The sequence below is a fragment of the Gordionus sp. m RMFG-2023 genome, chromosome 2 (genome assembly GCF_954871325.1).
Source record: "Gordionus sp. m RMFG-2023 chromosome 2, tfGorSpeb1-WG-v2, whole genome shotgun sequence".
Taxonomy (NCBI): Eukaryota; Metazoa; Nematomorpha; class Gordioida; order Chordodea; family Parachordodidae; genus Gordionus; species Gordionus sp. m RMFG-2023.
In genome coordinates, this window is record NC_088776.1 from 8,804,169 (window position 1) to 8,930,059 (window position 125,891).

A 125,891-nucleotide genomic window follows, 5' to 3' on the forward strand; every position below is an offset into this window, starting at 1 on the left:
TTATATTTAATATTATAAAATAAATCCAAATTTATACATATTATATATTTTAATATAACGATTTATTTACCCCCACCCCCAAGCCCACCCTCATATAAAATTAGATCCTTCTTATTTTTGTATTCGAAACGCCTTAAAACCAGGGAGCACCAAACAAAATCCTATTATGACTTCCCCTCCGCTCCATCTAGAAGCCGAGATTAATGAACATGAAGATTTCTCGGCTTGTTATTACAAACCTAATCTCGACCGGACGATCGGTAAGCCTGCTCAACGAAAGAAAGAAGGTACCAGTACATCTAAGAAGAAGCAGGGGAGTGCGGGTAAAAAGATAAAATCTAAAAAGGATTCAGATCCTAACGAAGAAAATGATAGCGGGTTACTAAAAAAAAAATTTTTTTATTCTTTTACAATATTATTAGAGAAAAAAGAATGAAAATTTAAAAAAATATTTTTTTAATATTTATTATTTAACAAATATCCCATCATAGAATGACGGAATTATAACTTTCCCTTTTTTTATTTGATGATGGGGTAAATCTGAAATTTGACTTTTATTTAGATGAGGTATATGAAATTTTATCTAAGTAAGCGTTATTTCAAAAAAGTAACTCCTCGTTACTTTAACGACTTTACTTTACAGCTACTAATTTTATCACATTCATTTTTTTATATCATTCCAATTATTTTCCCCGAATGATCATAGGAAAGAAATTTCGAATGAAAATGAAGCGACAAATGGCACCTGTGAGAAAGTGAGTTTATTTTTGTTCCAAAAAAAAGATGTTTTTATATTTTTGTATTCTAATTACCTAAAATTTATTTGTAAAATTATTTTGTTAAATTTTCATATTCCTATTCAGGATCTAGTTGTATGCTCCTCGACCAATAGCAAACAATCTCAAGGCAAACCGAAGAGTGATAACTCTTCCCAAAATCGTATCCTGATTTTAAATATAAGAAAGTGCTTGAGACCTCTAGATCTGTCTGTGTATTACTTGATCAGATGTCACCATTTCGAAGTAAAAAAATATAAAATCATTTCAGCTTATTCTCAAACCTTACTACGCCATTTTTTTAGGAGAATCACACCCAGAAATTTTATTTTTCGGTGGGTATTTCCCATTACCCTTATTGTGACATTTTAAAAAATTATTTTTAAAAAAACACTAATTCATCATTCTTCAATTACAATTATAAAAACCAATTTTATATTACATTTAGATGATGTATTTACAAATTTTTTTTAGAAAGCTATTAACTATTTAATAATATTAAAATAAATATGTTGTTTAAATAAAATAACATATCCATATGTAGCCTACTTCGCACCCTATTCAACCTGATCAATTGCTATTCTTATTACAAGGCCTATGGGAAAATATAGAGAATTCCTACCCGATAATTTCACCTTTCTCTAATTGCAACACTTTGAATCAAAGCCTCAATATCAGAAAAACCTTATCCCATAACAAAGAAAGTCGAGACCGTTATCATTTATACACAGTGGTTATCGACCTTTTGCCGCATCTTAATTTGTGTTTGTGTCATTTATTAAATCCACATCAATCTAATACAACGATTATCGATTCTAAACAGGTATTATTACCCATCTTTATTTTTGTTAAAAAGGTCACCATCTATGAAATGGCCATCTTTTTTTCCTTGGATATAGGCCGATGGGGTTAGGGAAAAAAATCCCACCCCCTCCTTCCAACATATAATTTTTATAAAAAGCTTTTGCTATTAAACAGTCACTGATTTTATCGAATTATTTAGATGGAATAGTCTGAAAAGCAATCTAACTACATTCTTTATCTTTACTATCTTTAAGAAAAACTTTTTTTGCAAAATAAATTTACATATCTCACCCTATTCGATCGATGGTTTGGGTAATTTACTTGTAAATTTTTAAAAAAAGGAACAACGATTTACGACATTTGTTTCCATCATTGGCTTATATTTCTAACCATCATTAAGGAGGTTCTCTCGATATTTTCTTTCTTCAGGGTTTTAGCGATTTTGAACTTACCTCAATTTATTACAATGATAAAGTTTTAGCAGCCGGATGCCCTTCCCTTCCTAATTTCAATCTTTGTGTCAGCCACTCCCCAGCGCTTTCAAATGGAAATCATAAATTTTTGGAGGAATAAATTTATTTTAATCATTTATACAGTTATATAAAAAGTTTTTTTTTATAAAAATTTATATTTAAAATAATAAACAAAAATTATTTGAAACGGCGATTGCATAATCCTTTCTTTCCCATTATTTATTATTATATAGGTTCTCATTACTTAATTTTTTTTATTATTATAAAATTGTTATATAAAATATACATACGAAAAGATGGTGGAAAGACTCAAATATGAAGTGGCTCTTTTGATAATCAAAATATTGGACCATTTCGTAAAGAATGTTTGGGTAACCGAACAATTCAAGGGTTTCGTAAATTGCGAATCCCCTTTCAAATCTGTCAGGTCTCTCCTTTTTGGTCGAATTCCGAGTCGCGATTACATGACCGATTACGATAAAGAGGATATAATCGATGAAAGTTTCAGTGACCAAGACTTGGGGTTTCTTATATTTTTTCTTATTTATTCTTATTTTCAATATGACTTTTGTACATTTTTTTTTCTTCTCCTTTCTTCTTGGGCTTACTTTTTTTTGTTAGTTCTAATCCTGTTTTGATACAACGGTTCCAATATTTATGACATTTCTTCTTTTTTTCCTTCCTTCCTTCCTTCCTTCCTTTTCTTTCTATCTATTAAAAATAGATTTAGAGCTAACAAAACTTAAAAAAAAACAGCGCTTTAGTCATAAGAGTTAAAATAAAATAGATGGTTGGGCTTGGGTGTGTTATAATAATTAATAATAATAAATTAGAATCAAAATTATCGTATAAAATCAAAATTAGATTTGTGGTCAGTTTTTACCAGAAGTTGATAGAGGTGTCTCGCTCATTCGTGTTATCCGAAAAAATGATTACGCTTTTAGTGAACGTTGAAAATGTTATCGGGCACGTGGAGGATAAGTATCAAGGTTTATACAAATCAGATTTTAAAATTACTAATAAATAATATTATTTGCCAGTTTTTTAATCATTAAATTAATTCGTTTATTCATTATTTTTTTTCGATTAATTTAATAACGTTTTTAAAATATCTTAACACTGGATTTACCAGCGAATCTATAAAACCATTCCTAACTCGGCTTATTTTTGATACTTATTTCTGTTTAGCCCCTAGGTTAATCAACTTTTGAACTAGGACACCCTATTTTGGTTTGTTTTAAATGTTTGTTGTGGCATTGTTTTTAGCCGGCTCTTTAGTAATAAGTCGAATCAGGAGACATCCTTAGTGCTTTGATGATTTACTAATTTTTATCAACTCCGTGATAAAAAGGTTACCGTATTTTCATGTCGCAAAAAATTTTTTACGCCTGCAAAACTTTACTGTCAAATTTCGGTTCAAAAGAGTCGAACGAATCAATGACGATCTTTTTCTTTCCTTATCCTCTTAAGGGACAATTCGAGATATCCTTATCAAAAATCTTAAAGTTATTTTTTAAAAAATTTTTACTATCTTGATTTTGATGTTAAGTTTAAAACCGTGCATAATTATTCATAGACTTATATTTACATCTCTATATTATAATAATGGGATCAGGAATAACAATAATGGATAAAAAGAAAAGTTACTAACATTATGTGTGTAAATTAAAAAATAATTTTAAAAAATGTATGTTAAAAAAGATAATATTAAGTAAAATTAAAGAATTATATTTTTACTCATGTTATTATTTATTTATATTAGTGTTGTTAAACGGCTCGTTTTATGCCGATTTTTAAAAACGGCTGTTTCAATATTTTGGCCAGAAAAATATTGCCTAATCCTCGAGATTTCGATAATTTATATATAGACCTTTGCTCCTTTTATAAACAAAATCTTCAGGCTTGCATAATATTTTTCTGGGTGAAATATTGAGTTAGCCGTTTTTAAAAGTCGGCTCATAACGAGCCGTTTAATAACACTAATTTAAACCATTCAGAATTAGCTTACTTTTCATTATACAAAGATTACTAAAGGTTTAAAAAAAATTCAAAATGTAATTATTGATAAAATATATATAAATCATCCTTATTTTTGCTGATTAAAAAAAACTTTTACATGAATTTTAAATTTATGTCACTTTAAATTAATATATATTCATATTCTGTTGTAAAGTAGACTCTATTTTTCTCAAATAAAAAAATTTACAATAAATTGTTTAACTCTATCTTGCGGAAATTTCTTTGTTACTTTATTTTCTTATTATATATTATTATTATTATTATAAAAATTATTTAATATATATGGTGAATTTCCATATCAAATCAACAAAAAAAAGTCGATTTTTAACCCGACCCCCTTCAATTTTTCTTAAATTTTGTATACTGGTAGTATATACTATAACTAAGAAAAAAATGAAATTTTACCTTCCAACACTGTTTACCTGCTAAGATATGGCCGTTTAAAGCGCGGAAAAATGGTACATTTTTGACAAAATGCACCTCATTTAATTTCAAATATCTCGAGTAATAATTAAATTAGAAAAATAATTTAAATTTTATTTTGTAGCTTAATAAAAGTTCTTTAAAATGACATAAAAATAAATATGATGGACATTTTATTAATATCGAAAACCGGATGTAAATTTACGAATGAAGATATAAGTCTATAGTAAATTCTGGACCAGACGATAGATATTTGAAAAAAAATTTAATTGTGCTGCATCATTTTTTTCCTAAAGAAAATAAGAGGAATTTATTAAATCATTTTTTCTAGCCCTATAGTTTTATTATCCTTAGCTTTAAATTATTATATAATATACGTAATTTTATCCTTTTATCATTAATTTAATTTATGATTACCATATCAAACCCGATATTTAGGTTGTTTTTTTCGACATCCAGTAATGCCTTGGAGTTGCTTGAAGATTTATCGATGAATAAAATTAAGGAACTTCTAGAATGTTTAGCTGAATCTTCAGAAAATGACATCATTAGCAACCCGATATCATATCCTACGTTTAATAAGTTTAAAAAATTCTTAAATGTATATGCATACTAACATATTGGTGTTGTATAAGAGCCCGATTTTTTTGATGGCCAGATTAAGATTTTAAACCAAGATAATGTTATGTGAGGTGAGCCTGAATATTTTTGCTCATATATGGCAAAAAAGTTTGAAATTCTAATTGCCAAATCTCGAATACATAATATAAATTAAAATATAATAATTACGAAATCTCTCTCTTTTTTTATTAATTTAAAATAATTTCTGGATATTTTTACGATTGCTTAAATTAAATTAACATTTTAGGTTACAAAAATATGGGTATGATTAAATTAATTATAACCAATAATTTACCGAAAATAATTTGCCAACGCTTATTAAAACGATTAGTCAGTCCTAGTGTTGTTAAATGTCTCGATTTTTAAAAACGCCCTATACAATATATTATCCAAAAAAATTACTCAGACTTCGAAATTTCGTTAATAGATGTCCCAATCATTTCTGTTATCTATGAGCGAAATCTCTAGGTTTGCACATCGTTTTGGGCTAAAATATCGGGTTAGCCATTTTTAAAAATGGAGCCGTTTAACAAAACTAGTCAGTCCCCTCCTATAAACAAACTGCAATAGATTCCTCATTTTATTTTTAAAAATTATTGTAAAATAAAGTATAAATTACCAATTATATAAATAATTTAATTTGCACAAAAGAGCATTTTTTCCAATCTATTACGAAAACATGATGAAAGAATTGATAAACTTGATCAAAATCACGACCACTAATCATAACGTTAAAAACGCTGACGAACTCCTAACCGACGATGTCAACGGTTCCCAATTCGCGGTAGGCGAAATGTTGAGGCAGTCTAACCTGATAGTCAAAATTTTTCACGTCCTAGTCAACATGATAAAAATATTCGATTCTAGAAATCTCCTGGTCACCACGTTAAAACTGGGGAAGGTATTCGTAGAGACCTTTTACCTTAAAATCGTGCCAGAGTTTAACGGGATCTTGGCCCGCCACAGTAATGATATTCAAGGGCTGTTGAAAAATTTGCAAAGAAGCACCCGTTATTTGCATAGTATTTGCGGCCATTGCAAGGTTCGATTTTTATTTTTTTGAGTCGAATGTATACACCGATATTTGATATCGATCAATGAGGCCAAGCAAATTAAGTAAATAGGCCTATAAAAACGAATCAAATATTCTTTAATAATCGAATAATTCATTATTCGTATTCGTACGACTAATATAATCAAGTGATATGATTCGTATATTCGATTCGAAAATTAAATTTTTTAAAGTTTTAGATTACATGTGATATGTTTTTTTAAGATGGCAATTCTATTATACTAAAACTGAATAATCGAAATCAGGAAATATCAATCGAAATAAAACCCGATTATTTCGTAACGTTATCCAAATAAATCAGGGTCAAACACCGATTTTTAGAACATCTTTCTAATACTTTATTTTCTTCTAATTAATTATAATAATAAACCTAAAATCTTTTAATATAATAAAATTTTATTAAATTGCAAGAAATGTTTGAATTTCGTTAAAAATTTTATAAAAATGGGCAATATGCTCCCATTACATACTATTCCTATTCATAAATACGAATCGAATAACCAATCATTCATTTTTGGTCCTAAAGCCAGGCTGAAGTTTTTAAAATGTTTTTTAAAGCTATAATTAGTCAAATTTATGTCCCTTTTTCCATACATAAAAACAAATTCCGGCCAGGCCATACAACTTGTACAAGATATAATTTATGGGTTGAGTAAAATAATTACGTGCTAGGCTAGGCCGAATACCCCATTAAAAAATATTTATGCACTGGTATCAGCCGGCATCGATTCTCTGTTAGTTATTAAACGAAAAATAGGTAAACATTCAAATATGATTGTGTTTTTATATTATTATTTATTAGAAATTAATATTTAAAATAAATATTTCATGCTATTATAATTATGATTATTGTGAATCAAATTATAAATATAGTATTGACAAAATCTCAATAAGTTCAGAAAAAATAATATTGAAAAAAAAATAAATAAATAAACTTACAGAATAGCAAGGATATAGTATTGCTAAATCACGTGCCTCCCTTGAAAAAGGTCTTGGAAACCTTTGTATTTAAGGTGAAGGACATGCTAGCAAAAAATAATTGTTCCGACGCTTTCTGGTTAGGAAATTTGAAGCACAGAGATTTACAAGTTAATTTTTTTTTTCGTTTTAAAGATTTATTTTAAAAAATCATTGTATAAATATATGTATATATTTGACAGTCATTCACGACCCTCGATTTCGCCGATTTTTTAAAAATGGTTTTATCATAATTTCAAAATAATATTAATTTTGCTAAAAGTGAACTCTCCTTTGGCGGAATCTCGAGGTTTTAGGGAATATTTTTTGACTATAATCTTGATTGAGGCTTTTTATTGACAATACTATTTGCTCTCCATTTTATAAAAAATGTATTATTTTTTATAAAGTTTACCTAATATATTTTTTTAAATAAAAATATCAAAGGGTATCGAAATATCGTCCCAAATCAACGTTACCCAAAGAGACGACCTTTAAAAATATATTTATGAAAATTAAATTGATTAATTTATTTAAAAAAAATTATATATATATATATATATTGGTTTCCATTAATTATTATTTGTAAATAATATGAATAATGTGTGAGTTGATTTTGGTTTTATAAATAAATAAAATGAATAATTGCTATCTTTCTTGTTTTATTGTCATAAAATTAAAATTCAGTATCGTATTCGCATTCATTTAATGACGTTTACTTTGTCTTATTATTTTTAATCGGTATAATTCTTGGTTTGCTATTTCCGTTAGCGTTTGTTTGTAGTCGTGACATTCATTATTTATTCGATTTAACAAATTGGGATGGGGACAACCACCGAATGAAAAGTGATTGTAAAAATTTTTTATTTGTGACATGTGTTTTAAAGTGAATTGTATGCCCGATTAACTGTATACCTTTTTTAATTTATTTATTAATTAACAATATAGCACATAAAAATTACACCAAAAGAAACGAGTTTATTAATCTTTAAAATATATGATATGCAATTAACAAATTGAAATTATAAGTTTCACTCTTTTTATACAAAATTTCTCAATTAATTTTACAAATTCAATTATCCTTAATTTTTCTATTCAAATTAAATGTTTCTTTAACATTATAAATCATTTAATACACGTCTTTGGAAATTTTTATTTTTTTTTCGACTTGATTATTAAAATTTTATCACTACTGACAACAACGTGATTAGTTTTTATTAATTTACAATATCGGTGAACGATAAGAGGGACTAACCTTTCTAATAAAACATACAACCTTTTCTTGAGATTATTGGTAGAGGTGAGGTACTAATTTGTGTTATCATTTCACGTTTTTTATCTTCTTATTTTTTTCTTCTTACCTAATTTGGCAAAATATTAATATACCCCCTTCAAGATTTTTAAAGTATACTTCACCAAAAATACATCGGTCTAATTACTTAAAAGAAAATATTTATAAATTAGTCTATCGTTTTAAAAGGACACAACTTTAGTTTCCAAAAAAATTAGCCCAAAATTACCTAAGGTAAAAAAAAAAATTATGCTTGGGCGATAACGGACCCTTTAAAAAAATTGGGCGGATTTGGATTCTATTTAAAAAATGGAAGAAAATTAAGAAAGAAAACTCTTGTTACAAATTTATAAAATTCTCGCAAAAAAAAAATTCAACTCATAAACACAATATATTCAGTTTCAGTAAATTTATGGGTTTAAGTTATATCAGAGACCTACAGGTCAGGGCCGAACCCCGAGTACTCGGGGATGGACGTAAATTTTTTTATTAATACCTGAGACTTTTTCTATAAACCCGGACCAGGCCGAAAATTTTAAACCGCGACTATTATATATTATTATGTCTATATCAATGACTTACAATAATACCTAGACTGACGATACATTCATTAAAAGTGTACATCAATGAAAACAGCTGGGGACGCCATTTTGATTATACCCATATCAATATTAAAAATTTTAAACGAGAGGTCAATTTATTCCAATGTATGACGCTAATAAGGAAGCAAGTTATCAATTTAATAGTAGTTCTTAACATGAAAATAATTACTATATGGGTTAGCAAAATGGCGGGTCCAGCTGATTTGCATTCAGCGATGCTTTCAAATGCATTATTATGAATGTATCGTCAGTCTAGGTATCATTATATGTCATTGGTGTATATACATAATAGATTATAAAATAAAATTTCTCATTTTCCTTATCCCAAATTCATACAATTACTTATGTTGTCAGGAACAGATCGCAAAGTGGCCGAAACTTATATAAAATAAATTACAAGAGGAACAGGAAATATGAAAATTATTGCGAATGTTACTTACTCCTTTTACGACAAATGGGATGATGGTAATTTCGATAATACAGTACTATCAGATGGAGATAATGAATATAACACATATTTAACTATAAAATGAGAAGAAACATTTAAGGGGGATGATCTATTAGAATATGGTCGGCACTGGCACAAAGGATTTAAACAATTCAGACTTCTGGCGGATGCTGTGAGCGAAAATTTCCACAACTTGGATTTATGAAGAAAGAATAATCTTAAACCTGAAAAAGTTCTTTTTCTTCATGATAATATGAAAAAGAAATTTTTTTGAATATAAGTTTTCGTCATTCTTGCCATCAAATGAAATACTGATTGAATTTATCATAATTTACCTTAAGTCCTAAAAAAATTTTTTACCCAACTTGATTTTTTTTTAAATTTTCCAGGCTTTGAAAAATTTTTAAATAAAACCGGGCCGAACCTAAAATTTTTTTTAAAGCCTGGCCTGAAAATAGAAAGGCCACCGAAAATTTTTTTTTAGGAATAATCCGGGCCGGGTTGATATTTTTTTATAAACCCGCCAGCCTTGCAACTGATGCCTCTGCAGATCTCTGAAATATATATAAAGATGCAACTAAAACAACATCGAGTATCGCGCGGTGAATTTTTACTAATTAGATGCTTTTAAGATGCTGCCAGCTGTTCGCCCTAGAAATATTGAAGTTTACAATCGACTTAATATGACAAAACCCGCAGAAACATTAATTCCTTGTAGTAGGACATTCTGAAGATTAGCATAGATAAATAGTTAAAATTATTGTATATTAATTTTATTTTTATAAAAATATGTTTATATCTAAATCAAATAATTATTTATTCTTAATCAAACAAACCTAAATTTCCTTATTTTTATTCTATTCATTTTATAATATTTCTAGTTTACACAAATTTATTATGTTTGAAAGCTGATGTGCTTTGATAAGCATAAAATTTAAGCTATTGTTTTTTAAAGTTTAAAAATTTACCTTTATTTCGATAAATATTTTTAAAATTTAAATATTAAGATAGCAATGTTGTAAATAAAAACACAAATTTCGTACTAAATCAACAATTAATATACGCTGCGCTTTAAATTAATTTGTACAAATTTGAACGTTCCAGTTTATGATAATCTATACATAAGTCTATATTTTTTTAAAAGAGTGTTTAATTAATATCGCAATTTATTCGCTCAAAAATTATCAATTTTAAGAAAAATATATTTAAATAATCAAATCTTTTCTTTGATCAACTAGTAAGATTTTAAGAAAAAGATATCCTATCTACAAATGGGAATTTTTCTCAATATTTTAAAACTTCTATTCTAAGCAATAAAATCGAGAAATGAACCGAAATAATTTATCTATTTTTGACAAAAAAAATGCAGATAAGAAACCTTCAAATATATTTATTAGTTTATAACTCTTTTTTTATCAATCGTATAATGTACAATAAAATTTAGTAAATTTGTTCGCATTAAAAGGAAACTCATGTTGTATTAAGTCCATATAGCTTATATCTTATTTAATATAAATGATTTTAGTATTTCCCATATTTCGTAATGGCACTTTTATATTTGAAGATATTATATTTTTTTTAGTATTTATTTTTAAGTCAATTGAGATGATGAAAATAGCAAAATAAAAGTTACCAAGATATCAATTAAATAAAAACAGATAATTCAAGGAAAATTCCCTTTTATCATGTAAAATGCAACAGTTACAAATATAGGATTTAAATAATTGAGCAATTACACGAATATGTATAAAACATTTTTTGTTATTATTTTTTACAAACCTACCCCAATTTTTTGAAAAAATTATATTCATTCCAACCCCCACTTGTTTCTGGTCAGTTCAAATATTCTTATAATACAAGTATCGAAAAATTGATATTTAAATTAAGTTAATCTTTAGAAAGAGTATTTAACATTAATTATATTCATTATATACTCTTATTTTAAATAATGGCCCCCTATGCCATATCTCCGTAAGTAAGCTACGACTATGATTGTTTTGTAAAATAAACTGAATATTTAAAATTGTAAAATGGAGTAAACATACCTATTTCAAAGGTATAGGGAAGGTCTTGATTATAATAATCAATCTTTCAAAATACTACAAGCTTTTATTTTTTTTTAAAAAAAATATTTTTTTAACCATTTTATATATTATATTTTTTTATTTACATTTTATATTATTTTTACATTTTATATTACATTTATTCTTTCATTTTATATTTTTTTTCAAACATTTTGTAAATTAACATTTAAAAATACTTATATATGATACTCTACTCTCTATTCATTTTTCTGACTATTCTTGGATTTTCACGTAATATTCGACTTCTATTATACATCTTATTATTAATTATAATTTGTAAACTCTTAAATAATATTTATTTTATTTTTTTTTTAACCCACGTTCATGTAGATCAGAAATATGGGATGAGATTGAGAACTACAAATGCTGAACGTATATATATCTTTAATATTTTATCATATTTCTAATAAAGATATACGATTATTGACAAAGAAAAAATACACATTTGGGGCTGCCATCTTTTATTTATCAGCCCTTACTTTGCAAAAAATTAAATTCACAAACTTTCGAAACTTTTTTTTGAAACGAATATATAGAGCATTTTTTTTAATATAAAAATAAATTACATGTCCAAAATTCTAGACATGATTTTTTATAATTTCTGAAAGTTTCCAAACTTTTGCGATTTTTTTTTTAAAAAAAAGGATTTTGGTTGCAACCTAAGGAGAAAAACAAATTCTTTAGAATTTTATAGAGCTCTAACGCGTTATTTTTTTTTAAAGAAGTAATCAGTAGCGACTGCTAATTTTTGGAAAGTAGTTTATAAAGCCCGCTACTTTAACAGCATTTAGAATTACTCAAAAATATAAAGAAAATTCAATTTCTATAAGTATATAAGCTGAAAAAAAAACTGTAGAAGGGATATTATTTGTTTTAAAAATGGATGCGAAAAAATAAAAAATGATAGTAAAGATATATGTATATATTTTTATATATAAAGACTTTTCCTGAATCCTATAGATGTATAATATATATTATTGAACTTTTTATTTATTTAAACCTTAGAAATACTCGGACAACTAAAATAAGAACTAAGAAGTTAGTGTTAAGAATAAAAATTAAATGTCTTTCAAAATATTGGTATTTCACATTTACTGGAAATTCGTGTTAAGTCACTTTTTTAAGTTAATTTTAACTCTTTTAGAAAAAAAACGTTTTATTTCTTTCATTTTTTATTTTGTCTGAGTTTGGATTTGACTATATTATTTAGATTTATAGGAACTCTGGTTGCGTCCTAGTTTATCATTTTATAATTCTAAATAATAGCTGTGTGTAGAGATATTAGATATGCCTGAAGATTTTGACCATAGGCAGCAGAAAGGTTTGAAACCTCTAAATGCCTAATCTCGAGGGCTTACATTATATTATTTTGGCTAAAATCTTAATCCGGTCGTTTAACAACAACTAGCTCTGTAAATAGAATACGATTTTTAGACTAAAATGAATGCGAACAAGTTTAGGTCAAAATCAGCTAAAATATACCTTTAAAAAGTTGCAATCATAAAATATTTTTACGGAAAACTAATTAGAACATAAAGTTAGCATATATTTTATTGTAATTCTTATTTATTTTTGAGATGTTAAAAAGGAATAGGCAAAATTCAATTCAATCAAAGTTGAATTTGAAAGCAAGCTCTTTATGGCATTAGATTTTATTTTTACCAAGCTACTATTTTTTCTACATGGATCATTTATTTATTAACTCATTTATAGTGGCTAAATCAAATTGTTTAATTCTACATGGATCATTTATTTATTAACTCATTTATAGTGGCTAAATCAAATTGTTTAATTACCATTTATTTTTATTTCCTTAAATTGTGAGTTTTCACATTTTAAAATTTAAACCTATAGTAAACGCGATTTGTTCAAGAGGTGCGGTATATAACGCTATCCCACCGATTCTTCACAGCGAGAATAATTTTTAAAATATACGTCGAAAAATATGTTTTTCAAATGTAATCATAGCGTTTTCATAGTTCCGCTCCATATTTATAAATTAAACCTATTTATTAGCTTGATTTTATAACCGGGTTAAATACCACACTGCTTGAACTAAACGCGTTTAAATGCAGCAATAGAAGGAGCATGATTGTGGGTGGTTTAAGTATGGCAATATTTGGGAAAATTATAAGCCTCTTTAGATTACCAAATTTTATTGGTTGTGCCTGATTCATCTTTTATACTATGGTCAGTGTCAACTGTGTCTTTACTTGTTTTCCATAAGAATTCTGCAGCCAGGGCAGATGTGAGGAAGGTTATCGTAGAGTTAAGACGCATTAGCGTAGGTAAGTTTATAGTTGATAAGTTGGAACTTAAGATTGGTGGAATAGATAACTTAAAAATTTGTACCGGTCAATTAATTAAGAAAGAGAAGAAGAATTGATTTTGGTAGCATGCTATATAATAGAGATTAAACTCAGCATGCTTCAACTGGGCTATATTACCGATCTTTAAGCTTGAGATTTAAGCGATGGGACATCAGCGACAAGCATCAGGAGATAAATAAATGGAAAGTTATTCCTTGAGATACGAGAATCAATAAAGCTCAAAATGGATAATAAAAAGTAAATTGGAGGGAGATGTCTCAAATCACTATTTTAGGGGTTTAACGTATCCTGACCATTTTATGATATTTTTGGTTAAATCTAGTGTTTAACGGCTCAATTTTAGCCCATTTTTTAATATGTTTAGATCAATATATTATCCCGAAAAACATTACACAAGCCTGAAGATTTTCCTCATACATGGACATCTATCAGAGAAATCTCGAAGCTTAGTCAATATTTTTCTAGCTCTAAAATATTGAGTAAACCCTTTTTAAAAATAGACTTACGAACTGTTTAACAACACTAGTAAAATCTTTTATTCCTTTCTTTATAAATGGTAAGAGGGATGGAAAATTTAAAAATGGGAATTAAGCCCAAAGCAGGAAGAATGCATGATATGTCAAGAAATATTTTTAGGAGTATTAATAATTTAAGCGAGGATAACATGTCAAGCAGGTCAACAATATTAACGAGATTATAAAATAAATAGTGGAATATTGCTGTGAATACGTCTACGTAGGAATCTGATAGTTTCTCTTGGGTATTTTAAAATTGTGAAGATTCAGAACGGGCGAATTTAGTTGAAGATCCCGATTTATAGGGGTTGTGAGTAGGGTTACCCAGGTCAAAATTTTCAAATTGTGGGAGAAATTCGGTATTTTGTGGGAGTAATATAAAAATTGTGGGAGAAATATGAAAATTGCTAAAAAAAAAATTATTGTGGGATCCGCTTATTATTTTTTATAAATATAAAATCTAATCTATTTTCCAAAATAAAATAGGCAATTATTTTTCAAAATAAAATAGCCAACTATTTTTCAAAATAAAATAGCCAACTATTTAAAATAAAATAGCCAAATATTTTTCAAAATAAAATAGCCAACTATTTTTCAAAATAAAATAGCCAACTATTTTTCAAAATAAAATAGCCAACTATTTTTCAAAATACAATATCCAACTCTTTTTCAAAATAAAATAGGTAACTATTTTCCAAAATAAAATACGAAACTCTTTTTCAAAATAGGTAATTATAGTACGACACAAAATTTCTTAAATACTATCTTTATTATTAAAATAACATATTGATTTATTATAATATATTAATTTTGTTTAAAAATAATAACCAACGATCTTTTTTAAATACAAAAGAATGTAAACAAGATAAAATTTTATAAAAAAATTGTAATTTTACAATGTAAAAAAATATATTTTATGCTAATGTAAAAATAAAATTTTATAAAAAAAAACAAACAATTTTAAATTTACAATGTAAAAAATCATTCTAATCAGTGCGGGGAAGTTGTTCTACACTATTTAGTTAATACAATGGGGGAAGGGAATATGATATTTTGAGGCATCAAAAATCTTCAAAGCATAAATCAGTACAGGGCAGTCTATCAACATCTATTGCAAAACAAAAATATTTTTCAAAAATAAGAAATAATACAGATGCAACTACAGTTGTGGAAATGGTAAATACCTATCATGCAGTACAACATTCAGAGAGCTACTTAACATCACAATGTTGGTAGAATCTTTCCCCATAATATTTAACGACTAATATAAATGAAAAGTATACTTTGTAGAACACAAATGAGCAAGGCTATCATCATTGTTTTAGGATATAAATCCAGAAGGTCAATTCTTGACGATTTGAAAGATGTGCAATTCTAACAGATGCATCTAATAAGGAGATATCAAAACATTTCCCTTGATCCTCCCCTATTTCAACAAAATTAATGTCATTTCAATAAAACTATTTAAAAAATTTTCTCCAGATATGAAATATCCAAAGACATAGCTAACCATATATAATGGTAAATATGGCAGATTTGGCATTACCAATGAATTGCATGGCAGCTTTCTGATATTATAATTCCTCAGTGAATTTGGCAAAAACCAGAGTGTATTTACAGAATTGAGTCAGCATAATGTTGATTGACAGGTTCCTCCTAATACGCGCCATCGTAGAATTTTAAAATTTTACAAACCTTTAAAAAATAAATAGATTATAAAAGCTGTCATAATATTTTGAAAAAATTTTCAAAAATAAATGGCAGAAGTATATTTAGAAATTTTACATATAGGAAATCTACTATATGCTGTTAATATGCAGTTGCAATCAGAAGAATATAATTTAATAAAGGTTCACTAAATAATGCTGCATAAATACCAAAGTAAGAATATTATTACTATTATCGGATAATTATTAAAAAGATTTAATATGATGTCATGTTTGAGGAGATTGTAATGCTTCTTTATTTTTATGATTTGCCAAAATATTCAAAATATAAATTTTACAATGTAAAAAATAAATTTATTTGATTTTATACAAATGTATAAATAAGATTTTATAAAATATAGAAAGTCAAGTAGTTATAGTTAATTATATTTTATTTGAGATTTAAATAATGGAACTAAACGTTTACCGTCGTTATTAAGATATTTATAAAATTCCTGGCATGACATTTTATAATTTTGTTTAACCATTCTCGGCCTCTAATGTTGTTAAAGCAATTCGATTTCTCTCCTTTCTCCAGGCAGTCCTCATCAGGCTAAAAATGCGCTCCGATGAGGTATTAGAATGAGGTAAGGAGAAAACATACTCGCAAATTTTTTCCAAGCATGGGGATTTATAGTTATTACGAAAAAATTCCACCCATTTCTCCTCTGCTTTTAGACCATCTAACTTTCAGTATTCTGGCAAATCATAAAAAATGGAAAAAATTACAATCTCTTCAAACAATGCTTCAATGTCTATCGGTAATTTTAATATATTTATTATATCACAAAAACCATCAAATGATGGTTTCTGTTCCAAGGTCATAATATTTATACACTTGTAAATAGAGTTATTAAAATCAAATCTTGATTGTAAATATTCCAAAATTGTCTTAATAAAAATATTTGCTTCATTTAAAAATACGTTAATTATAGTAATATTTGAACATTTTAATATGATATTTTTAGCAATAGCGCCATAAAATTTATTATCTATTTTTAACTGTAGAGATGAACAGAGCTGTAGCATGATTTTTGAATCTTTATCAATAAAGAATCTTCTGATTGCAAGTGAATATTAACTACAGGAAGTAGATTTCCTACATGTGAAACTAATCCCAAATATGCTTCTGACATTTCATCCTCGAAAAAATTTTTCAAAATTTTAGGACAGCTTTTAAAATCTTTATTTAAGAAGTATTTCTTTAAGGGTTAATTTTAAAATTCTCTCGATGGCAGGTATTAATGATAACCACCTGATAGGTACATATCGCAACAACTCACACCATTCCAAATCAGACCACTCCACCAATTCTTTTAATTCAGTGACTCTTTTAGTTGATGAACTAAATTCGTTAAAACATTTCATCACAATTACTTCGACATCTACAGATAGTACATTCATTGCCTTCTTGCAAGAATTATGCAGTATATGGAATATACAGCCAATTGGTATTAATTCATTATTGTGCTGCCTCAATTCGGTAAATACACTTTGATTTTTAGCTATTGTTGAATAATATATCAATTATATTTATAATCTTTTGCTTGAAATATACTTTATGGAATAGTATAAAAGTAAGTAGTGAAAATATTATTTAATCAATATTAATCATTTAAAAGAATTAGAGATTAGAATAATATCCACTTCTAAAAGTTTAATCTTCTAACACAAAAATTTTGAAAATGTCGAGTGGAGCACTGCAATTCTAGATAACGATATAAAATATATTAAGTAATTTAAAATATATTTATAAAAATTATACATACTGTTCTAACTTCTATTCTATCTAACACAAAAATTTTGAAAATGTCGAGTGGAGAATTGGAGAATTTTATAAAAAATATATTTTAGAGCGGAAAAATAAAATAAAAGAACTAGACATATTTTTCGAATAAATATTTAAAATTTATTTTAAAAATATAAAAATAATCAAATACTGTCTCTCAAAATTATTATTTATATATTAAAAACATTAAAATGCTAAAAAAAAAATTGTGGGAGAAATTAAAAAATTGTGGGAGCTTGTGGGAGATTTCTAATTGTGGGAGTTTTGTGGGAGTGAGATGTATGTGGGTAAACTAAAAAATTGTGGGAGACTCCCACTGATGGGGGGAGACATGGCAACCCTGGTTGTGAGAAGGAAAATTCAAATTGAGGGAAAAATTTGTTAAAGTTTATTTTGTGGGAGAAATATAAAAAATAAAATTATTTTGATAGATATTAACAGTGTCAATAATGTTTTGTAATAATTTTCAAAATAGGTAATAACAAATACATGCTCGCATATTATTCTTTAAAGTGGGGATTTATCGTTATTATGAAAAAATTATAACCATTTCTCCAATGCTTTTAGATTATTTAATTTGGAGTATTCTGGAGAATCGTAAAAAATGGTGAGCATAAAAATCTCCCCAAACAAGATATCAATATCTAGCGGTATTTTAAATATATTTTATGAAATATCAAAAACCATAGATTGATGGTTTTTGCTCCAAGGTCATAACATTTATACATTTGTAAATAGAATTATTAAAGATGAAAAACTTATCGGGTTATAAATTTAATTCGTATTTGGGTTGCGTTGAACTAGCTTATAATGATATCATATTGGATATTCAAGAAAAATTAAAGCAAGGGTGAATATCATTAGAGGTAAAAAGTAAAATGAGTGTTTTTAAATATTTAAATAATAAAAACCTAATTTAACATTTTTTTTAATAGCTGCAAAAGCTTTATCATGGCAAGGTTAGAAACCAAATATTATAAATATAAATATATTTTTTATAAAATATGAAGTTTTGGTTTGAGCCAAATTATAAGATTAAATTCTTCTCATTTCATTAAAAATTATATTTAAAAAAAATTTCTGGTAAATCCATTCAAAATACCAATTTTTTTAAATTAAATCAATAATACTAAATTTTTTGCATCGATATTCTATCCTTTAAAAATCTACGTATTTTTGCAAATATCATTTTTAGCTAATCAAAAAACCCCATATAAACAATAAATTAAAAAGTGAAATAAGTGAAAGTTAATCATTTTTATAAAATAAATGACATCAAGAAATAAATATTTTAGCCAAAGAAATATTCCATATTCTTGGAGATTCATTCAAAGAAAAGTTTGCATCTATTCTGGTGAAATTTTAAAGCTTAGATATAATTTTTACGGCTAAATCCTGATTTGGCCCTTTTTCAAGATATGCATATTAGAGATTTTTAAGAACGCATAGCTCTTTGCTAAATCTAGTAAATAATTTTTATAGAATTATGGACAAGTAGAATTTGAAAAGTGAGATTAGATAATTAAATATTGTCCCAAATTCTGATCATATGTTTAGCTTTCACAAATTTAAAGATCACTATAACTCCCTCCCCCATGTCACGTAAAGGGATTCATCCTATCTTCAAAGAATGAGACCATAAACAATATAAATAAATACATATACACATACACAATTTGTTTAAACATATATATTAGACACAGACGAAGGTTACTAAATTTTATTTTATGAATTATCCCTTTTCTCTCTTATTCTCTCGTCTCCTCTTTCGTAGATTTTATCCTGAAATTTTCTAAATTTATAATAAAGACTTAAATTTTCAGGAAGTCAAGCCAAAGGTTTTTATAAATTATATTTTATGAATTATCCTTTTTCTCTCCCATTCTCTCTCCTCTTCTTCTTTCGTAGATTCAATCCTTAAATTTTATAAATCAATAATAAAAACTTAAATTTTCAGGAACATGAAGAATTTCAAGTGGTTACAAGTATGACATTGTTAAAAAATATTTTTAAAAAAATTATTTTTATAATTTATGGTACGTCATCAGAGACAAAATTCTAAATTAGACGAAAAAAATTAGAAATTATATTTTGCCTTTAATATCTACTTCAATTAAACATATTTAAGCAAAATTATTTTAGATTTTAATAGAAAAAAAATACAAATTCAGTTTATTATTCTTAGCTTTAGCATTTTTAAATTTTGAAACAATTAATGAAAAAAAAAATCTAAGAGTATCGGTTCTAATTCTGAGAGAAATAAATATGTCATACCTAGTGTTGTTAAACGACCCAATTTTTAAAAACGGGTAACCCAATACTTTGCCCAATAGAAAGGTTTGGGTATCTATTAACGAAGTCTCGAGACTTGCATAACATTTTTTGGATAAAATATTAAGTTAGCCGTTTTTAAAAATCGGGCAGTTTAAGAATACGAGTCATACAAATAAAAATATCAAAGACCTGCAGAGGTACCATTTGTGAAGCCCGGCCTGGCCCGGATTTTTTTTAAATATAATTTATTTATTTTTGATTTTTACAGTTAAAAATGGCCATTATATAAGGCCCGGCCCGGAAAATTTTTTTAAAAAAGTTTTCAGGCCCGGCCCAGGTAAATTTAAAGCATAGGGCTTGGCCTGCAGATCTCTGATTAATATATTAATATAAAATAAAACATTTATGTTGATAATCGCACTGTATAATTTTGAATGTATGTATATTAAAAATTCCCATGCTCAACAGTAGGCGCCTAGCCAGTGAGAAGAAGGAATCCCCCGCCCCAATAGCAAGAATTTTTGAATTAATATAAAAGGGCTTAATAAATTGTGAATTGCAAAGTATTCTATTTTCAAATAGGTTATATATTCTATTCTAAATATTAGCAAAAAAGTTGAAATTAATTTAAATATTTATTTCTTATCAATTAATATTTCAATATCACTAACCAATTTTATGCCACTTTTGGATCAAATTTTGACTCAAATTAATAAACCATTTTTATTTAGGCCCTAACCAATAAGGCCATTTAATTTCTGTAATTAAATCATATTAAAAAATTTAATTTTGTAGATAATTCTCCAAGAAATACAGTGGAAACATTCGCATACTTTAAAATATATTTTATAAGTTTTCCAAATATATTAAAATTTTTATATATTTTGGCAATGATACCAAATTACTACATGCACAATTGAGATGACCTTTTCTTTATTGCAGAGAATAAAAACCTATAACAAAAGTTATGACATCTTAAAATTGATTGAAAATAGAACAGCTTTACTCATTTTTAAAAAAATGTTGCAATCACAAAGAAGATTAAATTTTCATTTGTGAATGATATTTTGACTAACATTTTTATTCGCGCTCGCTTAATATTTTGTATTTTCTAAAATTTTATTGTGTGTGTTGGAAATTATCATATTTTTAAATAAGATTGGCTCTAATAAATTTTATATGATCATTAATTTTAAGAAATTTTTATCCTCCAAAAATATTACTTTTAATATAAAAAAAAATTTACTTCCCCCCCCCCTCTCTCTCTTGAAAATTCCTGGCCGCCTGCATACAGAGGTGCATAAATTTAATTTACTCATAAAAACAATTTTATTTGTATTATTATAACCAAAATATATTTAAATTATAAATCGGTTATCTTAAAAATAGGAATTTGCGTTATTAATATACAAAATACAAATCAGGGTTTAAAACAAAATTAAAGCTCAGAATCATCAAGGTCGGATTTTTGGATTGCAGTTGACCGGATTTAGACCGATTTAGATAGTGACATTTTTTTTAAATTTCTTATATGGTTTGAGGTCGGTGTAAAATTTATATGGCGTTTCACAAAAAATTAGTATTCTAATTTTAATGGCGGATAATAAATAAATCAAAATTTAAATAATAACAAAACTTTAACAGTACCCAAAACCCTAACCATGAAGATGAGGGGATTTAGAAAATTTGATTAAACATTACAGGCATCATTTTATTTACAACTCAAACAACTCTAACACCTCTAGGCCTAAAAATAATTCAGTTTGGGGTGGGCTGGGCCTAATATTTTTTAAAATTATTTTCTTGAACATCTTGAGAAAAACGTACCGAACAGCAACCGATTTAGAGATAATTCATCAGACCCGGGGTATTTGCATTGGATGCACTAGAAACCCTATTAGAAAATAGCCTTGATTAAATTTATTTTATCAAAATTTCTACTAAATAGATTTAAAATTCCTGAACCTTCTGTTCAGTGAAGATATTAATCTTTTAATGATCGTTATTTTTTCGTGGCAATAAAAGTGCATGATGCAAAGGTTAACGGGTTATAAATTTAATTCGTATTCTGTTTGCGTTGACGCTGATATTGATATCTTATTTTAAATGAAAGCAAGGAAGAATATGATATACTTTAGTCCCTTAAAACATTTAAACCCTAAATTGTCTTGAAGAAAGGAAAGGTGTGAAAAGTAAAATAAGTGTTCAAATTTTTAACATATTCCAAAGTTAGAAACTAAATATTATAAATACAAATATATTTTTTTTAAAATATGAGGTTTTGGTTTGGGCCAAATGATAGGTTAAAATCTTTTTATTCTGGTAAATCCATTCAAAATGAAAAATTTTATTTTAAAATTAAATCTTACAATAATACTAATTTTATTGCAGAGATTCTATAATAAATCAATCAATTAATTTTTATATATTCTATGAAAATCAGAAGAAGTGTATGATGACAATTATTTTAAGTCATTCTTAATATTGAGTCTATTGGAAATATTTATTATATTTTAAAATAAGTATAAATAGTTATTTAATTCTAAGTTTTTCGATTTATTTGGTTTTTTTTTCCATATGGCCAAGGGGATCCCTAACATATGGCCATGGGGTTTCTAATAAAGAAATTTTATATTTCGATTTATTTGTCTTTCCATAATTATCTTAATTACATTTTACTATTTGATATTTATTAAAAGATGGTCAAGCTTCTTCTATAAATTACTATAATTTAATTTAATAAATTGTGATTTTAGTTTTTAATTTTATTTAATTCTTAATTGTATCCTAATTGTATCTTAATTATACTTTACTGTTTGATATTTGATTCTTATTTAAAGATGATCAAGTTTCTTCTTTAATTTATTATAATTTAAATTTAATTAATTGTGATTTTAGTTTTTATTATCAAATTCTAATTGTTTTAAGTGTAGTCGTGATATGCTCTTAAAGATCAGAAGGCTCTTTTTTGGTTATCGGTAAAATGATAATGGCTTTCCTTTCCTTATCTCCTTTATTGTAATAAATTATATATTATAGTAATAATTAGACGGTTATATTTGGAAGACTTTGGACAGTTTCCTATATCTATTCTGTTCTCCTTATAATATAATTTCTATCTCCTGCTATATCTAATTATCCACTTCATTGGAAGAGGTTAGTTCCACTCATAAATCAGTTTCCTAGGTACAAGGTTTGTCGGTATCCTGAGAAAAAACCGGTTCATATAATTCATGTTCGCTCATCTAGGGCAGGTCTATGACCAACGTTCAAGATAAGATAAGAAGATTGTAGTTTATCCGGCCTTCAGCAAGCTGAGGAAGTGGGAAATTCCCTTCAAAAATCTATGTATTTTTGCAAATATCATTTTAAACTAATTAAAAAATCTCATGCACTCCAAACACCCCCCCCCCCTAATATAATATGTCACTATAAACAATAAATTAAAAATAAGTGAAAGTTACCATTTTTATAAAATAATGTCTAAAGAAAGAAAAAAAGGGAAATAAAGAAACGAAAAGAATAGAATAGAATAGAATAGAATAGAATAGAATAGAATAGAATAGAATAGAATAGAATAGAATAGAATAGAATAGAATAGAATAGAATAGAATAGAATAGAATAGAATAGAATAGAATAGAATAGAATAGAATAGAATAGAATAGAATAGAATAGAATAGAATAGAATAGAATAGAATAGAATAGAATAGAATAGAATAGAATAGAATAGAATAGAATAGAATAGAATAGAATAGAATAGAATAGAATAGAATAGAATAGAATAGAATAGAATAGAATAGAATAGAATAGAATAGAATAGAATAGAATAGAATAGAATAGAATAGAATAGAATAGAATAGAATAGAATAGAATAGAATAGAATAGAATAGAATAGAATAGAATAGAATAGAATAGAATAGAATAGAATAGAATAGAATAGAATAGAATAGAATAGAATAGAATAGAATAGAATAGAATAGAATAGAATAGAATAGAATAGAATAGAATAGAATAGAAAGGAAAAAGGTATAATAAGAATAAAATAAGATAATTAAAAAGAAAAGAAAAGAAAAGAAAAGAAAAGAAAAGAAAAGAAAAGAAAAGAAAAGAAAAGAAAAGAAAAGAAAAGAAAAGAAAAGAAAAGAAAAGAAAAGAAAAGAAAAGAAAAGAAAAGAAAAGAAAAGAAAAGAAAAGAAAAGAAAAGAAAAGAAAAGAAAAGAAAAGAAAAGAAAAGAAAAGAAAAGAAAAGAAAAGAAAAGAAAAGGAGAAAAAAAATATGGAGATGATAGGGAAGAAGAAAAGAAAGGAGAAGCTTATTCGTAAATATTTTAGCCAAAATAATATTTCATATGCTTGGAGATTCATTCAAATAAAAGTTTGGTTATATTCCGGTTCAATCTTAAAGCTTAGATATAATTTTTATGTCTAAATCTTAATTTGGCCCCTTATCAAAATAGCCATAGTCGAGATTTTTAAGATTTTTTGTGAATTATTTTGAAATGGACATATATAAACTTGAAAATGGCCAAGTAAAATTTGAAAAATGGGATTAGATAGATAAATATTGTCCCAAACTGATCAAATGTTTAGCTTTCAAAATTTTAAAGCCATTATAACCCCCCCTCCCAATGTCACATTACAGGATTCACCCTAACATCTTCAAAGAATGAGGCTATAATTAAAATAAATACACATACAAAATTTGTTTAACTTATATATATATATATATATATTAGACATAGACGAAGGTAGCTAAATTTTATTTTATGACTTATCCTTTCTCTCTCTCATTCTCTCTTCTCCTCTTCTTTCGTAGATTAAATCCCGAAATTATCTAAATTTATAATAAAGACTTAAATTTTCAGGAAGCCCAAACAAAGGTTGTTATAAATTTTATTTCATGAATTATACTTTTTTCTCTCCCATTCTCTCTTCTCTTCTTCTTTCGTAGATTTAATTCTGAAATTTTCTAAATATAACAATAAAAACTTAAATTTTCTTTTCAGGAACATGAAGAACTTCAAGTGGTTACAAGTATGACATTGTTAGAAAATATAAAAAAAAAATTTTTTATAATTTTTAATACGTCATCAAGAGACAAAATTCAGAATTAGAGTAAAAAAATAAGAATTTTTTTTTGCTTTAACATCTATTTCAATTCAACATTTCTCAGAAATTTCGAACCTAGTCCCATAATCATTTCATTATAAAAAAATTTAAACCCTTCCCCCTCAAAAATTCCTGGCTAAGCGCCCTCTTGATGGTGTAATTGAATTTTTTTTTTTTAAAAAACAATTTTATTTGTGTTATTATAACCAAAATATATTTAAATTATAAATCTGTTACCTTTAAAATAGGAATTTGCGTTATTAATATACAAAATACACAACAGGGTTTGGAACCAAAAGTAAAAACTCAGATTCATCAAGGCCGGTTTTTTAGATTGCAGTTGGCCGGGTTAAGACCGATTCGGATCGTAACATTTTTTTAAATTCTTGTATGTTTTGAGGTTGGTGTAAAATTTATATGGCGTTTTATAAAAAAATTAATATTCGAATTTCAAATACGGATAGTAAATATATCAAAATTTAATTAATAGTAATAAAACTTTAACTCTAACCATAAAGATATGATTTAAACCATTTTTTGGTTAAACATTACATCATTTTATACGCAACTCTAACAACTAATCAGGGTCGAGCTTAAATTTTTTAAATATATCATTACATTTTTGTCAAATAAATTGAAATATTTTGAAATTAACAAGGCGTTATTATCTTTTATTTGTTAGAATTTTATTTTTTACATTAAAATCTAAAAAAAAAATTAAATTATTTTTTATTTAAATAAATTCGGGCTGGGCCGGGCGGACAATTAATTTTTATTTCGGGCCGAGCCGGGCTTAAAAAATTAGGCCATATGCAGATCACTACTCCACTGCAAAATAAAATTAACCTTTAGTTTAGCAGTTAATATGTATTTGGAAGAAAATTTTTAGTATGCCATTTATTTTTGCTGTAAGATCAATTAATCCATTTTGTCTAAATAATACGTAACTAGAGCGTATTTTAAATAAATTTTTTTGTATTGGATAATAAATCTAGAGGTAAATAAAAATATGATGCACATCTTATTAAAGTGTTAAACTACAATAAGATCATTATTTTTAACGAATACTTAGCAGCTCTAATTTCTATTCTATTCCACATAACCATTATTAAATAAATAAATCGGAAAAAAAGAAATATTTTATCAATTGTAACTAGTGTTGTAAACGAACGCGTTCAAAATGAACGCGTTCGTGAACGAAGTTCGTTTTTTTGAAAAAAGGTGATGAACGGCGTTCCTTTTTTTTTGACGAACTTTGAACGTGAACGCGTTCCTTTTCTTTGATGAACGCGTTCAATAATTTTAAAAACACTTTTTATTTTTATTTATTTGAAAAATTAATATTAATCCGCATTTTTTAACAAAAAAGTCTTATATTTTTATTTATTTGAAAAATTAATATTTAATCCAATTTTTTAACAAATAAGTCTTATATTTTTTAATCAGCTGTTTTTACTTTTTCCTCTTTCATATTGCAATTAACGTACCATAACGTGCTACTGCTAGAGAAGATAAGATTAAAGTTTATTAATTTGAATATTTTATATTTTAATTTAATAGATTAGCATTTGCATGAAAATAAATATTTCATCATCAGATTCTGAAAATCAAAATTCAATATTAGATGAATTCTAATTACCATGGCCCAAATATCAAAAATATTTCACTGTTTTAAAATCAATTCCGAGATATCCTTTTTTTTTGACGAGGAAGAAGAGGGCAGATTGGAGGATGATAACTTAGCTCAATTTTTTGAAACAATGGATAAAACATTAAATGTTTTTAATAAATTCCCCCTTTTAAAAGAATTGTTTATCAAGTATAACACCGCAATCCTTCATCTGCCCCTGTTGAGCGAGTTTTTAGTATAGCTAACGCTGTATTAACTGCCAAGCGTTCATGCCTATCAGATGAAAATTTTGAAAAGCAATTATTATTAAAAATTGATAAGAAAATTTTTTTATAAATTTATTTTTTTATCGCTCTATTATATTGTATTTATAAAATATTATCAAAATAAAACTATTATTTTTTATCATGGCTAATATATTGTGTTGAAAAATATAAGGCATTTATTTATATTAAATTTTAAAAAAAATTTATCATAAAATTTTGAACGCATAGAACGCGATTGAACGCATGAACGCGTTCATGAACTTGAACGCATGAACGCGTTCATGAACTTGAACGCGTTCCTTTTTTTGAATTTGAACGTGAACGTGAACGCGTTCGATTTTTGTCAATTAACGTTGAACGCGAACGCGTTCGATTTTTTAAAAAATGTTTATAGCACTAATTGTAACTTATTTTTTCTTATGTATAAAGGGTATGTCACCAAAAGATTTTGGTTACAAGGTATAAAATATTTTATTTATGGAAAATACGCGAATTAACTAAAATGAGATTGGCTTTTTCATCCTATAATAATTAGTGGATAGAAATAGTTATTATTATGTTATAACGCTTTAAAATTAATATATAGATTTCTTTTATTGTTTGGCAGAAATCAACCAAAGCGAGAGAGAAATATAATAGAAGGAATGACTAAATAATAGATGAAAAATCGTCATTTTTATAACTTTTATAGAATTTGGAAATATATTATATTTATGTATCCTAAAAAAACTAATTTAACAAAATTTTTAAATTTGAAGATTATTCATGATTGTTTGCTGTCAAATTATAATTATATCTTTTGATTTATAGAACCCCCCACCCCCCTCCGGTGGCTGATTATTATTTTATATATATTTTACTTATATCATAATATTTAGATTTTGGAAATATATTATATTTATGTATCCTAAAAAAAATTATTTATCAAATATGTTTTTAAATTTAAAGATTATCCATGATTATTTGCTTCAAATTATAACATTATCGGTTCTAGTTTATGGTTTATTATATATATATATAATGCGAATTTTATAATATATTAGTAATATATTATGCATCTTTAAAAAAATTAATTTAACAAATATGTTTTAAATTTAAAGACTAATGATTACTTGCTTCAAATTATAACATTATATGTTAGGGTTTATGGTTTATTTTTATATGGTGAATTCCATGACAAATCAACAAAAAAATAGTATTTTTAACCCCCCCCCCCTCAGATTTTTAAAAAATTCTACAAGAGTTTGTATATATTATATTATAACTATGGAAAAAAATATATAATTTTAGCCCCTAACTGCAATCAACGGCTGAGATGTGGGTCTCTAAATGTCGAAAAAATATGATATTTTGGGCAAAATGCACTCCATTTAACTTTGAATATAATTAAGCTAGAAACAGCATTTAAATTTCTTCATATAGCATATTGTCTTTAAAGTTATATAATGTTAAATATTGTTAAAAAAATTTAAATGTCAAAAACCAAAAATAGAAAACTGGAATGGTCATAAAATCAAATCGGCATTTTTTTTTCTCTCAAATTTTTTTATATGGATATTTTTTTTTTTTTCCTCTTTAGCTTTCACCTTTTCTGGTGGTAAGCTCCTTCAACATCTCTCTCCACTTTATGTTATTCGTACAATCTCTTTTATCTATTTTATACTTCTTTATATTGGCTCTAACTTTATGGCCCCATTGAAGTTTTGGCCTTCCTCTTTTACGTTTGCCCATCACTTCCAATCTTTCAACTTTATTTCCTATGTAGTTCATAAGCCTTCTCATTGTGTGCCCATACCACCTAAGTCTGTTTACCATTAACTTAGTCTTAATGGGCACTACCTTTAAACTATTTAGTATTCTTGTACTGCGCACCTTATCCTTTCTTGTTACCCCAGCAATCATCCTCAGCATTCTCATCTCCATAGTTTGTAGACTTCTCTCGTCTGATTCTTTGGTTGGCCATGTTTCCGAACTATATAGAATAGTTGGTTGTACTATGGAACTGTAAATTTTTCCCTTTAATTTGTGTGGGATTCTTTTGTCAAATAGCACTCCAGATAAAGATCTCCACTTTAACCACCCTTGATTAATCTTATTCTTTATCTCTTTTTCTATTGTGCCGTTTGTTTGTATAGTGGAGCCCAAATATTTGCAGCTTTCAATTGCGGATATCTGCCAATCATTTATATCAATACTCTCCGTTTCATCTCCTCCTATCACCATATACTCCGTCTTTTCTCTATTTACTTTTAATCCGTGCGTTTCTAGGATATTTATCCAATTCACTAACCTTTCTTTCATTTCATCCTTGGATTCGGCAAGTATCACAATATCATCTGCAAATATCATATTCCACGGGACTGTTTGAGGTATAGACTGTGCTAATACATCTATTACTGTAATGAAGAGAAGTGGGCTGAGAGCGGACCCTTGATGAACTCCTTCGGCTATTGTGAAGCCTGCTGAAGTACCTGTTGTGCTACGGACCATTGTTGTATGTCCCATATACATATCCTCTATTATTCTTATATATTTTTCGGGAACTTTTTTGTGGCGTAGCGCCCACCAGATAAGTTTTCTTGGGATTCTATCGAAGGCCTTTTCTAGATCGAGAAAGACCATGTGTAGCTTTTTGTTCTTTTCCCTGTATTTTTCACTCATTTGCCTAATTGCATGGATAGCATCGATTGTTGATCTTCCAGGCATAAAGCCAAACTGTGTCTCTCCTATTTCGATTATATCTCTTAATCTTTTTTCTATTATTTTTTCGTATAGTTTTAGACAGTGTGACATTAGTTTTATGCCCCTGTAATTTTGACAATTGTGTGGATCCCCTTTATTTTTGAAGATAGGAACTAGATAGCTCTGCCTCCATTTTTGGGGGACCTCTTCATTTCCAAGTATTTTATTGTACAGATTTGTGAGGAGATGTATTCCATCATCTCCTAGTGCTTTAAGGCTTTCTATTGGAATATCGTCTGGACCCCTAGCTTTGTTGTTTTTCATATGCTTGAGGCATGTGATTATTTCTTGTTCTGTTATAGGTTGCACAAGGTTTTGACAAGGGGAGTGTTCGTCGAGATGCAATATGTGGGAATTAAAGTTGAGAAGCTCCTGAAAATATTCTTTCCATCTATTCATTATTTCTTTTTCCTTTATTATCAATTTCCCATCTTTATTTTTGATTACTTTCGGAGCTCCGTTTATATCCCTAGAGTTCTTTTCTCGCTGTTTGGCTAATCTGTATATTTTATTTTGCCCTTCTTTGGTATGTAGATCTTCGTACATGTCATCGTATGCCATAGATTTGGCCCTAGCCACCGCCTTTGTAGCTAATCTCTTGGATTTTTTGTATCTTGACTTGTCATCTGCATTTTTGGATTTGTACCATATTTTATAAAGGGCTTTTTTCTCCTGTATAGTGGTTTGTACCTCTTGATTCCACCACCATAGTTCTTTGTGTGATTTGTTGCCTCCTCTTGTCAAGCCTAGCGTCGATTTTGCAGTGTCTATTAATCTGGATGAAAGGTCTGTCCATATTTTTTCACTGACTTGTGAGCAATTTATTGTTTCAATGTTTGCATTGATTGCAAAGGCATCTGTCATTGTTTTTAAAGAACTAAATAATAAATCTGAAAACTTTTAAATTAGGCCGAACTCAGGTTTATGAGATATGGCATTTTAATCATTACTCTATAATATAAATTAGTAATAAATATTTGATATTAATAAATAATTATAATATAAGTCATAAGATATTTAATGTTTAATAATTAAGAATAGTTTTTTATGATCTGAAAAAAATAATGACACATCTACTCTACCTAATAAATCTAGAAACTTAAATTCTAATTTTATCACAAAACATATCACAAAAGTTAATAACAACATAAATTGTTTAAAATCATGTAAAGACTTACTAATCTTCTCTCATAAATGTCTTGTACACGACCAGTTAACAAAGAGACTTCTTACATATACAAAAAAAATCACACATAGATAATTATGACATTATTCAAATGATTAACTACACTTATAATAATAAAAAGAAGGTAGATGATATAATAACACAATATCATATAAAATTAGGCGGAGCAATTAAACATATATCTTCAGACAACAGGCTATCTCCTATTAACGAAGTAACATACTATTTAAACAACTGCATTTCGAGACTTCCATAGTGAATTTACCCATCCCTCCAATCAACCAGTTTGTGATTTTTACCAGTGATGAAATTGTCAATGTTATCAATTTTTTTAACAAAAAGTTAGTGGGTGGATGGTTTCAGATACTCTTATTTTCAATTTTAATAAATTCAGAAATTCCTTCGCAAAGTTCTATCAACAAGGTTTTGACATTTTGTAATAACATATTTAATAAGGCCATCCTTATACAAACTCACCAAATCCTTTTTGGAACACGTCTAATCGCTTTAATCAAGCTAGATAATACCCATCCCATTGCAGTAGAATTTTTTTTGAGAAGATTAATTGCCAAAATCAAGATCCATATGAAACTTGATGCCATCAACATTTTAAACTTATTATTTAGATTTCGAAGTCATGGGGGGTACGAAATTGCAGCTCATGTTTCAAGAATTTATATAGATACCCCACCCCCACCCCTTATTTACCTGACTCAGTAATCGTAAACTTGATTTTAAAAACGCTGTTAATAGCCTTTATCATGCCCCTTTGAAAATATTTTTCTATGAAACTTTTCACTGCGAATTTAAATTTATTAAATTCAGATTATGTCTCAGGAAAGCATATAACAAGGAGATCTATTAGGATCTCTTTTATTTTGATTTGGAATCCATTATCTCATTTCCGAAATCCACAATAATTTCAACCTAGATCTTAATATATGGTATTTAGAAGATGAAACAGTCTGTAGCCCTATAACCAGTGGCGTAGCTACGGGGGGGGGGTTTCGGGTTTGGACCCCCCCCAGAGCAATTAATTTTTTTTTAGAATATTCGTTTAAAAGACTCAAAAGTGACTTTATATCAAATAAATACCATGAATATTTATATTTTTCTGGTTTTGATGTTTGTGGAAGGATATTATTACTTTTAATTTTAAATATATATATATAAATTATTCTGTATATTATTTTAAAGTCATTGATAATAATCTAATAATTTTAATAATATATTATTGATGCATTTTTAAAAAAATATTTATTATAAATTATCCAAGATATGGTTCGAAAATAATAATATGAAATAAAAAAGTGCATAATCTACCCACCCCCCCCCCCTCAGAGCAATTTTTTTAGATTATTCGTTCAAAAGATTCAAAAGTGACTTTATATCAAATAAATACCATGAATATTTATATTTTTCTGGTTTTGATGTTTGTGGAAGGATATTATTACTTATATATATATATAAATTATTCTGTATATTATTTTAAAGTTATTGATAATAATCTAATAAATTATAATAATATATTATTTATGCATATTTAAAAAAATATTTATTATAAATTATCCAAGATATGGTTCGAAAATAATAATATGAAATAAAAAAGTGCATAATCTACCCCCCCCCCCCCCCCTCAGAGCAATTTTTTTAGATTATTCGTTCAAAAGACTCAAAAGTGACTTTATATCAAATAAATACCATGAATATTTATATTTTTCTGGTTTTGATGTTTGTGGAAGGATATTATTACTTTTATATATATAAAAATTATTCTGTATATTATTTTAAAGTCATTGATAATAATCTAATAAATTATAATAATATATTATTTATGCATATTTAAAAAAATATTTATTATAATTTATCGAAGATATGGTTCGAAAATAATAATATGAAATAAAATAGTGCATAATCTACTTTCTCATGCTTTTGAGGTTAAAAAATATTTAATCCAGTGTACTAATTAATATCTTATGCATTATAGGCTCTATTGAAAATAATAAGGATGATGTAAATACAACAGGTCAAAATAACATTTAATAAAAAAAATATTAAAAATTAATAGCTAACTATTTTTATTTTAGAATTTAAAATTAAACACCTAGTCATAGTTTTAACTAAATTAAAATTGCCAGTACAAACCACTTTGGGTAATTTATTATTTTAAATAATTTTGGCTAACCAAAATATTTTGACATTTATAAGATATACCCAAACGTAGGAGGGAATAAAATGATCTTGATACACTCATTTATATACCCAAAGACCATATAAAATCACTACCTAGTACAAGTAATATAATCTATTAAGATTTAAATATTTTTTATTATAGATTTAGATATATCAAGTATTACATTTAATAAAAATGATGATAGTCAACAAAATGAACACACCAAATCACTAATTAATATAGAAAATCAAAATTTTAATGATGAACTTGATATCATAAGCAACAATTTACCACCCACATCAGGTATTTTATAATGACCTTATTTAAATGAATCACTAATTAATATAGAAAATCAAAATTATAATGATGAACTTGATACCATAAGCAACAATTTACCACCCACATCAGGTATTTTATAATGACCTTATTTAAATGAATCACCAATTAATATAGAAAATCAGAATTTTAATGATGAACTTGATACCATAAGCAACAATTTACCACTCACCTCAGGTATTTTATGAACTTATATGACCTTATTTAAATGTATTCATTTAAATTTTAGAAATACCTAGATACTCTATAAAAAATTATGATAAAAATAAGCTAAATACACTTGATCACTTCAAATCTCTACCTAGTAAAAGTAATGTTAACTATTACCTTTAAATATTTATATCATAATTTTAGGTATATCAAGTATCACATTGAAGAAGAATGATAGTAGTCAACAAAATATTATAGGCTGTATCAATTTAGAATTTAAAGGTTATCTAATATGTTGTTTTATTTTAATTTATTTTTATAGGAATATCTCAATTAATATTCACACCAAGGGGTAAAAAAAATAGTGATAACAAACAAAAAAATACACTAAGTCACAACAAATCACTATCTAATAAATGTAATGTAATCAATTACTTATTAATATTTACATTAAAATTTTAGATATATAAAAAATCTAGGGAGAATTTAAATGGAAATGAAGTTCCACTCATGTCTGGTATTAGTCTTATTTAAATTATATTTATTTAAAATCTTAGCAATTCCCTCATACTCTAGAAAACTAAAGGATAATAGACAACCAATTATACTAGATCATTTAGAACCATCACCTACTACAAGTGATATAGTCTATTACTTTATACTTATAATAATCAAAAGTTGGTTCCAAAGCTAACATGTCATCTATGATTATTAGCCTAGGTTTCTCAATATTAATTTTAAACATCTATCATATATTGGTAAAAAAATATTGCCAACACAATTTTGATTTTTTCACATGAAGGATATCGACTTAAATTTACAGTTTAAAAAAAACATTTATTTTTTAATCTATAGTTTTAATGTGTTTACTAATTATAAAATATATCATTTATAATTAAGGCAATATAATATTTATAATTAAAGCAATATAATATTTATAATTAAAGCTATATAATATTTATAATTAAAGCAATATAATATTTATAATTAAATCAATATAATATTTATATTTTAAATAATCGCTTTTTATTTGTAAATAACTTCTAAAAGTATAATAAAATGAAACGTGTATCAATAAAATTGTGTCAATGTGTTATTTTAATTAAAATTAGTGGCTCAATTTTAGCCGATATGGCTAACTCAATATATTAGGCAGAAAATTTTGCTCATGGAGATACAAGTTTTATATTATTCGAGAAATCTCTAGGCTTGAACAATATTTTTTGGCAAAAATATTGAGTTAGCTGTTTATAAAAATCAGCTCAAGTCGAGCCGTTTAACAACACTAATTAAAATAATTAATAATTCTAGGACTCTTTTATATTATAAGAAAAACCAATATGATTTTTAAGATAAACCCGGCCGAAGGCCGGGCAAAAGGGCCGAAGGCCCGTAAAAGGGGGTCTGGGGGGCGAAGCCCCCAGGCTTTTATATATGGACCCCCTCTAAGGAAAATTCCTAGCTACGCCACTGCCTATAACGTACTTAGCCCTTTTAAAATATGGGGAAACCAATTCCCAAGCTACCGGTATCACACTAAACATAAATATAAAACTGATTTTTACTTTTAAACAACAAGCCAATAAATTTAAAATCATTACTTTTGACAATTTAATCATATTAGGGTTCTCGTTAACTAATTCCATCATGCCTCCGTCATAACATTTTCTAAAGTTTTTACAACATAGAGCACATTCTATGCCATTTACAGCACATCAAAGCTTATTTTTAGTACGTAAATGCCTATACATACTGTAATGATTAGCTACCGAACACATGGATTACAGACAAGAATCATTAATTCACATCATATGGGTTTGTTTTGGAGATAGAGGAAAGTTCGAGAATGATTGCTGGGGATTATGGGATGGGATGAGGATGGTTATAATGGATTTTTATTTGTATTATTACAATGTTATTAATGGATTAGTTATGATAAATAGTATAAATGGTTCCTTTAATTGCAATAAAGAATTGCATGAAGCCCAAGTTATATATATATATAATATAAGTGAGAATAGACTGGGATATAAATATATTTTATTAGATAGATCATTTAATTCAAATATAATAACAATATCGAGCGTCACATTTTTGCTCCCAAGTTTCTTTTTCAATCCTTTATATATCATATCTCTTTAATATGTTAATATAAAATAATAAAACAATCATTTTACAATGTTAAGAATTTTAAGTTAGTCGCTCGAAGTGTTGACAAGGAAACTATTAAGTTAAGGGATAATATAATACAAATTAGTCCATAATTTATTTTATAGAACCTAACATATCAACAATATATATGCTACACACATACTAAAATTTTTGCATATTATCCGTTCGTCATCCTATTTTAAAAACAACGAATTTATATTAAAAATTAAGAATTCAACATTAAATTAAACATACTTCATTGGTCACTTGTCCAGTTACCTTCTAAATTGAGTTTTATACATTTACTCAATCTATTATCTTTATCGTCATATTTATCATCCAGTTTAAGAAACAATTCAGATCTCAGGCTTCTTATTCTCCACCGATCGTTTATTATTTGACGCAACTAACAAATGGGAGGCTAATATACTTTTTGACACTCATTTACCCTCAATCATCACTCGAAATACCACGATATATTAGTCACTTCACCTTTAGATTGCATTCAACTCCTTCAATCTGCTATTATATTTGGTGGTCATGCATGGTTAGAATCACTCCCCCTTCATAACCTTGGTTGTCTATCAGACGATCAATTGAGAGTAGCGATTGATTTAAGTTTTGGTTGTGACATCGTACATCCAATGTTGTCACAAATGCAAATCATTAGTATATTCATAGACATAGACATGTATATAGGGCTACACCAGTGCCACACAACAATAAATCGAGGTATAGCAGCGATCCACATTCCGAACCATCTTGAGTCCACAAATTTATCTCATGTAGATGGTTTAATGTGTGATGGTATGACAACTATACCTTGAGCCCTCGGAAAATTATTAATTGTGACTACACATGTGTTTCCACTTAAACATGAATATCAATCCGTTAATACATTCAGAAACAAAAAGGATCAATAAATACAAAGATCTTTCTTATTTATTCCAATAGTGACTTCCACAAACGGCCATTTTTCCCCATTAGCCTACAAGTTTTTAAAAAATCTTGGCACCAAATTCGGCATTTACAAACGAAGCCAACAAATTTATATATATTTATTACGTCAAAAAATTTAAATAGAATTTTTAGTGCCTTTTTGGGAACTCAATTCTGAAATTGAATTTTTATTTTAATGGTGTTTTATTTTTATAATGTTTTAATATCATAGTTTTTTAATATTACGATAGAAATTTTTAATAAATAATTATTATATAAGAAAAAAAAAAAATGATTTAGGATATAATTAATTATATTTTAAAATAACATTTAATAAAAATTAAAATAACACTAACAGAACAATTAAGTAAACAATTTAAAAAAAACTAAAAATAGTTTTAAAAAAAACATTGAGAGGGGCAAAAACAGGATTATTATTGAGATCCTAGGAAAGATAGTTGTCTCGAAATATAGATATTTGAGTTGATTGTAACATTTTAATAGAGGATCCATAATCAGTTATCGCATAATATACAATAAGTTTAAAAAAAGTTTCGATATTGAATATGGAATTTAATTTGTTAAATTTTTTTTTTCCGGTCATGGGTTACTTTATTTGAATATTTACTGATATGAGTAAAAAAAAATTAATGGCCAAATTTACAAAAAATAAATAAGATGGTCTATAATAAATATAACAGTCTGATTAATAAACCACTGAATAGGTTTTTATAGTAGAATTTTGGATTGTAAAATTATATCCTAATTATTAATTAACTAAAGTTGAAGAAAATATTGGCTAAGGCTATATACCTTGTGCAATCATTGTTAAATTAAATCATGCGTATTGAAAATGAGGACCAATTTAAGTTTAAATTTTTTTATATATTTGTATATATCCTATTCCTATATATTCAATATTAGTATCGTTTATATATAATTTGTTTTTCAACCTACTTTTATATTATAAATGAAGATTTAATCAATATAAATTTTTATTGCACAATATTATATAACTTTAACTTATACTATCTTGAATTCTGATCGTTTTAATAATTTTTTTATTGGCTACTAACCGATATTATTTTCTCTGTAAAATATCTGATTAGATTATAATTCCCCATTATTAATTATGACTTTTAAATAACCATAAAATTTCATGCATGGTATTAAATTTTTATAAAATATTTTTTTAAATGTTTACGCAGTTAGAATGGGAAATTCTTAAATAAACAGGCTTTAACCCATAAAATGGTTTGTCCATTTTTCCAGTGATGTAAACAAGGTTTTGGGAAGAAAAATAACTCCAGAAGTTTAAATGTTTAAAAATAATTTTTATTGGTTGGTTTTGTTCTTAATCTTAAATAACATTTTTTTACTCATACACTTAAACTATGCATTAACATTTGCTTTTGAAAATATTTTTTCATTGCCCATCAGATTGTCCTAAACCAGTTTATGATAAAAAACCATTTTCCTGGAAAAATATTTACATAGATTGCCCAGCCTTGTCCAGGGGAGGGGGGAATTTATATTTATTATGTGTTATGATTAACTACATTATAATTATGGTAAAAAAATCCAAAGCAATTATTATTTTAAAATTACCTCTTTTTAATATTAAGTATTGGTTTATTAGACTCAGACTGCAAGCCAATTTGGTCTTTAATCCAACTGGTCTGGACCAATAAAAAAATATTTATTTTATATCATTCCTTATTATAGTAGTATATACCTAATTTTAATAATTAATATCTATCCATGCATTTTATTTTTTTTGCCATTGATCTTTTAAATTTTAAGATACTTAGCTCCCTCAAGAATATCACATTTAAATAATTCTGATCTTAAACAAAAGAAGGTAAATTCTGATCAAAATGGATAAAATTTGTTAAATTATGTAGCATATATATATTAATGTTAAGGAACCTTATTAGATTTTAGGTTAAAAAATATTAGAAATTGATTAAACTTGAATATAGTCAAAAGCTTAACTAATAGTTGTAGTATAATGTAGTGTTGTTAAATGGCTCATTTTGAGCCAATTTTTTAAAATGGCAAACTCAATATTTTAGCCAGAAAGATATTGCCTAGGCCTTGAGATTTTGATAATATATCTCTACACCTTTGTTCTTTCTATGAGCAAAATCTTCAGGCTTGCATAATATTTTTCTAGGTGAAGTATTGAGTTAGCTGTTTAATAACAATAGTATGATGTATATTCATTTAGTTCAGTTGGGTAGTGAAAATCAAATATAGTATATTAGAATTATAAAAAATAATTTGTTTATTATTAATTGATTAGAGCTATAGCAGCAGTTTTTTTTATAGGAGATCATTTCTCAGAATAGTCAAGGAGTTATGGCAGTAAGAGATATCTTAGAAGAGCCAATGGTTTGTAACAGTAGGAGATAATTTCTCAGAAGGAGCCAAGAAGTTAGGGCAGATGTTATTTATAACCATTGCACACTTACCTTAAGCAGACAAGAATGTTTTTGTTATTTAATCATTCACCTATTCCATGGGAAGAGTTACTTTTAAAGATTGGCTAGATTGTTACTAAAAATAAACAGATTATCGTTCAATATGATTTAAGCTATTATATATATAGGAAACTGGATCTTGGAATATAAACGAGAGAAAGAAAGGTTGATTAAGGAGTAACTAAAAACTTCTTAAGTTCGAATCTAGGTGGGATCGGTTTTTCAGCTAATCTAGGCTAGGCATTTTTGGGCTACTGGGTAATAAAGCCAGGGCATGAAAGAAAGTCATGCACTAATAGGCTGTGACGTTATTAAGTGTTATATTTTTATTTAAAGTGCTTCGAGCTGATATTTAAAAAAAAACAATACAATCCAATACCATCATTGTTTTGAGTTATTTTATGATTGTATTATATAATTGATAATAATACCTTACATCCTGTGCACAATTTCATAATAAATGGATAAAAGGAACCGAAATTTAATTTATTTGTAATGCCAGAAAAACTATGCATATTTTAAGTGAGATGATTAACTTTTGGGACAAAATACACTTAATCATTCTTGATAATGCATTAAATGAAAAATTGTCTCAAATTCATAGGGTAAGTATTTTAAACAAGATGGAATACATTACCGGTAAAATCAGATTTTTAAATATAAAAAAACGCTTGCAAAAAATAATTTAAAGTTGAAAAAATAACTCAATGCCGGAAAAACGGATTGACGCTAACATATATAAGAATGCTGCCTTTCTCACCCGAACAATTTTATTTTATAAGATTTACCCAATGACATATAATAATACCTAGACTGACGATGCATTCATTAAAAGTGTACATCAATGAAAAACAGCTGGGGACACCATTTTGGTTACCCATATCATTATTATAAATTTTAAACGAGAGTCCAATTTATTCTTATGCTTGACGAAAACTTTATTAAAGAATTGCCTGATCATCGAGATAATAAGGAAGCAAGTTATCAATTTAATAGTAGTTTTTAACATGAGAATAAATACTATATGGGTTACCAAAATGGCGGGACCAGCTGATTTACATTCAACGACGCTTTCAAATGCATTATTATATGAATCGTCTGTCTAGGTATTATTATATATCATTGTTCACCTCTTAATTTCTTTATAGAATATCTTCCCATTCTTTTTTTTTCTATTCATTAGAGAGATCATTTATTTTTTTAAAAAATTTACCGTTACTATATATCAAAATGGCGATTTAAAAAAAATTGAATACTTCATGGTTTTAGTTACAATTATGATATATTTTAATTAAAATAAATAATATTAAGTTAACATAGTATTGTTATTTGTCACAAATTTATTTTTTATTGTTAAACCTGGTATAATAAATTTTTTATGCAATTGGAACAAAGCCCATTTTTCTTTGATTATTTATTTTTTCGACGATTTTTTCCTTTATTTTTATCTGTTTATATTTTTAAAAATAATTAAAAATTTAATTTAAATATTAAATATATTTTTTTTTGTAAACTCTTCCATAACCGGTTATTTTAACTTAAACAAATAATTAGAAATATTTGACATTTTTGTTAGCCCAGTCCAGTTTATCTCTGTATCGCTATACTTTCTCTAGGTGGAAAGTCCCAAATAACTTAAAGTTTAAACATTACTAATATACCATATGTCTAGATATTTTCCATGAGGTTTAAAATTATAATTTTGTTTACATTCTTAATCGTGGTTGGTGTATTTAATATATCGCCATATAACCATCTTAAAATCTAAAAGAGCTAAATTAGTTGATAGAAGAATATTTTGAATAACAAATTTGACTATGAAAAACCGCCTATTTTTTTTTAACAATTAACTTATATATATAAAACAATTTTTTTCAAGATTTTTAATATTTTTTTTATTTGTATTAATACGATTAAAAACTCTAATTTCATAATATTTGTAAAGTCTTAAGTGACCCTAAAAACAATAATCTTATATGGTTAATACATAAAGAATACCCCAAAAATGGAGCCGTGCTATAATAGGCTAAAAAAAAAATTGTATAACAAAATACTGTGTCGAGTGCTTTTAACCTTGACCCGTTGTCAGTATTCATGTAAGGGATTATGAATGACAATGACATATATAATACCTAGACTGACGATTCATTCATTAAAAGTGTACATCAATGCAAATCAGCTGGAGACGCCATCTTGGTTACACTTATCATTATTAAAATTTTAAACGAGAGCTTAATTTATAAGAATATTTACTGTATGTGTTACCAAAATTGCGGGTCCAGCTGATTTGCTAACGACGCTTAAAAATGCATTTTAATGAATGAATCGTCAGTCAATGTATTATATATGTCATTGGATTACGAGGCGTTTTTTTTATTAAAATAATGTTGGCTGATATGCGGATATGGCCATCTAATAATATACCCTAGATATTTATATATGGAATAATATTTGGTTGCATTTTTTTTTATATTACATACTTTAGTTATTGCTTTTATATATCAGGTATTATCTTTTATAATTACAAAAATTTTGAAAAAAAAATTGAAATTTCATAAAATATCACCAATGATTTTTCTCACATTTTACCCCCCTCCCTCCCTTCCTCTAAGGCTTAATTATAATTATATAAAGATAAAATTTTATATAACAAAAAATATATTAAAATTGTTTTATTAGGCGAGATAAATTTACTTATCCAGGGCTGTTATGTTTAATCTTATTTTTTTTAAAATTTGTTATAAATTTACGCTCACTAAGCCTAACAACATTTACCTTATTTTTTTTTTATAAAAAGTGATTTTGAATAATTTAATTTTGCTTCGGAAAGTTATTTATTTGTGTGGTTTTGAAATAATCAATAAATCACATGATCATGGCAACACCAATAGATGAATCTATTAATTCAAAATTTAATGGTTATTTTATTTTATAATAACATTGTTATACTAAAAAAAATGAACGATAAAATGTTATCACATATAAATCGTTGAACTTTGGCTGTTATCTAATTTTATATATTTTGATATGCTTCTTGGAACATTTAATTAATATATATATATATATATATATATGGAAAATGAGATGTTTTACTAAATTTTCTCCTGGGATTTTCTGGAATACAAATTTTCTGACCCGTTAAATAAGTGAAAAGTTAGGCTATATACATATTTCAAATTTTTTTTCATTGCTAATTATTATAGGTTGGGTAGTAGTAGTAGATAGGACATAACATATAAAGTTAAATTATATCATTCTCTAAAATTAAAATGCGTTAAAATATATAAGATATCAATTTTATAGTTTTCGTTTACCACTACCTACTGAAATTTGTTTATTCAGGCTTACTTATTTTTTCTTAAGAATTGCCAAATATAATTTTAAAAAATTTATTTATTTTTTAAAAAAAATTATATACAATTAAGGTTGTCATTTTAGCCAATAGAATCGATCTTAATAAAGATATCGTTTTCTTTTAAAATTTTGCGCGAATATTATTCTTCAAAACGAGTCAGAAATTATTTGTTCCATGAATGAAAATCCTCGGAGATTTCGTTTCCTCGTTCCTCCTAAATTTTTGTTTGGCACGCGAATCAGATTACCATGATTCGGCAGCCTTCCAGAGGTATGGATATACCCTACGTTGATAAAGATGTATCGCCCATCGCTACCCCCGACAGAAGGTTCCAAGAAAATGTCCACTTCGAAAACGGAAACGGTGGCAATACATTCATAGTCCGAGATCGCATTCTGTTTTCTCCTTCGGATTCTAATAATTCTGTTTCTGGTTCCAAGAGGAGTTATCAAAACTATTTATCCGAAATCAATAACAATGATAAAGTTAGTCAAAAATTGAATTTTCATCGCAAGGAGGATGACGACCTCCAGTTGGCCATCAACGCACTCGAAAATGAAATTAGTAAAATTTCCGTAAACAGATCGCCGCCACTCTCTCTCCATCCGACAGGGTCACCTCAAAGTCCTTCAAATAACTTCAAGGGCCAATTCACTGGCGAGGAAGCATATTGTCGTCACACCGCATCCATATTAAAATCTCGCTCCCCTATCCTTTCATCTTCTAGTTGTGAATCGCCGATTCGTTCCGAAGTTACGAAACAACGAGACAATTACGAAGTGATAACCTATTTCAACGATATTTATGCCCCATCACAAAGCGGCGAGAGCGCTAATTCTTCCCCCGAAAAGTTGAATACTAATACCTATTTATCCCCGGCTTCAGTCGGACACGCCACCAAAAACAAACTTCACACCGTTTTTTCTTTCAGTGAAAATTCGGATTTTTCACCTTCGCAATGTTCCAGATTGCGTTCGGTCGAGTATGAGGACCAATATCCGAACGAACAGCATTACCGCCTACAAAACGGAACATTTTTGAACCTCCCCGTCGATCCGTTCATCAAATCATCCGAGGACTCCAAGAGCAATATATCCGAAATGTCTTCGGTGTGCGAATTTGATAGCGAGGGAGAAGAAATTGATTTTACCACCGAGGGTGGCGAAAGATTTAACGATCAGTGTCATCAATATCATAATAATTTTCTAGACCACGGAATTTCTGAAACAAACCAGATTGGGCAGAACGGCCTTTTGAACGAAGGTAATAAGAGCACTGGAAAACTAAATGAAAATATGCCTATGGGAGTTGCTAGAATTTTGCAACCTATTACGGATAAAACTCCTTTTAAAAAGCAACCCGGTGTAATCGAAGTTGCCAAAACTATAGAAACAAAAGAATCTACAGTGATATCCCCCCAAAAGATAGATAAATACGGTTTTTTCGGTGGTCAGCAATACATCCCTCCCCCCATTGATGACGACGACGACATCGAAGAAACCCTAAAGTCCGAAACTTTATCCCACGCTAATAAGACATCAGGATTATCGTCAAAACAAAAAATTAACAAACATATTCTCAACAAGGATACTTCCTCTATCGTTAAACTGCGGAATCGCGAAAAAAAGTGGAAAGGGATGCTTGACCACTGGGACAAGTACAGCCGGCAAAAGCCCGATAAGATCAAGGACCGTTGTCGGAAGGGCATACCCCCTGCCTTTCGTGGGCTGGCTTGGCAATACCTATGCGGCGTACCTGCCGCCAGGGGCAAGAACACAGCACTTTACGGTCTTTTGGCCTCAGAACAGCAGAAGGGAGACCCTCTGACAGTTGACGAAATCAAACGGGACCTGCACCGACAGTTTCCTTACCATGAGATGTTCTCGAGTCCCGATGGGGCCGGTCAAAGAGATTTATTCAACGTACTTAAGGTTTATAGCTTGATGAGACCAAAGGATGGGTACTGTCAGGCTCAGGCCCCCATCGCCGCTGTTCTCCTTATGCAGATGCCAGCCGAACCCGCTTTCTGGTGTCTCTTATCAATTTGTGACGAGTACCTACCTGGTTATTTCGGCCCCGGACTCGAGTCTCTCCAATTGGATGGCCAAGTATTTTATGCTCTTCTCAAACGATTCCATCCTTCTCTTTACCGACTCGTGAAAAAGCAGGGCATACAACCATCCCTGTGCGTTACCGAGTGGTTTATGTGTCTTTACAGCCGTACTCTGCCGTGGCCTTGCGTTTTGAGGGTCTGGGATATTTTTCTCTGCGAAGGGGTCGGGGTCCTCTTCAAAGTGGGACTCATCTTGTTCAAATTAGCTTTCTCGATTCCGCCTCAAGTAGCGATAGAAGTCGGCGGAGGTAATGAAGCCAAGAACAAATCCAAATATTTGTCTAAAAACGTTAAAGAAGGTAACTCAGAAGCTCCCCAAACTTCGCGAAGCCAACCCAAGAGCATGTTCGGCAGTTTGCCCTTGTTGCATTCTTTCGGTGCCTCTTCGCTTTCTTCTAGATTCCCCAGCATGTACGAAACCATGGGAGCTCTCCAGGCCCTCAAAAGCAAGAATATCGGGGACGATTTCCTTATAGACGAAATAGTTAAACTTAAAATCCCTAAGGAATTATTTGAGAAGGAAAGGCTCTACTTAAAGAAGCGGCGATGATTTATAAATAAGCCATATAACAAAATAAAATCAAAAAAGAATACCGCAATTATCATAATTTTTTATATTACATTAACTTAACATTTTCTTTTAATACGAATTTTATTCTATCTTCATGCATATTTTAATAGACTAACATATTCATATCATTAAAATACATTGAAAGGAATTTGAAATGTCTTTAAATGGCGCCTACTACAGCTGACTTCGATGTATTTACACGATATGAATTTTCAGTCTAGGTTAGTATTTAATGCCTTTAAGTCTTAAAAAATATAATTTTGCTCATATATTTATTTTCCTTCGTTATTGCCGACATCTAGATTTTATTTAAACTTGATAATATTTTCATGATTCATTGTAGATCATTAAAAAAATATATTGCCCAATGTTTTTTAGAAATTTAATTATTTTATATTTTAAAAAGAATAAATAATTTTTATTTATAATATCTGAACTTCCATAAATCATCGTCAATGTATATTTATCGATTTTTTTTAAAAAAATAAAATATATTACTCAAGAGATTCGATTATAATGTTAACTCGTATACTCATAATAGCAAAACAATTGGATTATAATCAAATAATGATTGAAAATAGTAGATAATCTTTCATTTTTCTGAATTTTTATTATCTTTAAAAAAAATCATATAGTACTAATTAAACATATAATTGTCTCTAAATAAGAATATAAGTGTGTATTTATTTTTATTAACTCTATTTCGCGACTTATAAAAAAATTAATGCTTGAATGTTGTGTTGTGTCTGATTTTTTTTTTTAGTTTGAAAGCCTATTTTGAGGGGTTGAATTAAAATATGGTATGAAATTAGCGCCTTATAAATAAAAATATTAGAGTTGTTAAAGTATCTGTATCTAGATACTATTTTTGAGCTATATATCGGTATCTATTTTTTTAACACATTTCGATATAATTTTATTTTACGTTTTTGTTTATTAAAAATAATTATATTTTGAATTAAATTTATTTAATAACAAGTCCGAGTTTATTTGTTTGATTACAAAAACAAACCAGACAAGTTTTATTTTATGCAATAGTTGACGAAAACAAAAAAAAATTTCTTTTCTTTTATTTATATTAATTTTAAAAAAATATATACGTCATAATTTTTAGATCAATATTTCCAGACGATTTCTGAAAAAACTAATAAATAATTTAATATTAGGATTTTTGGGGACACCCCACCCCCATAAGTTGACACTCATCAAATTTTTTTAAAAAATAAGTGCCGGGATTTTAATATGTTTAATTAAAGTGCCCCAGTAGAAAGAGTTTAGTGTGAATAAAAATGTATTTACAGATAAGGAGAATGTTTTATTATTAAAATTTAACGATTATTTATAATCATTTAATTATATATTTTGTATATAAATTATTAAAATCTAACAATCATTACTTTAGTTATTATAAGGAGAATGTTTTATTATTAAAATTTAACGATTATTTATAATCATCTAATTATATATTTTGTGTATTATTTATTAAAATCTGATAATTATTTATAGTCATTTAATTATATATTTTGTATATAAATTATTAAAATCTAACAATCAATACTTTAGTTATTATATTTGTATATAGATGTGCTATCGGCTCAATAAATTTTTGGCTCACTTTAAAATTTGAATTTTAACAATGAAATCCGAAATTGATCATTATGCTGATGACATAATAATAATACCATTCATTAAAAGTGTACATCAATGAAAACAGTTGGGGGCGCCATTTTTATTACCCATATCATTATTAAAAAATTTTAATGAGAGGCCAATTTATTCCTATGCCTGACGCAAACTTTATTAAAGAATTGCCTGATCATCGAGATAATAAGGAAGCAAGTTATAAATATGATAGTAGTTTTTAACATAAGAATAATTACTATATGTGTTACCAAAATGGGGGGTCCAGCTGATTAGCATTAAACGACGCTTTCAAATACATTATTATTAATGCATCGTCAGTCTAGGCATTATATGTTATTGCATTATGCACACCTTGCCTTGCATAAGTATAATAAAAGTTATCTCTATATAGATACATTTGTAAAACCTATTTGTATATAGATCCATTTTTAAACGATGTATCTATATATAGATCCATTAAAAAAAATTAAGATTACCCAAAAACCATAAATCTTAACGGACCAATTATATGCCTCGCCGCGTTCTATAATTTTACGTTTAATACTATTTTTGGGTGGTTTGCCCATTTTATATATGTCCATAATTGACCTCCTAGCTCAACCATCTTACAGAAGTGTCATCCCATCTTGAAGTCAATTTGTTTATTTTCCATTTATATTCGCAAATTCAATTTTTATTTGTCACAAATTATGATTTTTTTTTAAAAAAAAAGAAAATATCATCCATCATCATCATAAATCCATTTATATTTTATTACATTTTTTTATTTATATTAATATCGAATTATTATTATTTTTTAGTTTGTCCTTGAAATATAGCGGCTTTGGCTATAATTTTAGTTAAGAGAGAGAGAAAAGCATTGAAATTCCTGATTTCAATAGATGAATATATTCACTATCGGTGAGTGATTAATAAATTGTAATATAATAATCTTATATCATCCTTTAATTAATTTTAAGCATAAAAGTTGTCTATGTTACCCCCCCCCCCCCACCCCCCTAAAAAAGCAAAGTCGTTGCATTTCGCGCTACTATGTAAAAAAAATTAAGTTATTTTTAGTAACTTTAAAAATAACATTTGCTCAATAGGTGCTGAGGATGGCAGGTGCAGGAGTCTATTATAATTTAATAGCAAGCTTTTATTTTAAAGTTTGGAATTTATTTAAGGTTTTTTTCTTCTAAACATTAAACAATTATTTTTTAAAGTAGATTAAACAATAATTTTTTTTAAAAAAAGATTTAAATATAAAGTAACGTGAATAATAACGCGTTACTTTAATTTATGGCTTTTAAAAAAAAGTAACTACCTAGTTTTTTGAGAAAAAAAGTGTAAAGATTTTTCTTTTGTAACTTATCCAATAACATCACTTAGTGTTGTTAAAAGGCTCGTTTTGAGCCGATTTTTAAAAACGGCTAACTCAATATCTTAGCCTAAAAAAGTATTGCCTAAGGCTCTATATTTTGTTAATAGATGTCTAGATCTTTATATCATATATGATCAAAATCTTCAGGCTTAAGTAATATTTTCTAAATAAAATATTGAGTTAGCCGTTTATAAAAATTGGCTCAAATCGAGCCGTTATCATTCATTTCGATATACAAATTTACAGATTTTTTTTTAATAAAAATAGAATTATTATTCACGTTTTCTCTTGTCTTATCCTTAAAATCAGAAATATAATTTATGAAACTATAGGCCATGAGTTAATGTGAGTATCCAGTGGCGTAGCCATTATTTATCCCAGTGTTTTGGAGAGAATAAAGAAATATTGACCATTAATAAAATACATTTTTTTAATTCTATTTCATATATTTCTTAATAATTTACTAGTATAGAATTTAGATTTTAATTTTAAATGTTTCATTCAATAAATCAATCATGACGTTTCAAAATGTTCTCTTTAAGATTTTACGGGCAAATCTGACAATATCTATTTCACGGAACCTAAAAGCGCGTATTTTAAATCGAGTATCTAGAAAAATTGTATTTTATGTTTTTTAATACTTTTACCTTATAAAATTGGTATAAAATCAAAAAAAAAGCATATTATATTATTTTTTTTTGTAGCATATTAAATTGTCATTTATAAATAAAATTTTACCTACAAAATAGAGTCAAAAAAACTGAAATATTTTAAAAAATGCCAAGAAAATAATTTAAAAAAATGAATCCAGAAAATTAATTTTTTTTTTCAATATCTTGAACCTTCCACTTTTAAAAAGGGTTAGGGTTCAGCAAAAAACACGAGAGTTTATGTTCACTTCCCTATATTTTTTTAACCTATTGTATGCTTAGTATGGAAACTTATTCAAATGAAATTTCAGTGATTTTCAATTTTTTATTAAATCATCATTCTGCATAAGTGGACGATTTGATTTTTACAAAGCTTGATTGGTTAAAGTTTTTTTTTAATAGTTAGACCATTCCCCAATCAAAGTGACGATGATTTTAAATATTTGGGAGGGGCCTCCTTTGATGGTAAAATTTTGATCGTATTTCCGTCCATTTCGACATCATTATTAATACGAATTTTATGCTGGTAATTATTCTATTTATCCATTTATTTAATGTATAATTTTAATTTACAACTATTAAATATACCAATCAGAAAAGTGAACGAATTTACGATCAAATGACTTTTCGATCATGGCTAGGCAAATCAAATATTTAGAATCTTGCTGCATACAACTGATGCACCAAATAGTCCCATATACTGAAAAATTATATATATTTATCTTAGATAAAATAAATTTATATTTGGGCCAAGATTTTACTAATTTGATTCCCTCTTTATTTTTATTAATGTTTTATCAGAATTTATTTAATACTTTTCTTTGTTGGTTTTATGATATGATAATAATAAACAAATATATAGTTATTGTCCAACTCAAGCAAATTTCCGTTACAACGGTTGATTTATTTAAATTTCTATTCGTCTATTATTAAATGACCTGTCAGTGACGGGTAATTATTGAAAAGGATTTAATTCTATTAAAAACTAATCTAAACCATAACCCATACCTCTCAGATCTTTAAATGGCCCTATATATCCCTCCAACCTTTAATCCTACTTCTTATTTTAGATAGTTGTTTAATTTTAAATATATTTAATTCAATTAAAAAAAATCCCCTTAGTTGAACATTCCTTGAGTTGAACGAAATATCGAAATTATTTTTCTAAATGTCATAATTAATCATTATTTATGATAGGTTATAAAGAGAAACTATGTTCGATTCACTATCTGTTGTATTACACGCATGCTATCACTTCATGGGTAAATTTAATATCTTTTATACCTTATTTAAATTACTAATTAAAACTAATGTATGTCGTAAAGGGTTTGCCAATTCAGGGCTACGCTTCATTGACCCTAGTTTTTAGCAAATTTAAAAAAACTTAAATTATTTATAGAATGAGATCTTATTTTGCCGGAAGCATATTTCAGAATGAACAGGGTAACTACCCTGAAAATCTCGTTCATTTTCGCTCTAAATTTTTAAATTTATACGAAGAATCTGTATATATGTTTGTCGTATTGGGATATGGAATTCGAGATCTCTCAATTTTAAATCATTTACTGAGATCGTAAATGTATCCCAAGACATCTTTAGAGTATCCACACGAATTAGTGTTGTTAAACGGCTCTATTTAGCCGATTGTAAATTAAGATTTCAGCCAAAATATTTTTACGTAAACCTCTAGATTTCGCCAATAGCTGCTCATACCTTTCTGCCATCTATGAGCAAGATCTCCGTGCTTGCGTAATATTTTTTTGGATAAATTTTGAGTTAATCGTTTTACTATGTTATATATTTCGCCACAAATTGGCTCTAACTGTGAATGCCGGATGAATCTGTTGAAAAATACCTTAATTTTATATCCGTTTTTATATATAAATTAAGGAAAAAACAATATTTTATGACCAAAATCAATACATATAGCAATACTATTCCGGCAGAATAAAGTCTTTCAAAATTTTTCAAAAAAATGTGCGTTACATATTATTAAATTAAAAAAAAATATAAACACGGATCAGCTGAACCCTTACGTTATATTTATAACGAATAGTGTATTATTTTCTATAAGAAAAAAAGTAAAAGTAACGCGCTTTACAGAGTAACTGTATCGCATTACTTTTTTAAAAAGGTTTTTTTACACAATATAATGCCGATTTATTTTTAAAGGGAAATCGAATGTGGAGATTCTCCGTTGGTTTATTTCTGGTTCAAATGACTAAAAGTTTACGATTAACTGCGATATACGGATTTTCCTCCAGCGTCACTATACTCATATTCGGTGCAATCATTGGTAAATGGATTGATAGAAATCCAAGATTCAAAGGTGAAATCAATAAATAAGTTTTTTTTGAATAATATTGAGATTTTTGCCATTTTTATCCATATCGAAAATCAAAATTTGCTTTTGATATACAAGTAGTAATTATACCGGCCCAAACAATGATTATATTAAATATACACAGCTCAAATTAAATTTAAAATTTTAATATATATTTTAAACATAATTTCATGTCATTAAAGATATGAAGGTTGTTAAAATTCCCAATACTTCGAGTTTTTAATTAAAATAAAATCGGAATGCAGTTCTATATTTATAAATTTTTTTTATATATTATAATGTTATACAATGTTTAAGTTGCCAAGCTAGCCCTATTTTTTCAAAATGGGTTGCTTTCATTTTGCGCCACCATATTCGCCATCGCTTTCATGTTCTCCAGAAAGTACGAAAAATTTAACGGTCCAAATATTGATTACGTATTAATGTTCCTGATATTGGTCTCGGCGGTGTTAGCTGACGTGGCCGGAATGGTATCTCAAATCGTGATAGGCAAGGATTGGGTCGTTATAATAGCCCGTGAAAATAATTTGAACCTAGCCAGTTAAGTATTGTAAAACTATCATTCTTGAATATTGAAAAACTAAGATTAAAGTCACCGTTTATATAACCGGGGATAGTTTTAATCAGATGGTAGACAATTTGATTATACCTAACACTGTTACTTTATGGGAGTTGTATTTTTTTTATTATTTAAATATGCCTTTTGATTAATTTTTTTAATACCCTAACTCAACCGAATGATTTATACCTCTTGAAAATCTGAGTTTAAAATTTTTGGAGACAAGGAGATTAATTAAAAGTGGTGGATATTAAATTACATTTTTTTTTGTATAAAAAAATTATCAGATAAAACTTATCCGAATAACGAACAATATTAATAAATCAATAAAAGAAACGGAATTTATAATGCTTTTTATTTTTTTCATTTTTAAAAAAAAATTTAGTATATTAAAAAGGAAACAGATCTTTAAAAAACATATACTCTATAAATGACAATAACAAAAAGGATTCATTATTATTAATATAACGAAATAATTACTCTGAAAGCTTTTTTTTACACCTTGAGTTTATATTTTTTACATTATATTTATACCTCATTATAAAATAATTAATTTATCAAGGATTGAACGCCACGTTAAAACGCATCGATCTGTTGACCAACATTTTGACGCCCTTGTTTGTGGGTCAAATTCTAAATTTAGTCTCCTTCCTTACAGGGGCTAGCATCGTTGCAGGATGGAATATCGTTTCCATGGTATTCGAATACGTTTTACTCCACAAAATATATTACGCTGTTCCGCGTTTAGCATTCAAAACGAATATAGCCGTGGATGAATTACCGCCTCAGGATGTGGCTGTAAATGGTGTTCCGCTGGTTAAACGGGTCGGTGACGAAAAGAAAATAGAGGAAGGACACGATATGACCACGGAAATTTCAAAAAAACATGACGAAGTGAAGCCAAAGGGGCTGCGTAAAAAGGATGGCAGCGAGATTGTTGGTAAGAATGGAAAAAATTCGGAGGAAATAATTTCCACGGTTGAAAAAAATGATCCACAAGTGATTTCTAGTTCGAAACTATATAATGATCTCAGCTTGAAAAAAAATGGCGAAGATTTCGTAAAGGAGCCCTTGATAGATAAGTCCCAGACAAAATCTAGTATTTTTTTAAAAATTTACTTTTTACATTATGATATCAACTTTATGCTGACTCTTATCCACTTATTATAAACCAAGAAAAATTTTAAAATCAATATTTTAGTGTATTGCTTACATGTGTGTATTTTAAATTAACTATATATTAAAGGTCCGCACCGGCCATTGAAGATCTTTGAAAAATTAGCCTGGTTGAGCCCCGTTAAATATTTTTGTATAAATTCCTCCTTGGCCCGTTATAATTTTTTATTAGGGGAAAAAGACATAAATTTTTCTATATCCAGCCCGGTCAAAAAATACTTTCTCCAAGTTATTTGGTTGTAAAATCTTTTTTCCCCTTGAAACTGGGCCGACCTCTACTAATAACATATTTTCTACTTGTAATGTATTTTAAACTTTAAGATTTAAGTAATATAGTACTTTATCAAATAAACGAATATATTATTTATTTATACTCTCACAATAAGACGATGTTATAAAAGATTTCCAAAAACCTGAACAATTAAAAGATCCCAATCTCACATCTACTACCGATGTTGAACAAATAGAGATTCAACCCAAAAAAAATAACACAAAGAAAATAGAGTAACTAAAATAATTTATTTTAAATATTACAACGTATAATTTAAATTAGTTTTTTGAGACAATTCAAAGATTCTGTGGATGGATGGAAATTGTACATGGGCCAAAAGGTTAAATACGCGGGGTTTTCGTTGGCTCTGCTTTACTTAACTGTTATAGGATTTGATTCAATTACTGTCGGTAAATATTTTCGCCACCTTTTCTTTTCTATCTCTTTAATTTTACAATTTATTATATTGAAGGTATGTGCATGTGCACAAGTATTTACCTTGTAAATTATTACTAAACTTAAAGTGTATTAAAAATTTGAAGAATATCATTTTTAAACTTTACGTTATGCCCAAATTTTTAATAATATGATATCCGGATGTGAAATCCAATGGGGGAGGATATCTCGATTTTTAAATTATTTATTAAATTTTGAATTGGAAAAATGGCCAAAAATATATTCCACCATATATAGATTAGTGAATTCGAGTACCTTCCCCTATGAATTTCACACAATTTTTGCCATAAACATTTGTATATTTTTTTAAAAAATTTATAACGAGAAATCTATACAATTAAATATAAATTTAAGAGCACTTCAAATAAAAAATTATTGCATTGCAATTAATGTTAAACGGCACTATCTGAGCCAATTTAAAATAAACGATTAACTTAATATTTTATCCAGAAAAATATTGCCTAAGAAGTCTTGAGATTTCGTTAATAGATGTCCAAACCTTCGTGCCACCTATGGACAAAATCGTCAGGCTTGACCAATATTTTTTTATATAAAATATTTAGTAGCCGTTGTTAATAAGCTCAAATCGAGCCATTTAACAAGATTCAGATTTTTCAAATTTAAAGAATCCTCCCCCCCCCCACCCCATGGATTACATATACTGTTGCGATATATATAGTATATAAATATATAATAAGATTAAATGTTAGAAAGATAAGTTATGGTTAATTAAAGGTTTGCGAGATATGGGTTAGGTTTGTCAAATCTGATAGACCATGTGATTAAAAATAATTTTCTTGAGTTGGACCGTAATCTAAATATATATACTATACAATCGAGGTCTTAATTTTAATATTCCTTGCTATATTTTTTTTTAAACTATACATAAATTTCTCTCTGCCTTTTCAGGTTTGGGAAGCCGGAAATAAATATCATAGGCTTCAAATCATCATTTAAAATTAGATTCATTGACTCGTGAAGAAGATTTGGAAATTTAGTCAAAAATAATTTGGTTCGACTTATAGAATCGCCGAATGTATTTATTTAATAAAATTAAGATAGGGAAATTCATTTTAAATTTATAAACACAACCCAACTGAACAAAAAATGATGAATTAATTAAAGATTTTTGAATCTTGTATTTAGGTTACGCTTACTCACTGCATGTATCAGAAGCGGTTCTCGGTTGCATGATAGCATTAGGAGCCTTGACAGGTATTATTGGTACTTTTATCTACCCTGTGATGAAAAATAGATATGGGTCAATTACATCGGGCATTTTCGCTATAATGCTACAAGTTAATCAGTGCCTTACTTATTTTTTATGCATTAATTTGTTGTTCCTCGCTTTAAAAATTATATAAATTTAAAATGAATAATTAAGGTTCATTTATGCCCTTATCAAAATTATATTTAATATGATTTCCTTATTTAAATAAAGCTAAGTTGCCTAGTTTTCTGCCTGGTATCGATCTGGCTTCCTGGATCCCCTTGGAAACCAGGATTCATATTTCAAGACCTAAAAGAATCATTTGCAAAATCATCCGACTTAAAAAATTCGTCAAATGAATTCAAATTAATACCAAAACATACATTCGAGGGCGTACCAGAGCTTGATTTTCCCCATCAAAATCATGAATTAGACGTCAATTTCAATCCATTAAATATACCAGATGGCAAAGAGAGGAACTTATCGAACCGTAGATCAATCCTCGCTGAAAAGACTGATAATTTCCAATTGTATCGTATGGAGAGAAGTCTCAAAATAAATGAATCTAAAATTTTGCTCAAAAACAATAAGAAATATTTGCATATCGGCGTATTTCTATTCGGGATAGTAGCATCCAGAATAGGTTTATTATAAAAAAAATTATATATTTCAATCATGGTATCCTGGTTTTAAAATAGGGGTTTATACAAGTTTCGTGGGGAAACTTTTCTCTTCATAATCCCTCTTGGCAAACTTTCGATCCTATTTTACTGGTATTAAGACTTAAATATTGTGATAAATGGGTCACTTAAGTTATTATTCCTTTCTTTCACATATTATTTGTTGTTATACCCTTTATATTTTACTAATCATTCAATTATAAGTTACATAGTATTGCTTTAAATTTTTCAAAAATATGTTATATTTTTTTAAAAAAATCGATTCATGGATTTTTTTTAAAAATTTTAAAGCCATTAACCAAGAGTTTAATTACATTTTATTATGGAAAATTAAATTATCGTTTAAGAAATAGTAGATTAAACTTTTTGAAAATAATAATAAATTCGGTTTTTTATTTTATTTGATAATTAAATAAAAAAATAAGAAGCATATTTTTTGCAATAAATTTTCCCAGAAATTTCAAAAAAACATAAATTCTGATTTAGTTTTTTTGCCTGAGAGGCGACCCATATATTTTAGTTTTATATCAAATGTAAATTATTTATGCGTTTAAAGGTTTATGGATGATAGATCTTACAATCAATCAAATAATGCAAGAGTCTGTAGTTGAATCCCAGAAAGGTGTGATAATGGGGGTTCAGCATTCGTTGACCATGATATTTGAGATAATTAAATATTCAGCCGTTATATTGTTACCTAAGCCTCAAACTTTTGGTTGGCTAGTCATTTTATCGTTCTGTTCTATATGCGCTAGTCTTATATGTTTCTGCAAATATGCTTATCAAGCTAAAAAAGGTCACCTAAGGCTCGAGGATTCTATTGATGATACTCAGAATGTCCCTATCTGTTCGTGTTTTCAGAGAAAAAAAAGAGACATTTCCATGAATGTCAACAATAAACGTCCGTCAAGACAAGATATACCCTTTTCAAAAACAAATAGCTATATATTGTTACCCAAATGTGGAAGTTCAAGCAAAAAATTGATCTCACCTACTCCCAGGCCACTAAATCCAAAATCGGGTGATTATAGTACCCCTATAACTAAAGAAAGGATATACGTAAATGACGGTGAGAGGCATGTGATGGGAAATAGTCAACTAGAAGGAATCTTAACTCCTGTTTACAACACCGTCATGACAAAACCTTTTGAGCATTCAGAAGATGGTACGCCAATGAAAACCAACCATGATTTGGATGCAAAGAGAGATTATCATGCCCTGAAGCATCTCGGCAAATGATATTATTCACAATTATACATATCTCTCACTATTATCGCACATATAATTTTTTCTAATCAATATTTTTTACATCGCATATTTGTGATATTTTTGCCCAAGTTTTAGATTCTCTAAATATTTTTAAAATACTCGTTAAAACGTACAAATTTTTTCTACATCCGTTCATATATTTTTTTTGCATCCATCCATATTATTTTATACATATCACCTATTCTATTTATTAAAAATATTGTAAACATTTCAAAATAGAAACAACAAAATTTGCTAAATTTATTGAACTTTTCTTTTATAAATTAAATAAATTGCAATTTAATATTTCACATTATTTAATAACAAAATATACCCGACTGTGTCTCTCAATTAAGTATATGAATACTATAAAACATTACATAATACTATTATACTATGGCACAAAATAAAATATAGTAGTTGTTTCAAGTAATCATTGACATAGGTAGAAATTAGAAAATTCAAGCAGATTGCGGGGTAGCGTTAATTCTTTTGGGATGGACTATAACAGTTTCCCAGGGTGTTACCCCTCTGACACTGTATTCAGGGATATCATAATAAACATCGGTATACAACTCTTTCAAAGGGGGTTCTGGGTCGGCCATAGCTTTATTCGTGTCTTTCTCTATTTCTTTCTTAATGTCGGTATCAATTTTCTATTTTTTAAAAAAAAATAATTAAATGGCATTAAATTATATTTTTTAAAAAAATATATATTTTACTTTTAACTCTTCAACCGTGACTAGATTGCTTGATAAGATTTTATCTTTGAAAGAGGTTATGGGATCTCTTGTTTGTCTGACTTCTTGAATTTCGTCTCTCGTTCGGTAGCTAATTTTTAAAAAATTACGTGGTCACTAAATGAATATAGAGAAGAGATGAATAATAATTTTAAAAAAATCAAATGGTTTACATAATTAACTTATAGGCACAACACAATTTTTCCATTAAGGACGAAAGATAATTTGGTAAAGAGAAGCGCGTTGATGGAAGTAAGGGACCAAGGGCTCGAGGAAGGCCCCATGATATGAGAGAAATGGATTTCACAAATAGTGATGCTCAGGCTCGACAAAAATGGGGAAGAAATTGATTTACGCGGGTAAATGTAAAAATCGGCATGGAACAGAGAAGAGTACATTAAATGGGAGAAAGAATCAAGTCGCCATAACATTCCGACCTTTCAAGAAAGGTGGCAGGACTCCTTTCCGGACTACAATCATCAAGTTGAAATTACAAAAAAAATAAATATTCCTTTTTTTAAACTTATCTGATATTGATTCACTTCATAACTACCACTCTAGGGAGCTTTAAAAGTTCTGATGATTGCAATGACGAAAATACAAGACCACGAGGAAAGTTTTTTTTATTAAAAAAAATATATCAATAGCGATATGTAAATCCAACTTAATCTCAAAGACCCAAAATATTTAAAGCTATCTAATAAATTCGGGCCAGGCAATTTGAGCGAAATCGGGCGGTTGGCCAATTTATGCAAAATATATTTGCGCCGAGCCAATCCGTGATAAAGGAAGCTCTCTTCGCAAGAGTAAATTGTGTGGGCAACCTGTATAAAATATTATTATTTGCCGGGATAAAAATAATACAATTAATATTTGACTGTATACATGTCGAATTTTGTATTTTCAAAAACAGATGATGAACTATCTAGACCCTTTATAAATATTAAATCCGCCTAATAAAAATTACATATTTATAACTTTAGTAAAGCACAGCAGTTGTCCGACCGACTTTTCAACTAGTCTAAATCACGAAATCATTTTCTATTCACAGATCTATAATCTTTCAATTTGCAAGTAATTCATTCATAAGAATAAATATTTGAAGGAGGGGGTGAGGTATAGAGAAATGACATACCTCAGTAATTGAAATATGGGATATTACAAGATAGTAAAAAATGAAAAAATTTCAAACAACACCAATAAATCTAAATAATTATTAACCCTAAATCTCGCACGTACTTGTCAAAAGAATAGTGACTTTTTACGAGATAAGTTTAAAAAAAGGCTACGGGCGAAATGAGATAAAATGATATAATTAAATGACCTCATAGATTATAATTTTATGCATCAATTAAAATTGAATAAAAATTAGAAAATATGAACATCGAAAACCGCGCTAAGATAAAAAAAATATATACAAGAATTAAGAAATTATCTAATTTAATAGTACTACATATTTTTTAAATTGAGACGTATTTTTATGATATTAATGGAAATGTGAAAAATAGACAAAAGTTGTGATGCACATTATTTTATTTGGAATAAAATGCAAAAAAATCTTTAATTTGGATTCAATATAAATAAACTATTCCTCTCTAAATTTCCATCATAATACAATTCAATGCCGTGACATATTTTTTTATCTTTAGCAACAAGATGAATCTGTGGGGTAATGAGAGCCAACTTATGATATACTATGAAGATTGGCGTAAATTAACATCAATTAATTCAAAATAAAAAAAAATATGATATATCATATTCTAATCATCTACACGTTGTGCATACTTACCTTGTTCCTGGGTCACTCATACTATGGCCGTGATACCGATAAGTTGCCACCTCCATGACAATCGGCCCGGCCCCACTCAAACAATGTTGCTTGGCGAATCGCGTGGCTTCTCTGACAGCTATAACGTCCATGCCATCGGCCCAAATTCCAGGAATATAATCGCCTCTGGTGTAATAATCAGTGCTGGCAGAGGCCCGTTCAACGCTCGTGCCCATGCCTGTAATATGAGATGTATTTAGTATCTATCAATGATGTATATACTACTAAATTGGCGAGTCATTAAGAGTCCATACATAAGAGTAAGCTATAGAGCCATTTTATGGTTTGCACGCCGAATAATTATCCTTTTTTATATTATATGAATGCACATTAATTAATGCCATTTAACTGACGTGCAAACCACAAAATGGCACTTAGATGACCCCTCTCTATGGACACTTTTAGATGCATTTAATGTATGAAACGTCAATCTAGTAGTATAATTAAGATGTTATAAAATTTATCGATTTTTTTAAAAAATATTACGAAATATTTAAAAAAAAATATATATACCAAATCCATTATTTTCGCACACGAATATGCAGGGCAAGCTCCAAAGCTTGGCTATGTTAAATGCCTCGTATATTTGACCTTGATTGGCGGCCCCGTCTCCGTATAGAGTAACGCACACCTTGTTTCTTTCTAAATACTTGTGGGCTAAGGCGATGCCGGCTCCTAAAGGAACCTATAGCAAGTTTTTTTTTTCATTTAAAAGAAATTAACATACTATTAGATTGTTTTATCCGTTATCCAATAAAATTTGTCTAATCTAAAGAGTCGAATAGCTAAATACTAATAAGTATTCAATCCTTTACTTACCCAACATAGCAAATATTCAAAACGACCTATACTTCACATATTGGCTTAAAATAAAATAAAAATTAGACCAATATTTAAGCTTTATTATCATGTTGCTCTAACAATGACTAACCTTTTTTGATGAATTAGTTAGCGATATAATGAAAGAGTAAATACTTAATTGGATTCATCAATTATCTATAAATAAATATCCAAAATATTTTGCTCAATCTCACGAAACACATATTAAATCATTGACAGATGTACAATTAACTAATAGCCGATACAAATTTTATATTAGTATAGGACCGAATCTGGGGTCGGGTCTTAAATAAATTTATTAAATGGCTTATCACATCAAACAAAACGATATAATTTTTTTTACAAGATTTTAAAAAAAAACTCCATGATATCATCATTACCTTGTTACCCTCTAAAAAATAAATTTTCATACCAAACAATTGGAAAAAAAAACTTAATTACCTGGGCTCCTACTATTCCGTTACCGCCATAAAAATTGTAATTGTACATGTGCATAGAGCCGCCTTTTCCCTGAGATATGCCATTGGCTTTGCCCATAAGTTCGGCTAGAATCTTATAACCGGGAACACCTCGAGTATAGCACCATCCGTGAACGCGATAGGCCGAAATAACTGAATCGTCTCTGTCTATGGACCCTTCTATGCCCACGCAACATGCTTCCTTTAAAATGGGTAAAAAATAATAAGAAAGAATATTAGTATAGACTAGTCACATTGATAAATCACATTCTTAAAAAAGGTAACTAGTTCTTACAGTTGCATTGCAAGTTAATTTATAATTATTTGTATAACCTCATCATTTTTATTATAGATTTTTTTTTTATTTAAACAAAATAATTTTTTGATTAAATTTTAATCAAAGACATTTATTATGAAAATAAAATAAGGAAATAACTGCACCGAAAAAATTTATAAATCTGGGGTTAATAAATTTTTATGATATTAACAATATAAACTACTATTTTCAAAATTGGTGCCCTAAAACGCGTGCTATCCAAAAATAAGCTTCCCTAGATTAAACAAACATTCTACGAGAGCGCTAGAATAAACAATGAGTTTAAATTTAGGAAATCATAAAAATAAAGATAGGGAGTGAAAATATATATAAATATTTAACATGCTTTAAAAAGTATCATGAAACATGACTAGCTACCTTTATTGTTACATTTCAAAAAATATATTTTTCAAAAGCAACTAGAGTTTTTCGTAAAGAGTTATTTTGAAAACAGAGAATATTATAAGGCAAAATCAGTCTTAAAAAAAATATGAGAAGAAATAAGTGGGAAGTATTAAAGTAAAGTTACGTTTGGCTAGCATTTAGCAAAGCAGAAATAACAGTCAAATATTAAAAAAACTATATATAATATTTAAAGACGTGCCAATTTTTAATGTCAGATCAGCCCAAACATTCATGCAAAAAAAATCGGATAATGACCAAAACCAATAGTTTTAAATTTTCCAATTCGATGTAGTGGAAAAATTTCATAGAAAAAAGTATATTCATTATTTTTTCCATTTTTTTAAATGTAGAAATCAGAGACCTGCATGCCCGGCCATGGTACCCGGGGCGGGCCTGAAATTTTTTTTAAAAAATATCCGAGCCGGGAGCATGAAAAAGTTATTTTTTAAATTACCCGGGCCGGGCCGTAAAATTTTTAAAAAATTTTTACAACATGAATTATTATATACGACAATTAGATATGGTTATAATGATTATATATAACTATGATTAATATAATGTTGGGTGAAAGTTAACACTAGCTAACACTCACTCATAGTATCTATTACATAATATAATTATAGTTTTGTTGCCATGGAATAAATACGCAAAAAAATAATAGGTAATATACATTATTATATAATATATGTTATATTTTTTATTAATTAAAATATTAGTTTTATTTTTTTTATAAATACAATTAATATAGTATATTCTCAAAATATTATTTAAACAAATTTTTTATATTATCAATTTGTAAATATAATAAATACCTGTTTAGAATATATAAAAAATATAGTGTTGTTAAACGGCTCGTTTTGAGCCGATTTTTAAAAACGGCTAACACAATATTTTATCCAGAAAAATATTACGCAAGCCTGAAAATTTTGTTCATAGAAGGAACAAAGCTCTAGACATATAGTATTGAAATTTCGAGGCTTAGTCAATATTTTTCTAGCGAAAATATTGAGTTAGCCGTTTTTTAAAAATCGGCCCAAATCGTCGTTTAACAACATTACCTTATATGCTTGCTTATTAAATGATAATACTCCCAGAAAAATATGATAAAATACCAAAAAGTAAATTTTTTGTATATACTAGGTCGAATATAATTTAAAAAAATTACGAGCCGGGTCTAAAAAAAAAATCCGGGCCGTGCAAATGGTATTTCTGCAGGTCTCTGATAGAAATATTCCCCATAGTGTTATAAAATTTCACATTTTCTAGCATTGTATTAATATATTTTAAAAAGTGGTTGTAAAATTCATTTAAATAAAAATTTACAAAGAGAGATGAGCACATTTAAAAAAGTAAGACATTATATTTAAAAAATATTGATCGAGTAGAATAAAATTAGATTGGTACAGCCAATACAGGCATTTCTACCATGAATGATAGTGGAGGGAGGGGGATATTACAAGATAATGAATGAAATTGAAGGGAGGGGGATATTACAAGATAATGAATGAAATTGAAGGGAGGGGGATATTACAAGATAATGAATGAAATTGAAGGGATAAGTGAAGACATTGTCCTTAGAATAGAAAGGAAAGGGGGTAGGTGGCAAATAAATGTAAAGGGGAAAAATGTATTAATACCACCTTTTTAAGCAATAATGATACTCAAAGCTGATACTAACACAATCCACTAATATCTGATTACTTATTTATAAAAAGCAATATATAAAATAAATCAACGATATTATATCTTTTTTAAATTCATTTATCATTTATGATTAATCTATGAAACTTATAAAAGTAAATTAAATTTAAAGAAAAAAGATATAAAAATTAGGACCTTTTTTTTATCAGTTTAGAAATTTTTTTATGAATTAAAATTATTTTTTAAATCAATGAAAATTATTTAGCATTTTTGAATATTGGCCACTGTTATTGGGTAAAATTGAAAGCATTGGCTGACATCTACTGACTGCTTGTGTACAGGCTCAATACAGTCTACCTCTGAGTTAGATTTCCTTTCTTTTTTTTACTAATTTTGATCATTTTAATTTCCTTTTTAACTTTTTTGATTTTGAGTTAATTGATTACAATTTTCTAATTTATGTTTAAGCAGAGGGAGAAAATATTGTGATTGGTATAGGGGGGTTATAAAGTTTTTGATCCATCTGATATCAGTAATTGACTGATATTAAATTAATATTAGTAAGGGTATAGGAGGAATAGGGGGCTAATGATAATACACGCTAAGCATGCACTGTTTTTTCATGATTTTCATAAATTACTAAGCACGCCAAATTTAAACATTTCAATTTTAAAAGTAGCGCCTTCAAGTTGTAGCTGTGGATATTTGGAATCTTTTTTATTACCATGTAGACATATTTTTAAATATAGAAGATTGAATTGTATTGATCTATATGATCAAAATTTATGTCACCCAAGATGGCAGAGAGATTATTTCATGAATTCTAAAGTTCATATGATTAAGGAAATAATAATAGTAGATTTGCCAATAATATTTATCAGAATGATATTATATCTGATCATAGCATGACAATAAATCAAATTGTCAAAGAAAATTTTTTGTTAGGGGCCATTTTAGCTTATTTGCTTTTTTAATATGTTTTGTCAAATGCATTCTGATTCATTTCAGATGATATTGAGGCTATATTTTGAATGATATCTTTAATTTTTCTAAATTTTTTGTCAGATGACAAAAAATTTTTTTCTTTGACAATATGATTTATTGTCATGCTATGATCAGATATAATCATTCTGATAAATATTATTGGCAAATCTATTATTATTATTATCCTTAGTCATGAACTTTAGAATTCATGAAATAATCTCTCTGCCATCTTGGGTGACATAAATTTTGATCATATAAATCCATACAATTCAATCTTATATATTTAAAAATATGTCTACATGATAATAAATGAGTTCCAAATATCCACAGCTACAACTTGAAGGCGATACTTTTAAAATTGAAATGTTTAAATAATTGTTTAGTTTTTCAAATAAAAAAAAATTAAAATGATAACATTTACATTTGTAAGTTTATTTATTTACTTATATAAAAATAAACATGACGTTTTTGGCCTGCTTAGTAATTTATGAAAATCATGAAAAAACAGTGCACACTTAGCGTGTATTATCATTAGCTGGAATAGGGGGGGGGGTAGAACGAATATCACATGATTTTTTAATCATTATAAATAATGGTTTAAATCAGAAAGGGTTCATTATTGTAATTAGATCAGAGATCAGCAGAACTCTGCTTGAAGCAGGCATTATTTAAAAAGATTGTCCAACCCAGTGGATAAAAAATTTGCTAAATCAGGCTCATATAAAAATAGTATGAAGTTATTCACCAACTCATGATAAAATTTTTGAAAGAAAACAACTAATATAAATTCTCCTTACAAAATTTTAAAAAATCTAGTAACAATCATGGTGTAAAAATATTTTACCCAAGTTGCCTATAGAACCATGCAAACTGTGTTGTTAAATAGTCCAATATGAGCTGATTATAAAAATAGCTCAATTAAGATTTTAGTTTAAATATTATTATGTAAGCCATGATTTGTTCATAGATGACATATGCTTATTTGTAGAACAATAAATTTTTTCATAAACTATACATTCATCTCTACAAAATTAAGAGGGGTGGGCATGAATTATAAATAATTAATTGTTATCAAATATAAATGCAATTTGGTATATACCAGCCCAAAACCTGGAGCTTAAGATATTTTAAAAATTGGACAGGTTTGGCTAGAAAATATGTACAAAATGTTTTCCTTTTAATTAATAGGTATTTCTTCCTTTTGATTAAAATAATCTGCAATTAAAACAAAATAATAAATGATTTTTATTATATTTAACTTTATAAAAATATGTTTATTTAAAATTTTTAGAATAAAAATTTGTGCCAGGCTCAAGCCTAAAGAATAAATAAAAATTTTGGCAAACTTGGGCTTATAAATAAATTGAGTTGCGCTTTGGGGGAAAAAAAATAAAATCTGTAGGTTTCTCTGGTTTTAGTCAATATATAAAAAAAATGAAATTGTAAATTAAGAAATAAAAAAGTGTATTGATAGCATAGTTGATATATGTAGCCTTTTAAAAATAAAATTAACTTGTCCAGAATATAAATGGCAAAATCCTCTAATTTTTTTGTCTTTATATAAATTTCCACATGTGGTTTCCAATCTTCTTATATATTGCATGTCATAATAATATTTAAGGGCTTCATCTCTAGTAACAACTGTTTCTAATGATGGTCCTTTTTCTAATTTGTGCAACTTGAAATCCTAATAAATATCATTTTTTAAAAAAATCATTAATTAATGTTTACTCTCAAATTAAACCGAGCAGATGTTTCTATAGCATAATTATTAATGTTAACTTTCTAAAAAATCAATTTAAGTATAAATTCTTGTAAAATTACGAGTGGCGTGAAGGTATAAGTTTTTAAAAATTTACAGGCCTTTTGCATATTTTTCAATACTAGCATTTACTAGAAAAAAGACAATGGATGTCATTTGTATGACACACTTTATAACGTGACATGTGCCATGTTGACTTTTTTTTATTCTTTACTTCTTCAGCTGAAGAACCAAAATTCTTCAAACATTCACCTGGCTTTCAATATTTTATGATTTTCTTTTATTATGTTTTGTTTATATTTTAAAATCAATAGGTTCTATAACTCAAATAATTTAGTTTTTCAGGTATATTATATTATTTAGAAACCAATATATATCGATATATCTCAAAAAAATTACATATATGTATATAATGATAAAGATTTTTTTTACAAACATAATTGCTTAATTAGGATTCTAAATATTATTTAAATTCCTAACTATACTGAGGATTAAGAATTGAATTCCCTGGTTCTATCATCATAAAACTCAACCCTATACTAGATTAACAATGACACAATTTGACAATACACCTCTGCATGTTATAAGGTCCTTCTAAAACCTATTCATATTTTTAATCCACAATTTAGTTAATTAGTTTTATAAATATATCTACTATAAAATAAAATTATGTTACTACTCTTTAATATTTCTGATTGCTCAAATTTTATTTTTTTAACGTGACTTATATATATTGTCATTGCTTGCTAAATATATACACCTTTCTTGCAAATATTTTCACAAAATATTCTTTTAATTAGCATTACAGATGACTATTGTGATAAAAGAAATTTTTTTTAAAAAGTAAAACTTAATAAATTTTATATTAATTTTATATTGACTACATTCATATTTTTCATCATTTGTTAGATAATTATTACTCAAATTGGTGTGGTTAATGTGAATAAACAAAATAGAGTTATATTTCAATATTCTATTTATTTTTGTGATTGATTTTTTAAAATTAATTTTGTTTTAATGTTTTTCAGAAAAATTACCGTTCAAACTTTAATAACTGGCCTGTTTTAAAATCATACTATTTTTTGGCTATTTCAAGCTTGTTTTGCAAGTTTCTGATATACATACATTCATTTTAATATAAAAAGTTAAGAATTTGTATTATTTTAAAAAAATACAAATTTAATTATGCATTTTTGAATTTTTTTTTTCTGGAAGAATATGTATTTTATATTCCTTTAATATTTTTCTTTTACACTATGCATCTTCCCATTTAACTAAGATTTACAACATATTTTGAATAAATTTAAATTGCTTTCATATAAACACCATCACCTTGTATCAAAAATCTTTTCTGAATTACTATCTGATATTCTAAGCAAAAAGGAATTTTTTTTTAAATATAAAGATACCTTACCAGTTAAGCCAGATAAAGAATAAAATTGATTATTTTATTATAGTAAATTGTAATCTTTTTTTTGTTCCACTATCTTTTAATCATATAGAAAGTAGAGAATCCCATTTAGTCTATTCATGATCAATGTAAAATTTTAGTTTATTTTTAAATTACTTATTTTATTTTAAAATCAGTCTTATAAAATAAATAATATATTTCTTTTTTTAATACATTTTCAATTTTTTTAGTTTTTTAAATAAAAAAATATATATCACTTCAATATGATGAATGTTCTTAATCTTTAATCAATTTTTTTTTAAATTTTAATTAAGACGCCATTATATCGGATTGAAAAACTTAATAATATCGGCCGAATTTCAATAAAGTCAATATATTGGTCCGATCCGATAAAAAAAATATCTGTACATCTGAAATATAAAACATAATTTTAAATAATATGAAAAAAAATTATACTCTTTTTATATATTAATTTTAACAATTAAGGAATCCAATAAATTATTATGAACATTTATAAAAATGCCTCAACAGTTGCCTATCTTAACTTGTATGGCCAGAAGTTAAACGTACCTTATGCAGCATATATATCTCACTCAAATCAGATTTGAAATAAGCGATATTAAAGATACAGAATTAGAATCACTATTTAAATTATTGAGATTTTCAACTCCCGATGAACAGATATTCTTGGACCCGTCTGAACTTAAATTTCCTAATAAAAACTTTGGATTGGTCGATAAATTTTTAGGGAAACGAAAATATCATAACATCACTATAGAAACTATAATAAACCCAAGAAGTTACAATAATACGTTGGGTTGTCGCAAAGAAACTCAAATTTCAATGGATCGCGAGAATAATGGGCCTCAGTACAATCCTCAAAAATTTATGTGCAATGGGTTATCCGAGAATAACTCCCACCAAGACCAATTTCCGAGTGAGGGTGAATGGCATACGATCAAAAAAAAGCACGCTAATAAATCTAATAAAACAGAGTTAATTGGAAAACTTGATAATGACAGCGAGAAAGTGTATCAAGATTTAAATTATAAAGAAGAGGAACCGCCTACCAACCAAACTAATTCTTATATAAACTTTTATTATGGCAACCCCTCGACTCATGTAATAAAGGGTCTTTTGCATATCTATAAGGAAAATGTTCCTCGGAACATCGAAAAACCTAACGAGAACACATATCCCAACCCTAACATCGAAAACAACAATGATAGAAAAAAGTTAGAATATCGCGATAAACTTACTACATCGCCACCGTTAAAAATTGGGGAATATGCCCGTTCCAACGTCGACGATAATGATAAATGCATATCCGGTATAGATAAATTGGACATCGCAGATAATCGAAACCACATTTCCCAAAATACAAATGATGAACCCCATAGAAGCTTAGATATGGTTTGTATCCTGTCAATCCCTCTTAGGTACACTACCCACCGATTTCTCAAATTTCTTTCCCCTTTCCTAGATTCTACCATCTACATACGCATACTGAAGGACGGTTCTCCCAACCATTACATGGCTCTCGTCAAATTTCGCCACCCCTATGATGCTACCGAATTTTATCACGCGTTCAACGGCGTGCCCTTTTCAAACAACATAAACACCCACATCATTCTCAACAATAATAATTCGACCTCTGTTCTCAATAATCGTACCCATACACCCATCAACGATGTTTGCCACGTGGTATTCGTATCCCGGATTGAATGCGAAAGTTTGGAAAATTGTTCCCCATTCCCCCCTTCCGGCACTACAGAGTTACCGAAATGCATTGTTTGCATGGAAAGGTTTGTAAATAATAAAAAATATTGTGCACTCATCTTTCTTTATTGATTGGTTTGTTATGCAATTATTTTTTTTTAGGTTTTAATCAGGGGGCCCGGAACAAGGGGCATTTTTGCGTTTCCGTTCAAATCCCGTTCCAATCTTATGTTTTTTAAAGTTTATCATTTATATTGGTTCTTTGTGGTGTTAATATAAATTTGAATGTCGAAAAACAACGTTTATCACTTATCCAGCTAAAAAAGATTATGAAAGAAAATAAAAACAACTTTAATATATGCACCTGTTAGATGGATGAAGATTTTAATTTATAGAAATAAATAACAAATTTTTATATATTTATAGGAGCGTTTTGGGAAGGTTGCGGAATACGCGTTCTGGTTCCCGTTCCATAAATTTACCCACCGGGCTTGAATAGGCTCGTTTTTATTTAGTCTAAATATTTGGTTTTTGACATCCCAATATTTTAATCGTATAGGATGGAAGAATCTGTAGAAGGGGTCTTGACCGTATTTTGCAATCATTCGTTCCACACTCAATGCCTCTCTCAGTGGAAAGACAGTTCTTGTCCGGTTTGTAGATTTTCCCAGACCGGCAACATTTCGACCTCACTTAACGATATCAACGACACCTCATCTTTTATCCGGCGTTCTACGCTGGAACTGAACGAAAACTCGGACGATGAAGTAAATGAACGAATCGAGGAAAATGAATGTCTAGAGGAAGGATGTGAATCGAGGGCGGATTTATGGATTTGTCTGATTTGCGGAAACGTGGGGTGCGGAAGGTAATTAAATATACATTTATTTCAATGGTTTGTGAAAGAAAACTATTTCTCGTGAAGAAAAACAGGGGTAAATAAATAACAAAATTTGATATTCTGCGTTTTAATTGTCATTTCTTTTATTATATTTTTTAATATTGTATTTTATGGTAATTAAGTCATTTTTTCTAGTTTTTTAAAAAAAATACAATTTTCTTTTACATTTAATTTGATGGCAATGAGAGATCCCTATATTGTAAAAAAATTTTAAAATAATACTTACGAAGGAATAAAATAAAGTTAATTTATTAATTTTGGCAAATGTAGGGTTAAACTTAAATTAAGGTCATTTGTTATTTTTATTTGGTATATACATCAAGGTACTTGGGAGGTCACGCTTCTAAGCATTTCGAGTTAACTCAACACACTTACTCGATGGAGCTCGAAACAGGTAGGGTATGGGATTACACTGGGGATAATTACGTTCACAGACTTATACAAAATAAAGCAGACGGTAAAATGGTCGAATATGTGCGGGAAGGTTCGACACTTTTGAATGGGTTTCTCAACGCCTCCAGGACTCGAACTAATGAAAGTGACGAAAAGGGCAGGAAAAATAAGTCAAGGAAGAAACACAAGCGCCTGCGCAAGTCTAAGAAATCGTGTCACGTGAATGATGACCAACATAAATATTCGGTCGAAACCGAAATCAATGCTTCCGATACAGTTGAAATTAAATCGTGCATGTGCGAGATCCTAGCCATAGAGGATGAAGATAAACCACAAGAAAAGGAAACAACGCCTAACGTAGTAGACGAAACACCGTTATGCCATATGTGCGGAAAATTTCGGTATCCTCCTACGCAAGTCCACGATGACGATGATCTAGGGTCCTCTTACACGGATGATAATAGTGATTATAGCGACTATTTCAATTACCCCGATTATAACGGAGACAACCCTTTAAGAATGGGCGTCGTTCAGGACGAGATGGAAAAATTGGACTCAGTTAGTCTCGAATATAGTTACCTCATGAGTCGACAGCTGGCTTCTCAGAGAGCTCATTTCAAGGACGAAATTGAGAAAATAGAGAGCGAATATTTATCCAAGATGGTGGTCCATCGGGACGAGCTTCACGCGGGCTCCTTGCAACTGGCCGATCTCACCAAAAAGTTGGCACTTTGCGAAAAGGAGAAAGAAAAATTGGAGAAAAAATATGGCGTACTCGGTGAAAAATTTGAGAAACTGCTCAAGAATTACTACGAGGAGAAGAGTATCAACAAATCTCTGGCCCAAAATCAGGAGCTTCTCAAAGGAGAATTATCGAGATTGGAAAATAAGATGAAGGAGTCGGTCGAAAGTAAAGATGGCGAAATACGTGAACTTCAAGAGCAAATGCGGGACATCATGTTTCACTTTAACGCTCAATCCCAAATCTCAGCTTCCGAACTTAACAGCGAAATTCAGGAAGGCACTCTAATCATTCCTAACGAACCACCCCGTGATAGCCTCAATAAAAACGCAAAAAATCGTCGAAATAAGCCGAAGAAATAAATAATATAAATTTGTTGCGGGAATTATATAGTATTTAAAATTTATTTATATATATATACTTTAGCAAATACATCTATTTTTTGGCCAATGTTCATTTAATCTTCCATATGCACATATATTTATCATAGTTTCGTATATTCCAAAAGTGTAAGTTTATTTATTAAAATATTTTGTAGCAAAATTTCGATTTATAATTACATATAAATTTTAGTCGATAAAACAAACTATCCTTGACGTGATCTCAGGTGTTATTATATCAAATTTATGACGAAGCAATATCATTGATTTTTTTTTTAAATTCTCGTGGTAAATCCAATGACATATAATAATACCTAGACTGACGATGCATTCATAATAATGCATTTGAAAGCGTCGTTGAATGCAAATCAGCTGGACCCGTCATTTTGGTAACCCATATAGTAATTATTTTCATGTTAAAAACTGCTATTAAATTGATAACTTGCTTCCTTATTATCTCGATGATCAGGCAATTCTTTAATTCAGACATAGGAATAAATTGGCCTCTCGTTTAAAATTTTTAATAATGATATGGGTATCCAAAATGGCCTCCCCAGCTGTTTTTCATTGATGTACACTTTTAATGAATGCACGTCAGTCTAGTTATTATTATTTGTCATCGGGTAAATCTTATAAAATAAAATTATCCGAGTTCGGGTGAGGGAAGCAGTATTCTTATATATGTTAGCGTCAATCCGTTTTTTCCGGCAATGAGTTATTTTTTCAACTTTAAATCATTTTTTGAAAGCGTTTTTTTAAATTTAAAAATCTGATTTTTACCAGAAATGTATTCCATCGTGTTTGGAATACTTAGCCTATGAATTTCACAATTTTTCCATGAACTTTTAAACTTATACGATTTATATTAGATTTTCCATATATTTTTTATATAAATTTTAAATGACTTAAAAGTTAACATGTCCACAATTCATAAGATAGGTATTCGAATGATAGAATATATTTCCGGTAAAATCCGATCTTTAACTTTAAAAAAAATTTATTTAAAATTGTAAAAATAACACATTGACGCTAACATATAAACTCTACGCACAAAATCTTTAAAAGACTAAACCCACGGGGCGAAGACAATGGTACTTTAAATTTTTTAGGCGAATGACACTCTTCGGTGTAGGGCGTCTAGATTGTTTTTTTTATATCTCTTTGAGTCTGGGATACTACTCATATTTGTTATACGTATAACATTTAATATGATTTTTGATTTATTATTTACTATGCTATAGTAATATAGTCAGGCACAAATGGGGAAGCGAGCGGGCAGCCAATGTTAGACTATCGGGGCTGCCAAAATTCGGTCCTCGTTCATCGATTTTGCTAATTTGGATTTTATTTCCCTTTCTTAAGGCCTAGGGAAATTATATTTCGATCTCTGGGTAAACCAGAAGTCTTAACACGACCCTGAATATAATATATTTTTAAAAATTCATTTTAAGATATATATAATATATATATATATAGCAAAGACTTGCATTATTACCATTTGCAAGGCCCGATTCGGATTTTTTTTAAAATATACGGCCCGACTCGGATATTTAAAAAAAACGGTCAAATCCGTGTATCCGGGCTTAGGGTTCGGCCTGCAGGTCTCTTATATACGTATCTAAATGTAATAGAAAAAAATAGGAATAACTTTTGAGAAAATATTATTTATATTTTGAATTGACCAATTGGGATTTTATAACGTTAAGGCAACATGATTAAATAATTAACCATTTTTATATAACTGTTTGATTTTTATATTATTATTTGTATTGTATATTAGTGATAAGATAACTGATAACTCTTTTAGTGTTAGATAATAAAAATAAATGAAAAATACATTTGCATATCGTTATTTTTTTTTATTACTTATTTTTGCTTTGGCAATAAAATTAAATTGGTCCCTCTTTGTTACTTGTTCCATTTTAATTATTAGAAAAATATTTAAATTTTTGTCGGTGTTTTCATAGAAATTTACTTTGGGAAATATCTTTAAAAAAATCCCCGAAAATAATTTTTCTCGTTTTACTTTATTTTTTTGGATATAAATTTTAGCCATAATTTCTTTTAAAAAATTTGTAAATTTGACCAGAATTTTTAACTAGAACCTGGAATCGCGCCAAATTTGAAAGCCAAACCTACTTTTTTAAAAAAATATTCAGAACGACAGCTGATTCTATGACTAAAAAGTCCTTCTACCCACCTCTTTACGTTGCTTTAAGACCTTTAAAAATTTTCATGAATGTCTAAACGCGTTTTTGCCAAATTAATTTCAAATTGGAATCACTGATCTCCTGGTTGAAAATGGATTAATATTATTTATTTATAAATTATATATAATTGTTTATGGTTAAAAAATATTGAAATTCAATATAAAAAAAATATATATATTTAATATGAAATTTTAAAAATCGATATGATTGCAAAATTTTATTATCGTATAACCATTTGTGATAAAAATAAAATTTAATAATGAAAAAAAATATGATTAAGCACTCTTATTAGCTTTAATGCAAAATATTAGAAATGTAAATATTTAAAAAAAAAAAAAAATTCATTACTACATATGTCAGACAAATCATATAATACTTTTAATTTGATACAGTCAGCTTAGAACATTGAAAACAGAAATTTTAAACTTTCAAATCGAAAAACATTGATCCAAACTATAAGATTTCTCTGGCACCCAAGCTAAAAGCGAGAAAACGTTGTTAAGAAATATATTAATCGTTCTAAATATGTTGAAAAACAATTAACTGCTTGGCTGAAAAATTATCCTTGCTTAGAGTATCAGACAGAATTACAGAAAATATTCTCAATACTAGCTGATGCTGACCGATAAAGAAAACGATAAATGTATTCAAAATTTTAGTTTTTATAGATCTTAGTTTTAAAAATATATAATATAACTACAGAAAATTACCAAGGGAATATAAAAAAGAGAAAATTTGAAAATGCATAATTAAATATCTATAATATTTTTTTTAAATATTTTTAAACTTTTTACATTGGATAGTAATATATGTATATCAGAAACCAGCAATCCCAGCCAAAATGGAATGATTTTTAAAATCTGGACTGGGCATAAAGATTAAAATCCTGGCTAGACCAATTTTTTAAAAATTAATTTATATCATATCCAGTAATTCCGGTATCTGAACAGTTAAACCGTTATTATTTATAGAAACCATTAAAAAATAATTGGTCAACCGATAAATATTATTATTAATCAATTTTAATTGATAGATATATCAGTAGCCATTTTTAGTCATTTCTATATTAAGTGATAGCTGTCCAAGTTGGCTTATAGACATACCTCTCTTTGTCTAAACCGAACTGATATTCATTACTCTTCGAATTCCTGAATTAATCATTTGGTAGATCATATGTGGGTGCGTTTAATATTTATTATTTCTCATATAAAATTCGAGCTCCATCTCCCCTACCAGGAATGGGTAATTACATCAGGAACCTTTCCGAATAAGGATCCTAAAACTGCCTCATGCCACCGAACATCTTATCATTTTGAAGTTTCTTTTTGAATCAATCACTGGGGTATACATGCAATCTTCCAAACCTTCATCCTTTTATAAGGTTCATTAAAAATGTGAGAAGTCTGCTAAATAACCCAATCTGTCACAGGTACATAAATTAAGATTGGAATTATAATACCAAAATATTATCTGGCACCTTTTGCTTAAATTGAGATTGTAGGACAACAAATCCGCATATTCACTGCACTATCAAATGGTTCTCTTATAAATAAATGGCAAGGTTGGTGACATTAATTACTCTTAGAGAAAATAAGTATAAAGGTTACCTTATCATGCGAAAAGGGGATAATTGTTAATAGCCATACTTTACATATTTAATATTGCAAATATGCCCATCTTAGCTCAATTAAATTGGCTATGATTTTAGACGATTAAGAAATCGATTGTACTTGTCGAAGTCGGAATTATTAAAGTTATTATCAAATTTGTGTTATATAACATTAAGTCGCAAATTTTGCGAGAAAATTTACAGTTATTTTTATTGAGTTAAGATGGGTAGAGAAAATGGCAAAAATTGTATTACATATTATTAAACTCAGGAAAAAAATATTACATGTATCATATTATTTGATTTGTTTTGGGATAAAATAGGGGGTACAAATGATATATACTACCTCAATAAACTATTATTTATTTTTAGAGGAAATGCTTTTACGTGAATTTTTCAATCTGTATTCTTTTTTAAAAATAGCAATGAGCTGTCATCACCAATATTTAATTCTTTTTTTTATTCTAATATTTGTGACTGCTAATATTTTATTAATTTCTCTGTAAAAGATAAATTCATATTTTATTGTCTAAAATAACAATAATCAGATTGCAGATTCCATTTTAAAAACTATTTAAAAAAAAAAAGACTAAAGTTAATAAAGTAAAACAAAATTATTAATACAAATAATTGCTTAACTGTTTTGAAGAACTTCGTTACATTTTTAAAATGATAAGAATTACAGGATCATTCATAAATGTAACGTAATGTTTATTATCACCTTTAGCCCATCCATGTCAAAAAAAAAATAATACCATATTTCATCATTCGGGGGCTTATTTATATTCCGAGTGCACTGTTTACCTGTATATATTGAATCCCTTTTTGCTCAATTTTTCTATATATAATTCGTTTTCTAAGAATGTACGATAGCAGTTACATTGCGAATGCTTGTTTTTCCTAGTGTTGTTAAATGGTTCGTTTTGGGCTGATTTTTAAATCGGCTAACTCAATATTCACCCAGAAAAATATTACGCCAGCCTAAAGATTTTGCTCCTAGAAGGAGCAAAGGTCTAGACATATATTATAAAATCTTCTGGCACTATTTTTCTGGCTAAAATATCGAGTTAGCCGTTTTAAAAAATCGGCTCAAAATGAGCCGTTTAACAACACTAGTTTTTACCAATAAGTTATTCGGAGCCGTCTCTGGCTTTGTCTAATGAGGTGGCACATTTTTTTAAGATTTTCAACATTATATCTAATTACAAAAAAGCTTTAAAAAAATTAATTTTTTCAGGTGGCTTTTCAAATTTTTAAGTGGCTTTAGCCTATACGCAGTGGAGGTCACGATCCGATCTTTCTTCAAACAGGACCGAAGCATTTAAACCGGACCACGGTCTTTAAAAAAGGCCGATTCAGTGGTCCAGGAATGGTTTTTTTATTTTAAAAATATCTTCCTTTTTACCTAATTTAGTTTTATTGGGATTATCAGTAAAATGCTTCTTTGACAAACTTATGGTTATCATATTTCAAAATAAAAATGAACTAAAAATTCACAAAAACTAGATTAACTCTTTTAGAAAAATAACAAAATTAAATATATTAAAAAAAATTGTATTAATTGCAAAATTAAATATTAGTAAAAACCGGTCCCGACTGTCGTCCTTAAAAAGATCGGTCTGGTTTGCTCCGGATTAAGACCGATAGGACCGTTGACCTTCACCCTATGCGCACTCTTTAGCGTTACCACCATGAGTAATCTCTTCCTTTGGAATGTAACTTTACTGAGAATGGATGTTTTTCCTTCTTAAGTTTTTTTTTATTTTGGCAGCCGCCTTTTAAGAAATAAGCATCAATTTTGAAAAATGACTTAGCACCAGATTTTTTCAAAAATCAGAACCCCTTTAATTTTAATTAAACTTATTATTCCATTTTCTAAAACTTTCTTTGCGATAATTTTTTTTTGTAATGGTTTCCTACTTTTTTTCTCCAGCATGGTAAAACATATTAAAAACTAGATGGCAAAAAAAATCAAATAGTAACTAATTAGCCTTAAACCATCAAATGTATAGGTCGACACCTCATACTTTATTCTTATCTATTAGGTTAATTTCTCTCAAAATTGGTCAAATATATATATGGCATGTATCTTATCTAAGTCCATTTATTAAATTAATCATCCCATTAAAAGAAATTTTCTCTTTCTAAAATAAAATACGTCATTCTAATTATTTATACTTTACATAACTTTTAACATTATTCACGCAAAAATAATTGAAATAATCAAGTCCTATTTAGTTTTCATATAAAAGCATTCTATAATAAATACCAAAGACCGACAGGCCCGGCTCGGCCCAAAGATCTGCCCGGTAAAAAAATTTATAAATAAGCCCAAGCATGGTCCTAGGAAATTATTATTTTTAAATACCCAGACCTGGCCAAAAAAAAATTTTTCTATAAACCCGGGCCGAATATAAATTGAAATCATTATATATATAATTAGTATATATGTATTTGTAGTACACAACACATGCTCTATATAGTGTTGTTAAACGGCTCAATTTTTAAAAACGGCTAACCCGATATTTTAGTCAAAAATATTATACAAGTCATAGGTAGTAGAATGACTTGATCATCTTTTAAACAAATCTCGAAGCTTGCTTAATTTTTTAGCTTAAATATTGAATTAGCCGTTTTTAAAAATCAAGCTGTTTAACAACATTAGCTCTATATATGTAGTATTTCATATTTATATGTCTTTATTAAGGTAATTTTTTAGGAATAAAACATGTCCCAAGTTTAAAAAAAAAAGCAAATGTTCTAAAAATTACAAATGTTCCGATTTTCAGTTTCATATGCAAAATAAATTCACATTAATTTTAATTTATAAATTTTGCTTATCCATCTTCCTTAACTTTTATCACCAACACGTAAAGCATTGAAACATGTTTTCCTTCGATATAAAAAGTAAGTTCACATTAACGTGCTGGTAAGATTGAGGTAGATTTAATTTTGTTAAACGGTTCGTTTTGAACCGATTTTTTAGCCAGAAAAATATTGCCTAAGCCTCAAAATTTCGCTAATAGATGTCTAAACTATGGTTCCTTCTGCAAAAAAATCTTCAAGCTTGCGTAATATTAAGAGCCGTTTAACAACACTAGGCAGATTGGTACACTTTTTGTTCACGAATAATATTATTAACCCGATCTGAATAAATAAAGTAAATTATGATAATAATATATTATTAAATGATATAGACCAACGTACATCATTATCTGATAAGTTGGTTCAACATATGTTGTTAGTCTGTCTAACATATGTTGTTAGTTGGTCCACCAAAAAAAATGAGCATTATAAAATCTTTTTTAAAAAATATTGTTATATTAAGAGACTGAATTTAAAGTAAATATTTATTTATATATTATTATTAATAGCAATAACTAATTTAATTTAATTTTTAAGAAACTTTGTATAAAAAAAAATTTAATTTAAAAATCATTTATTAAGTATAAATGCTATAATAAAAATTAATAATTTAGATTCATAAATATTTATTTACAAATAAAATTTTTTACAGTTAATTCAATTAGCTCAAAAACTAATATAGTTTTGCTTTTGATTCAAATGTTATTTTTTAGATTAATTAAAAATTGGCGTACACAATCGACATTAAATCTGTTCTATCAAATCCATCGTTAACACTTTTTTTAACCAAAAATTAAATCGTGGCCAGTCATTCCACTTTTCCAATACCTTCAATAAGGAAAGTGATGCTTCCCTCAAGGACATGTTACCAAATCTAACCGCTCATCATGCTCTTTTCTAATAAAGAATTCTTGACATCCCAAAATAATACCTAGGTTTTTTTTCAGCCTTTTCTGATACCGATCTATTCGTTAATAGCAAAGCACAGATTGAAGAAACTCTCAACTAAATTTATACCCCTCTCCTGGCTACAAGTTTCTCCCCTAAAACTCAGACTCAGTGATTTTAATAAATTAGCACCATTCCTACGCCCATCCTAGACGCATTATGAGGATTGAGGATTTTTGATTGGTTGAACGTTCCATCAAATACTCCCTTTCGAACATACAACCTAAGAATATCCCCAATTTTAAATTCGCAAACATAGATATTCGATGCGAATAGTTGGAAACAATTCCGAACCAAATTCACGGTCTTCACCTTTCTGCAAATTAATTTAGAATATTCATTAGGTCCCGTACGGGTTATAACGTAACAGTCTTCTCCTATACATTCTCCCTCTATTACATTCAGATTGAAAACCCATGCTGCTTAGAACTCTGAAGTCTCAGCACAAGACTGTAATCAAATCGATTGAAACGTATCCCCTGGTATATGGGTTTGCCTCTTGCATATAGTTTCTTAAAGTTACAGGAAGGAAAATATCTACACTCTCCGATGACCTCAATGAGTTTTTTTTATCTCCGCTTGGCTTTGAGAATCGCTGCACAAATTCCTTATCAACTCACGGTTCCATATGGTTTTAGAAGAAGGAAAAAAAATTTAATATTGTGCTATTTGTTATTTTTAAAATATTGTAAAATTTTTTCCTGAATGCTCTCATTCGGACTTTTTCCAAGACTTACAAGCCAAATCAGGTCCACATTGCTAGAATGTAACGAATAGCTGCGATACATTTTACGAAAAATACAAGCAACGATACAAATAATGTTCGTATTTCCTTTTCCTTATTATTCGCATACCTTTTCTTATTTTTAAGAAAAGATACCAAATTTATACATAAATAATTTTTTATTCATATTACATATTATAAAATGTATTGATTTAAAAAATGGATAAATATAAAAATTAATATGAAACATTTTTTTTTATTAAAAAAAAAATTATTTTTTAAAACTAAGTAAAGATTCCCTTCTCTTTATTTTAAAGTTCAGTTATAAAAAAAAAAAATCCAATTAAGATATTTTCTTATTATTTATCCCTAATATTTTCTAAATATTGGTCATAAAAATATTCCAAAGAAAAAATCAAATATATTATCTAACAAATTATCAAATTTTCTTTTAATTATATTTAAAAATAATAGCAATAAAAAATGTAGATTAGTAAAAATAAAAAAATAAATTACCAGTATAATGATTATATGAATTTTTTTTATTATGATAGTTTCTAATGTTTATCAGATGTACACCGATTTTTATTACATTAAATTTAAGTGCGAAATTTTATTCGATTCTATATAATAAATAGTAATACCTTTCTTGGGGAAATTGATGGAAATGTTTTTCTCTATACCATTCTCCTTCTATTTCATATCTTTAGGTAAAAAAAAATATGATGCTTATATTTATATTCAGAATTTTATATCGAGATTCACACTTTTAATTTATAGAAATTGAATCAATCAAACAAAATATACGGTCTTCATTCAATTCAAAAAAAAATATGGATTTATTTTAATATTTCCGAGAAAATTTGGAGGAAATGAAAATTTTTTTAGCTTCTTTTTCTCTAGAAAGAAGATTTAACGATTTCCCCAAGTTGGGGTTGGGTTCCTAGGGAATCCTTGATCAAAATTTAACCTAACATGAATGAAAATTTTGAAATCTATGTTCGAACGGGCATGCATAGTTCAGAGAATGTCAGCCTAGATCGGAGTTTAACTCTATGATAGGCATCTATTATATCTGTATACTATTTAATAAAAACAATAGGAATTTTAAGGATCTGTCAGGAATTTTTTGCCTAGAATTTAAATAATTTAGAAGAATCTATTGTGTTTTCCCATCTAGAAGTTCTTGCGATAATATAATCTTAAACTAGAAACTCTAATAAAAACATATCAAGGTTTAAAATTTCCACTTATTCGTTGATTATATATGGCTTAGGGAAAGGAAATACCGTGTAAGAATGTCACTTTTCAATCTGATACAAAAAATAAAATTATAATTTTGATAATTGATGAGTGGGAAGGGGGATATCTTAATTATATTATAAATCTTTCTTTAAAGTATTAAAATATAAAAATATTTTTTTTATCAAATCCATAGCTTAAAACATTTTTTAAAAGTCAATGAAAAAAAAGGAAGTTTTAATCATTTTTATTTAATGTTTCGAAAAATATTTTGAATTTGATCCTGACTAAGCTAATCCTTATCGAGAATTAAAATATCTTTACATTTGATAATGAAAAATTGACCAAGCTTGTATTTAAATAAATAATTTGGGGTTAATTATCGACTCAAAACAATACGAGATGGAAAGTTAAATAAATAATAATTTTAAAAATTCAAATTTCTTTGTTTAAAAAAAAAATCTAATCTAGATCCACAACCTTAAAAATTTAGATAAATATTGATAAAAGGTAATTTTTGAATTTAGACATGGACCTATCCATGATTTTCCTACACTAAGGTGGGAGGGGTTTATATAAACTTGTAACTTTAAAATGGTTCGGTTATTGCAATGAAGCATGTATTTCTTTAAAATTTTTAATTGCATCGCTTAGCAATTTTCTTATGTTTATATACAAATTTATTAAGATTATTTTGTAGGATAAATCCTAGTTTTTCTATCATAATATTTGCATCCCGTTTACCCAGGAATATGAAATGGAACGCTTTCGGATACTTTTCGAGAGATTCCGAGAACTTTCCGAAACGCGAAAAATAATAATAATTTATAATTGATGGCTCATAAATATTCGCTTTTTCTTTATTTAATACCAGTTTTTTTCACATCACAAAACAATTTATTACCATTTTTAGAGTGTATATGATTAAGATTATTTAAAATTAAAATTCATTCTAGATAATTTGGTTATCAAAATAGTTAAATAAACTAAAGAGTGAGTAATATATATGAAGTAATTTAATCTTCCTCCAGGAACAGATAAGAACGTAACATTTTTTTAGACGGAGAAACTGGAAAATGCATTTATTCCGCGTCCAGTATAAAGTAAAGATTGACATATTTAATCATTTTAAAGTTGACTCACATTTGCCTAATTTGATTTTAGCTCCATTTGACATTTCCTGAATTATCTCTATCATATTATATAACTATGTTATATATTTTTTTAAAAAAGACGGATAAAGTTATTTTAATCATCATAAGAAGAATATTGAAATTAGTTGTTTTGATAAATATAATAAATTATTATGCAAGGGATAATATGTTAAATTAGAAACTAATATAGTTATTTAACAATAATATCAAACATTTTGTCTAATATATTATACGATTAATCTTAATAAATCATTCATAAACCTTTATACAAATAATAATTAGATGGAAAAATAAAATTAAACATTAATGAATTATTTATTAAATAATAAAAATATCATGATACTAACGCAAAGTGCCTCTTTATAGGGTTTCCAGCGTTTTGTAACTGATGTGCATTAATCTAAGAATAATTGTCATTCTTATTACCCGATCAGCTGAAATTTTTATATTTCAAAATACTAACTTTTATCACCATATATCATGGATATAGTGGTATTTTCTATGAATATCCCAACTTTTGGTATATGCCATTAAACTAGTTATATGCAAAGTATATACTGACTATACCTGTTGGGTTAGAAATCTTCTTTTGATTAGACTAAGCTAAATTGGCGATCTTTAAAATTTATAATAGTATATTCTAGTTTGGAAAACAGAACCCATTTTAAAATTTTAGGAACCCGTTCCCAAAAAAAAGCTTACAAGTAATTATTTAATATACATTTTAGAAGGTTTATATTATTTTTTTTAATTGCTTCTATGAAATGTGCTTATAATAAGCTAATTTTAAGCAAATTAACATCCAATTTTCATAAGCACTTTTTTTTTAACAGATAAACCTCTTATTTTTAAATTGTGAATACTTAATTTTTTCATCTCATTATCACAAAATCTATGTTAACTTATGTACTTCTTTTTGTTTTAATGCCTTACTTAGTGGCATAACTTTTATCTTTCATTTATTTTAATTTATACTCATACTTTTTTTCTATAAAATTTTTAAAAGCACTTTTCTAATGTTTTAACGCTCATTTTCGAACCATCTATAGCTGTCATGTTTATAATCAATAATTCGTTATATTATTTATTTTTTTATAGTTATTAGTAATGACATGTTTCATATTATATTTAGGGGGAGGGGGTTATATGGCATATGATTTATTCTTTTGCGATTAATTTTCTTAGTAAAATTTATGGGCTGAAACTAATTGTTGATATCTTACCTGCAACCTTAAAAAACGAAATTCTAATGTGGGGGTTGGATTTAATTTTAAATCCTACATTTTTTTTACCACAGTGGTAATACACCAGCGTAAACATTCTTATAAATTTCTAATCTTTATAAATTAAAATTTGGTCAATTTTTTTTTTAAATGTAAATATAATTCTTTAAATAAATTATTACCAGAGATATAATCGTAAAAAGAGGCATGCGGGGGGCACTGCGAGTCCTATCAGAAATTTTTAAAAAATTAGGGGTCACAGCAGGCCTCCTCTTAGTATTGTAAAAAGACTCATTTTGAGCCAATTTTTAAAAATGGCGAACTCAATATTTTCGCGAATAATGTTGCAAAAGCCTTTCCAAATTTTTTATGTAAATAATATTTTTTCTGCAATATATTTCAATTTTTATATAATTAATTAGCTATTTTATATAATATGAATAGAATGCATTTTAAATGAAATGCTTCGATATAAACTATTAAAAAAATTAATAAAAATTTTTAATCTGCCTCAGATTCTTAGAAAAACAAAAATTCACTTGGCTCATTTTAACGTGCACCCTATTTTTTTTTAGAATAATAGACTGCCCCTACCCGAAAATTTTAGAACTACCACACTGAATATGATAGGTAATGTGATTTACAAGGCATATATCTATTAAATTAATATACATTTTATAATTTCGTTAATAACTTGATAGTATTTCCATATAATCAGGTTATTATTAGAGAAAAAAAAATTAAAAAGTTATGTTAATATATTTTTTTAGGGGAATTATTCTATAATTTTTAAAAACTAATTATTCTACCGTTGTTAAAAGCCCGATTCTAGTCTATTTTTAAAAACGGCCCGATTATCTCATTCATATTTAGCGCAAATTAGCGGCGAGGAATATAAAAATAGAGTATATTTTGGATACTTCGCAACGTATTCGCGTTAAACTGTGGATGAGGGGTAAGATTATAACTAAAATAATATTGTATAAGCCCGGAGATTTCGCTCTTAGATGGCGGAACGCTTTGTACATCTATTTGCCAAGTCTCGAGTCTTGCATAATATTATTTTGGCTAAAACTTTAATCGAGCCCTTATTAAAAATCCACCCAAATCGGCCTTTATTAACAATGATAAATTATTCGAATACAAACATACATAGTAAATTTTTTGATTTTTACGAATACGAACTGTAAATTATTAACTTTTGTTAATATACTAATAATTCTTATTCTCTTTTGAATGAACCTATTTAGCCGTGACTAAATAGAGTTTAAATGTATATAAAATATAATGTTAGTTTGAATGGGGTTTTGATTTAATTTTAATAAAAAAATTAAACGAATTCCATTTGATTACTTTAAAAAACTAAGTAGGAAGAAGTAAGAAATAATCTTTATATTAGGTGTATATTATTTTATTTTATGGGTTTCATGGAAACCAGTATGTTTATTATGTAATAAAATTAGTTTTAGTGTTTTTAAACGGCTCGTTTTGAGCCGATTTTTAAAAACGGCTAGATCAACATTATAGCCAGGAAAATATTGCCTAAGTCTCAAAATTTTGATAATATATGTCTAGACCTTTGTTCCTTCTATGAGAAAAATCTTCAGGTTTGGGTAATATTTTTCTGGATGAAGTAATGAGTTAGTCGTCTTTAAAAATCTACTCAAAACGAGCCGTTTAACAATACTAAATAAAATAAATAAGTTAATATTATAACATATATCTCTCAAATATTTTTGTATAATATTAATATAAAATCTTGAATATAAGAGAAAATTTTTTTTTTATAAAACACTTTTGCATCCAGGAAAAAAATGTTTGGTACAAAACGTTATAAAAGATGAAATAAAGGTTATATTTTTTTTATCACATGTTATTTCAATTAATATTTTTAGAAAAAAAGAATGACATTAATTGGAAAAAATATATATTACAGTTTCATGTCACCATATAATAATTACAATACACGATGAATAGTGTCCTAGTTGCAAGTAATCAATCAACTTCAACTGTTAGAATCTTGCCATTTTAAAAACGTTATCAAAAAAATCATTTAATAAAAAATTGTAATATTAGATATGAATCCAAAAACTCTGCGGTATAGAAGAAGGGGGTAATAAGAATTCCCTTTCCACTTTATCTGTAGTTCCAGTCTTCAACAATCAAACCATCGAATACCGCCATTTCTTTTGTAATCTTCTGCTTTCCAACACCAATGCCTTTCTATTTTATCCAATATATTCTGGCTCTTTTTCTTAAACCATCTTAATTAGCTTTCACTTAGGTTATCCTAGATATCAACACTGTCCAAATCCTACCTGTTAACATTTTTTACGCTGATTATTCTTTTCAAATTTTCTCAACCATCTCCAATTTCATCAACTCATCTAGATTATCCAGCAACACCCAACTTAGAATTTTGTTTTCCCTTTTAATTCACATTTACTTCACACTTCAAAACCGAGCCCAAAAATATTACACATTTTACCCACCTCCAATTTCTAATTTTTTTCTTATAAACACTTTTTCTCTTCTCCCACTTAGTTGGAGATTCATTTTCTTTCGACCTTTTTTGCAACCATCTTCCTCTCCTTTCTGGCGCCAATAGTCAGGGTAATCTATAAGATTTTCTAGAAACATTTTTTTTATGATAATGTTAAAAGAAAATTTTTGTTTTTTAAATAAAAAGCAAAATTAAATGAATTTTTTTTGTAGGACATTTTTGATTAATTAAACTTTTTTATTCACAGATTTTGATTTCTGATAAATATTTTATGTAAATATATATTAATTTTTCCCATTTTTTTTTGATAGACTCTATTCTAACTAATGCAAGAAAGAGATGAAAACTAATCGAGAAAAAATATATTAAAAAAATGAAATAAGTTAAATTCCCTCTTATAACGTTTTTTTTACATAACATCATAGCGCCTAACAATTCTTGGGGAAAATATATTTAAATTACATAATTTATTTTATTTTTTTGTGTTAGCATTAAATAATTTGTCAAAGGCTAGGCTAGAATTCTTGATAAATTAGAAGCAATACAATGGATAAAAAAATTTCCCTCCCAAATAAACGTTTGCTTTATTAACAAATACTAAATAATCTGTTATTAAGCTTTGACAAAAAAATGTAAATTATTTTTTTTTATGAATATTTTATAATATTTTAAATAAGTCTGAAAGGGGAAATGTTTTTCTTTTTCATAAATTTTTAATTTTTCTATAAATATGGTTAGCAATGTATCCTGGAGTACTGTGCGGTTTTTTAAGAGTTCGACGCTAATGGGTAGCGGATGGCGTTTACCGGGCTTTGCTAGGACCTTATCATGCCAGCCTTAATTTTTTAAAATTTTTATTCCGACTTAATGTTAATAAATGGCTTGACTCAATATTTTAACCAGAAAAGTATTGTCTAAGAAGGGCCGTAGCCACTGGGAGGGGGCAGGATCTCCCTATAAAAAATTAAATTGTACTTATTTTAATGATAATTATTTTATTTAATAGTTCAATCACAATATTATTATTATTATATAACCAGTTATTTAAAACAGCGGTGAATATTTTAGAATTATGAAGAAACAATCATTTATTAATTCCTATTTCAAGTTCAACAAATGTAAAACCAATGATAATCTCTAGAAACTACTAGTATTACTACAACCGAAATTCCTGCAACTGATTAGGCTCGTAGTAAGTATAAATTTCTATTATGTTTTGTTACTTAGTGATGATTTAGTTGAACCTGACTTATATGAGCTAAAATTAATCTCTACAGGGTTGGCAATACCTATATATTGTCAAAAAAGTCCTCTAATAATTCAAGTTTAATTCAAATCCAGGTTTCCTTGGCCAGAATGAACCAAAGCAAATCAAATCAAACAATTACTTGGAAAAAGATAGCTATGGAAGGTTAAGATTATTCTAAAAATAGAAGTCGAGACTGGTTGGAGTATAGTGTAGAAGCCGACGCTGCTTTTTGTTTTACATGTAGGAAATACTTGTGTAGCCCAAGTGATGAATTTGGACAAAAGGGATTCAGAAATTGGAAAAATGCGTTAGCTGCAAATGAGGGATTGCTAAAACATGAAAGCTAACTATTTATAAAAATATAAAAATTAAAAAATATTCAAAATTCAATAATTTTATATTTCAAGCCAATCGTTACATACCTTTTTTTATCGCAGAAAATTTTTAATATAACAAACGAAAACCGCGAATCCATATTTTTTAAACAAAAACTTCAACTAGAAATTTTTAAACATAATTGTACTTGTTTTTTAGGAACATATTCATTATTAAATTAAGCATTAAGCTCTTTTTAGAGCCTTCGATACTTATATATATATATATTTTTTTTAGTAATTTTATATTATAAATAGTTATTATAATTTATGAATATGAAACATGAAAGCTCAAAAGCTCATATATTCAATAACAATTTGGCATGATATAAATATAAATATGGATAACAACAATTTTGGTAAGCCAACAAATTAACCGTAATTGTTACTATTTTAAATCAATATTTGATTCGATGCTATTTCTTAGCATACAGGAGCTATCTTTTAGGACTAATTCAACAAAAATTACGGATGCTGCAAGTGATAAAAACTTAATTTATTCTTCTGGATTATTTATAGCAATGTTTTCATACACCCTCCAATAAGATCCTTAATTAAATAAAATTATGAAATTTATACCCAAAAATGCCAAATATAATCACCCCAGATTCAAAACGAAGTAATATCTTTTATGGAAGATGTGGTATTTGAATATATTTCAGATAAATATAACAAAGAAAGATGCCTTTCTTTTGTCTTAAAGCTGATGAGACAAAAAATCAGATTGTGAAAACCTGAGCATAATTATTCGTTATATTTTTTCTGGAAAAGTCCAACAAAATTTAATAGGGATTATTAATTTATAATGTTCTGCTTAAAGCATTACTTTGTATTTTGAAGAACTTAATGAGTTAAATATTAATTCAACGACGAATATAATAAACCAGACATATGATGGTGTAAACGTTATGTCTGGCCGAAAAGGAGAAATGCAAACCCTACTTCAAAAAAAAATTAATAAAAAAGTTCATTTTATACATTGCTACAACTACGTGCTTCAAAATTGGTATAATAATATTGTTATCATTTCTATTTTTTAATTTATCCAATGCATATAATTATTTTAGGCGTTTTAACTTATCCTGTATATGTACAAGCCATACTCTTAAAAGACTTTTGGACCAAAGATAAACTAGTCATTTAGAAACATCTCGCATTTATAAGAATTATGAGGCTATTGGTGAATTATTATTTTACTTTTCTAATAGACTCTTAATTTAGGTGCGTCCACTCATTATTCAGTCGAAGTCCCTGGTTTTTTATCTCAATGCGTTAATATAAATTACGTTATATTAGCCATTATAATTTATGAGATATTAATACAATAGATCCACTAAATGAGTATCTAAAGTCAGTAGATATTAATCTAGTGGATGCTAAAAATTGTATTGATTCCACCTATATATTATAAATAAAAGAAGCGATAATTCTTTTGATTTGATTAGAATTAAGGCTGAAAAACGTTTAGCAAAATTTAATCTCACTCCACAAAAATCATCAAGGGTACTTAAAACTCCTATAAATTTTTAAAATTTTTTGGTCGAGACCAAATTACAATTTGATTGTGAAAAAGACTCCTATTAAAGTTCTTTTTAAAGGAATTATTATAAAATTATTGATTACTTTGTTGATTTTTAGATAGATTTATGTAGATGATTATAATCTTCTATCATGTTTTATACATTGTCCCCCTTTGACCCTGATTATTTTATATCAGATAAAATGGCCCCATTAGTATCATTATTAAACATGGTAACTTTACATCATGAAGAAAATAGCTAAAGGATTATTAGCTGCAGAAGGTAAAGAAATGCTCAAAAAATATCCTAAATATTATGTATAAAAAAGAAAATCATTGTGCATTTAAAGAATTGTATAAATGCTACTCAGCAGGCATCATCATTGGGGTATCAGCAGTTTTTTGTGAGGTCTCGTTCTCTACACAAAAGAGAGTTCTATCAAACACGAGAGTCGATGAAAGATCAACGTAAGCAAAATTAAGTATTGATCGCTTATGAAAAAAAATTAACATAAAATTTATCCTTTAATTCATTTATGTTAAAATTTAAAAATAAAAATTGTCGCTTTATATTATAGTATTATTTTGTATATTCATATTATAGTATAATTTTTATATTCATATTACATTAATAAATTTTTAATAAAAATAACCAAATATTTTCTATGAATGCTTAATTATTTGTTTTATTTTTAAAAATATAGTGGCCCATCCAAGTAAGCAGCTGCCCCCCCCTAGCATAAAATTCCTGGTTACGGCCCTATGTCTGAACATCAAAATTTTGTAAATAGATGACCAAACATCAGTGCAGCCTGTTGTAATATTCACTTATTTAAGTTTCTTACAACTTGCCAACAGTTCTTATATTATCTTCTATTTCAATTTTGATTTTTACAGTTACTTCAATCTTGCTTTTTACATATCATATGAGCAAAATCTTTAGGCATGCAAAATATTTTTTTCCTGGATAAAATATTGAGTTATCCCTTTTTATAAATCGGCTCGAATCGAGCCTTTTAACAACAATATTCCGACAGGTCAAATTGAACTTTAGTAATCAAATTTTCCTCATATTTTACTTATTATTTTTAACAATTTTAGATTTTAATTTTCTTAATATTTGCCATCGAACCCCAAAAAATATTGATCAAGTTATCAATTTTACATCTAAGTGTATTGGCGAAACTGAATAAATGTTCAGGATTGAGAAATACTTATCTATTTTTTTGAAAATCAAAATAATATCCTGATTTTTTAATAGAAAAAAGAAGCTTTCTTTCTTTCCTTTATTTATTTAAATTATTATTATTGTAAACCTTTTTATTTAGCAACATGAAGCTATAAAACTTTGGTTTTGGCAAATATAGTACACTCACGATTTTTAAATATTTTCTGCTAGATTAATTATTTTTAGTTCAATTTGAGTGAGGGGGTGGCCCCTAGATAAAATTCTTAATTTTATGGGCAGATTTTTTTGATGGATAAAAAATAATTGAGCATTATTTCCCCGATCATTTAGGGCCTACAAAAACAGGTCTGATGCAGACACAATAATCAGATACTATTTATCCCTATAAATATAAAGTTAAAAATTAAATCTCTATTTTTTGTAAATTTAATCTTCAATCTATTTGTTGGATGGCCAAGTGCTAACTGGCTATATATAAACTAGAATTTAACAATTTTTATCTTGTAGGAATTTGAAGCTAGTTATCAGTAAGTGAAGTTTAATTTTTCAATGATTAATTATGAACTTATAAAGAAAGACAAAGAAGTAAATTTTCGGTTCTTGAGTTTTCACATTCATTTATCTTTATTAAATTATTCGAATTCTGTATATTTATTCTCATTTTTTTGTTACCATTTATCATTATCAAATATTTTATGTCTTTTATCAAAACTTTTCATTAAAGTTTGTAAAAGATTCTTCACAATTTTTGCCCAAAGATGCTGTTTTACTTTAATTCCGAAATTAATTTAAAGAAACTTTAGCAATCCTGTTATTTAAAAAAAAATTTTGTTTTAGCTATGCCCACTATTTCACGGAACCAGAACTAATATATTTTTGAGGTTAACACTTTGTGTAATATTATCCAACGTTAATATTGACTAAGATCTTCGGGTGTGGTGGAAGATGAAAGCGACGTTCAGCTGATGAGAAGGGAGGGTAAACTTCCATTGGAGCGGATTTTGGCTGGTACTTCCAATCTTAATCTATGGTGAATATTAACTTTTTGGGGTCTAGAAAAAAATATTCTTTACTTATTTTATAAATATTTTAGAGTATATAAATTTAAAAATAGTATATATAAGATTTCAAACTCTCATATCATAAATTAATGGAATAATACAATGATTGATAATTAAGGACCAAAATATTTTATAAAAGGTTATTTAAATAGATATCGTTTTGTTACAGACATTTTTATAAATATAGAATTTTCCGGTGTAAAAATGATTAGAAACTCAGTCTTCTTTTTTTTTACAATTTTTATCGTTGTAAGTAATGTTGTTAAATGGCTGCTAACTCAATATTTTAGCCAGAAAAATATTGCTTAAGTCTCAAGATTTTATTAATAGATGTTCAAGATGCCATCTGTGAGCTAAGTCCTAAGGCTTCTAATATTTTTCTCGATAAAATATTGAGTTTGACATTTTTAAAAATCGGCTCATAACGAGCCGTTTAACAACACTATAAAATATTATAGATACCAATCAAGTAATATATCATTTCAAGATTAATTTTATATATATATAACTCACCTCATTGTCATTCTCATTTGTCATAACGAGATTTACATTGTCCATTTATGTGTATAATTGAAAAGAAATGTTATATCAATAATATTATATTAGTGCTGCATATAAGATACTTTGGACCATTAAAGTTAATGAGCCATAATTTCAAAATTAAATATATTGCTTATATTTGACAGGTTAAATTTTTCTCTTATTAGAAATTCTTTATTCGTTAAATATTGAGAAATTTTATTATTGTTTTTAGAAATTATTCAAAAATCGCATCGAGTAACACAACATTCCTATTCTTAACGATTCGAATGTTCAATCTTAATAGGTTCTAATATAAATTGAGGCTAAGTTTTGCAAATGGTAGTGTTGTTAAACGGCTCGTTTAGAGCCGATTTTTTAAAAAGGCTGACTCAATTTTTTAGCCAGAGATTTAATATATGTCTAGACCTTTGTTCCTTCTATGAGAAAAATCTTCGGGCTTGCGTAATATTTTTCTGGATTAAATATTGAGTTAAGCCGTTTAACAACACTTGCAAATGGGTTTAAAAAAATATATTAATTTTATAATAAATTTATTTAAAATATTTTGACAAACATAAAAACTTTAAATAAATTATCGATAGTTTTAAATAAAAAAAAAGAAGATATTTCTAAGAACTTTGTTTTAAAACCGATAAAAATCTGAAAATTATTTCGGATGACGAACATATTTAATTAATTGAATCTGTGATTTTATGCGTGAAATATTCGTAAAAAATTTTTTTGCTTTTTTTGACAAATGCTTTTTCTTTTCTTCTATCCATGTAAAATATATTTGATGAAATTTATATCTATCTCATAAAAAATATATATTATATGATTTATTTTTATAATAATTTTTTTTAGGTCATGATTTGTGTTTAAATGATTTTATAAGCAATCAAATCTCATTTTAAAAAAAGTGATATTCTTCCTAAAGGCCGGTGCGGGCCAGTCCGAATCGCGAAAAATATTTTTAAGGTCAGGACGAAAGTTAGCAAATTTTTCTATCAGCTTAGAATTAGGAAAATTAAGGTCTCTTTCTTTCAAATGAAAAATTATTATGGGCCGGGTTGTAACAATTTGTGTAAATTAATTTTACAAGCTCAGCAAAAAACAAAAATAAACCCCGATAAAATAATTTCAAGTACCTACCTTTAATTCTTCCATGCTCCCAGGAGTCCCCGAATTGGGAGGAAGCCTTATAATACCAAAATCGTTTCGATAAATTAATTCAGCGTAAAAAAGATAATTATGTGATTTTATTTGTGAGAGGGGTTCAGGCTGATGTTTAATCACCGAAGAAGAAAAAAACAGGAATTATTTTTTTTTCCTAGTTTGAAGTTTGTAGGTCTCTTTATTGTCTGGTTACAGCCGTTACCAAATAAATTAATTTTTTCTTCTCTTTTTCCCCAGTAGAAATAGAGGATTCTTTGTGGTGACAAGTAGTGTCGTTAAAAAGCCTTGGGTCGATTTTTTCAAAATGGCCCGTTTATGATTTTAGCTAAAATAATATCAGGTAAGCATCGAGATTTGTCAAATAGAAGCACTTTTGCCACTTATGAGCAAAGTCATTGGGCTTATTATAATTATTTTGGTTATAATCTTAATAGGGCCGTTTTTTAAAATCGACCTATCGGAATTTTGTAGTGACAAGAGCAAGATCTATAATACTTACCTCGACTGTCGATTTATTCATTAAACTGCATTTTGAAGCGTCACTGAATAAAGATAAGCTGTCAGCGCCATTTTGGCTCTCCCGTGAGAATTTTTATAAATGCGTGATATTTAATATAAATTATTTACATATGGAAAAAACCAAAATGGCGTCACTATTTAATTCGTATTTATACACATTTAAATGAATAAATCGTCGCTCTAGGTAGTATTGAATTAGACAAAATATATCTTTGTACTAGACGGCAAACCAAATTTTATTAAACTATTTTAGTACTCCATATATGGTAACCCTTCTAACCTTATCCGAACCTCATACAAGAGATTGGTTAGGAAACTGTTCTTGGGGGGGGGGGGGTCAAACCAAGGTCATGCTGCATCTCAATCCAAATCTCCAATCCTTTGAGTTTGATTCACGTATGTCATTCTCGATAAAAAAAAAAGATATAATTATATAATTCAGTCATATATATTAAATAGATATTAGCTCTTGACTTAAGATAACAATTGTTATCTCTAGTCATGGCCAATATTGTTAATGATAATATGATATAATAAATAAAAATTTTAAAGAAAAATTTCTATTACCGAAACGATACAAATTTATCATCAAACTTAAATATTTAAAATGATATTTACAGTTAATTTTTTTTAAATTAATTAAATTTAAGGCAAAAATTTAATAAATAATTTTATAAAAAATACCTATCAACCCCTGTATTTTCCAGTAGGGCTTGTTACAATTACCTAAACAGTCAATTTGTGCATTAACTGAATAAACCAGGCAATACACATATTACTGATTACGTGTTGACAGTAAAAGATAACGTCGTAATAGTTTAGCAAATCTAGATTTTTTTAAAAAAACTTTAAAACTTAAATCCCGAAATTGTATTCCAACTAGTGTTGTTAAACGGCTCGTTTTGAGCCGATTTTTAAAAACGTCTAACTCAATATTTTAACCAGAAAAATATTGTTTAAGCCTCAAAATTTTGATAATATATGTCTAGACTTCTGTGCCTTCTATGAACAAAATCTTCAGACTTGGGTAATATTTTTCTGAGTGAAGTATTGAGTTAGCCGTTTTTAAAATCGGCTCAAAACGAGCCGTTTAATAACACTAATTCCAACATATTTAGAAACCGGACAATAAGGTAAACTTTTGTTATACCCATAATTTATAGTTTTCGTAATAAATAAATAAATAAAATTTTCAAGTTGGAATTATCTGAAATTAATAGATAAAACTCCGGTAAAATTAAGTTTTTTAAAATTACTACGCGCGCTCTGTATGATTTAAGTTTTTTTAAATTTACTAAAATCCGAATTATTTTAATTCCTACGACATATCTACTATAAATAAAATTCATGCAAAATATTTTTTAAAAAGATATATAAGAAATATTTCTAAAAAAATTTTGAAAATTTTTTGCCGGCTCAGCCCGAACCCCAAATTTTTTTAAAAAGTTTTGCCGGCCCGGCCCGAATTTATTTAAATATAGAAATTATAAAAGATATATGTTATATGACATCTATTTTCTATTAGAATCAAATATTTCTATTTTACATAAAAAATTTAACATAAAATTGATAAATTTAAGATATATTTCAAAAAAATTCAAGGCCCGACCCGACCCGGCCCGAACTCGTTCGGATCGGGTACGGGCCAGACATACTTTTTCAGATCTCTGAATGAAACTGTACTAAAAAAATTAGATTAACAATGCCCTATCCCTATTTTAAAATTCGCTTTCCATTATTGCCTTTCCAAGCTTTAAATCTTTTCCATGCATTTTATAAATTTTATTTAAAAATTGTGCCTTGTCATTTTGAATAATCTTAATTCAATCAATTTTTATTTTATAATATATAGCCTGGTCTTGAAAATGATTTATTATTTTATTTATATATAATGAACAATAATATTTATGACCTTTACATTAGATAATGCTTAAAATTAATTTTTTATTTTTTGGTCAACCTACTTTCTTGGTATAAATATTTACACTTGTATAATTAGAAATATAACTTTAAATAAAATTTTATAACATTCTAAATAATTGTAAAAAAATAAATGTTTAAAATATTTAAAATGCTAAATCAGAGTTATGCTTATTTAAATATATAAAATAAATTCTGAATAATTTAAATATTTAATAGACCATAAAATCGTCATTCTATAACATTTTGAGACTTTATTATTATTATACTATAAGAAAATAAAAATTACTCAAAACAATTATATTTTAACTAATTAGAAAATTTCAATTTTAGTTGTATATTGTGATTTTGATTAATCTAAGACAATTTAAAAACCATTTTTTAAAAATAATAATAGATTTTTTTTTTAGAAAAATGGTTAACCTTTTTAAAAAAAATTCATTAACATCTCCTCCACACATAAAATTTTAATATTATGTCATAAGGACGAATGCAATTTACATATAAATTATTATATAATGTAAATAAGGAATATATTATCATTGTAGGTTTAAGAAATTTATGATTGATAATATAGACATATTTTTACATATATTTTTCTTCTTCGGTTCTGATATAATAGAATAATGTGTTTTTAAATTTCTTTACAAATATTTTCTGAGCAGGCCAATAAATCCGTTTTTTTATAAAAGAAAACCGTAAAGGTTAGAGCCAAGTAATAGAAATATGCATAGTGTATTGTGAATTCAGTCCAATTTTACATCTTTAGAGATAAGGCGTTCTTCTTTCAAGTGGATCTTTAAAATATAAAATCTTGAATGAATAAACAAAATAAGGTGTGGGAGAATGTAAAATGAGGACTCTTATTCTAGGAAGCTCCTAGAATTTTTAATTCAATTCTCTTATCTAAGGTGTTCGTAATCTTATTCTGACTAGATTACGTTTCTTTTTATCTTTTCTTCTCAAGTAATAAGATTTCTATAATTTATCGTAATAATCATATTATTAATTTCTCTATGTTACATCTCATCTTACTAAACTTTTACTTTAATAAAGAATTGTATATTAAAAAAAACAAATAAAATTTCTCGTATTATTTTAATCTTTAAATAAAACATTCTTAAAAATCTCATTTATCCTAATTAACTTTACTAAATTCAGTTATAAGCTTAAAAAATTAACTTTATATAAATAAATGTATAAAAATTTTTCTTCCATATATTATAAAATAAAATGAAAATCCTTTTCAGAATAATGTTTTGCACTTATATGGCACATTTGTTTATGTTAAATAAATGTCATAAATATTCAATGTTAGGATATTTTATATAAATATCAGAACATTATAATTAAATCATTTCTTATAAATTAAGAGATTTTATTCATACGGAAGAATATTTGTATATGTATAACTTATATATAGATATATTTTTATAAATTAATGCCTAATTGAAAGACTTTTAACATATATTTATCAATATCCACCACAAAGAATAGAAAACATGATTGGATAAAAGGCTGGAGGGTATCAAGCCTCCCTAATGCAGACTTTGCCTTAATATTTTAGAATTTACTTTAACATTTGACAATCAAATGTTGCACTTAAATTTTAAGACGAACATCTTATAGTTATATCTTTATATATTCAAGATATATTTCAAAATAAAACAAAATGTTTTACATTTTTATCTTTTACATACCATTTCTTCTGCCTAAAAAACTGTTTAGAGCATTTCATCTATTTCTTTTTTTTAGTATTTATTAATATTTTGAATTGAAATTTCATTCCTCTATTCCTCTTCTTTATAAATTTTCCAAATTAAAAGAAATGTTTTACAAAAAATTCAAATAATTGGGGGGGGGGGGGAATAAATCAATCATTTGGCGGGTATTTTATTCTGCGCCGAGTATGGATTGAGTCGAATTCGCTTATTTCTAGCCAATACCCGACTATAAGGACTTTCCGGGTGAATTTATACAAAAACTGTCAACTGTCTTTGCCGCTTCATATTATATTAAGCCCTTGAACTACCGACAGCTGGGGAGAAATATATTTATTTTATTGTCGAATCTTTCGTACACTTTTCTAAGGAATTCTATTATGGTTGGGTATTGGCTAAAAATTGGCTAATTCGATTCAATCAACTAGGGGTGTACCGATACCACTTTTTAGAGGCCGATCCGATCCGATATTCCAGATCTCTCGCAATTTAAAAATTTTGCCAAAGCAACCTTGGGTGAAATTCTTACAATAAATATAAATTTCGTTAAAATATATGTGCCATATCTATTTTAAAATATGATATTCTCTATTTTTTCTTAATAAAATAAAACTTCAAATTATTAATTTATTCTTAATTTTTTTCCACTCCTTTGACATGAGAGATTGGACAAGACATGATCCAGAACATAATCGCATAAAAATGGCATTAAATTTTTAAGCAAATAAAAAAAAGTTTACTTTAAATTCCTTTTATTATTACTATCAAATAAAATTAAATTAATATTAACATATCAAATATAAAATAAAACATTATTTTATAAAAACGGAGGTGGGACTACAGTTTCCCAAAAAACATCTCTTCCCTTGGACATATGCCAAGCGGAACTTTAAAATTCTTAAAAAATATAGGCGATAAGATAAGAGCCCTTACATCAGAACCAAAAGAATACTATTTTTTAAAACAAAATCTACAAATAACTATTTTAAAATATAAATATTCATGATTTTTGGGAACTTGTAATCCCACCTCCGTTATTATAAAATAATGTTTTATTTTATTTTATATTTGATATATTAATTTTAATATAATTTTATTTGATAGTAGTAATAAAAGGAATTTAAAGCAAATAAAATAAATATTTTGTATAATATATAAAAAAAAATTCTCAATTTTTACTCATTTTTTAACAAGACCGCTGTGATCAACAATTTGTATTTTTTATAAAGAAAAAGTCAAATAATTTATAGAAGGATGTTCCAAAATTTATACATCTACCATTTTTTAAAGGTATAATATGGATATCAAAATAGGGTGGAAAAAACACATTCCCTACCGACATTTGATGAGCTTTTTTAATGATTCGTTTACCATATTTTTAATTCAAAGATTTTCCTTATTCACATATTTTTACTGGGGTGATTTTAATGATGGATAATTTTTCTGAGCCTAATATGGTCAATTTTAGTCTTAAATTAAGATCACACATAATTTCGAAAATAAGCTACTTGTGGGAGAACATTTTCTTTTAAATATCAAAATTATCTAATAATTATTTCGCGAATTATATTTTAAAAAGAGTTTCGGAACCCATTTGGAAATCTTTCAATTTAAACCATTTTTTGTTTAAATTTGATCTGATTATACCTGAAATATATTCCAGTATGCATATAATAACTACCATGTCAACTTAGTACAATTTGGCCATTTAATTTTCAACAATTCATGAATTATATTATTATATTAATTTTTTGTATGAATTTTTTGTTCTTATTATAAATTTAAATAAAAAAAATACACAGATGTATGAAGGGAAATGTTTAAAATATTTAGATAGTTGATATACTTCACATATTCTTAAAACATTTCCGCTGAATCCCCCCATATGACATTATACCTATATATATAGCTGCTAAATATATATTATATATAAGGAACGCGATATACCCCCCTTCCCTGTCGAGTGTCATGGGAGAGAAGTTTATTCCGTGTAAATCTCTAATAAATTTTTAAATTATTCCTACTAAATTAATACTCTCAGATAGTGGTGTAAAACGACTAACCCAATATTTTACCCAAGAATATTAGGCAAGCTTGGAGATTTTGCTCATATATGGTAAAAATATTCGGACATCTATTAACGGAATTTCGTGGCTTGTGTCAATTTTTTATTGGGTTAACCGTTTTTAGAAATCTAGCCATTTTTCAACACTACTCCCAGAAAATCAAAATTTACATAAATTTACCAGTATCATCTATCTTTATACAATAATAATAATAATAATGTATTCGCTTTTCTCGTTGTTTGAGATCAAGGACAAACATGATTATAAATTAGTGGCATTTACCTAAAGTAAATTCAAAAATCGCAATTTTTTAGAAAAAAACTTCTTTATATCAAACTAAAATCTTGATATATATTTTATTTAAATTGCGTATTTAATAAATCGTGTTTACGAATAAGTTTTGCATTTAAAAGAGGATCATATGAAGATTATGGCTTAAAAAAAATGTTTATTAAAATCTTTCATTTTTTAAATAATCCTTAATATTTTATTATTATTTTTGATAATTAGGTATAGAGGATTTATTTTAGTCATAACTATAAATATTCGGTTAAAAAAATAAATTTTATGATCTCATTATCGTTATTTAAAATTTTCGGTTTTTTCCTTTTTTTTTAGTAAATATAAATATAATAATAGAGTTAGAGTTAGAGTTAGAGATTACATATTTATAAATCGAAGTTTTCCTTTTTATTTTGTGCATTAAGCTTTTTATTTATTTACATGGGATAGTTTTTCAGTGAACAAAATTTTAAAGAAGAGAAATTAAACCAAAAAATTATGAAAATATAATATAATTGTTTTTAATAGGGATATTTTGGTTATTATTTACAATTTTTAAAAAATCTAAATATTTAACGGTTCCCGTTTTAAATCGCTAAAAATTGGGAATCTCGCTTATATCTCCTAGAAAATTTTTAAAGTAAATTTGAAATTGATATATTAATTAGATGCTAGGGAAGTAAACACTTGTATTTTAAGTTGAGCTTTTAGAAATATTATTAAAAATCGGGGAATATCAAACATATACCCAATTTGATTCCAAAATTAGCGTCAAATTGGGGGCAATAATAAGATTTCCTCTATTTTTAGTAATTTTTTTTAAAAAAAACTCAACTTAAATATAAATGTTTACTTTCCTAACATCTATCAATATTAATTTCAAATTTACTTTAAAAAAATTTTTCTTGGAGATATAGGCGAAATTTCCAATTTTTAACGAATTTTTGTTTTAGCGATTTAGAACCCATACCTATTTAACTGCAGATCCGGTAACTTTAAATATAAAATAAAGGCGCTTAGTAAGAATTATAAATTTTTAAAACTTTAAGAAAAAGTCTCTGTTTTTTAAAAATTTTTCAAAAAATTAATAATACTTAGGTAAATCTTTGTTTTGATGAGAGCTCATTTAAATTTTCTAATAAATTTTTTTATTTGAAAAATATTATGTTGTCACAGAAAGAATTCTCATCATACATATACGAAAACAAGAAGGAATCACATATAAGAGGTTTATAGCGCAAAAATCTTGAGGCCCTTTACAATTTTTATTATTTGAGGCTTCTTGTGATCCCCATGTATCTGCAAAATTTTGAATTTCGCCTTCCCAGGCTGCGAATATAGCGGGGGAGGTGTATGTTACTCCTCTGGAGTGTGATGTAGTTTTGCTATTTTCATAATTAATGATGTTATTAAAATATGCTTTGTTAGCGAAAGCTTTATTGACAGAGTCTAATGTTTAGTAGACTTTCAAGAGAAATAACTTTGTATTTTAAACTAAATTATTATTAACATCTTATTAATCAGTTATTTATAAAAAAATGTAACATATAGCTTGAAACCAATTTTGGTAACTGTAATGAATAATGAACATCCAATCATAACGTTATTTTTATTTTTCCCCTTCATTCTAAACCCAATTTTGTTTTTATATAATATTTTCAATTTCAAGGAAAATGTAATCCAGCTATTTATCTAATAGACCTCTTAGCGTTAGTGATTTTATTTGAGGAGAATTTTAAAAAAATCTTGCCTTTTTAATGCAATCAATAGATATCCCCCCTTTTCTCGATAAAATTCTTGCTCCTATACTCAATAAAATTCTATCAATTTTGACCCTCTTCTCAAATTTTTAACTTTTAAAAAACTTTTTAACCTGAACCTTTGTTAATTTTAATTTAAAACATCCTTATAGTTCTCTACCTAATTCAATCTAACTTAATTCCATTTCTTATTTCCGCTTGTTTAAATTTCTCTTCTACAACAAACTGCTCAATTTTTTTATTGATCTAATTTTTTGGCCCTTATTAATTATTTTTTTTCGAGAAACAATTAATAGATCTCATTTAGTCCACGGTTATCCTTATTATATATGGACTATTTAAGAAAAATTACTTTATATTCTAAAAAATTTAAAAATTTAATTATACATTTTTTTTTTAATTTTAAAATTTTTATGGCCGTCTATATAATGTAAGTTTTACAAAAAAAGAAATTAAAACACCAATAAAAATCCAAGGCGCATACTCACTTCAATAGCAATTAATCGGTAGTCTTTCATATATATAAAATTTGAAAACAATAAAATTTTTAATAAATTTCGTTTTTATTTTCATGATAAAATTTTTTTATGCTACGCTTTCCGTAATAGGTTATCAAATTTTAGTTCTAATAAAATGCTAGATAAAATTTATATATTTTTTTTTATAATGAAATTTATAATAAGTCTTTTTTTTTTAAAAAAAAAATCACAATTAATTTTCTATTTCTACTAAATCATCATGACATGACAACTTGTCTATTTTGATATGTCAATAAGTGAGATATTACTGACATTTATTAATTCAGAATCATTAACTTTCAAAATTTGTGACAAAAAACCGGAAATCGATCTCCTATTTTTAGGGAAATCAGAACCTGAGCTGCTATTTTTTATGAAACCGAACCCTTTTTTAAATTTCTGGTAACTCGAACTGGCAATTGTCCTAACAAAAGTATGCAACTAATTGATATGCTAATTAAAAAAATTTGTTTGAATTCATTTTAGAGGTTTATTTAGTGTTGTTAAAAGGCTCTTTTTGAGTCGATTTTTAAAAACGGCTAAACATTTTAGCCAGAAAAATATTGCCTAAGCCATACTAGATGTTTAAACCTTAGGACCATATATGAGAAAAATCTTCAGGTTTGCATAATGTTTATCTGGATAAAATATTGAGTTAGCCGTTTTTAAAAATCGGCTCAAATGGAGCCGTTTAACAACATTTTATTTTATATTTTTTTTAATTCATCACTTATTGACAAGTTTGTAACTGGACCCAGACCTGGAACCGATGGAACCATGTCAGATATAAGAACGTCAATCAGAAGGATCTCTTTAAAAAAAATTGGTACAGGAGCCAAAATTTTACTAGACAACGACCTGGAGATATATCGTAGGAAAATATGGATGTGAAGTTGGACTTCTATTTCGGAATTTTGGAAAATATTTTCGGTAAAACCGTGTATTTAAAACACGGGAAAAATGTGGCAATACTGTCCCCAGTACTGTATGGTGTAGATATTAATCAATCATACATATAAAATGTATGCACTTTAAAACCTATATTGATATATGTCCTCGATTTAAGAGATTAAAAATCATAAATTATTTAGTATCATAACTAAAAAGGAAAAAAAACGCATCTACTTTATGGTTATTAATTATTGTGTTATTTTAATGTAATATAATTAAGATATTTTTATTCTCATAATCTACTTTAAAAAAAAATTTAGTCAAAGATTTGTATATTTTCTTATAAATTTTTTTGAAGTTATTTATGAATAATAATTTATGTAAGATGGCATTTTTCAAAATTATATAACGCAACCTTCTGTATAGTTTTATAAATCAAATATAAATGATGTATATATTTGTATCAAACTTAAAATAATGGATATGTTTTTTATTGATTAATATTAAATTAAAGTTAAAAATATAAGATAAGATATCTTATCCTCAACCTTATAGGAGTATCCAAGGAGAGGGGGGGGGGTGAAGATTGTGAGTGAAAGAACCCCCCCCCCTGACCAAAATTTTAAATATATAAAATTCAAATACAAAACTAAAAAAAAATATTTTGAGAAAACATTTCTCATGTTTATAATATGCCAAAGTTATAAAATAATAAGTAATGTAACATGCTGAACGTTGTTTCTTTTATTTTAGACAAATTTAAACGATATTTCATTTTTATGACCTATGTTCATTTATTTTTGTAAAAGTTAAAATTTGATTTTTTAAAAAAAAAGATCTCGGTGGCTTATACCTATTTCCTTTAAATATTTTTTAGCATCCTTTCCTTTTTCACAAGTGTCTATTTTAAATATGTTTTATATTTTATAATTACGTTTTTGGCTTATAAATTATTTTATAGATAGACAAAATCATTCGGCTTCAGCTTTCGTATCATTGCCGTGGCTAATTACAATAAATCTTTCCAAAGCAAACAGGAAAGTTTTCCTTCAATTCTTTTGAATTAATGAGATTTAAGAAATTTGTAGAGCACACAGATACAAATATTATGGAAAAAAAAATAGAACCAATAGTACAGAAAAGATATTGATATTTTGCACAAAAAATCAAATGGTGAAGATATGATGCAGCAATTATTTATTGGAATCGATTTAAGTATGAAGGAGGTGGGCATCATACTTTTTCTGCAATAATATCCTAGAGTCATCCATTTTATCTGGTGATTAAAAAAAAAGAGGAAACCTTTCGCCAAAATACCCCGTTTTATAAAATTGATTATTAAAATCAATTGAAAAAAATGGTATGAATATCTGATCAAAGATAAAATATCAAATTCGAGTAAACGATAGAGCTACATCAATACACAGAGGGTTATCAATGGTAAATCGATAAAAAATATAATATCAATCACGTGTAATAATTCACTGGAATATTATTGTTCACACCGGATAATAGAATTAGAATTTCAAAAGAAGAAATTGATAAAGTTTTTTTAAAATTTGCTGTAATATCTGCTGCTGTGGATCGTTAACATTATCAAGGGGTTAGAGGAATGCTAAAAATCGCTATACACACGCACTCAGTGATTAATTTCTTATTTAGTTTAAATTTAAGAATATTGTTATCGTTCGTTATTATAATCGATTTGAAATAAACAATATAATTAAAAAAAATAATAAATTATTTTACATAGAAAATGTGGAATTAATCTTGTTTCTTGAGAAGGCGTGTTAATTTTAGACAAAACAAAAATTAAATTATTTAATAGATAAATGATTAGTTTTGAAATGTACAGCGGTATAAAAAAAGTGGTTAATATAAGAACGGTATTCATTATAAGATCACTACTATAAGGATAGACACTATGGCATTGTTATTCTAAGAAAATGATAACTTTATAAAAAGTTGATCACTATTATAAAATAGCATGGTATCTAAGATTTTATTTCGCGGAAAAGGGGAGTTGATACCTCCTTAAATACCTTGGGCTTGCTATTATTATGAGATAATCACTTAATAGAAGTTATCACCATAAGGAGGTTATCTAGATGTCTGCAATGGGCGGGTTTTTACCCTAAAGCCCATGCCCATTGTTTAAAATCTTTTGGCCCGCCTGTCCACACTCACCCGTAGAATGTGCGGGTGTGGGCGTATGAGATAAAAACCAGCCCATGAAGACATCTAATTATTATATAATTGTATAAATTGTATCCCAAAACTAAATACAATTAATTTAAAATTATTAGATTATCGTGATCACTATGAGTGTCATCACAAGAATATTGTCACTAAAAAGATGTAGTATCGCTAAATAGGCTCATTACTCATTAGGTATTATGATTAATAACATAAAGAAAATAAAATTATATTGGTAACAACAAAAATGGATGATTTTCATAATTTACCAAAAAATATATATTATTTAAAAAATGTCCCTTTTTTATTAACAAATTATATTTTTTATTAGTCTAATTTTATTTTTTAACTGATCACAAAATGATTATAGTCCAACTCAAAGAAACTGCAGTTGTAACCGCTGATTCATTTAAATTTCTATTCATTTATTTATAATCACACGACCTGTCAAGTTTGACGGATTATTAATATAGGATTAAATTATATTTTTTTAAAAAACCAATTTAAACCCAAACCCATATATCCTAAACCTTTAAATAACCCTACTAACCCATATCTCTCTACATTTAATCCTACTTTTTTACCAGGGTTTCGAACCTAACCCGAAGCAGAAAACCCAGGTTTTTAGAGAAAAATCGGAACCCGAACTGAAACCGGGAATTTATTTAAACCCGGGTTCAACCGAGTTCAGTGTATTGTTTAAAATAATATATTAAGATATTTGTATAATTTTAATATTTTAATATTGATAATTTAATTGAGATTATATAATAATTTCAAATTTCCAATTAAGTGAGGTGTTAATAAATTTTAAATAACTTAATTCATTTAGGCCGTTTTAAAAAATTTTTAACTAATTCTCAAAGATTATTAATTAGAGGAAAATAAAAGTTAACAAGTCAAAATAAAAATTATTATATTGGATATTGTTAATTTAAAGAAATATGTCTAAATAAAAATTTTTAAATTGACACATGACTGCTTTGTATTTTCAACTATATTTCGCCTATAAATAAAATAAAAAATTTATTTTTTATACCAAATTTATATCTAGTTTTTTAATTAATGATTTAAATATAGAATGTTTTTTTATCAATTCAAAAATTTTTAAATCCGAGCTGAACCCGGAACCTAACGGGTTCAAAAATATTTCCCTGAACCGAACCGAACCCGAACCGATACAGGGCAAAAATTTTGCCGGGTTCGCATTCCTGCTTTTTACAATCAAATTGTTTAATTTTAGATACATTTCATCCAATTAAATTTCCTTCACTTAATCATCATAAGAATATAGACCAAATTTTTATTAAAAAATTATATTCTATTATTAATACAGAAAAAAATTTACTAATTTTATGCTGGTAAAAAAAAAATATTGAGAAATTCGTTAAAATAATGTAGGCTTCAAATTATTAGCCTTCTTATTTTTGCAATCGAAATTTTCAATCAATCGGAAAAAAGACAAGAAAAAATACATTTACATTATAATAAAATTAATATTGTTTATCTTTTGTTTTCATTTTTCTTTTTTTTTGGAAAAACTTATTATATCAAAAAATTGGTAACTACATTAAATCGAATTTAATGTAATAATTTATTTCTCATTTTTTTTAAAAAAAATTCCAGATTTTTAATGAGATTTTATATCTTAGTATTTCGAGAGTCGACTATTAATAAATTTACATATTTATCATACTTTTTTATATGTAAGAACATCTTCACGATGACCACAGCTTTATCTTGACCAATTTAGATGCAACTCTTCCTCTTAAAATCTTATTTAAAATTGTGCCATCAAAAATGTTTTACTATATTCACCAAAATTTAACTAGTCCTTAAGTGGTCATTTTATAGAAGTTTCATTATATTATATATATATTTTTTTTCCTTCATTGCGATTTGGATTTTATTAATATTTTTATCTTTTTAATCAATAAAAATGTATAAAATTTCTTTTGGTTCATATTTTTTTTAGTTAAAAATTTCTTTTTTTTCCCCAAAAAAAAATAACGTATGCATTTACTATTTTTTAAGTGTAAAAATATTTTTCATCTAACATTTGCGACATTATCCATAAATTTGATTATTTCTAAGGCCATAATTGACAATCAAAAAATAGACACTAAAGGTTTTTTTTAAATTTTCTTTTAAGATTTAAATTATTAAAATCAAGATAAATTTCTCTAATCAAAAAAAAAAATTTAAAAATTGGGCTAAAATTGATCAGGAAAAAAAATATATATATGATTGCAATTTGTATTTGTGGGTTTGGTTTGAGTGTTTAACACGTTTTTGCTATTTCAATTTAAAGAATCTTAATACGAAAAAATTTGCTAAAAAGAATGGGAGAAAGAAGAAAAAATATTTACTAATGAAGACCTTCATGCCATCAAAAACGAATTTATAACGATATTATAAATTGTATTATATATTTATTTTATTTTTTTAAATCATTTAAGTTACTCCTGGAAAATTCGACGAAACGGAATACAGATTAATTCGATATTTGATGAGTGATTATGACAAACACATAAGACCTTCGGTTAGAGCTACCTTACCTATCAACGTTTCTTTTGGATTATCGTTGACTCAAATTATAAATGTGGTAAATAAAAAAATTATATTATTGTTTTAATTCACAAACATTTTAATTTAATCAGATTTGAGAAGAATAAAATCATATATCATTAGATTCTTTAAAAACTTAAATATTTTTTTAAATTAAATTGATTGAAAATTACTGAATAAAAGCATTAAATAACAATAATATTATATTTAGAGTTATAGGTAGTTGTGTCAAACGGCTCTATTTTTAAAAAACGGCTAGCCCAAATATTTTAACCAAAAACCCAAGCCCTAGAGATTTCCCTCATTGGTGTTAGAAAGGTTTTATTAACTAAATCTTAAGACTTGCATGTAACAATTATTTTATCGTGTTAAAACAAATTATTTAACAAACTAGTAGCATTAAGTAGCAAGGAAACATAATGGTTTTGTCTAAATTTAAATGAATGTACCCTAATTCAGTGCTGGAACTTAAGATTTGTAAATAATTTTCAATTTCTACTTCATACAATTTTTGATAATTTTTTAGAAATAATAATTTTATAATTTTGGCGAAAATAAATTAAATTTTAAGAAAAAATAAAAAAAATTTTAGTTTTTCGATGGTTTTTTGATGTTCCATTTTTTCCAGGCTTCCAGTTAGTTTAATTTACACTAAATTCTTTCATGACGTTGGAGAAAATTTGTTTTATGTATATCATAATTCAGAAGTTTTTGAGATTTTGGCTTTTGCATATTTTATAAAAAGTTGGCTTTTGCATATTTGATAAAAAGCATTTTGCTTAAATAAATAGAATAGAAATAAGTTAGGCGCGTAACTAGAAATATTATAAGGGTGGATAATTTTATTTATATTTTTTGGAAATTTAAAAATTTACTGTGACTGATCGTCATATATATTTTTTAAAAAAATGACAATATACAAAATATTTAAGAGCAAATGCAATTTTGTTAAAAAATAATATCTGGTATGTAAATCACAGTATAATATAGAATTAAACATTATATAAATGATTAAAAAGTTAATCAAAATATAATTCATAAATGAAAATGTAAACTTCTTTTCGATTACGCCAATTTTTCAATAATTTGTGGGGATTTAATTCTCGATGTAAATTAAGTAAAGCGCCAGCCCATTCAATGATTATAAGATGTCGTACTTTTGAGATAGGTTTCTCCGTAATAAAGAAAAATTCCTTTCTTTTGTGCTTGTCCTAATTGGTATTATTTGCCAAAATATACACTAATTTTATATTTAGAAAATAACTCCAAAATATATTTTAAAGTGCCCAGTGTTCCATTGCGTTTCTTTAAGGATTATTTAAAATAAATCTTTCATACCAAGATTTAAATTCTGAAAATAATTGACCTTCAGATACATTTATATCCTATGAATAAATAGCTGGATATTTAATTTTTTCAATGTCAAGATTTAATATATCCTTACAAGGATTTATAGGTAATAATATTTGTATATTAGATAGAGCTATTTGATGAATGTCAAATCGTTCATTGATTTGAGTCAAAAATGTATCCAAAAGTGAAATAAAAACGGTTAGTTTATAGTATTTCTCAATTGTATATGGAATAATTTGTTTGTCAAAAGGCTTGCGAATTTCAAAATCATATAATTTCACCTCAACAAACATATAAATCTCGTGAAATATTTGGTCGATGCCAACTTTTATTTTTCTAAGTTGTATTATATAATAATATTTTCGATTCTCATATCCTCAGCGAAATCAATATCATTTTTATAAAAAATATTGTACAAAACTGTTGTGTAATCAGGGGTGGACTGGCCATAAGACCAGGTGGGCATTTTGCCCACGAGGCCGCGTGAAAATGTCGATTTTTGAGGCCGATCAGAGGAAAATATCAAAAAAGTGGCCGATTGGAAAAAAAAAATATTATTATGTTCACATTTTTTTCTCTTATCATTTATTTATTTTTAATGATATCTCTATGATTTGAATATCACATTCCTTGACAATCGTCATGTCGTTTACTATAATTTAATGCATAAAATATCAGTAACGTCGCTTGACGCTATACATCATTATCACGTTCTTTCAACGCTTTTGTTTGAGTAGAATGAAAGCTAAGTTTTGATTAATTCATTATATTACATTTTTATACATTGATTTATTGTAGAAATAATATAGCCAACATTTCTTGTTCTTAATTCATTGAAATCAAATAAAATCCTGGTCGGTGAATCAGATAAAAGGATGGATGCTTGGGTAAAATAGAATAATTCATCCGGCTAAAATAAGTTAGGAAAGCTGCAAAAAATAGGTTATATAAGGTAGTGGGCACGTGAAAAAGCCCGTAGAGGATATATGGTAAAGAGAGCTTGCTCCCAATAACGACAAATGCACTTCAATTTATAATAGATAATAAATCATTTGAGACAAAACTTGATAATTTATGTAAATTTAAGACTCTAAGTACAGCTATAATATATTTTTAAATTTTTGAAATAATGGGGCCACTGTCATATCTTCAAACTAAAAAATTAGTTAATTTGTCAGCATGGAAAATGATAGAAGATGTCAAGTAGTCTTCTGTATCATTGATTATTACATCGATTCAAAATAAAGCAATAAAATGACTTCTAATTTAAATGAAACACTTTAATATTTAAAGCTCCTGGAGAGTATCAGGGTACAGAATGCTCTGCCAAATAATCAAATAGGACGAGTGAAGAGAATATATAGTAACAAATGCCAAGATAAACGTCCTCAAATTTCAATTGATCTTTATAGGTTCGGAGTATTCGTCCTATAATTGATCAAATTATAAACAGCTTGTCGGAACGGCTCTCTGCGAATTGAGAACTTATTTTGAATGTGCAATATTTGCATCCTAGACATTTTGATGAAATAAATAGTAAAGATATATATTTAGTGTTAAATTACGTAACGAATAATGTTCATTTGCTAGTGTATTCAAAGATTTGGTAGCAGAATTAAATGAAAGGACGATGATCTTATGTACAAGTTAGGAGTCAAATGAAAAGATAGAATATTACAATATGATAATAACTCAGAGTGTGATAATAAATGTAACTGATGTAACAAGTGTTTAATATGCGTGTATGATTTTAAAAGTTGCAATATGCATACAAGTGACACTAATTTATTTTGGCATATGAATACATTTTAACTTTGTCATTTACGCAGGTTAATTCCGAAAAAACATTTAGTAAATTAAAAATTATAAAAATAAGCTGAGAGCTAATATTGACCCAGAAAAATTAGAAGCGTTTTTAATGTCAGTTGAATGAGAACCATTAGAGCAGATTGAACTAGAAGATATTCTTGTATATTTACGCAAAGGTTCAAAGTTAATGAGAAATTGATTAACGTAAAAATTATATATTTCCTTAATTCTTTCATTTGAATTTTGTTAATAACTATTTACAATATGTTCAGTGCCTGATTTTATACGTGCAGCAATTTACGCTCTAATATTGTATAACTGTAACAATTTTATATGTGTAATTAATTGATTTGATATATTGAGTATGTATTTTTTTATATTTAACATGTGATGTATGATTTGATTATAGTGCAATATCGTTATAAATCTAATATAAAATATATATGTGCAATGAATATTATTTTATATTAGTAATGAATATGATTTTAGATGAGCATTTTTTAAAAATAAAATTTTTTACTAAAAATGTAAATCTTTTGAACTTATTTTCAAAAATAGGAAGTAATAAAAATTATGTAAATCGAAGAAGCCATATAAGGTAACCTGGTCGAAGACCAGGCAAAAGCGGGCCGAAGGCCCGCAAAATGGGGCTGTAGCGTCGCCAGTCCGCCCCTATGTGTAATTAAATAATTTATTAATACGTTCATAAATAATGTCTCAGCATCAGGTGAAATGTCGGGTTCAGACAATCTATTTTTCCAAGGGCACTCAAAATAGGCTCTTCTAGTCTAAAAGTTCTGCAACAGCTTGATGTTGAAGGCTCCATATTGTAGGACATACTTTTTGCAGTCTTTTTTTTCATGTAGCACAAGAAGTCCCAGAAATAATTCTATTCAAATTTTGTCTCTTTGGATATCTGAACATTTCATACACTCGAAATTTTGCCTATATTAGTAAAGACAAATAAAATAAAAAATTTTTGGTCGATAAAATTTTTAAATTCAATGTAAGAAAATATCAGAGTTGTTAATCGCTACTTTTAAAAGTAGCGCGCTACCGCTATCGCTATTTATCAAAAAAATTAGCGCGCTATACCGCTATCGCTATTTGTCAAAAAAAGTAGCACGCTATTAGCTAATTTTTATAAAAAAAAAATTAGAAACAAATTTGTTTTATTTTTTGCTTATAATGTTATTGTATAGTAAATATATAAAAATCAAATTTATAAATATTAAAATATAGTTAGTTTTGATCATAAAAAAATTTATGCAATAAAAATAAATATTTATGGTAATTTGTTATATTTTATAAGTTTTTACCTTGTGTTATGTGTCCAAATATCTGCCGTGGTACATATATATGTGATATCTCTGATAACTCTACTATTAGAACATACTTCATCACTTTAAAGTAATCTGCCATTTTATTCATTAGTGTCTAGCGACATAAAATGTACCTGGGGATAGAGTTTTAATCATCATGGTAAATGATGGATTATCAACCAAGGACATAGGCTGAACTGTATCAATTATAAAATCTACAATAACTATCAGCCAATTTCTGAGAAATATTGGCATTTGTATTATTTATTAATTTGGCTTGAATTGAATTGAATTAGTCTTTTTGGATGTAGAGTCGCCTATACCAAAATTATTTAGATGTTTCTCCATTTCCTTAAAACAATTGGCATGAACAGTCTTATAAAACAAATACTATTATATTGTAAAAATATCAATTTACCTTTGGGTGTTTCTTGAGGTTATATAACTGGATTGATTTGAGGAAATATTTTTTTTACATTTTAAACAAATAAATTTGAAGCCATTTATAGTTTTTATATTTATTTTAAAAAAAATTCCAAATCTAGGAAATGGGAAATTTTTATTATAGCTATTAAGAACTTTTTCTTCCCTGGTATCTTCCATTTCATTAATATCATTGTCTGAATCACTTTCAACGATTTGGATATCCATAGGCGATGACATTTTAAATTATTAACACGTGATTTAGGTTTATAATACAAATGAAAATATAAATTACAAATTGAAAATATATTTCAATTTCAAAATTAAATATATAAATCATAAAAATTATAATTAATTATGATATTATATTTAAATCATGTTTATACTTACCTTCATTATATTTTTTGAAAGTAGCTAAATAGCGCTACTTAGCTACTTTCAAAAAAAGCGCGCTAAAAAATTAAATAATTACAAAAAGAGTAGCCGCTATTAGCTATAGCTACTAAAAAAGATAGCGCGATACAAGTAGCTTGCTACTTTAAAAACTCTGGAAAATATACCTTAAAATTTTAGTAGTATAAAATATTATAGAATAATTATTTAAATTTAATTATAACCTTTTACCTTAAAATAGAATATAAACCTATTTATAAAATAGACTTTGCAAATCATAATTGATTAAAACCTATAATGTTTTTTTCAAAAATATTTTATACGCCCCCTCCCCCCTCCACTAGCTACTCGCCTGAAAGCAACATTTTAAAATAAATTTACTGTTTTGTATTTTAGGATGAAAGAAATCAAGTTTTGACGACAAGTTGCTGGTTAAATCAAGTAATATTTTTCTTTCAAATTATACAAAAATTGGATATGACATTAGACTAGACAGGCATTTGTGTAAGGAAGATAGGGGGTAATCGGCGCAATTTTTTTTCAAAATCTTCATAGGTCTGGAAAATAATTGTTGTATTACAAAATACCATAATATAACACATGATAGATTTTAAATATTTTATACTTTTTTTCTCAAGATTGATTTCTAGTAAAAGTGAATTTTTGGGCCAACAAGCCTGAGCCCGGTGCATAAATTTAAGTCTCCCATATGATAATTAATATTGTTATTCCATTATCTTCATGGAGAATATTTTATTGATATAAATATACCATTTACATAAAAATAATTCACATAAAAATATGTAAAATTTATAATAAATTTTTTTATTTTTTTCTAATTCTATTTCTAATTCTATTGTAATAGAATTGATTTTATTTAATAGTGACAAATAAATACTTAATTTCTCCTATTAGATAAATATATTAATAATATATCGTATGCATAACATAATTTGATTAGTCTGTCTAGCCCTGATTCTATTAGCCCCTTAGTTACTAATATAATTTAATACCTTTTAAAAATATATTTAAGCATGATACATGATTATGAAACTTTCTGAAATGCAAAAAAGAGGGTTTTAAATTTCATAATTATTTTTAAACTCTCCATATTTCAATAGCACCTAATATTGTAGTGTAAAAAAAACATTTTATCATAAAAAAATTAAAATAGTTGAAGGGTATATAAAATATTTTTAGCCTCAAATATACATATTATACAATGCTATTACATAATATTTGAATTTCTAAACATGTCTAGTTTTTAAATAAAATCCGTTGAACCGACAACCCCTTTGTGCCGACTAGCCCTGGTCTCCCCTATTTAATGAGGTATCCACCGAGCATTATTAGCCCATCTTCCAAGTTAAAATATTTGATACTCCACTATACATGGAGGTATTCCTTACATGAGCATTATGATTTTTATCATGTAGTTTTTGTTATTCTCTTTTTTATATTATTATCATTATCTTTCTTTCTAGTGTTGTTAAATGGCTCGATTTGAGCCGTTTTTAAAAAAACGGCTAACTCAATATAATTATCCAGAAAAATATTAGGCAAGCCTAAAGATTTTGGTCACAGATGTTACAAAGGTTTGGACATCTATTTGCGAAATCTCGAGGATTAGGCAATATTTTTCTGGCTAAAATTGGGTTAGCCGTATTTAAAAATCGGCTCAATTCGAGCCGTTTAACAGCGCTATTTCTTTCTATAAAAAAAAATTTTTTTATATTCGATTTATAATCTTATTACTATAGATTATAAATTAGTTATAGAAACAAAATAATAGTTAGATAGAGTATATAAAAATATATGGCTTAACATTAAATTTATTTATTGTACATAAATGTAATTAACTAATTAATTCTTATCCATTAACAGAGAATAAGGAAACTGATGTAGCTATAATCGAATTATATTGATTGTCATTCCTTGTCTAAAGCCTTCATTTGCATTTCGATGTAATGGATAAAAAATGTCTATCACTTTTATTTTTTTCATTAAATTTTTTTATGAATTAATAGCTACAAATCAATTAATCTGGTTACTATTCTTGATATTTATGCATCTAAAAATTGACCCCCCCCCCTAGCCCTCCCCCCGCCTCCCCCTCCAATTAGTAAATCTTAGTATAAGATTTTGTTTATAGATATTATTTCTTTGAAAAAATAAATTAAATAATTAATCAAAGCTATAACAATGTTTTCATAGTCAAGAAGTTAGTGGGAGAAGATATCCACCACTATCGGTGATGATCCTAATAAGTATATATCTAATAAAAAATAACCATCGAAAATGGTTACTTGATTTTTGAGTTTCTATCTACTCCACACTGGGATAAAATCTACTTTTTAAAAAGTAAGAAAGAAACGAATTATTTCATTTATTATTCTAAATTTTTCATAGGTTCTGGTAAAACCAAATTGTCAAAAATTAATTTCCATTATAAAAATTAAATAACAATGAGAAAAAACAAGTTGAACTTTTTAGCAAATGCAAAGAAAAATTAAAGTGGCAGATCTCTAAAAAGATCCTTTGGAAAACGAAAACATTTCGTTAGGAACTCCGCTGAGGTTATTATTTTACAGGAATATTTTTATTATTGATGATGGTGATGACACTCAAAGTAATAATGTCTAGTTTACTTAATATCATTAAAAAAAACTACCCTATTTATTTTAGAGGGAAATATGTCTATTTCTTTAAAGCTTTACAATGGTGATGCTCACGAAAATACTTGCAAGGGTTAAGTGGCATTTGTTGTCAATAATTTGGCTAGAATAATTAGATGGTGTGATTTTATTTAAATATAAATAAGTATTTTTTTTCTATGCCGCTTCTCTATATAGTCTGAATCAAATCTCGAAAGTTCACATGTGTATGAATTTCCCAAACTATAGCTATATATTATATAGTTATGTATAAGCTATTATATTCATATCTACTTTCTTTATATATCTGTAATTGTTTTAGTTAGATAATTGTTTTTTTTAGGTGTTACCTATTCCTAACAAGCTAAAAACCGTCAACCCTCTTTTTATTAGCCGAAAACTTTCAGACTTGGGTTTTTATTTGTTAGAAAATATATCGCAACTGAAAAAAGATAAAGTAAATTAACTTGCGCCTCAATGCTTAGATTGACCAGAATAATTTATTTTTATGATTCACTTGATTATGATGAAGAATAATAAACTATCAAAACAAATTCCTATTATAAATAACTTTTAACAGTTATAAAAATCAAAAATAACTTTTTCACTTTGAAGCGTGTATAAATTAATTTTTTTTAGTGTTCAAAAATTAATTATACCCAATCATAAACGTAGCCCGGGGAGGGGGAAAATCCCTCTCCAAAATTTGCTACTTCCCGCCAATTAATTTTATATTAGTGAAAATCCCCCCGCCTACACATCTCCCACCTCCATCCCTCTTCCAAATAATGTATACCATATATCATTATAAAGAAGAATAGAATTCGGAAGATAAAGTAGTAAATGTTAATAAATTTTTAAAATAACCACTATAATTCTAAATTTTTAGGAAAGCAATTTTACGAAAAAAGAGAAGTGAAAACTCAAAGATATTTTTATAAAAATCTAATATAGCCAAAGGCCTATAAGTAGTGGGCCTAAAGACCTCCAGAAAATTTATTTGGAAAACCCCTACCTAATAGCTCACCCCCCCCCCTTAGCAAAATTCTCACTACACCTCTTTATGTATCTAATTTCTTCCTGATTTTTAAGAAAGTAAAAATATATAACTCTGAACCAAAAAATGATTAATCTATCAAATAATGTTATTAAAATGTTTGAGCAGTTAATATATTTATAGTTTGTTTCTTTGTTTGATTTTTCATTTGTTAACAAAAGTTGATATCAGAATTTAAAACCCTAATATTTAATGTTCTAAATTGCAACTTTTAACAATTTTACGCGAAAAAAAATAATAATGATCAACAAAATAGACGCACACCTCAAAAAAAACGTATCTTATAAATTAGAGTTTATGATTGAATTATTTCGACATTATTTCAAAATATTTTGGGAAATTTCAATTTAATTTCCTTGGATTAGATTTAACTTAAATGACTGTTCTGAGTTTTTACCTCACAAAATAATATGTGTTTAGTTCATTCAATTCAGTATCTTTATATTAAAAAAAAACTTAGGCCGAAAGAATAACTTAAAATTTTACGTAATTTAATATTTATTATCCGCGTTATTTCCTAATGTGGAATCTTTTTTAAATAATAAACTCTTGTTTTTTTTCTTATTTTAGGTTAATTTTGGTATAAACCTGCCCAGGCTCGATTTGAGCCGATTTTAAACGGCTAACTAAATATTTTAGTTAGATAAATATTGCCTTCGGGATTTCGCGAATAGATATCCAAATTTTTGGGGTGTTAGCCAATTTTAAAAATCGACTCAAATAGAGCCGTTTAATAGCACAACTCATGATAACTAATATAATTACGATTTAATTCCTTAAATATAATTGGATGAAAATAAACGTATTACAGGCCTGGATTGATTTCAAACTACGTTGGGATCCGAGAGAATTTGGTAACATCTCGGTTATCAGATTACCCGAAGATGCCATCTGGAAACCTGATATCATTCTATATAACAAGTGATATAGAATTTAATAAATAAAATTTTAAGTGTAAGATAAATCAAATTTTCCTAGCCTTTAGATTAACAGGTCGATATTTAATGGCTCTCACACGGAGAGCCTTTTTAACAATAAAATATTTTTTTAAAAAAAAGTTTGGACCAAAATTACAAGAACGCTATCCTCTCCACTTACGCTATAGTGAGCTCCGATGGCAACGTTACCCTACTATCCGCTATAATATTGCATAGCTCGTGCAGGATAAGCGTGAGATATTTCCCTTTCGACGAACAAAATTGCTCCATGAAATTCGCCTCCTGGACTTACGACGGCTATCAAATTAACTTGATTCAACCGTCGGAAGAAGCTGACCTTTCCAATTACGTTCCCAATGGAGAATGGGAATTGTTGAGCTTGAGTGTAAAATCCAACTTATTTTATTATTTTTATTGGGGTGGTTTTATGCATTTTTTTTATAACCAATGTTTTATGAATGGTTTAGCAAATATTAACGATTCTTGACACAACTATATTATTAATACAATTAAACCATTTATTGCATCAATGCTTTTTCCAAGATTTTTTTCTAAACCAAAAATAGTCTAATATATATTTAATCGCGGCATGAATCTCAATAGTATTTTAAATTTATCCCTTTATAGTATTAATTATTATAATACTAATATTTTAACTCTTTTAGGACCTAATTTCATGGTTTTTCTGTATTTGCGCTTATAGCATGGGGGATGGGAGCCTGACCTATAAAAATTATTATTTTAAATTTTTCAAAATATATATAAAAGGTAATGAGAAACGTAGTTTTTTACTCTTGTTGCTTAGAGCCTTATCCCGATCTAACTTACCAAGTACGACTCAGAAGAAGGCCACTTTTTTATATATTTAACTTCGTATTACCTTGCGTGCTTATAACAGCTATCGCTTTATTAGGCTTTTACATGCCTAGCGATTCTGGAGAAAAAGTTACCTTGGGCATTACTACGCTACTTTCTATGACTGTTTTTATGATGTTAGTAGCTGAAAGTATGCCTCCGACATCCGAAGAATTACCTTTAATAGGTCAAATTTTTTTATTTACACTTTGTCTTTTTTTATATAAAATTTAAAGAGTTGCCGCTATGATAATTGCGGGAGATTTAATTTGATTCCCTGTCTTAACCTCAATCATATTTTTAGTGGGGAGGGGTGGGGGTTATATTTAGAAACATCAATATCGCTTAATAATCTTTGAAAATATAATATTTAAAATAATAAATTTATTTATATTTCTTTATTAACCCACAAAAAAAACTAGGAATCTATTATGGAGTTACGATAATTATTGTTTCATTAGCTACTGGGATGACCGTATTTACATTAAATTTACATCATCAAGGATTCAGAGGGAAAAAAGTTCCGCCACTTTTGAGGCGCATTGCTTTTCTTTACCTGGCCAAAATCATATTTTTTAGATTCGATCTTAAAAATGACATTCCTTATAAGAAATTGAAAAAACAACGAACCTATGTAATTAAAAAAAAAATTAATAATCATTCAATTATTTTAAACTTTGATATGCAATTATTCTTCAAAAACACTTCTCCTATTCTATTAATTATTTTAACTTTAAAAAATAATTTGTATGTAATATATGTTTTATGTTGTGACCAGGATTCTCCCGAATTATCAGAGGCTAACAAAATAGATTATTTCAAAAGTTTTTCCGACTTTATTACACCTCAAACTCCCAATAACTACTGTAAATACATTTACAATGATTATTCAACCCCTGTTAAGGGTGAAGGCAAGACAACAAGTTCAAAAGAAATGGCTAGTGAAGATTCAACTGCATTTATCGAGAAAAAAAACTTGCAAAAATTGGCCGCAAAATATCACAATGTTTTACCATTGTCAAACATAATATACAATAACAAGCCAAACGGCATCGTTATGGGAAGGACAGATATAACAAATATTTCAGAGTATATTGAGAAAGAGGCGCATAACGTTGAAAAATCTAAGCCCTTTCAATTTTTGGATTTAAGCAATAATTATAAAATGAACCAAGAAACGCTGCAAATTCTTAATGAAACGTTGCCCCGCAACAGAATTAAGCATTATATAAGAGACGAAAAAAATGTAGAGAAAAGGGAGGAGGCGAAGAAATCTAGCTTAGACATTGATACAAATAATGATTCGTGCTATAGAGAAAGCTGTTTTAACGCACCTAGAAGTGAAGTGGAAATTAGATTTTTGCTCGTTTTGGAAAAAATCCACTCAATGATGGATAAACACGAGATGCGAATCCTTGAACAGGATGAAAAAGATAAAATTAAAGAGGAATGGATGCAAATAGCACTTATAATGGATAGAATCTTGCTTTTACTGTTTGTCACATTCACTATAATAATATCTTTCATGATAATTTACTCCTCGCCGTATTCCAAGTTAATTTACATTTCTATTATATATATATAAATTTTTTATTTAAATTTCGATAGAATGCGTTTATATTTGGATGCGAAATTCGGTGATGCGAACAACAAAACGCTAAGCTCAAACCATTTCTAAATTCATCCTTTTTTGAGTTTGTACGTTTCAAAATTATATATGATTAACTTAATTGTGAAAAAAAGAAATAAGTGATATATGGAAATTTTAACATAAAATATAATTAAATGACTGTTATTTATTAATCCTGGTTAATCCTGGAGCGATAATTTAAATTTTCTCTGTTCATTGTTTTGCAATCCAAACATCGTATTATTTATATTTTATCTATATCTAATTGAACATTTAACTTTGATGTTAATTTTTAAAAGAGAATCTATCGGTTTGCCCTCTTCTAAATATAAAATTAATATCAAGATAAAAAAAACTTCAAATCAAGCCGACTCACATTAAATCAGGTTGGATCTGATCCATGGCTCAATGATTTGGCATAGATTCTAGTAGTTTCGTTTTTTTAGCTCAAACTTTGCAGTTTTTGACCAAACCGACTCAACCCAGTTACTTAACACTATATCTGTACATAGCGTTGTTAAAACTAATTTTAAAAGTAGTGCGCTATTAGCTACTTTTACATTTTACGCTACTTTAGAATTTTTTTAAATCTTTTAAAAATATTTTTTACATATCTCTATTTCTAAAATGACTAAAATTTCAAATATATATATAATTTAGTTATTTTTTATTGCATCTCAATAATAACATTTTCATACTGTCATCCCCAAATCTAGAGCTACGATCAAAAAAGTAAAAGCTATGACTAAATAATCGTTCTACACTAGTACTTGAGGGCAATGTAGTATTAAATTTAATATATATACCTTTTATGTAAGAAAAATTATCAAAAATATTTATATTCTTAGACTTAAAAAATACGTCTAAAGGATTTTCAATAGTATCATTATTATTTCAAAAAAATTATCTATAGTAGGTGGCGTTTTTGATCTGGCTGATAAGTTTAAAATTAGAATATGTGATACATGATGAAAGCGTTTTCGTCTGGTGGATACAACAGAGCTACTCAAAAATCCATCAAACTGTATATTTAATTTAGGGGGAGAAAAATGAGGAGCCCTTAACAGGTTTGTAGGCACGCCGTACATACTACGCACAATACTCCCTATAGTAGGTGGCGTTTTTGATCTGGCTGATAAGTTTAAAATTAGAATATGTGATACATGATGAAAGCGTTTTCGACTGGTGGATACAACAGAGCTACTCTAGGTTTTCTTCAAAAATCCATCAAACTGGATATTTAATTTAGGGGGAGAAAAATGAGGAGCCCTTAACACGTTTGTAGGCACGCCGCACATACTACGCACAATACTCCAAGAACTATTGTTTAAACGTCTATAGGCTAATAAGAGAATAATTAGGCCAAACAAAAGCCTATACCCGAGAACTACAATATAATTTAATTACTTAAGCGTGGATTATGACTGATTTTAAGTTTATTTTACTTTAATTCATTGTGAGAACCTATAAATAAACATATGAATAAATAAAATAAAATATTAGTACAAATACAGTAAAATCGCTAATCAATAATACTAGATCTTTATATCCAACTTTGAAGATAATCTTCCATCATACCGGAAAAACCATAAATTAGAATAAAATAAAAATTATGTAGATGAGAAATGGATGGTCATGTTTGCCAACTGATCAGGCCACCACCCTTTAACTTTTACCTATTGAACTAATTTATTTCAAAATTGTTTAAAATGTAAAAGAATTAAAAATTGAAATAAGTATTTTATATCCTATTTTGATAAAATTTATAAATAGATGATTGATTAATTTAACATCTAGATAATAATTTATAAAATATTATCATTAAATAGATAAGTCTGTTGATAAAATGAATTGTTATATTAATTATTTATTGTAATTTTGTATTTAAAATATAATTCTTGAATAATATTTTATGGTATTTATCAAATAATTAATTTCACATCCTTTTCAAAATAAATCACTAATTATATCTTTAAAATAAAATTTGTCCATCTTAAGTAAGATGTTTTATAATCAATTAAAATAATTTAAATTCAAAGATCTAATAAGAAAGTCAGCTATTTATGAAACTATGTATATTGGGAATGGGCATATTTTAATTCCATTATATATTCGTTAGCTTGAAATTTTTAAGGGCTATTTAGACAGCCATTTTAGCTTATTTGTTTTTTTAATCTTTTTAAATAACTAAAACCGTTCGATACCACGAAACTGGCACTTTTTACAATTTTTGAAAAATAACAAATTATGGACTTAAATATTGCTATTATACTATTTGGAGTTCTTTTGATATTGATATGTTTAATCAAACGAAAATTTTTAGCTGACGATAAAAAAAGCAAAGGCGTGGAAAATATTGTCAAACAACACCTTATCAAAGAGAATGAATATAGTGGAATTACAAATGATTCTAAGCCAGACTTTGAGAGCAAAAATATTGAATGTAAGGATATAGATGAAAATGATCCCGAATATTTAAATTTTAAAGAAAATATGTATCAGAAATTTGGGGCCAAAAATTTAGAAAAGTTAGATATGTCTCAAGGAAATGTTCTCAAAAATCGGGCAGTAAAATTGAAATCTCCAAAGATTTGATTTGATAATATACTTCATCCAAATATTATTTACTTAAAGCTTTTTATATAAACAACAAGGGGGTAACTGAACCAAATATATGAAATAAACATTTATGTTTTGCAGGCCACTGTGAAAGTTTGATATTATTTTTATATGTAATTTCTATATCGTGATTTAAATATGGTCAAAGCTCGCAAACTTTATAATTAATCATGTATATAAAGCAATTTTAATAATGTGTTGTAGTAATTTTGAAAAGCAATTATCAAATTCTAATTTATATTTTATGTATCCATAAAAAAACCAATTAATGAGACCCCCTTTCTAATTAGGATTTTTGGTTGATAATATCACATTTACAATAAAATAGTATTAATAATAAAAAATTTTAAAGGCTAAGAAAAATACATTTATTATTTAAATGTTTAATTCTACTTTATTTCATTTAATATTTAATTGAAAATTGAGCCTTATTAGTATTTAAAACAAATGCTTGTATTTACCCAACACATTCACTTTTAAAAATCTTAAGCCATGAAAAGAAATTTTACTAATGAGGCTTTGACAATTTTTTCCTCCTTGGCAAAATTACTAGGGCTGCACCAAAATTATATTAATATCAATATTTGTTGATTTTAAGAAAAAAAATTGTATTGGGCTAATATTTAAAAAAACACTGATCCAATGTTATCATTCTTTTTGTTGCTTTTTATTTTATACATAATTTCCTAATAATAAATAAAAGAATTTTATAGCATTAAAAAAAAAAATTTAAGAAGTCACATTCAGCCATAAACATTGTGAAAATTTTAAACAATATGATTAACTCTTAAGGAATAATTACATAATCATTATAATACCTAAAAATATTGATTTTTATGAATTGAGGTAAATAAAAGTAGTTTAAATATTGAATTGTGGGAAAATTTTGTGGATTAATAACCCTATAATAACAGTTCTAACCACCCCCCCCCCCATCTAAGAGCATAATATTGAAACTGCAATCCTCCCAAAAGTGGGCCTTGTTTATAAAAAAATATTTTTAAAAAATTAAGCTAGCTTTGGGCCCAAACATTACCACTCCATAAATTGCACTGAAATCACCCACCAGGAGTTTAAGCTTGCATCATGTATTTTCACTAATATATAGATCCAAATTAAAATACATAAAATATAATTTATGACATTTGTTAATCAGCCAGTTTTAATAAATTTTAAATTTCTCAAAATTATATCTAAAAATTATGACAGGACATGTTTACAGAAAATGATATTTATAGTAAATTGGGTGTTTTGATAACTTATCTTAAAGGAAGCATAAAATTATATTATTGAGTCTGTTTATAAAACAGAAAGGGAATCTAATTATTGTTTTTGCCAAGATTGATGTGGAGAATTTGGATATAAATAAAGGTTGATATCAAAATTGAAGAGATCCTTGAAAAAAAATCCAGAGTTTTTATAAAATAATATATTTTATATACAAATACAATTAACTTATTAAAAATATAAAATTTGGTATTAAGAGGATCTATGATACAAGATGTTTGCCAAGAATTTTATGAGGGGTGAGGGCAATTTACTATCTGAGGAATTGAAATAAAACAAAATCAGACACTCATAGAAAAATTCTGCTATTTTTTATTGAAAATATTTAAATGCTGATAATTATGAATATAAAAAATAATATTTAATATGATGATTTGTAAAATATAACATAAAGGAAAAGGTTAAATTTTGGATTATTTTTTTCATTGCTTTGGTTTTTTCCATTTCTCAGGCACCAGTATCTACATGAGTGGTGGGGGTAAGAACAGTTTGCATTTAATATAATATTTAATGGCCTCTCCATTTCTTGTCACTTAATTTTATCAATATCTATTTTATTCCTTGTAAAAATTCCTACTTAACATAACTTAAGTTTCATTTGTTTAAAAAATAATTACCTTGCATTTTGTTTATTTATAATATGAATTTCTTATATAATTAAAAAGATATAATTAAATTTAAAAATATCGCTGCAGGGAGGGGGGGGAGGTTAGGTATGTTGAGGGGGCTATTCCACTAGTGAATATTCTCTCATGTTGATGTTGTCTGGCCTGGCGCTCAAAATAACCCTCCTGCGTATAGAGAATGAGACCTCGCAAAATATGTTACCCTTATTATAATTGTTAAATGGCAATAATTATTGCTATATGAATCTTCTCTATTGTTATACATAATATTAAATATAATTTCAAAATCATGTCTTTTATCTACTTCATCTTGAATATTTTAGCCATGATGTAATTCGCTGTGTATTGAGAGTCGATTGGTATTGATGTTATAATTTTTTTGAATATTTCATGGTTTTAAAAAAATAGGAATAAATTATATTTTCATTTGTAGCATCAGTTATTGTCATGAAACCCTACCAACAAAATGATTATGCTCGAATTGATGGCTCACCAAAATTGACGATATTTCTGTATCCTTCTCGATATTACTCATGTTTATTTTAGGCCATTTCTGAAAGCCAAAAAAAATTATGGGTCAGGGGCCATAAATTTTAGTAATACTCTTTATGAAATAATTTATCTATTGCCAATACCTAATAATCTATAAGGTCGGTGAGGAGGTCATCGGTGCCAAATTATAATTCATTACAACTGTTCCTCAAAAAAAGTAACTTGTTACATTAATAAAGCAATATATAATAATAAATAAAATATAGATAATTTGCGATAAATAATTGAATTAGGAATAATTTATGTGTCACTTATACTTTCTAAAATTACCTTTAAAAGTATAAAGAACAAAATTTGATGGCCCCTAAAATTAGAAAATTACCTAATTTTGGTGACTCTTACGGCTTGTCTCTTTGAACGTGTTATGGACAAAATAGAATTTTAATAATATTTTCTAGAACATTGCATAAATATCTATGGTATCGAACCTATACCAAGTAGCATCGAAAAAAAATGGTTTGGATGGATATCTGCTCTGCTTATATTATTCTCCAAAATTATATCTTTTTCGGTTCCCTTTGGTCCTCTTCCAGATTACTTTCATTTTAGTGAATTTTTCCAGCCGTCCTCCGTTCGTGCATTAAACTATCATAACAATACTTATCGTCACAGCAATTTTTCTTTAACTCTATCTTAGTTCACCTCTCGCTCTGTGACATAAGGCGCATATCTACCTTATTTTCGGGTTAAAATGTTCTCTAGTAAAACATTAAATATATTTTACAGGCTAATAAAATTTCCTAATACTTTTTCAATATTTGCTTTACTACAAAAATCACGCCCGTGATTCTATACGAGCTGTAAAAAAGAAATCTCATCTATTTCCCAATTTTATCCAGAATTAAATCATTAAA

General features: G+C 27.2%; 5 protein-coding genes across 11 annotated transcripts; 4 read left to right on the top strand and 1 right to left on the bottom strand.

Annotated features, from left to right (window-relative positions):
* The first annotated feature begins 37,693 nt into the window (after positions 1-37,693).
* On the top strand, positions 37,694-45,372 carry LOC135925024 (uncharacterized). Its single transcript, XM_065460160.1, has 2 exons — positions 37,694-37,736; positions 42,776-45,372. The coding sequence occupies exon 2, from the start codon at positions 42,954-42,956 to the stop codon at positions 45,366-45,368; it is 2,415 nt and encodes an 804-aa protein (XP_065316232.1). The 5' UTR covers positions 37,694-37,736; positions 42,776-42,953; the 3' UTR covers positions 45,369-45,372.
* A 103-nt stretch (positions 45,373-45,475) lies between these two features.
* Positions 45,476-57,331, top strand: LOC135925023 (solute carrier family 40 protein member 1-like). 2 transcript variants are annotated; one of them, XM_065460159.1, is made up of 10 exons: positions 45,476-45,610; positions 50,244-50,308; positions 51,219-51,375; positions 51,688-51,930; positions 52,512-53,048; positions 53,512-53,629; positions 53,679-53,806; positions 54,999-55,150; positions 55,294-55,705; positions 56,299-57,330. In XM_065460159.1, the coding sequence occupies exons 3-10, from the start codon at positions 51,228-51,230 to the stop codon at positions 56,979-56,981; spliced, it is 2,421 nt and encodes an 806-aa protein (XP_065316231.1). In that variant the 5' UTR covers positions 45,476-45,610; positions 50,244-50,308; positions 51,219-51,227; the 3' UTR covers positions 56,982-57,330. The 2 variants fall into 2 exon arrangements, with proteins under 2 accessions (XP_065316231.1, XP_065316230.1); XM_065460158.1 differs by lacking the exon at positions 45,476-45,610 and adding an exon at positions 47,852-47,933 and having other exon boundaries at positions 56,299-57,331.
* On the bottom strand, positions 57,303-66,083 carry LOC135925025 (pyruvate dehydrogenase E1 component subunit alpha, mitochondrial-like). Its single transcript, XM_065460161.1, has 8 exons — positions 66,027-66,083; positions 65,934-65,987; positions 65,716-65,889; positions 60,840-61,058; positions 60,072-60,243; positions 59,520-59,736; positions 57,713-57,821; positions 57,303-57,646 (listed from the first exon to the last, which is right to left on the bottom strand). Exons 1-8 carry the CDS (start codon positions 66,072-66,074, stop codon positions 57,452-57,454), a joined length of 1,188 nt encoding a protein of 395 aa, XP_065316233.1. The 5' UTR covers positions 66,075-66,083; the 3' UTR covers positions 57,303-57,451.
* Positions 66,084-66,187: 104 nt separating this feature from the next.
* On the top strand, positions 66,188-71,674 carry LOC135925022 (BRCA1-associated protein-like). The gene is made up of 4 exons (XM_065460157.1): positions 66,188-66,309; positions 67,862-69,180; positions 69,654-69,962; positions 70,319-71,674. Exons 2-4 carry the CDS (start codon positions 67,949-67,951, stop codon positions 71,490-71,492), a joined length of 2,715 nt encoding a protein of 904 aa, XP_065316229.1. The 5' UTR covers positions 66,188-66,309; positions 67,862-67,948; the 3' UTR covers positions 71,493-71,674.
* A 2,575-nt stretch (positions 71,675-74,249) lies between these two features.
* LOC135925307 (neuronal acetylcholine receptor subunit alpha-10-like) lies at positions 74,250-120,076 on the top strand. Of its 6 annotated transcripts, none has more exons than XM_065460562.1 (10): positions 74,250-74,363; positions 78,908-80,576; positions 107,411-107,556; positions 113,216-113,260; positions 117,342-117,451; positions 117,589-117,853; positions 118,237-118,510; positions 118,746-118,957; positions 119,102-119,877; positions 119,932-120,076. In XM_065460562.1, the coding sequence occupies exons 2-10, from the start codon at positions 80,528-80,530 to the stop codon at positions 119,999-120,001; spliced, it is 1,947 nt and encodes a 648-aa protein (XP_065316634.1). In that variant the 5' UTR covers positions 74,250-74,363; positions 78,908-80,527; the 3' UTR covers positions 120,002-120,076. The 6 variants fall into 6 exon arrangements, with proteins under 6 accessions (XP_065316634.1, XP_065316635.1, XP_065316633.1 ...); XM_065460563.1 differs by lacking the exon at positions 74,250-74,363 and adding an exon at positions 78,651-78,671; XM_065460561.1 differs by lacking the exon at positions 74,250-74,363 and having other exon boundaries at positions 78,782-80,576.
* The last annotated feature ends 5,815 nt before the right edge of the window (positions 120,077-125,891 follow it).

Excerpts from the sequence above, each read along its gene's own strand:
- LOC135925025 (XM_065460161.1), bottom strand. The coding sequence starts at position 66,074 with ATGCAAAAGGCCTGTAAATTTTTAAAAACTTATACCTTCACGCCACTC. Across the intron at positions 65,988-66,026 it reads CTTATACCTTCACGCCACTC|AAAGTTAACATTAATAATTA; the intron begins GTAATTTTACAA and ends TTGATTTTTTAG. Across the intron at positions 65,890-65,933 it reads CTGCTCGGTTTAATTTGAGA|GATTTCAAGTTGCACAAATT; the intron begins GTAAACATTAAT and ends GATATTTATTAG.
- LOC135925023 (XM_065460158.1), top strand. Across the intron at positions 55,151-55,293 it reads TTTTCGCTATAATGCTACAA|CTAAGTTGCCTAGTTTTCTG; the intron begins GTTAATCAGTGC and ends ATTTAAATAAAG. Across the intron at positions 55,706-56,298 it reads GATAGTAGCATCCAGAATAG|GTTTATGGATGATAGATCTT; the intron begins GTTTATTATAAA and ends ATGCGTTTAAAG.
- LOC135925022 (XM_065460157.1), top strand. The coding sequence starts at position 67,949 with ATGCAGCATATATATCTCACTCAAATCAGATTTGAAATAAGCGATATT. Across the intron at positions 69,181-69,653 it reads TGCATTGTTTGCATGGAAAG|GATGGAAGAATCTGTAGAAG; the intron begins GTTTGTAAATAA and ends TTAATCGTATAG. Across the intron at positions 69,963-70,318 it reads GGAAACGTGGGGTGCGGAAG|GTACTTGGGAGGTCACGCTT; the intron begins GTAATTAAATAT and ends ATATACATCAAG.
- LOC135925307 (XM_065460562.1), top strand. The coding sequence starts at position 80,528 with ATGGAAATGTTTTTCTCTATACCATTCTCCTTCTATTTCATATCTTTA. Across the intron at positions 107,557-113,215 it reads TGACTCAAATTATAAATGTG|GATGAAAGAAATCAAGTTTT; the intron begins GTAAATAAAAAA and ends TTTGTATTTTAG. Across the intron at positions 117,452-117,588 it reads GATATCATTCTATATAACAA|TTTGGACCAAAATTACAAGA; the intron begins GTGATATAGAAT and ends TTTAAAAAAAAG.
- LOC135925024 (XM_065460160.1), top strand. The coding sequence starts at position 42,954 with ATGATTCGGCAGCCTTCCAGAGGTATGGATATACCCTACGTTGATAAA.